Source organism: Scyliorhinus torazame, chromosome 6 (assembly GCF_047496885.1).
Source record: "Scyliorhinus torazame isolate Kashiwa2021f chromosome 6, sScyTor2.1, whole genome shotgun sequence".
NCBI lineage: Eukaryota > Metazoa > Chordata > Chondrichthyes > Carcharhiniformes > Scyliorhinidae > Scyliorhinus > Scyliorhinus torazame.
This window is the reverse complement of record NC_092712.1, coordinates 265,970,144-266,098,851: the sequence shown is the minus strand read 5'-3', so window position 1 is coordinate 266,098,851 and position 128,708 is coordinate 265,970,144. Positions and strand designations below refer to the sequence as shown.

General features: G+C 46.9%; 2 protein-coding genes across 3 annotated transcripts; both read left to right on the top strand.

Annotated features, from left to right (window-relative positions):
• The first annotated feature begins 16,464 nt into the window (after positions 1 to 16,464).
• rbfa (ribosome binding factor A) lies at positions 16,465 to 32,970 on the top strand. The gene is made up of 7 exons (XM_072509662.1): positions 16,465 to 16,855; positions 19,050 to 19,092; positions 24,163 to 24,336; positions 26,078 to 26,190; positions 30,595 to 30,679; positions 30,959 to 31,044; positions 32,413 to 32,970. Exons 1-7 carry the CDS (start codon positions 16,629 to 16,631, stop codon positions 32,750 to 32,752), a joined length of 1,068 nt encoding a protein of 355 aa, XP_072365763.1. The 5' UTR covers positions 16,465 to 16,628; the 3' UTR covers positions 32,753 to 32,970.
• Positions 32,971 to 61,127: 28,157 nt separating this feature from the next.
• On the top strand, positions 61,128 to 103,879 carry LOC140425410 (nuclear transport factor 2-like). 2 transcript variants are annotated; one of them, XM_072509661.1, is made up of 5 exons: positions 61,128 to 61,287; positions 84,060 to 84,187; positions 86,380 to 86,451; positions 87,953 to 88,051; positions 103,290 to 103,879. In XM_072509661.1, exons 2-5 carry the CDS (start codon positions 84,089 to 84,091, stop codon positions 103,401 to 103,403), a joined length of 384 nt encoding a protein of 127 aa, XP_072365762.1. In that variant the 5' UTR covers positions 61,128 to 61,287; positions 84,060 to 84,088; the 3' UTR covers positions 103,404 to 103,879. The 2 variants fall into 2 exon arrangements, with proteins under 2 accessions (XP_072365762.1, XP_072365761.1); XM_072509660.1 differs by having other exon boundaries at positions 61,128 to 61,344.
• The last annotated feature ends 24,829 nt before the right edge of the window (positions 103,880 to 128,708 follow it).

Sequence of the window (128,708 nt, the reverse complement as noted above, 5' to 3'; positions counted from 1 at the left end):
TCTTTATAGCTTTTTTAGTAGCTTTCTGTTCCCCCCTAAAGATTTCCCAGTCCTCTAGCCTCCCACTGATCTTTGCTACTTTGCATTTTTTTTCCTTAAATTTGATATTCTCCCTTATTTCCTTAGATATCCACGGTCGATTTTCCCTCTTTTTACCGTCCTTCCTTTTTGTTGGTATAAACCTTTGCTGGGCACTGTGAAAAATCACTTGGAAGGTTCTCCACTGTTCCTCAACTGTTTCACCATAAAGTCTTTGCTCCCAGTCTACCTTAGCTAGTTCTTCTCTCATCCCATTGTAATCTCCTTTGTTTAAGCACAAAACTCTACTGCTTGATTTTACCTTCTCACCCTCCATCTGTATTTTAAATTCCACCATATTGTGATCGCTCCTTTCGAGAGGATCCCTAACTATGAGATCCTGAATCAATCCTGTTTCATTACACAGGACCAGATCTAGGACCGCTTGTTCCCTCGTAGGTTCCATTACATACTGTTCGAGGAAACTATCGCGGATACATTCTATAAACTCCTCCTCAAGGCTGCCTTGACCGACCTGGTTAATCCAATCAACATGTAGATTAAAATCCCCCATGATAACTGCTGTACCATTTCTACATGCATCTATTATTTCTTTGTTTATTGCCTGCCCCACCATAATATTACTATTTGGTGGCCTATAGATTACTCCTATCAGTGACTTTTTCGCCTTACTATTCCTGATTTCCACCCAAATGGATTCAACCTTATCCTCCATAGCACCGATGTCATCCCTTACTGTTGCCCGGATGTCATCCTTAAATAACAGAGCTACACCACCTCCCTTACCATCCACTCTGTCCTTCCGAAAAGTTTGATACCCTCGGATATTTAACTGGCAGTCGTGACCATCCTTTAACCATGTTTCAGTAATGGCCACTAAATCATAGTCATTCACGATGACTTGCGCCATCAACTAATTTACCTTATTCCGAATACTACGAGCATTCAGGTAAAGTACACTTATGTTGGCTTTTTTACCTCTGTTCTTAATCTTAACACCTCGATCAGTAACCTCTCCTAAATTATATTTCCTCTTAACCTTTCTCCTAATTCTCCTTGTCGTCGAACCCATATCTTCCTGTAACAACCTGCCGCGTCGCTTACCATTAATGTTTTCACTTCCCGTTTTATTTCTTTTAGTATTCCTGGTCCTATTCACTGAGCTCCCCTCAGTCACTGTACCTTGTACTGTCGCCCTTTTTGATTTTTGACTATGACTTCTCTGCCTTACACTTTCCCCCTTACTGCCTTTTATTTCTGTCCCTGTTTTACTACCTTCCAACTTCCTGCATCGGTTCCCATCCCCCTGCCACATTAGTTTAAACTCTCCCCAACTGCTCTAGCAAACACCCCCCCTAGGACATCGGTTCCAGTCCTGCCCAGGTGCAGACCGTCCGGTTTGTACTGGTCCCACCTCCCCCAGAACCGGTTCCAATGTCCCAGGAATTTGAATCCCTCCTTCTTGCACCATCTCTCGAGCCACGTATTCATCCTCTCTATCCTGACATTCCTACTCTGACTAGCTCGTGGCACTGGTAGCAATCCTGAGATTACTACCTTTGAGGTCCTACTTTTTAGTTTAACTCCTAGCTTCCTAAATTCAGCTTGTAGACCTCGTCCCATTTTTTACCTATATCGTTGGTGCCTATGTGCACCACGACAGCTGGCTGTTCACCCCCCCCCCCCCCAGAATGTCCTGCAGCCGCTCTGGGACATCCTTGACCCTTGCACCAGGGAGGCAACATACCATCCTGGAGTCTCGATTGCGTCCGCAGAACCGCCTGTTTATTCCCCTTACAATTGAGTCCCCTATCACTATAGCCCTGCCATTCTTCTTCCTGCCCAGCTGCGCAGCAGAGCCAGCCACGGAGCCATGAACCTGGCTGCTGCTGCCTTCCCCTGGTGAGCCATCTCCCTCAACAGTATCCAAAGCGGTATATCTGTTTTGCAGGGAGATGACCGCAGAGGACACCTGCACTGCCTTCCTACTCTTGCTCTGTCTTTTGGTCACCCATTTACTATCTCCCTCAGTACCTTTCACCTGCGGTGTGACCAACTCGCTAAACGTGCTATCCACGACGTCCTCAGCATCGCGGATGCTCCAAAGTGAGTCCATCCGCAGCTCCAGAGCCGTCAAGCGGTCTAACAGGAGCTGCAACTGGACACACTTCTTGCTCGTGAAGGAGCCAGGGACAGTGGACGTGTCCCTGAGCTCCCACATCGCACACGAGGAGTATGACACGGGTCTGAGATCTCCTGCCATGTCTTAAACCTTCGGTTAACTTCAACAATTTCAATTTCCTCCCCACAAAAATTAAATAAATAAATAAACAATGAAGAAAAAAATAAATAAATATACCAATGAAAAGAAACAGAAAAACAGAAACACTACTTACCAGTCACAAAAAGCACTTCCTCCCCACACAGCTTCGAATTCCCCTTGATTCAAATTCCCAAACTCACTCTTTGCTGTCTCACTCCTGGCTGTCTTCTCTGTCTCACTGGGAGTGAGTTTACAAGTGGCTCTTTTTAAACTGTCCTGAATTGACTCCCCTCCCCCACCTGCTTTTAGATCAAAGTAGATTAAAGTGACTGACACTTAACTGCCAACCAGTTATGTGAGTGGGTGGGGCAGCCCTTGTTAACCTACACTGCACAATACTAGCTTAATTTAAATTAATTTAAACTCCTGAAATTTAAAAGGAGCTGCCTTACTGATTCAATTTAATTCAATTCAATTCCCACCTCGATTCAAATTCCCAAACTCACTTTTTTTAAATAAAATATTTTATTGAAAATTTTTGGCCAACCATCACAGTACATTGTGTATCCTTTACACAGTAATATAACAATATAAATAACAATGGCCAGTTTTATAAACAAGAAATAAATAATATATAAACAAAAACAAAACGAAATGGCAACTGCCTTGTCCCAGATAAATAGTCTCCAAAAATATGTTTTAACAGTCCAATATACAATTATCTATAACAACAACCTATACATATTATACTTATATATTAACATCCCTGACAATCCCTCTGGTTCCTCCCCCCCCCCCCCCCCCCCTGGGCTGCTGCTGCTGTCTTCTTCTTTTCCATTCCATCTATCTTTCTGTGAGGTATTCGACGAACTGTTGCCACCGCCTGGTGAACCCTTGAGCCAATCCCCTTAGGACGAACTTGATCCGTTCCAGCTTTATAAACCCTGCCATGTCATTTATCCAGGTCTCCACACCCGGGGGCTTGGCTTCCTTCCACATCAACAGTATCCTGCGCCGGGCTACTAGGGATGCAAAGGGCAAAACATCAGCCTCTCTCGCCTCCTGCACTCCCGGCTCTTCTGCAACCCCAAATATTGCCAACCCCCAGCTTGGTTCGACCCGGACCCCCACTACCTTCGAAAGCACCTTCGTCACCCCCACCCAAAACCCCTGTAGTGCCGGACATGACCAGAACATGTGGGTGTGATTCGCTGGGCTTTTCGAGCATCTCGCACACCTATCCTCTACTCCAAAAAATTTGCTAAGCCGTGTTCCAGTCATATGCACCCTGTGTAACACCTTAAATTGTATCAGGCTGAGCCTGGCACACGAGGGCGATGAGTTTACCCTACTTAGGGCATCAGCCCACAGCCCCTCCTCAATCTCCTCCCCCAGCTCTTCTTCCCATTTCCCTTTCAGCTCGTCTACCATAATCTCCCCCTCGTCTCTCATCTCCCTATATATGTCTGACACCTTACCGTCCCCCACCCATGTCTTTGAGATCACTCTGTCCTGCACCTCCTGCATCGGGAGCTGCGGGAATTCCCTGACCTGTTGCCTCGTAAAAGTTGCATATACCGGAATGCATTCCCTTGGGGCAACCCATATTTTTCGATCAGCGCTCCCAGACTTGCAAACGTCCCATCTACAAACAGGTCTCTCAATTGTGTTACTCCTGCTCTTTGCCATGTTCCAAATCCCCCATCCATTCTCCCCGGAGCAAACCTATGATTATTTCTTATCGGGGACCACACCGAGGCTCCCGTCTTTCCCCTATGCCGTCTCCATTGCCCCCAAATTTTCAGAGTAGCCACCACCACCGGGCTAGTGGTGTATTTCTTCGGTGAGAACGGCAACGGCGCCGTCACCATGGCTTGTAGGCAAGTCCCCCTACAGGACGCCTTCTCCAATCTCTTCCACGCCGCTCCCTCCTCTTCTCCCATCCACTTACATACCATTGAGATGTTTGCGGCCCAGTAGTACTCACTCAGGCTCGGTAGCGCCAGCCCCCCCTATCCCTACTACGCTGCAAAAATCCCTTCCTCACTCTCGGGGTCTTCCCGGCCCACACAAAACTCATGATACTCTTCTCGATCCTTTTGAAAAAAGCCTTCGTGATCACCACCGGGAGGCACTGAAACACAAAGAGGAATCTCGGGAGGACTACCATTTTAACCGCTTGTACCCTCCCTGCCAATGACAGGGATACCATGTCCCATCTCTTGAAGTCCTCCTCCATCTGTTCCACCAACCGCGTTAAGTTTAACCTATGCAGTGTACCCCAATTCTTGGCTATCTGGATCCCCAAGTAGCGAAAGTCCCTTGTTACCTTCCTCAACGGTAAGTCCTCTATTTCTCTGCTCTGCTCCCCTGGATGCACCACAAACAGCTCACTTTTCCCCATGTTCAGCTTATATCCTGAAAATTCTCCAAACTCCCCAAGTATCCGCATTATCTCTGGCATCCCCTCCGCCGGGTCTGCCACATACACCAATAAATCATCCGCGTAAAGAGATACCCGGTGTTCCTCTCCTCCCCTGAGTACTCCCCTCCACTTCCTGGAACCCCTCAATGCTATTGCCAGGGGCTCAATCGCCAGTGCAAACAATAATGGAGACAGAGGACATCCCTGCCTCGTCCCTCTATGGAGTCGAAAATACACAGACCCCCGTCCATTCGTGACCACGCTCGCCATCGGTGCCCTATACAGCAGCTGTACCCATCTAATATACTCATCTCCAAAGCCAAATCTCCTCAACACCTCCCACAAATAATCCCACTCCACTCTATCAAATGCTTTCTCGGCATCCATCGCCACCACTATCTCCGCTTCCCCCTCTGGTGGGGGCATCATCATTACCCCGAGCAGCCTCCGTATATTCGTATTCAGCTGTCTCCCCTTCACAAACCCAGTTTGGTCCTCATGGACTACCCCCGGGACACAATCCTCTATCCTCATTGCCATTACCTTGGCCAGAATCTTAGCGTCTACATTTAGGAGGGAAATAGGTCTATAAGACCCGCATTGCAGTGGGTCTTTTTCCTTCTTTAGGAGAAGCGATATCGTTGCCTCCGACATAGTCGAGGGCAGCTGTCCCCTTTCCTTCGCCTCATTAAAGGTTCTCATCAGTAGCGGGGCGAGCAAGTCCACATATTTCCTGTAAAATTCGACTGGAAATCCATCCGGTCCCGGAGCCTTCCCCGCCTGCATACTCCTAATTCCTTTCACTACTTCCTCTATCTCGATCTGTGCTCCCAGTCCCACCATCTCCTGCTCCTCCACCTTAGGAAATTCCAGCCGGTCCAGGAAGCACATCATTCTCTCCTTCCCATCCGAGCTTCGTATAATCTTTTATAGAATGCCTTGAACACTCCATTCACTCTCTCCGCTCCCCGCTCTATCTCTCCTTCCTCATCCCTCACTCCCCCTATTTCCCTCGCTGCTCCCCTTTTCCTCAATTGATGGGCCAGCAACCTGCTCGCATTCTCCCCATACTCATACTCTACACCCTGTGCCTTCCTCCACTGAGCTTCTGCAGTACCCGTTGTCAGCAAGTCAAATTCTACGTGTAACCTTTGCCTTTCCCTGTACAGTCCCTCCTCCGGTGCCTCCGCATATTGCCTGTCCACCCTCAGAAGTTCTTGCAGCAACCGCACCCATTCCCTACTCTCCTGCTTTCCTTTATGTGCCCTTATTGATATCAGCTCCCCTCTAACCACTGCCTTCAGCGCCTCCCAGACCACTCCCACCTGGACCTCCCCGTTATCATTGAGTCCCAAGTATTTTTCAATGCACCCCCTCACCCTTAGACACACCCCTTCATCTGCCATTAGTCCCACGTCCATTCTCCAGGGTGGACGCCCTTCTGTTTCCTCCCCTATCTCAAAGTCTACCCAATGTGGAGCGTGATCCGAAATGGCTATAGCCGTATACTCCGTCCCCCTCACCTTCGGGATCAACGCCCTTCCCAAAACAAAAAAGTCTATTCGCGAATAAACTTTGTGGACATAGGAGAAAAACGAAAACTCCTTACTCCTAGGTCTACTAAATCTCCACGGGTCTACTCCTCCCATCTGCTCCATAAAATCTTTAAGCACCTTGGCTGCAGCCGGCCTCCTTCCAGTCCTGGATCTCGACCTGTCCAGCCCTGGCTCCAGCACCGTATTAAAATCTCCCCCCATTACCAACTTTCCCACCTCTAGGTCCGGGATGCGTCCTAGCATGCGCCTCATAAAATTGGCATCATCCCAGTTCGGGGCATATACGTTTACCAAGACCACCGCCTCCCCCTGTAATTTGCCACTCACCATCACGTATCTGCCCCCGCTATCCGCCACTATGGTCTTTGCCTCAAACATAACCCGCTTCCCCACTAGTATAGCCACCCCCCTGTTTTTTGCATCTAGCCCCGAATGAAACACCTGCCCCACCCACCCTTTGCGTAGTCTAACCTGGTCTATAAGTTTCAAGTGCGTCTCTTGTAACATAATCACGTCTGCCTTAAGTTTCTTAAGGTGTGCGAGTACTCGTGCCCTCCTTATCGGCCCGTTCAGCCCTCTCACATTCCACGTGATCAACCGGGTTGGGGGGCTTTTTACCCCCCCCCCTTGTCCATTAGCCATCCTCACCCGGTTCCCACGCAGCTGTGTCCCCCCCAGGCGATGCCCCCCCGCCCACCCCACCCCATTCCGGCTCCCCCCTCTCCCCAGCAGCAGCAACCCAGTAGCTCCCCCCTCCCACCCCCCCCCCGCTAGACCCCCCACTAGCGTAGTTACACCCCCCATGTTGCTCCCAGAAGTCAGCAAACTCTGGCCGACCTCGGCTTCCCCCCGTGACCTCGGCTCGCACCGTGCGACGCCCCCTCCTTCCTGCTTCCCTATTCCCGCCATGATTATCATAGCGCGGGAACAAAGCCCGCGCTTCCCTTTTGGCACCGCCCCCCATGGCCAACGCCCCATCTCCTCCACCTCCCTTCCTCCCTCCACCACCACCTGTGGAAGAGAGAAAAGTTACCGCATCGCAGGATTAATAACATAAAACTCATCTTTCCCCCCCTTTTTCCCCCCCTCTTCGACCCCCCATACTCGCCCCACCACTTTGTTTCAAACGTTCTTTTTTAATAACCCGCTTATTCCAGTTTTTCTTCCACAATAAAAGTCCACGCCTCATCCGCCGTCTCAAAGTAGTGGTGCCTCCCTTGATATGTGACCCACTGTCTTGCCGGTTGCAGCATTCCAAATGTTATCTTCTTTTTGCACCGCCTTGACCCGATTAAAGCTCGCCCTCCTTCTCGCCACCTCCGCACTCCAGTCTTGATATACGCGGATCACCGCGTTCTCCCACCTACTGCTCCGAGTTTTCTTTGCCCATCTAAGGACCATCTCTTTGTCCTTAAAACGGAGGAATCTCACCACTATGGCTCTAGGAATTTCTCCTGCTCTCGGTCCTCGCGCCATCACTCGGTATGCTCCCTCCACCTCCAACGGACCCGCCGGGGCCTCCGCTCCCATTAACGAGTGCAGCGTCGTGCTCACATATGCCCCGACGTCTGCTCCTTCTGCACCTTCAGGAAGACCAAGAATCCTTAAATTATTCCTCCTCGCGTTATTCTCCAGCACCTCCAGTCTTTCCACACATCGTTTATGGTGTGCCTCGTGCATCTCCGTCTTCACCACCAGGCCCTGTATATCGTCCTCGTTCTCGGCAGCATTTGCCTTCACGACCCGAAGCTCCCGCTCCTGGGTCTTTTGCTCATCCTTTAGCCCTTCGATCGCCTGTAATATCGGGGCCAACAGCTCCTTCTTCATTTCCTTTTTAAATTCTTCCACGCAACATTTCAAAAACTCTTGTTGTTCAGGGCCCCATGTTAAACTGCCACCTTCCGTCGCCATCTTGGTTCTTGCTTGCCTTCCTTGCCGCTGCTCCAAAGGATCCACTGCAATCTGGCCACTTCCCTCTCCTTTTTCCATCCGTTTCCAGGGGGTATTCCCTTCTGGTTTACCACACAGTGCTTCTAGCCGTTAAAATTGCCGTTGGGGCTCTTATTAAGAGCCCAAAAGTCCGTTCCACCGGGAGCTGCCGAAACGTGCGACTTAGCTAGTCATCGCCGCACCCGGAAGTCCCCATACTCACTCTTTGCTGTCTCACTCCTGGCTGTCTTCTCTGTCTCACTGGGAGAACTCACTGGGAGTGAGTTTACAAGTGGCTCTTTTTAAACTGTCCTGAATTGACTCTCCTCCCCCACCTGCTTTTAGATCAAAGTAGATTAAAGTGACTGACACTTAACTGCCAACCAGTTATGTGAGTGGGTGAGGCAGCCCTTGTTAACCTACACTGCACAATACTAGCTTAATTTAAATTAATTTAAACTCCTGAAATTTAAAAGGAGCTGCCTTACTGATTTGATTCAATTCCCACCTAGATTCAAATTCCCAAACTCACTCTTTGCTGTCTCACTCCTGGCTGTCTTCTCTGTCTCACTGGGAGAACTCAGAGGGAGAATGAGGTCAGAGGACCATTGAAATTAATTAATGAGAAGTTATTTATTAGTATAAAGTCAGATATTACCTTTTTAGACTACGTCTCAAATTTCAAGGAACGACTGAATCAACCAGTGAGGTGGCGAGAAAACATTTAAAGAAAGCTTAGCAGGGAATAAAAGCAAAGGCTGATGGGAAGGCTCAGACTCGTAGTTTTACAACAGAAGAGAGAGTGCTCGTGTTATTACTTGTATGAGGCAAACTCTTGAAAGCTAGATTCAGTGGGCCGTATCACATTGAAAGGAAACTGAACAAGGTAAACTACCTGGTATGCATCCAAGATAGACACAAATCACACAGTGTGCCACGTGAACATGTTAAAGAAATATTGGGACAGAGGCGGTGAGAACAAACACGAGGTCTTGTTAGTAACAAAGCGTTGCTCTTTTTAGCCTTAGTTTATTAGCTCTGATTACGTCACCTTTGCTCACAAGTCGCCAGGTATCTTTCTGATACCGCCACGTGGTTCAAGTTCAAGTTATGATTAATAAGTCAGCACACCGCTTAGTAAGATTGAAATCAACGGTCATTTATTATATACAACAAGTAATGTTTACACAATAATCCTACTATCTATATATAAACCTATCACTACTGGCCAATACTTAACTTTAGGAAGAGCCCACCAGGTCAGGGAAACGAATGGCTTATCCAACCGGATCTGGCCTGCGGGATTCAAAAGGCTGATACAGGTCGATGGCTAGGAGTCTTTATCGGATAGCGATCGCTGGATTCAAACTTACAGTTGCCGGTTGATGTTCTTGCGAAGGTCTCGAGCAGGCGAAGAAGGGAGAGAGAGCGTGATCTGAACTTGGCCCCTCACTTTATAGGGCCCAGGGGCCTTGGGTTGATGGGCTGTTAATAGTCCTGAGTATCGATCTGGGCCGACTTCCCCAGAGCCGAATATGATATTCTGCCTGCAGCTGTCCGTTTGTGTCTTGTTACCTGCTTTTCCCATCAGCCTTTCCGGTTAGCCATTTTAAATCGGGTTTTGGCCAAATTAATCGGGAAGCAGCCATTTTACGTGGCTACAAGAACAAACACGAGGTCTTGTTAGTAACAAAGCAGGGGAAGACGAGGGGTCAAATTCTGATAGCGAGTTATAGCGAACCTATAATTCATTTGGGCAATGAGGAAGTACTGTAAATTTTAAAACAGAGGTTAATTCATCTCCCAGGTAGGAGCCAGAGCAACTGACAATTACTGCTTTCCTATAAATGTATTTGCAGGAATAAACTACGCATGACGTAGATGTGGGGTCACTGTTCCAATTAAACAATATCCATTTAGGTTAAGTCCAGCTAAGCTATCGCAGATAGAGCGAATTTGAGTATATGCATCAGAATGACATTTTTGAATTGAGTTCTAATGATTGGAGCTCCCCTATCGTCATAGTGTCCATACCTGGTGGAACTCAGAGGTTGTGCATGGACTACAGGTGGGTAAATGCCGTAGCCAAGAGGGATTTGTTTCCTATTCCACGTTTGGAAAACTGCGTCAAATGCTTTTGACGCTTGAAAGTCATCACCAAAATAGACTAGGATTATTGGCACGTAATTATTTCAAAAAAAAAAAAATTTAGTGTACCCAATTCATTTTTTCCAATTAAGGGGCAATTTAGCATGGCCAATCCACCTAGCCTGCGCATTTTTGGGTTGTGGGGGCGAAACCCACGCAAACACGGGGAGAATGTGCAAACTCCACACTGACAGTGACCCAGAGCCGGGATCGAACCTCGGCGCCGTGAGGCTGCAGGGCTAACCCACTGCGCCACCGTGCTGCCCATTGGCAAGTAATTTGACTGAGAGGGCAAAGGAGATCTCAGCTTTTCTGACACCACAAGGACTTTATCAATTCAAAGTTATGCCGTTTAGGATGAAGAACGGCTCACAACTTCTCAGAGGCACACAAACAGAATGATTCGAGGACTGAGTCACCGTGCCATATTGATGGCTTAGTGGTGTTCAGCCAGAGTTGAGAAAAGAATCTACAACACCTAAAGGAACTGTTTGACCGCTTCGAAGAAGCCAAACTTGTGATGAATCGAGCGAAAAGCGAATTTCCTAATCTGAAACACACAGTGGGACATGGTTAAATGGCCCCACGAGAGGCTAAAACACAGGCCATTTGGGACTTCCCAGAACCCAGCACCAGAAAAGAGATTTTAAGATTTCTGGGCATGAGCGGATTCTACCGTAAGTTTGTGCCAGACTTTAGCAATGTGGTAGCACCACTCACAAAGCTCTTAAAGAAGAAGCACTCTAACTGGACGGAGAACTGCCAAATAGCACTCAACCATTTAAAAACCGTGTTGACGACTAACTCAGTGTTAGCAGCACCCAATTACATCAAGCAGTTTAAAATGGACACTAGCGGCATTGGTGTACGAGCCGTGTTGTTGCAAGAAAAATATGTTAGTCTTGAGAAGCTGGTGGGGTATTTCTCAAGGAAATTAAATTGTCACCAGCAGAAGTATTCAACCATTGAGAAAGAGACTTTAAGTATGGTACTAGCATTACAGTATTTTGAAATTTACGTTGCCAGCAACCCAGCAGAAACAATCATATATGCACACCACAACTGTTTGACATTTCTGGAGAAATTTTGAGATTGGAACGCCTGGCTATTCTGATGGAGTTTGCTATTGCAACCATTTAACTTAAAAATCTTTCATGTAGCCAAGAGAGAAAACATCTTTGCAGACGTTTTATCCTGAGTATAAAAGAGACTTTTGGGACCAGTGGGTATAAATTCTCTGGGATATCTTCTATGTTAATGCATGCTCTTGAATTTTGTAATGTTTAATAAGATAGAGTTAATAAGAATCTTACAAATTAAGACATTTCGGGCAGGATTTACCGACCCAACCCGCCACTGTTTTTCGGCGGCGGAGGCTGCCCACCAGCTGGATTTTCTGGTTGACTGTTGCCGCCGTTGTCATCGGGATTTCCCGTTGACTGCATCTCTCACCGCCGGGAATCTGTGTGCCGTTGGTGAGAATGGAATATCCCGCTAGCGTGAACAGCCAGTAAATTCCGCCCAGTATTTTCTTTAAAAGAGGGGAACGTGTCATGGATCTGCCTAGCATCAGATCAAATTTAATGAGACATGGTAGGAAGCGATCTGCCTAGCATCAGATAAAAACATGCTTATCGACAGCAGTAGCCAGCATTCAAAGGCATAATGACATGCAACATTTTTAGTAACAAGATTAGCAGGCATCTAGACAGATTCAAGTGTAAATCGCCCTATTAATAGAAACAGCTTACCTAGACGATTGAGAGATCGGTGGGGGTATACACACGCTAATTTCTAGAGTCAAGGAATTTGAGAGAGGCAGATAGCCAAATACACAGAATGAAGGATCAATGGATAATTGGTTTAATTGCCAGCACCCTCAGAAACAGGAAGGGCAATTTACATCTCACAGCCTGAGAGGATAGTCCACAACTCACAACCAGGCTTGCATTTAAGTGTCAGAGCCAAGGCCGTGCAGATATCTTCATAAAGGTAGTTTAAATATCTTTGTTGGACCAGAAAGACGTTTACCAGGCTTGATTATCAGCTCTGTATTTTGAGGGTAACTAAAAGCTGGATTTGACTTTAGATTTATTTAGTTTGGATGTTGTTTGGGGAAAGGGGAAGTCTTAAGAACTTCAAGGACTGTAGATATATTTTAGAACAAGGGATACATTCTACATAAACTGTGAGTGTGTTTAGCAATTCATATACTTAATTGTCTTAGAGTATTGTCCTGTTTGCGTGTATTTGTCTTTATTAAAATTTAATAAATAGTCGTTAATAATTGTTACACCACTGGTCTGCTTATTTTCATTAGGGTTTCACATGACTCCTCACATCATTCCATCTACACACCCCCACGAGCCGGTGTTTCAAGTTGGGATACCCTCACAGATGCAATCAGCATGGTTCGTGACAAATGTTTGTAATGTTTTTCAGATATTTTATGCATAAATATACTTTTGCAACAAACAAATGTGATTGGAGCTGGGTTACAATCGCACTGAAAGGCATTATTATTGCTTTATTTCACTGTTGTAATGGCAGAGGATGAAAGATAAAAAAAGAAACAAGTCCTGCCAGTACTTCCCAGGCTGCTCTGCTTTGTGAAAACACTGATCCCCAGCCTCTTGGTCGATCTGCGTGGTGTACAAAAATAGCTACTGCCCGAAAACCTTTATTTACATATCATGACATCAGAGGTCACAAAACTAAGACAAGCCACAATGTACAGACCTTTTAATCCAAACATCTTCCTTTTCATACAAAAGAAAATCTCAGAAATGTTGGTGTGGAAGATTAAACCAGCAGAGCATACACAATGAAGACAGGGGCATTGGGAGAATGTAATAGAATCTTTACAAGGGGTAGGTAGGGTGTGAAGAAGTGTAGTCAATGTAGCTGTGTGGAAGTCAGTTGACTCATTATGAACATCAGTTAAAAGCCTTTCACCAGAAATTTCAAGGAATAAAAGATAAGACATGGACCGTATAAAACTGGGAAGGCTGGAAATTGGAGGCAAAGTTGATGAAGTTTTCCAATTCGGGGCAAGAGTAGGAAATGGCACCAAATAGTCATTAATGTACCAGAAAACAATTTGAGGGAGGGGACCAGAGTGGGACTGGAACAAGGAATGCTCAACATATCCCATAAAATGACACGCATACTAGCACCCATATGGGTGCCCATGGCAACACCCTTTATTTGGAGGAAGTGAGGTGAATTAAAAGAGAAATTGATCATTGAGAGAACAAGTTCAGCCAGGCGGAGGAGGGTAGTGGGCAATGGAAGCTGTTTGGGCATCCGTTCAAGGAAGAAGCGGAGCACCCTCAGACCATCCTTGGGGCAGGAGATGTAGAGAGATTAGATGTCCATGGTGAAGAAGATGCACTATAGCCAAGATATTGGAAACTTTAAAGTAAAAGACATCAGAAATGTAGTGGATGTAAGTTGGGACGAACACAAGGGGAGAAAAAATTTAATCAAGGTAGGAAGAAATCATGTTTATAGGGAAGGAGCTAGAAGCAATTTGGGGAACTTTGAGTTGAGAAATGATGACGGGAAGATTACCAAAGGAGATGGAAGTCAGTAACTATTCTGGAAACAACACATGATGTTCAGTGGTGGGGTCATGGTTCAGGGGAGGTAAGAGGAAGTGTCAGAAGGTTGACCAGAAACTGAAGTGAACTATCCATATAAACTCTGTGGTTTTAAGAGCAGGTCAGAGGCTGGGAATTCTGTGATGAGGAGCTCATCCCCTGCCTCTCCAAATCCAATCAACTATCAACAAGGCACAAGTCAGGTGTGTGATGGAATACTCTCCACTTGCCGGGATGAGTGCAGCTCCAACTACACTCAAAAAGTGCAATATGATCCAGGACAAAACAGCTTACTTGATTGGCACCCCATCCTCTATCTTCAACATGCACTCCCTTCACCAAGGGTTCTTCGACAGCACATTTCAAACCTGTGACCTCTACCACCTGGGAGGTCAAGGGCAGCAGGTGCATAGGATCACCACCACCTGCAAGTTCCTCTCCCAGCAAAATAGCCATCCTGATGTTAAATATATCGCTGTTCTACACTGTCACTGCATTAAAATCCCGGAAATCCTGCCTAGCAGCACTGTGAATATACCCATACCACATGAACTGCAAAAGTTCAAGAAGGCAGCTCACCACTACCTTCTCGAGGGCAACAAGTGATGGGCAATAAATGCTGGCCTAGCCAGTAACACCCACACCCCAGGGCAGTGCAGTGGCGCAGTGGTTAGCACTGGGACTGCGACGCTGAGGACCCGGGTTCGAATCCCGGCCCTGGGTCACTGTCCGTTGGAGTTTGCACATTCTCCCCGTGTCTGCGTGGGTTTCACCTCCACAACCCCAAAAGATGTGCAGGTTAGGTGGATTGGCCACGCTAAATTGCCCCTTAATTAGAAAAAAAAATAATTGGGTACTCTTTTTTTAAAAACACCCACATGCCATGAAAGATTTTTTAAAGGCACCCGGCCTCTGCAAAATAGGTCAGTTCACCAAACAACAACAGCCCCCTTTTGTCAGTTAGTTTAATGTCAGGGTTAGACCTGACAGAATACAATGCAGTAAGTTCAGAGGAAGACTGGTTTAAGTGAAGGAAGCAAAGAAATTGAGACGACCAATATCACTCCAGTTGTTCTCAATGAAAAGATCCAAAGAAGTAAAGAAGTGGGCACGGAAGCAAAGAGTTCAATGTCATGCTAAGCACTAAAATTGATTAAGGTGGGTTTTCCTCTACACTGAGGAAACCAAATTAAGTTTGGGTGACTGATTTGCAGTAAGAAGTCTTACAACACCAGGTTAAAGTCCAACAGGTTTGTTTCAAACACTAGCTTTTGGACACTGCTCCTTCCTCGGATAAATGAAGAGGTAGGTTCCAGAAACATATATATAGACAATGTCAAAGATGCAAGACAATGATTTGAATGCGAGCATTAAATTTTTGATTTGCAGAACACTGCTGTTCTGTATGCGAGCATTACTCCAAGCTTCTGGATTGGACTGGATTTGTTTATTGTCACGTGTACCGAGGTACAGTGAAAAGTATTTTTCTGCGAGCAGCTCAACAGATCATTAAGTACACGAGAAGAAAAGGGAATAAAAGAAAATACATAATAGGGCAACACAACATATACAATGTAACTACATAAGCACTGGCATCGGATGAAGCATACAGGGTGTAATGTTAACGCGGTCAGTCCATAAGAGGGTCATTTAGGAGTCTGGTGACAGTGGGGAAGAAGCTGTTTTTGAGTCTGTTTCTCACACTGCCATCTCTGTCATTGGTCTTCTATACTGTTCCTGTGAAGCTCAACACAAGCTTGAGGAACAACACTTCACCTTTTGATTATACATTTTAAAGTCTTCTGGACTCAACATGAAGTTCAACAATTTTAGATTGTAAACGCTGTCCCCTATTTTGTTTCCTTTTCTTTGCATGATTCATTTTTCTCTCATTGCTGCATTGACAGCTGCATAACTGCTGTAGGCACATCTTTTGTTTCTTGTTTGCCCCATCAGCATTCCCTCTGGCCCGAAAAAAACTCTCTTCTGCTATTCAATCTCTCCTGCCTTCCACCCTATCACAGATCTTCCTTTTGTCCTTGTCCCACTCATTCCTTGCTCAAAATCTATTTTAACTCTTACCAGTTCTGATGAAAGGTCAACAGTCTGAAGCATTAACTATTTTTCTCTTTCCACAGATGCTGCCAGACCTGATAAGTATTTCCAGCATTTTCTGTTGCTATTTCAGATTTCCAGCATCCGTTCTATTCTGCTTTTCATAAATTAAGAATCCTGGGAGCTTGTGGTAAATAGCCACGAAGCAGCAAGTGCAAACTTCAGAAGCAAATGAATGCAACGTGATAGCTGGCTATCTGGAAAAGGGCGCGAATAACAGGTCACCGTCCAGGGCAAGAGTGCGCATGCGCATATATGCCAGATCCCACCAGGCCAGAGTGCGCGTGCGCGGCGATGATAGGGCTCGCCGGGCTAGAGTGCGCGTGCGCGGCGATGACAGGCGCCACCGGGCCAGAGTGCGCGTGCGCAGCGATAGGCGCCTTCAAATTGGGAGATAACGCACATGCGCAGCAATGGCAGGGCTCACTGGGGGAGCGCAGTCTCAAGGACGTTTCGAGGGTTCTTTAAAGGGGAGTTCCGGCCAGAAGTGATCTCTTTTCCCACTCGTACTCCTAAACCATTCCTCCTGAGGCAATGATGGATAGGTGGGCATGGTTGTAGGCGGGTCGACTTCCTATTGCTCCCCGATCTGTATCTTCGTAGTCGGTCCGATGGCGGCGGTTGGAGTGGTGAGCGCGCTGCGGAGGTGTGCGGCGCAGGCTGACTGCTGCAAATTGCAGCGCCTGCTGGTGAGTGGGAGCCAGTGCAGGAACGTGCAAACTGCTTGCTGTCTGTTTGCGAAGAGAACCTTACTGAAGAAGTTCCTCTCCAAAACAAAGTGAGCGCGTTTGTGCAAAACCTGATTGATAATCGGACTTGCAGCTTGGGAATTATTTTGGTGGCAGGATGGTGATGCAGCGAGTTTATGATTTGTTTAAAAAGACCTGCTCCCGCTGTGATGAGATGTGAATGTTGTATGTATTTTTTAAGTCGATGTTGCCATTATATGGTAATGTCTTCCTCAAGCAGAAGTTTTATTTAGTTATTGTATAGTATTGATGCATATTATTACCAACAGCCAGTATGAAAGCTTTGAGGTTCAAAACAGCAAGGGAAAGTCAAGAAAAAAGCTAATCTATTCCAATTTCCGAGTTTAGACTGTTGGCGATGGTGAACAAAACAGATACGTATGAATAGAATTTTGCTTCGCCCAAATTGTGAGCAATTTGAATCGGCAATATAATTATGTGCTGAATGGTAACATTGTGCAAGCTAGTAAATTAAAATTGTAATATCAGATATGACTATGACAAGAGGATACTTGGTCCCTTAACACAGCATGGCAGAGGTAAATGTTATTACAATTGTGCAACTCTTCCTTGAGTCTATTTCCTGCTGGTTGATGCTTTGTAAGAATTATTTTATTAAGAGCTTTGTACTCTGCTATAAAAACTCTGTCAATGTTTTGACAGCTGTGGCAAATTTCACCATAGCAGTTCAGACAATCAACAGCATTTTAACTAGGGTGGCACGGCGCTGAGGACCTGGGTTTGATCCCAGCCGAGGGTCACTATCTGTGTGGCGTTTGCACATTCTCCATGGGTCTCACCCCCCCAACCCAAAGATGTGCAGTGTAGGTAGATTGGGTACACTAAATTGCCACTTAATTGGGAGCAAAAATGATTTGGAACTTTTTTTTAAAAATTTTAAAAATTGCTCTAAGGGTTCACATCTGTACCATCATAAAAAGCATTCAGTCCACAAAATGTTAATAGGAAAAAGTGAGTATGCCCTATTTCCCAATGTTAATGGGTACTTTAAAAAAAAAAATTCAAGGGTCCAAATTTGCACCTTTACCAAAAAATAATCAGTTCTTCCTTGGGCAATCTGTATCACAAGTTTTGTTGAAATCTATCCAGTTGTTTTAAGGTATTATCCACAGACAACCGTGTGGAAAATATTATCTCCGCCACTGAAAGTGGACAATAAATTTTAAAACAAAATATTGGAACTAATCAGTTGGTGAGGCAGCATCTGTGGAGAGAGAAGCAAGAATTAACGGTTCAACTCTAACCTTTAATCAGAATTATTCTGATGAATATATAAATCCAAGTTAAGTGGCAACCAGGCAGTAGTGCAGTGGTATTGTCACTGGACGAGTAATCCAGATACCCAGAGAAAGATCTGGGAACCCAGGTTTAAATCTTGCTAAAGCAGGTGGTGAGATTTAAATTCGATAAAAATCTGGAATTAAAAGTCTAATGACCATGAAACCATTGTCGTAAAAACTCATCTGGCTCACTAATGTCCTTTAGGGAAGGAAATCTGCTGTTCTTAACCTGGTCTGGCTTACATGCAAGTCCAATGTGGTTGATTTTCAAATGCTGTCTGAAATGGAGGGTAGTTGGGGGACGGGCAATAAATGCTGGCCCAGCCAGCGACACCCATGGTACCGTAAAATGTTTTGTTTTTAAATACGATTTCTCCCCCCCCCCCCCCTTCCTCATTGAAATGTTTCTTTTTTAATTGAGCGAATCAAGATTTGTTAAGCAATATACCTTGTGGATCTTTTGTAAAAATCCAATGTAACCCTTCAAGCTGGCCATTTAATTACTATTTGAGATTTATTACAAGAAGATTTTTGTGGTATTTATAAGTACATATAACAACCGCTTTTAATGCTAATTTAATTTAATTTTAATATTCATGGAATAAAAACAAATAGATTTAGAGCTATATTGGTACTGGAAATTATTAGTCATTTTAAAAATGAACTCTAAACCTTTGCACCCATCCTTCATTGAAATTACACGACTTGCGTTAAGCTTGCAACCACCATGCTCATTCCTGTCGGATACAAAACTTTCAGGAGTTTTCCATGGAGGATAACTCGACATGTTTGGTGGTAGTATTGAGATTCACAACTGCAGTGTAATTGTGTAGCTCCTGGCCTCAAGTCGTGTAATGGCAGCCTAAAACTGTACCATAAATATTTATATGCTCAGCCTATTGTTTTCTGACCATCCACACAGGAAGAAGTTTTGGTATGAAAGCCCTACACTGAGATCACAACTGGTAAGAACATTTCAGTAAATAAACAAATTAAATTTATAACTGGTTATTACAGGCTTAATTTTCTGACCAAGATAAAATAATTCTTGTCTGAGTCGGGCAAGAAACTTTTATTTGTTGTAATGGAGAGTGTTCATGTGATTTCTCTAGTAGTGACAAGCTCCAACAGTACGCATTGAGCCCCAAACCATAAATGATCTATTTTGTCTTTTGTCATTGAAAAGGCCAAGAATGATACCCATCAATCATGAAATTCACAAACTACAATTCAAAAATGGGCGATCACCAGCAACTTTGAATGAAAGGCAAACCAACACTCAATTTTTCTGACCATTTTAGCTTACAGCCTACACCCAGCAGGATATAACTTCTTTATTGTTCCTTCGCTCTAACCAATCTACATTTGAACCCTCATGTCCATATCCCTTTCTAATACTGTAAAAGTATCTTTGATCAATATTCCACCCCTTTCTTTTCATCGAATCATAGAATTTACAGTGCAGAAGGAGGCCATTCGGGCCATTGATTCCGTACCAGTGCCCATGGAAAGAGCAGCCTACCCAAGCCCACACCTCCACCCTATCCCTGTAACCCAGCAACCCCACCCAACCTTTTTGGACACTATGGGGAATTTAGCATGGCCAATCCACCATCTTTGGATTGTGGGAGGAAACCGGAGCACCCGGAGGAAACACACGGGGATAACGTGCAAACTCCGCACAGACAGTGACCCAAGCCGGGAATCAAACCTGGGACCCTGGAGCTGTGAAGCAACTGTGCTAACCACTGTAGTCAGGAATATTCCTTCCCTTGTTTATTCTTTTACAAACATTATATTAAAGCATTTATGGGTTTATAACTATAAAAGATACAAATGAAAACATAGCTGAGTGCGTAACACATCCCTCCATCTCCCACTGTTCCTAATTCCCCCCGCCCCTTATTGAATCTGCTGACAAATTAGTTTTCTCCGAAGAAGTCGATAAATGGCTGCCACCTCCGAATGAACGCTAACGTTGATCCTCTCAGGGCGTACTTAATTTTCTCAATTAACCCGGCCATGTCGCTAACCCATTCCCCTGATGTTGGGGGCTTCAAGTCCCTCTACGCTAGTAATACCCATCTCTGGGCTCCTAAGGAGGCAACGGCCAAAACGTCAACCGCTCTTGCCCCCTGGACTCCCAGGTCTTCCGACACTCCAAAAACCGCTACCTCTGGACTCGGCGCCACCCTCGTTTTTAGTACCGTGGACATGACTTTCGCAAAATGCTGCCAGAATCCCCTAAGCTACGGGCATCCCCAAAACATGTGGACATGGTTTGCGGACCCTCCTGCATACCCTTCACACCTGTCCACCACCCCAAAAAACCTGCTCAGCCGGGCCACCATCATGTGTGCCTGGTGAACCACCTTGAATTGTATCAGGCTGAGCCTGGCAGATGATGAGGACGTGTTGACTCTGCTCAGGGCATCCTCCCACAGACCCGCCTCTTAACTCCTTTCCCAACTCATTTTCCCATTTACGTTTTATCTCGCCCATCTGGGTTTCCTCCCACTCCATAATTTCTTTATAGATTTCCGTTATCTTCCCCTCCCCCACCCCCGTTCTAGAAACTACCTTGTCCTGTATCCCCTGCGGCGGTAGAAGCGGAAAGGTCGAAACTTGCCTTCGCACAAGATCCCTCACCTGCAGATAGCGAAACCCATTCCCACCCAGCAATTCAAACCCCTCCTCCAAATTCTCCAAACAGGGAAAGCTCCCATCAATAAATAGATCCCCCAGCCTCTCAATCCCTGCTCTCTGTCACCTCCAAAACTCCCCATCCATCCTCCCCGGGACAAACCGGTGATTACAACAAATTGGAGCCCACACCGACGCTCCCTCCACTCCTATATGCTTCCGCCACTGCCACCAGACTCTCACGGCCGCCACTACTACTATGCTTTTGGAGTACCGGCAACAGTACTTTCTTTACTCGTGGGGTTTTACCCGCCCATACAAACCCCGATATCACCCTATTCACCTGCTTTAAAAAGGCCTTTAGTATAAAAATAGGGAGGCAGTGGAACACAAACATAAATCTCGGGAGGACCGTCATTTGTACGGTCTGTACCCTCCCCGCCAGTGACAACGGGAGCATGTCCCACCTCCGAAAAGTCCTCCTTCATTTGTTCATCTAAACGGGCCAGATTTAATTTGTGTAGCTGCTTCCAACCCCGTGCCACCTGAATACCCAAGTATCAAAAACTCCCTCCCACCACTTTGAACGGCAACTCCCTGAGTCTCCTCTCCTGCCCTCTCGCCTGGATCACAAAAACCTCTCTTTTACCCATATTCAATTTGAACCCCAAGAACCAGCCAAATTCCCCTAAGATCCACATAATCTCCTCCATCCCCCCCTAACTGGTCAGAAATATATAAGAGTAGATCGTACTTAGATCACATTACGAGACCTTGTGCTCTCCCCCCCCCCCCCCCCCCCCCCCCCCCTCTCGGACTAGCCTTGTCCTTTGACGCTCTCTTCCTGTCCTTTTACGCTCTCAGCGCCATCGCCAATGGCTCTATATAGCCACGGCCAACAGCAGTGGGAAGAGGGAGCATCCTTGCCTTGACCCCCAGTGCAGTCTAAAGTAGTCCAAACTGACCCGGTTCGTCTACACACCCGCCACCGCTACAGGTAATAGTTGAGCAGGGACCATTTTTTTAAATGGGAAGTGTAAACAAATATTTGAAGCAAAGGAAAATATGTAAGAGCTAAAATAGAGACCGCATCGAGGGCAAGAAAAGGCTCCGCTTGAGTTATTTTAGTACTGGCTTCTCTGTGGACCAGGGGCTCTGGGACCAGCAAAGAAACCAATGGATCTCCCCCTGCCATTCAGGTCCCTTCTTTGAGCCAGGGACTATTCCCTGGGTTCATGACAATGGTCTTTTAACAACCAGGCTGTCACTGCATGATGACCTATTGGGTGAGCAGGTGGCATGATAATGAAACCTGGCCATGAAAATAAATCTTGCCTTCCTACTCCTGCCCCCTGATAGACCAGATGTATGCTTTGCTGTGTTTCTGCCTGGGAGTTGAAATAAAACCTAGTTAACCAAATGAAGTGATTGAATTGTGAGTCAGCTGAGTTTGGAATGATTTATGGACACTGCAATTTCCAGAAAATTTGTATTTTGCTCATATACTTGATGCTTCTAACTTGCAACCTCAAATTCATTAGCACATGAGCTCTGTTAAGCAAGCACAGGCCAGTGTGAACTTTGTTACCTTTTAACGCATTCTTCCTAAACTGTTAAATAATTGTGTAATACACAATGTAACATTTCTTGGGTTCAGCCAAGTTGATTGAGCAGTTAATCTATATTTTTAGCTGTATTTGTTCAGTGAGTAATGTTGCCTTGAATATGGGGAGAAAAGTGCTGTGGGATTTTGCTTAACATGCAAATGGACCATTTCATCTGAGAAGCAATAAAGTACCGCTGGAGAGCAATAGAGCTTTCATCATATCTTGAATTCTAGTAGTGGCATTCAATCCACAACCTTCTGATTGTGGGAGGGAGCGCCGGTGATAGGTCGACGGGGGGGGGGGGGGGGGGGGGTCGTGCTACGCTTCCTGAAGTCGATGATCAGTTCCTTGGTCTTTCCAGCATTTAGAGAGAGGTTGTTTTCGGTACACCATGCAACCAAGTGATCTATCTCCCTTCCTTCTGTAGTCTGATTCGTCGTTGTTTGAGATACGATCCACCACAGTCGTATCATCTGCAAACTTGGAGTTGAATCTCACCACACGTTCGTGTGTGTGTGTATAAGGAGTACAGTAGAGGACTGAGCGCACATCTTTGCGGAGCCCCGGTGTTGAGGACTATTGTGGAAAAGGTGCTATTACCTATCCTGACAGATTGTGGTCTGTTGGTGAGGAAGTCAAGGATCCAGCTGCACAGGGATGGGTCAAGTCCAAGGTTGCAGAGTTTGGTTATTAGTCTTGTTGGGATAATAGTGTTGAAGGCACAGCTATAATCTATGAACAGCAGTCTGACATAGGTGTCCTTGTTGTCAAGATGTTCGCGAGTTAATTGTAGGGCCAGAGAGATGGCATCTGTTGTGGATCGGTTGCTGCCGTAGGTGAACTGCAATGGATCGAGACCATCTGGGAGGCTGGCGTTGATCCATCTCATGACTATCCACTCGAAGCATTTCATGATAACAGATGTCAGGGCCACCGGTCGGTAGTCGTTGAGGCAGGCTACCTGTTCTTTGGTGCTGGTATTATGGGAGCGCCGGTGATGGGTCCAAGCTGAGGCGGGAGCACCAGTGACGGGTCCAAGCTGAGGAGGGAGCGCCGGTGACGGGTCCAAGCTGAGGCGGGAGCGCCGGTGACGGGTCCAAGCAGGGGCGGGAGCGCCGGTGACGGGTCCAAGCTGAGGCGGGAGCGCCGGTGACGGGTCCAAGCTGAGGCGGGAGCGCCGGTGACGGGTCCCAGCTGAGGCGGGAGCGCCGGTGACGGGTCCCAGCTGAGGCGGGAGCGCCGGTGACGGGTCCCAGCTGAGGCGGGAGCGCCGGTGACGGGTCCCAGCTGAGGCGGGAGCGCCGGTGACGGGTCCCAGCTGAGGCGGGAGCGCCGGTGACGGGTCCCAGCTGAGGCGGGAGCGCCGGTGACGGGTCCCAGCTGAGGCGGGAGCGCCGGTGACGGGTCCCAGCTGAGGCGGGAGCGCCGGTGACGGGTCCCAGCTGAGGCGGGAGCGCCGGTGACGGGTCCCAGCTGAGGCGGGAGCGCCGGTGACGGGTCCCAGCTGAGGCGGGAGCGCCGGTGACGGGTCCCAGCTGAGGCGGGAGCGCCGGTGACGGGTCCCAGCTGAGGCGGGAGCGCCGGTGACGGGTCCCAGCTGAGGCGGGAGCGCCGGTGACGGGTCCCAGCTGAGGCGGGAGCGCCGGTGACGGGTCCCAGCTGAAACATGAAAGTTGAGATGAAATGAAACTCACTAGATTTGGATCTACCTGGATCTGATCTCTTTAAAAAGCAGGACCTTTGTCAATTTACAATTATTTGGTTTCATTTACTGTTTTTGTGTAGCTTTACAAGCCCTCCGGTTTCGAGAACATATTGAAACCTCAACGCAAGTTGCAGAAGGAGGACTCTATCCGATTGAGAACACTCAATAATGTTCTTTATAAAGCAATCACAGAGCTGTTGAACAGTAATGAAGTTAGCTCAGATGTATATGACCACAAAGTTGAGATATCCAAAGTAAGTGCAACTTTATTATCTTCTCCCATGTGTTATTCTGTCTGAAGGTAGAGGGCAGGAAAAGGAAACAATACAAACTATTTTAATATTTAAAAAATACCGAGAATTCAATAGTGAAAGGTCAGCCCTGTGCAATATCCTTACAAGCACTGGTGTTCCACTTTTAACAAGACATATGTCCATGTACATAGACATGCAGATCATTGATCCAACTAGCTATCCTCTGGACCTCTTGTGTTTGTTATAGAAATAAACATTATTTTTCTTGGGAACTCATCCAATCTTTTATTTCAAAACCTACTTTGATTTTCTCTTCCAATACTCCCTTCCCCTGCCTCACTCCCTTCGTGATAATCTGTTCCAAAGTACCTTTACCCTATCATTATATTTAAAAAGGTGGCATTTCCCCTTCTTTCGCATCTATCGTTTTAAATGGTGTTTTCCCGGCTTGGATCACTGTCTGCGGAGTCTGCACGTTCTCCCGGGTTTCCTCCGGATGCTCCGGTTTCCTCCCATAAGTCCCGAAAGACATGCTGTGAGATGAATTGGACATTCTGAATTCTCCCTCTGTCTACTCGAACAGGTGACTGAGTGTGGCTACTCGGGGATTTTCACAGTAACTTCTTTGCAGTGTTAATGTATACCTACTTGCGACAATAATAAATATTATAATTATGAAAGGGGAACTTTCCTAAATTCAGAATTTCCATGCCTCTTGCCTGTACTGAATGCCCCATCATTCCCTTCTCTGCAGAAAGTCCCAGGTTACCATCTTCTGTACAAAAAAAATGCTTTCAGGACTGCACATTTTGAATTAGGTCTCTGTGAAAATTCTACTGATTGATTAGGATTTCTGGCGTCCTCAGCATCTTGACCAAATTTCAGTCATGTCTTAACATTCCCAAAGGTAACTTATTCCCATTATGTGAAATCAAGGGTCTTTGTGGATCCTTTCTATTGTATATTGAATGTAACTAGAAACTGATAAAACAGCCGGTGTTTAAAATGTAAAGGAAATTTTCTAGCAGCAGCAGCAGATCGTAGAATTTACAGTGCAGAAGGAGGCCATTTGGCCCATCGAGTCTGCACCGGCCCTTACAAAAAGCACCTTACTCAAGCCCACGTATCTACCCTAAGGTTTTCCGGAGGAAACCCACGCAGTGGGAGAACGTGCAGACTCCACACACACACAGTGACCCAAGCCGGAAATCGAACCTGGGACCCTAGAGCTGTGGAGCGACTGTGCTAACCACTATGCTACCGTGCTGCCCAGAAGGAATTAACCTGAATGTCAGCTAGGAGCTTAGAAATTATCACAGTAATTTTTCCTGTTCGCTATTTGTAATGAAGTTGTAAATGTTTTTTTAAGGAATGAGATTGATTTTGCTACAAATCCCTTTTAAGTTACAGAGAAAAATCAAAATCTCTGGGAAGATAAATTTTTATGCTGGAAAAAAAACCTAAATTTTAAAAAACAAGTGTTAGAATATTTAATCCAGAGGGTAGAACTTCACCCTTTTGATTAAGCATTTCATCTTTTGGTTTCTTTGAGGCAAATTGGATGTCCTTTTCTAAGAAATCTATATAATTATTTGTGATGGTATAAATAACACTGGATGATGCTGTGAACTAATTGTGGCCAGGTTAAAACATGCTGAGTTCTGGCAGTCTGCTGATCAAGATTGAATTCACTGCTGTACAAAGTTTAGAGATTCATTGGGATTGGCTGCTGATATTATAGGTACTTCTGGCTGTGGATTATTCGGCATGTCGAGCTTACTGGATGGCAAGTGGTTCCGTGGAAAAAGATAATCTCATTCAGCAAGTCTTAGAAAAATATTCCCCACGTGTAAGGTAAGTATCATTTCCATTTTTCTGTTAAATTGTGCTCTGATCATTAAACTGGCAGTTGGATGTTAACTAAACCACATTGAGTATTGTTGAGAAAAGAGACATGTTGTCAAAACCTTTCACCTTGCACCCATCAGGACAATCCAATAGTAAAGGGAACAAAAGGGAGTGCTGATTGATTGGCAAGTTACACTCTGGTAGAGGTGTTGCCGTAGAGAATGTGCCAGGGAACAATCAACTGCCCAGCTTTGTTCAAATCCGTTGTCGTGGGCAATGAACAATGGAATGCCTGTCCCCCAACTTTTTTGAGTTGAAAAAGGTGCAATGTGTGGACATGCTCCTTCTGTCTGCAAACAAACAGGGCCCCCTTTGTGAATATATGTAACTTCTAGCATGTGTAAGTGAGCCACACCGCCGAGCCGGACTGATTATCTTAAATTGGCTGACAATTTAATTCTTAGCACAATCTGGATTGTTTAGGCAGAGCTGTCCATTTGCAGAATTACGTCTAATGTTGCACACTCTGAATTTTGCAAGCAAGAGTTGGTTGGGTGGGGTCTGTGCTCTGCCTATTGTGAGCAGCCGAAGGGACGTGCTGTTTGATTTAATCTACCAGCCTTTGGAACATAAGGCCTATGTACCGGGGCCCCACATGGCTAAGTACTTGGCCCCTACTATACTCCCTATACACACAAGTCCTTGTGGATAAATTTGGTCCCAACTCCATCTCTAAGTTTGCTGATGACACGACCATAATGGGTCGTATCTCGAACAACGATGAGTCAAGAGTACAGGAGTGAGATGGAGAACCTAGTGGCGTGGCGTAACAACAACAATCTCTCCCGCCACGTCAGCAAAACTAAGGAGCTTGTCATTGACTTCAGGAAGTTGACTTCAGGAAGAAAAGTATCGTACAAACCCCTGTATCAATGGTGCCGAGGTGGAGATGGTTGACAGCTTCAAATTCCTAGATGTGCACATCACCAACAATCTGTCCTGGTCCACCCACGCCAACGCTGCAACCAAGAAAGCACAACAGCACCTATACGTCCTCCAAAAACTAAAGAAATTCAGCATGCCCGCATTGACTCTAAGCAATTTTTACAGATGCACCATAAAAAGCATCCTATCTGGCTGCATCACAGCCTGGTTATGGCAACTGCCTGGCCCAAGACTGTAAGAAACTACAGAGTCGTGAACAGAGTTCATTCCATCACGCGAACCCCCCTCCAATCCATTGATTCTGTCTACGCCTCCCACTGCCTTGGGAAAGCAGGCAGCATAATCAAAGATCCTTCTCACCTGAGTTATTCTCTCTTCCATCAGACAGGAGATACTAAAGTCTGAACGCACACTAACCGGTCCAAAAACAACTTCCTCACTGTTACCAGACTCCTGAATGATCCTCTTATGCACTGAACTCATCTTTTCACACACTTCTTCTCTACTGAGTAGTACTATACTCACTATGCTTCACCCAATGCCTGTGCTGTCTATGTATTTACATTGTGTATTTATGAAGGTCCTAGGTTTTTTCATGTATTGACGATCTGTCTGGACTGTGCGCAAAACAATATTTTTCACTATCTCGGTATATGTGACAACAAATCAAATCCAAATCACACTGATACTGAAATTAATAAATAGGCAATCTTCACACTTGCGACACAATTGGTTCCTGAAAACAATTGGTTCCTGAAAACCAAGTTATCAGTTGAAACGTCATAAGTCAGAACTGATTTTCCCATAGTAACAAGGGTATAAATGGGGCAGTGGTTCATGAGCCATGGACAGAAATCACTCCTGGAGCACTCTGCATTGTAAAATGCTCTCCAGTCTTGCGCTGTTAAGTCGCTAGGGGACTGTTGATGCCTGCGTGCCTTAGCACAAGTTTCTTGGTTAATGTGCGGGATATAATGAAGCCATCGATCATTATCGGTTGTGTGTTTAATCTCTCAGTGCATATTGAATGCATTACAATAGTGACAGATATGCCACAAAATTTAACAGAATAAAACACTTGTTTCCAACCTGATTAAAGACAGTTTGACCTGTGTTGCTAACTTTTGGTTGGTTCAATTGGCTCTGTTTTATAACCTTTGCTCTAGAGTCGTCAGGTATCTTTATGATACCGCCACGAGGTTCAAGTTCAAGTACTGATCACTAACTCAACACACCAATTAGTAAGATTCAAATCAAAACACATTTATTATACACAGTCAATCGCTATCATGCATAAATTCTACTTAACAAACTATCTCTACAACTAACAGGCCAGTACTTAGCTTCGGACTGGCCCACCAGGTCAGGGGAACAAATGGCCCTTTGTTCGGGTTCTGGAACTGCAGGATTCAAAAGCTGGTATGGACTGGTAGCTAGGAGCGCCTATCTCGTAGCGAGCGTTGACTTGAACCTACTTCTTTGCCGGCCGCTGGACAGTTCACTCTCAGGGGTTGCTTTGCGTTGCTGAGTGACCCTGTCAAGAAGGACGATTTGAACTTGGGGGGCTTTACTTTATAGTCCCCAGGGGCTTCCCTCCCTTCGGGGCGGACCCCGTACCTGGTTTCAAGTGTTTGGATTTCGTTCCAATCACTTGGTTCGATTTCCCCAATACTGGAGCTGTTCCCTGATCGTTGGGCGGTCTTTAAGTGTTCGTTAACCTCTTTTGTGTTGGCTCCTGCTGGCGCCGAGGAATCTGGCTTGGCCTTGTTTACCTTTAAAATGTTTCGATTGTTCCCGGGGATCGCTCATTACTATGTAGATGGCTGCTACATTACTATGCAGATAGCTGCTGGTTTCGGTGCTGTCTGGTTGTTTTGCAGGTTCCAATATACATGATTTGCTAGGCTTTGCCTGTGTTGGCTGAATTTCCCTTCAGCCTTTGCGATTCTCCATTTTAAGCCGGGAAGTGGCCAACTCAGGTGGCTACACCTGTTTAGTCATAGATGGGGCAGCACAGGACGTTACTGCCTACAGATGAACATGATGGCGTGGCGTAGTAAAGTCGAAATGGGGTATCCATTTATAAACTATAAATACCATATGTTGTCAAGTCAAAGCCTGCTTGTACCACATTATTCATTAATGCGATAGCCACATGTCTTTGGCTTGATGGCAGTATCCTGTTAGTGGAAAATAGTACTCGTGTTGCTACTGCATCATAACAACACCTGTTGCTCAAATATGTGGGACACCTTGACCTTCTGGGCGATCGGAGATAGGCTGGGCACTTTTTCAAGGCGTTTTTCAAGACAAGAAGTGGCGGCTTTAGGCCCACTCACGAGTTTGCTTAATGTACAGAGAACAATCAGAGTAGCCATTATCGTGCAGGATGGCTTTGATGTGCAGAGAATGATAATAATAATAATCTTTATTGTCACAAGTAGGCTTACATTAACACTGCAATGAAGTTACTTCAGGATCAAGCTTGCACGCTGAACAAATGGCTCCGATCCTATTTATGAAGTTGCCAATAAGACCAATCTTGTGGCCTCAGGAACTGTAGGAATCCCAATGCCTATATTGACCAGTGATGGTAGGCTTGTGGTAGATAGAAGTAAAGAACCCATTGGCAGATTTCTCATTAATACTTCAAGGAAAGGGAGCTAATTTGACTGCTCAATTTCAAAAGTGAATTTGAGCACAGGACTGAGCCTATTAAAATGTGTAAGTAAGTTCTTGCATGGAACTGTGGATTTAAATGTAACAAACATATCATCCAAGAAGGTTAGGTGTCAATCCATCGAAAATATGATTCTCGTGGAACGCAACAAGATTCGTTGAGAACTGAGAAACACCATCTATTTTGGCATACATTGTCACGAAAATTACACTCGAGTTCTCAAAGTTCAAAAAATAGTGCATACTGTCTGTGCAGAGTCTGCACGTTCTCCCCGTGTCTGCGTTGGTTTCCTCCAGGTGCTCCAGTTTTCTCCCACTAGTCCCGAACGACGTGCTGTTATGTAATTTGGACATTCTGAATTCTCCTTCTGTGTACCCGAACATGTGCCAGAATGTGGAGACTAGGGGCTTTTCACAGTAACTTCATTGCAGTGTTAATGTAAGCCTACTTGTGACAATAAAGATTATTATCATTATTATTATCATTCTCTGTGGCAATGCCTCTACCAAGCAGAATCCACTTGCCAACCAATCGGCATTTTCTTCTCGTGCAGTAATAAATTGTTGTTCCTAATATTATTGGTATTCTTGCAAACGAGTGCAAAATCAAATTTTGCGACAGCATGTCTCTTTCAGTATTATGGAAGTTCTCTACTACCATTACATGACTACTTATAAACCACATTTGTTTTCTCTATAGTTTTCACCAAACCATTCATAGAAACGGGGCAGTGGGGGGGGGACCAGTTCCAATCAAATCAAATGTCTTTTTCTTTAAATCTCTAGACACCTCCTTATCACCCAGCAAGTCATGGGCAGTGTTCCTCCAGTGGTCTTTGTCAAGGACCAACAGCAAACAGCAATAGCTGAGGTGGGTAATCATTACAATGAATTTCTATGATGAAATTATGTATGAATAGAAAAGCTGAGCATCAGTTAAATAAGGCTTCATGTAACCTTCATCATGTATCATTCATATGTTCTGAACAGAATAATGTACTGAGCCTAATACGAACATGATGCATTTGTAGTAGACAATTTGACAAGACCATAAAAAAGATACAGCACTTAATTCGTTTATGTCATGTCTTTTTAATATACAGGCTTTTAAAGCACACTGTATTAAAATAAACGTTACTTTCTAATACAGGTAGAAAGATTGTTAGAAATTGCTGATTATGGCTCGGAAGAGGAGACTGCCTATGCTGGGCAAGTTCGGAACCCAAAACATTTTGGGTAACTACTATTTATAACATTATTTTTTTTGAATTATGTTTTAATCCTACAAATTTTGATATTTTAATCCTTTTTTGATATTTGTAACTAAATTAAAGAAGGACAGTGACGTTGGTAGCTAATGTGTTTCTGTCCACGCATAAACTCCTAGTCACACCAATACAGCATGTGACAACTTATTTTGTCCAGATGCAATATTTGCAAGAATTAAAACTAACCAATGTTGCATTATGCTGATAGATTAAGATGACTGTGGAATTGCAGCCTTTAACTCTTGGAGAAAGGGAAAAACGCCTGAGAGCTCCCCAAAGCATCCATCTTTAAGGGTGACCAGAACAGATATGATAGTGGGCTTATTTTTCTTTTGTGCCATGGATCAGGATGCATATATTGCCTATCATGGTGTCCCAAATCTTTTACAAGTGAATGTCACAGTGGATAGTTAGCACTACTGCCTCACGACTTTGGTGAATCTGTGTGGAGTTTCCACATTCTTTCCGTGTCTGCATCGGTTTCCTCCCACAGTCCAAAAATTTGCAGTATTAGCCATGCTAAATCGCCCTTCTTATCCAAAGATGTGCAGGTTAGGTGGGGTTACGGGGATTGATGAGGGAAATGGGCCACAGTAGAGTGCTCTTTCAGAGAGTCGGTGCAGACACAATGTGCCTAATGGTCTCCTTCTGCAATGTAGGGATTCTATGGAGTGGCATGCTAGTGCCATTTCAGCGAGCTTCCACAATAGTGTGGACCAAGTCACATATAGGTCAGACCAGTTGCGTTATTAATAAATTGTGCCCTTCGACAATCCAGCTGACATCATTGTTATATTTGCTTTGGTGCTAGCCTACAGAAAACAAAATCTATTGAATTCCATTCGATGAATGTACACTGCATCAGTTGCTAGTCCAGTCTCTTAACCATTTGAAGGTCTGTAGATTCTATTCTCCTGGTTGCAGCAGAATGAATGATCTGGTCATTAAATTGGGGGACGTATTTGTAAGGAATAGGGATTTTGGGGGCCTTGGACCTATGGTTCCCACAAGTGCCCAATACTAGATTGTTATAGAACATACAGTGCAGAAAGAGGCTATTCGGCCCATCGAGTCTGCACCGACCCACATAAGCCTTCACTTCTACCCTATCCCCGTAACCCAATAACCCCTCCTGGGTTATGTCTGGGTTTGTTGTAGAAGAACTGATAAAAAATTGATTTACTCTGGTTAGTCAATCATGTTGACTCTGAGGATAGTGGAAAGTGAACTCGATGGAACTTATTTTTTTAATCGAGCAATTGCTATCTACAGGAACACTTAATAGTTCAAAAAAGGCCGCTTTTATCCCCTTGTCAATTTTGTTTTTCCATTGTAGACCAGTTTCTCGAGAGTCGACTTGGAAACCTACTTCTCGAGAAACTACCACAGTCTCGCCTGACCTGCCTCCATCTCCTGAAGAAGATCTTTTTGGTATTGACCATGACTTACTGAACAGACAAATATTGGAATACAAAAAGAAAAGTAATGAAAAGTTATTGGAAACAAATAGTTGTATGTTATCAGAACAGCACCAACAGCAACTAGCTCATCTTCAAAAACTAAAGAGAATAAAAAAGAAAAAGTCCAAGTACAAGCCTGATGATATCACGCCTGATGCATACTTTTCAGAAAAGTATTACATAGACTCTGCCGACACATTGTCAGACAGGGAATAGGAAATGAAGGAATTCTACACAGGCAGAAGATCCAAAAGAATCACAATCTCTAAAGGACATATGGCTATTAGAGTGTGTACTTGAGCCATGACATACACAACCGTTGCAATTTGTAATTACATTTCTGTTTAGTGATGAGTCACTTGTATTCCCCTCTCCCCTAAGTTCCTTTTTTATGAAAAGTTGTGTGCTGCTTTTATTAAAAACTTTTGGCAAAACTCCTCGGGTAAAGAGATCAAGATGTGCATTGATGTTCCATTGCTGCAGTAGGTATGATGAAAGAAGTTGCATTACATTTAGCTGGTCCCAAAGTTCAACGGGGGTAGAATTATTCAATTTGTTATCATTTTAATGCTGGGCAGCACGGTGGTGCAGTGGTTAGCACTGATACCTCACGGCGCTGAGGTCCCAGGTTTGATCCCGGCCCTGAGTCACTGTCCATGTGGAGTTTGCACATTCTCCCTGTGTTTGCATGGGTTTCAATCCCACAACCCAAAGATGTGCAGGTCAGGTGGATTGGCCACGCTAAATTGCTGTACTCTAAATGTATTTTTAAAAACTTTCTAATGCTCGGAGTTTTGTGTGTGGTTGGGGGGTGGAAAGGATGATCTTCATTCTGTAGGAAATGATGGGCTGAGAAAAGTTTTACCAGAGATGGCTAAACAGTTTAAATGGGTTGGATACAGGAACCTCTGGAATTCTGGGTTGTCAGGACTCTTTTATGCACTAAGGAAGAAGAGGAATTTGTCACGTTGTGCCTTACTGCTGATAAACTCACATAGAGTGGAACAATTGCCAAAGGATCCTGTAAGTTTTGAGCAGCCATAATGGGGAGTGGTAAGTCTGCTGGAGAGTTACGAAAGTCTTTGAGGGTGTCCAATTGTGTTATGCTACTGGCAGAGATGTAGTATTTGAGTTTAAAGTTTAGCAAGGCTGGTTGCAGTTTTTAAAAAGTAGTTGATTTTCATTTGTATTTCTAACAAAAAAGAACGTATAAGAAAACACAGAATATAAGGCATATCAACCATAAAATCCAAATGATCGGTTACAACAACCATACCATTAACTATAGACATGCTACCCCCTTGTATTAAAACATACTAGGGGTGTGATCGAGACAACAAAGGCGCAACATAGTTGCGTTGGCAGTATCAGTGGATTGTTTTCCCCCTCACCACCCTTTAATCCCTCTGTACTTGTTTCCCCTCATTCTGAGTGTTGCTTCCTTTTCCCCTATCCAGCTTGATCTCTTTGTGCACCCTCCCCCACCACCACCCTCCCAAGTTAGTTGTTGGTCACAAATAGGTCCTCAAAGAGGCTGGTGCATTGCCTCCATATATTGTAGAAGCCTTCTTCCATTCCCTGATGGTGAATTTTTCTTTCCTCCTATTTGAGGAATTCCGCCAGGTCAGACAGCCAGCCTGCGGCCTTGGGTGACTCCACCCTCACTTCCACAGCCCTGTACATGGCTTCACAAAAGGCGGTCCAGCACCCGACCAGTTTGGGGCAGGACCAGAACATGTGGATGTGGTTGGGCAGGTTTACACATTTGTCCTACACGCTCATGCGTGTTCTGGTCAAGTGCACCCTGTGCACTATCCTTGGCTCCGTTCGGCTAAGCCCTGCACATGAGGAGGTGGTGTTCGGCCTATGCAGTGCTTCGATCCAGAGAACTGCCCCATCTCTATGCCTAGCTCGTCCTCCCACCTTTCCCGTGTCTCGTCCAGTGAGCCCCTTGCCATCTCTAACATTCGTCCATACATATCGACACACTCAGTCCCCTAATTCGCCCGATGCTAGTAGTCTGTCCAGTAGGGTGTGTCCAGCTGGAGGAACGTTACGGTCTACTTGCAGAAGAAGTTCCGCAGTTGTAGATATGGGAGCTCATTCCCTTTTGGGAGCTGGAGCCTTTCTGTTGGTTCCCCCAGGGTCGCAAGTCTACCGTCTACATACAGGTCTTTTACTGTCAATTCCCTTTTGTCATGTCTCCACATATTGAAGAAGGTGTCTATTGTTGCCAGGATAAATTAATGTTTTTTGCAGATGGGGGCCGCAGTGGACATTGCACCAGGATTGAAATGGCGCCTGAGCTGGTTCAAGGTCCTTGGCAACCACCACCGTGTTTCTTGAGTATTTAGCTGGGTGGAATGGGCGGTAGCCAGTGCCTGGAGGGATGTTATAGAGGAGGTCTTCTCCATGCGCATTCTGCCTCCGGCTCTCTCTCACTCACCCCCGTACCCTTTCTGCGTTTACTGCCCAGTGGTAGAATAGGTGCCAAGCCCCATATTCCTCCTTTGTAAGACACTTTTATGGGTCCTGGTGTTTTTCCCTGCCCACTCTAATGCCATAATTAATTTATCTACCTTGGTGAAGAAGGCCTTAGGAATGAAGATTGGGTCGGATCTGAATAGGAAGAGGAATCTTGGCAGCACGTTAATTTTTATTGTCTGCACTCTTCCCGCCAGGGAGAGCAGGAGCGAGTCCCACCTCCGCGGGTCTCTCTTTACCATTTCCAATAGACTCGACAGGTTCAACTGATGGATACGTGGGCTATCTGGATCCCCAGGTATCAGAACTTGGTTTGGGCCAGTTTGAACAGCAGCCTCCCCAGGTCTGTTTACAGCCCCGGGGGTTCACGGAGAAGATTTGGCTCTTGCTCGGGTTAAGTTTGTAACTAGAGAAGGCACGGAACTCCCTTAGGCGTTACATTATTCCTCCCATGCTGGCTGTAGAGTTTGAGATATAGAGGAACTGGTCATCTGCGTAGAGTGAGACTGCTCTTCGTTTCCACTTTTGATGCCTTTCCACCGCTTCAACAACCTGAGGGCGATAGCCAGGGTCTCGATTGCCAGGACAAAAAGCAGCGGGGACAAGGGCATCCCTGCTTTGTGTGTCTGTGTGGCCGAATGTATTCGGAACTGGTGGTGTTTGTCCCTATGCTCACCATGGGAGTGCTGTACAGTAGTTTAATTCATGAGGTGAACCCTGGCCCAAACTGTTCCAGCACTTCCATGAGGTACCTCCAAACAACCCTGTCGAAGGCTCTCTCTGCATCCGGGGAGATGATCAATTCTGATGTCTCCTCCCCAAGTGAGGTCATAATCATGTTCAGCTGATATCTGATATCTGTCTGCCCTTGGCAAACCCCTTCTGATCTTCCGCGACACACAACTCTCCAGTCGGCCAGCCAGGGCTTTTGCGTTAGTGTTCAGGAGTGATACAGGTCTGTATGACCCCCCCACTTTGTCGGGTCTTTGTCTTTTTGGGGGGATCAGTGATATTGAGGCCTGTGCCAGCATGGGCGGCAGGGTCCTCTCGATAGTGAATCATTGAACATCTCTCGCAGGTGCATAGCCAGTGCTGCCACAAACATTTTATAGAATTCCACAGGCAATCCATCCAAACCCGGTGCCTTCCCCTACTGCATGGAGTTAATGCACTCCATGATCTCCCCAGTCCCAGCGGTGCTTCCAGTCCCTATTTCTTTTACTTCACCACAACTGGTATGTCCAGCCTGTTCAACAGTTTCTTCGAGTCCCCCTCTAGGGGCTTGGAGGTGTACTGTTCCGGTAGAAGGTTGCAAAGCCCTCATTGATCTTATTTGCTATGACTAGTGTCATGTGAGAGTATCTTTAAGAAATGGGCGTTCATAAAATAGCTGCAGTGATGGTGGAGCTGGGCTGTCTGTCTGATGTACTTTAGCTTTGAGCTAGCAGCTACAGGGTGTGTTTAGTTTAGTTTTGCAGATTGGGAGCTGCATCCAGAGAAAGGAGGTGTAATTCTGATCCCTCTCTATATAAAAACTAGGAGCAGGAGTAGGCCATCTGGCCCCTCGAGCCTGCTCCACCATTCAATGAGATCATGGCTGATCTTTTGTGGACTCAGCTCCACTTTCTGGCCCGAACACCATAACCCTTAATCCCTTTATTCTTCAAAAAACTATATCTTTATCTTAAAAACATTTAATGAAGGAGTCTCTACTGCTTCACTGGGCAAGGAATTCCATAGATTCACAACCCTTTGGGTGAAGAAGTTCCTCCTAAACTCAGTCCTAAATCTGCTTCCCCTTATTTTGAGGCTATGCCCCCTAGTTCTGCTTTCACCCGCCAGTGGAAACAACCTGCCCGCATCTATCCTATCCCCTTCATAATCTTATATGTTTCTATAAGATTCCCCCTCATCCTTCTAAATTCCAACGAGTACAGTCCCAGTCTACTCAACCTCTCCTCGTAATCCAACCCCTTCAGCTCTGGGATTAACCTAATGAATCTCCTCTGCACACCCTCCAATGCCAGTACGTCCTTTCTCAAGTAAGGAGACCAAAACTGAACACAATACTCCAGGTGTGGCCTCACTAACACCTTATACAATTGCAGCAGAACCTCCCTAGTCTTAAACTCCATCCCTCTAGCAATGAAGGACAAAATTCCATTTGCCTTCTTAATCACCTGTTGCACCTGTAAACCAACTTTTTGCGACTCATGCACTAGCACACCCAGGTCTCTCTGCACAGCAGCATGTTTTAATATTTTATCATTTAAATAATAATACCTTTTGCTGTTATTCCTACCAAAATGGATAACCTCCCATTTGTCAACATTGTATTCCATCTGCCAAACCCTAGCCCATTCACTTAGCCTATCCAAATCCCTCTGCAGACTTCCAGTATCCTCTGCACTTTTTGCTTTACCACTTATCTTAGTGTTGTCTGCAAACTTGGACACATTGCCCTTGGTCCCCAACTCCAAATCACCTATGTAAATTGTGAACAGTTGTGGGCCCAACACTGATCCCTGAGGGACACCACTAGCTACTGACTGCCAATCAGAGAAACACCCATTAATCCCCACTCTTTGCTTTCTATTAATTAACCAATCCTCTATCCATGCTACTACTTTCCCCTTAATGCCATGCATCTTTATCTTATGCAGCAACCTTTTGTGTGGCACCTTGTCAAAGGCTTTCTGGAAATCCAGATATACCATATCCATTGGCTCCCCGTTATCTACCGCACTGTTAATGTCCTCAAAAAATTCCACTAAATTAGTTAGGCACGACCTGCCCTTTATGAACCCATGCTGCGTCTGCCCAATGGGACAATTTCCATCCAGATGCCTCGCTATTTCTCCCTTGATGATAGATTCCAGCATCTTCCCTACTACCGAAGTTCACCTCACTGGCCTATAATTGCCCGCTTTCTGCCTACCTCTTTTAAACAGTGGTGTCACGTTTGCTAATTTCCAATCCGCCAGGACCACCCCAGAGTCTAGTGAATTTTGGTAAATTATCACTAGTGCATTTGCAATTTCCCTAGCCATCTCTTTTAGCACTCTGGGATGCATTCCATCAGGTCCAGGAGACTTGTCTACCTTTAGCCCCATTAGCTTGCCGATCACTACCTCCTTGGTGATAACAATCCTCTCAAGGTCCTCACCTGTCATAGCCTCACTTCCATCAGTCACTGGCATGTTATTTGTGTCTTCCACTGTGAAGACCGACCCAAAAAACCTGTTCAGTTCCTCAGCCATTTCCTCATCTCCCATTATTAAATCTCCCTTCTCATCCTCTAAAGGACCAATATTTACCTTAGCCACTCTTTATTGTTTTATATATTTGTAGAAACTTTTACTATCTGTTTTTATATTCTGAGCACGTTTACTCTCATAATCTATCTTACTCTTCTTTATAGCTTTTTTAGTAGCTTTCTGTTGCCCCCTAAAGGTTTCCCAGTCCTCTAGTCTCCCACTGATCTTTGCTACTTTGTATGTTTTTTCCTTCAATTTGATACTCTCCCTTATTTCCTTAGATATCCACGGTCGATTTTCCCTCTTTTTACCGTCCTTCCTTTTTGTTGGTATAAAACTTTGCTGAGCACTGTGAAAAATCACTTGGAAGGTTCTCCACAGTTCCTCAACTGTTTCACCATAAAGTCTTTGCTCCCAGTCTACCTTAGCTAGTTCTTCTCTCATCCCATTGTAATCTCCTTTGTTTAAGCACAGAACACCAGTGCTTGATTTTACCTTCTCACCCTCCATCTGTATTTTAAATTCCACCATATTGTGATCGCTCCTTCCGAGAGGATCTCTAACTATGAGATCCTGAATCAATCCTGTCTCATTACACAGGACCAGATCTAGGACCGCTTGTTCCCTCGTAGGTTCCATTACATACTGTTCGAGGAAACTATCGCGGATACATTCTATAAACTCCTCTTCAAGGCTGCCTTGACCGACCTGGTTAAACCAATCGACATGTAGATTAAAATCCCCCATGATAACTGCTGTACCATTTCTACATGCATCAGTTATTTCTTTGTTTATTGCCTGCCCCACCATAATGTTACTATTTGGTGGCCTATAGACTACTCCTATCAGTGACTTTTTCGCCTTACTATTCCTGATTTCCACCCAAATGGATTCAACCTTATCCTCCATAGCACCGATGTCATCCCTTACTGTTGCCCGGATGTCATCCTTAAATAACAGAGCTACACCACCTCCCTTGCCATCCACTCTGTCCTTCCAAATAGTTTGATGCCCTCGGATATTTAACTCCCAGTCGTGACCATCCTTTAACCATGTTTCAGTCATGGCCACTAAATCAGAGTCATTCACGATGATTTGCGCCATCAACTCATTTACCTTATTCCGAATACTACGAGCATTCAGGTAAAGTACACTTATGTTGGCTTTTTTACCTCTGTTCTGAATCTTAACACCTCGATCAGTAACCTCTCCTAAGTTATATTTCCTCTTAACCTTTCTCCTCAATTTTCCTTATCGTTGAATCCATATCTTCATGTAACAACCTGCCGAGTTGCTTACATTAATGTTTTCACTTCCCGTTTTATTCTTTTTAGTATTCCTGGTCCTATTCACTGAGCTCCCCTCAGTCACTGTACCTTGTACTGTCACCCTTTTTGATTTTTGACTATGGCTTCTCTGCCTTACACTTTCCCCCTTTCTGCCTTTTGTTTCTGTCCCTGTTTTACTCCCTTCCGACTTCCTGCATTGGTTCCCATCCCCCTGCCACATTAGTTTAAACTCTCCCCAACTGCTCTAGCAAACACCCCCCCAGGACATCTGTTCCAGTCCTGCCCAGGTGCAGACCGTCCGGTTTGTACTGGTCCCACCTCCCCAGAACCGGTTCCAATGTCCCAGGAATTTGAATCCCTCCCTCTTGCACCATCTCTCGAGCCACGCATTCATCCTCTCTATCCTGACATTCCTACTGTGACTAGCTCGTGGCACTGGTAGCAATCCTGAGATTACTACCTTTGAGGTCCTACTTTTTAGTTTAACTCCCTCAAATCCAGCTTGTAGGACCTCGTCCCGTTTTTTACCTATATCGTTGGTGCCTATGTGCACCATGACAGCTGGCTGTTCACCCTCCCCCTCCCCCCCCCCCCCCCCCAGAATGTCCTGCAGCCGCTCCGAGACATCCTTGACCCTTGTATCAGGGAGGCAACATACCATTCTGGAGTCTCGATTGCGACCACAGAACCACCTGTCTATTCCCCTTACAATTGAGTCCCCTATCACTATAGCCCTGCCATTCTTCTTCCTGCCCAGCTGCGCAGCAGGGCCAGCCACGGTGCCATGAACCTGGCTGCTGCTGCCTTCCCCTGGTGAGCCATCTCCCTCAACAGTATCCAAAGCGGTATATCTGTTTTGCAGGGAGATGACCGCAGAGGACACCTACACTGCCTTCCACTCTTGCTCTGTCTTTTGGTCACCCATTTTCTATCTCCCTCAGTACCTTTCACCTGCGGTGTGACCAACTCGCTAAACGTGCTATCCACGACGTCCTCAGCATCGCAGATGCTCCAAAGTGAGTCCATCCACAGCTCCAGAGCCGTCAAGCGGTCTAACAGGAGCTGCAACTGGACACACTTCTTGCACGTGAAGGAGCCAGGGACAATGGACGTGTCCCTGAGCTCCCACATCGCACACGAGGAGCATGACACGGGTCTGCGATCTCCTGCCATGTCTTAAACCTTCGGTTAACTTCAACAATTACAATTTCCCCCCCAAACATTTAATTAATAAATAAACAACGAAGAAAAAATATATATATACCAATGAAAAGAAACAGAAAAACAGAAACACTACTTACCAGGGATAAAAACACTTCCTCCCCACCCAGCTTCGAATTCCCACCTAGATTCAAATTCCCAAACTCACTCTTGATTCTGTCTCACTCTTGGCTGTGTCTTCTCTGGCTCACTGGGAGAACTCACTGGGAGTGAGTTTACAAGTTGCTCTTTTTAAACTGTCCTGAATTGACCGCCCTCCCCCCATCTGCTTTTAGATCAAGGTAGATTTAAGTGACTGACACTTAACTGCCAACCAGTTATGTGAGTGGGTGGGGCAGCCCTTGTTAACCTACACTGCACAATTCTAGCTTAATTTAAATTAATTTAAACTCCTGACATTTAAGAAGGAGCTGCCTTACTGATTTGATTCAATTCCCACCTAGATTCAAATTCACAAACTCACTCTTGGTTCTGTCTCACTCTGGCTGTGTCTTCTCTGGCTCACTGGGAGTGAGTTTATAAGTTGCTCTTTTTAAACTGTCCTGAATTGACTCCCCTCCCACCACCTGCTTTTAGATCAAGGTAGATTTAAGTGACTGACACTTAACTGCCAACAGTTATGTGAGTGGGTGGGGCAGCCCTTGTTAACCTACACTGCACAATACTAGCTTAATTTAAACTCCTGAAACTTAAAAGGAGCTGCCTTACTAATTTGATTCAATTTCCACCTAGATTCAAATTCCCAAACTCACTCTTGGTTCTGTCTCACTCTGGCTGTGTCTTCTCTGGCTCACTGGGAGAACTCATATGAAAGGAATGTCTTCAAATCACATGCTAATTTAAAAGTGATAACTGCTCTTAGTAGAGAATTTAAACCTCATTTATGTGTTAAAGAGGGTATTTGTCTTATGGATGTTGCAAGGAAAGATTAAGGGTTACTTATAGAGTACTGTATTTTTTGAGAGGAGTATTTGAGTTTATAGTTGCTAAGATGTTTACTGTATGTGTTTAAAAATGTTAACTGGATTCATAGAATAAACATTGTGTTTTGTTTTTAAATTATTTTAGTTCTCTGTTGCATCACACCTGTAAAGTGGGCCATTGTGCTCCCCATAACCAAAATCTATTCAAAGTTATGGGTCAGGTGAACTCCATGATACACTTTGGGGTTCTCTAAACCCTGGCCCATAATACTCGCCTACCATTCCCATCCATCGCCTGCGCTATCTCCCTTGTGGCTGCCTACTTTCTCAGCTTGTGTGGCCTTGACCCCATGCCCATAAAAGGTTCCCTGTGTCCAGTGAAGCTGGTTCATAGCTTTCCCAATGGAGAGCAGATAAAATTCCATTTGTAGTTTTTTTTTCCTATCCTTCACAGCTCCATGGACTATCGTCGATCCACTTCCAGTATGGAGTCGATCAGCTTTTGTCCAGCCACCCTTTCCTTCCTGCCCTTGAGAGCTTTGTATGTTATTATTTTCCCCTCCTTATCACTGCCTTCTGTGTCTCCCAGAATATGGAGAGTGAGACCTCCCCATTTTGGTTGCAGGTTGCATACTTGTCGATGGCTGGTGACATTTTTTCGCAGAACATCTTCTCGGTGAGGTGGGCTGAGTTCGGCCTCCATGGGGGGCGCTGGGCCTGGCCGGTCTCCAAACTCACATCCATGTAATGTGACGTGTGGTCCGAGATTACTATTGCAGAGTATTCCGCCCTCCCACCCCTGGAAGCACCGATTTATCCACTACGAAGAAGTCGATATGGGGGTAGACTTTCTGCATGTACAGAAGAAGGAGAAAGGAGATCTCCTTCTTCCTTGGATGGTTGTACCTCCACGGGCTACACGCCTATTCTGCTCCATAAAGGTGTTTAGTTCCTTTGTCATTCCCGATTTTTAAAAAAAAAACTTCCCCCTAACCCAGGGCTGGACATTTCTGTTGTTGGGTCCTGTATGCAGTTGAATTCTCTCCCCCCACGATTAGCTAGTGGGAGTCGAGGTCAGGGATCTCTGCCATTGTTTTTTTAATGAAGTCGGCCGCTTCCCACATGGAGGCGGATATATTTACCAGAACCACAGGTGTCTCTTCCAGGAGCCCACTGACCATCACAGTCCCACTGGGCTCGTCATTATGTTTGTCCTTTTGTTAAACAGTATGGCCACCCCCCTCATCCTTGTGATGAAGCACGTCTGATACGTCTGTCCTACCCAGCTTTTACTTACCCTCAGTCGGTCCTTCTCCCTCAGGTATGTCTCTTGAAGGAAAATTATGTCGACCCTCAGGCTTTTTAGATGGGCGAAATCTCTGGATGTTTTCACTGGCCAGTTAAGTCCCCCTCATGTTCCAGGTGACTATTCTGATGGGGAATTTCTGTTTCCCCCCCCCCCCCTCCTGTGGGGTCAGCTTTACTTTCCTTCTTGACGCACCCCTGCACGCCGGGGTTTCCCTTTGTTTGTGGGCCATCTACATTGGCCACCATCACCTTCCTCTTTCCAGCCGTCTCTGTGCGACCTGTTGTAACCAGCATTCTACCCCCCTCTCACCTAGTCCCAGACCATCTGCCCTTGCAGTCCCCTCTTTCTTTTCCTTTACCCCTACGGTTTCCCCACCCTTACCTGTCCCCCCTACCCCTCACTCCCCTGTTCCGCCCCAGATTGCTATTTTGCCCCCCCCCCCCCCCCCCACCTCTGCCAGGCTCTCCCTTTCGGGAAATGCACCGCGGTTCCCCCTCTGCTCTTTTCACTCCCGTACACTAGCCTGCTCGCCAGTGTGGTGGCTCCCCCCTGGAGTAGTTGTTTTTGTACTTGACCCATTTTAAAGTACCCCCGCCTCCCTTCCCATCTCCAAGTACAGATGCCCCCCCCCCCTTAGATCATGAAGGTTTAAGGAACAAAAAGAAAGCCTTGGTTAAGACTTCCTGGTTATCTCTTGTCACTGCTTTCCAAGTCCATTCTTCCAAACAAACTCATTCGCTTCCTCCAGCGTGTTAAAATAGAGTTCTTTGCTGTTAAACTTGACCCATAGGCTTGCTGGGTACAAAATGCCAAAGCGCACTTTATTTTTAAATAGTGCCACTTTGGCCCCATTAAACTCCGCCCAGCAGTTGGTCAGGTCAGCTCCAATGTCTTAGCAGATGCGGATTTTCCTCACCCAGTTAAGCCCCCGCTCTTTGTTCTGAAACCTATGCATTTTAGAGATTATCGCCCACGGTGGTACTCCTGATTTGGGATTTTGCTGAGCAATCTATGGGCCCTGTCCACCTCTGGCGTTTGACAAAGCCTTCCTCTCCGCCAGTTTCCCGAGCATCTTTGCAACATATTCCATCGGGTTCCTGCCTTCTCGCCCTCTAGTAGCCCTAATAATCAGGTTCTGTTGATGGGACCTGATCTCCTAATCGTCAACTTTCCCCTTGAGTGCTTTTTGGGTCATTACCAACCTTGCTACTTCGACTTTGAGGGAGGCAATCCGCCCACCTTAGTCGATGACCGATTTCTCCAGATTCCACACCATCGCTTCCTGGGTCGCCAGTCTCCGCTCTATTCTGTTTATCACCTCCTTCATGGGGGGGGCAGTGTGGTCAGTGGCGAACCTACATTTTTGGGGCCCTGAAGCTTGAACTGTTATGGGTGCCCCTTTGCAACCAGCAACGAGGTCTGGGTAACCACTGTTATCTTCTTCAATGGGGTTGTTCCACGACGGATCACCACAATTTTTTTAAAAATCTAACCACTACATCTCAGATTTTGATTAAAATTGCTGTACTGGATTATTTCACATGTCAAAGTCACTGGTGTGAATAAAAATTTCCTATGCCTTATAGTTTTCGAGTTAGGGGGGGAAGAAAATTAGGGAAATGTTATATACATGCATGATGCATCATAGAATGATGAAATAAAACATAGAAAAGACCACAGTCAATATAATCTTTTATTTTAGACACCTATAGAATACATACTACATTTTACAAAATACTCTTTTTTCTGTTTTTTCTAGCAACATATTCACGTACAGTTTTGTCATATGAGAGCTTCTTGGCAATGTCATTTTCTAGAGACAATGCATAAAGAATTTAAGCGCTCTTCAGTCATAGAACATAGAACATAGAAAATACAGCACAGAACAGGCCCTTCGGCCCACGATGTTGTGCCGAACCTTTGTCCTAGATTAATCATAGATTATCATTGAATCTACAGTGCAGAAGGAGGCCATTCGGCCCCCTGAGTCTGCACCAGCTCTTGGAAAGAGCACCCTACCCAAACTCAACACCTCCACCCAACACCAAGGGCAATTTGGACATTAAGGGCAATTTATCATTGGCCAATTCACCTAACCCGCACATCTTTGGATTGTGGGAGGAAACCGGAGCACCCGGAGGAAACCCACGCAGACACGGGGAGGACGTGCAGACTCCGCACAGACAATGACCCAAGCCGGAATCGAACCTGGGACCATGGATCTGTGAAGCAATTGTGCTATCCACAATGCTACCGTGCTGCCCTTAAGAACAAATAAATCTACACTATATCATTTTCCCGTAATCCATGTACCTATCCAACAGCTGCTTGAAGGTCACTAATGTTTCCGACTCAACTACTTCCACAGGCAGTGCATTCCATGCCCCCACTACTCTCTGGGTAAAGAACCTACCTCTGATATCCCTCCTATATCTTCCACCTTTCACCTTAAATTTATGTCCCCTTGTAATGGTGTGTTCCACCTGGGGAAAAAGTCTCTGACTGTCTACTCTATCTATTCCCCTGATCATCTTATAAACCTCTATCAAGTCGCCCCTCATCCTTCTCCGCTCTAATGAGAAAAGGCCTAGCACCCTCAACCTTTCCTCGTAAGACCTACTCTCCATTCCAGGCAACATCCTGGTAAATCTTCTTTGCACCTTTTCCAGAGCTTCCACATCCTTCCTAAAATGAGGCGACCAGAACTGTACACAGTACTCCAAATGTGGCCTTACCAAAGTTTTGTACAGCTGCATCATCACCTCACGGCTCTTAAATTCAATCCCTCTGTTAATGAACGCGAGCACACCATAGGCCTTCTTCACAGCTCTATCCACTTGAGTGGCAACTTTCAAAGATGTATGAACATAGACCCCAAGGTCTCTCTGCTCCTCCACAATGCCAAGAACTCTACCGTTAACCCTGTATTCCGCATTCATATTTGTCCTTCCAAAATGGACAACCTCACACTTTTCAGGGTTAAACTCCATCTGCCACTTCTCAGCCCAGCTCTGCATCCTATCTATGTCTCTTTGCAGCCGACAACAGCCCTCCTTACTATCCACAACTCCACCAATCTTCGTATCATCTGCAAATTTACTGACCCACCCTTCAACTCCCTCATCCAAGTCATTAATGAAAATCACAAACAGCAGAGGACCCAGAACTGATCCCTGCGGTACACCACTGGTAACTGGGATCCAGGCTGAATATTTGCCATCCACCACCACTCTCTGACTTCTATCGGTTAGCCAGTTCGTTATCCAACTGGCCAAATTTCCCACTATCCCATGCCTCCTTACTTTGTGCAGAAGCCTACCATGGGGAACTTTATCAAATGCCTTACTAAAATCCATGTACACTACATCCACTGCTTTACCTTCATCCACATGCTTGGTCACCTCCTCAAAGAATTCAATAAGATTTGTAAGGCAAGACCTACCCCTCACAAATCCGTGCTGACTATCCCTAATCAAGCAGTGTCTTTCCAGATGCTCAGAAATCCTATCCTTCAGTACCCTTTCCATTACTTTGCCTACCACCGAAGTAAGACTAACTGGCCTGTAATTCCCAGGGTTATCCCTAGTTCCTTTTTTGAACAGGGGCACGACATTCGCCACTCTCCAATCCCCTGGTACCACCCCTGTTGACAGTGAGGACGAAAAGATAATTGCCAACGGCTCTGCAATTTCATCTCTTGCTTCCCATAGAATCCTTGGATATATCCCGTCAGGCCCGGGGGACTTGTCTATCCTCAAGTTTTTCAAAATGCCCAACACATCTTCCTTCCTAACAAGTATTTCCTCGAGCTTACCAATCTGTTTCACACTGTCCTCTCCAACAATATCGCCCCTCTCATTTGTAAATACAGAAGAAAAGTACTCATTCAAGACCTCGCCTATCTCTTCAGACTCAATACACAATCTCCCGCTACTGTCCTTGATCGGACCTACCCTCGCTCTAGTCATTCTCATATTTCTCACATATGTGTAAAAGGCTTTGGGGTTTTCCTTGATCCTACCCGCCAAAGATTGTTCATGCCCTCTCTTAGCTCTCCTAATCCCTTTCTTCAGTTCCCTCCTGGCTATCTTGTATCCCTCCAATGCCCTGTCTGAACCTTGTTTCCTCAGCCTTACATAAGTCACCTTTTTCCTCTTAACAAGACATTCAACCTCTCTTGTCAACCATGGTTCCCTCACTCGACCATCTCTTCCCTGCCTGACAGGGACATACATATCAAGGACACGTAGCACCTGTTCCTTGAACAAGTTCCACATTTCACTTGTGTCCTTCCCTGCCAGCCTATGTTCCCAACTTATGCACTTCAATTCTTGTCTGACAACATCGTATTTACCCTTCCCCCAATTGTAAACCTTGCCCTGTTGCACGTACCTATCCCTCTCCATTACTAAAGTGAAAGTCACAGAATTGTGGTCACTATCTCCAAAATGCTCCCCCACTAACAAATCTATTACTTGCCCTGGTTCATTACCCAGTACTAAATCCAATATTGCCCCTCCTCTGGTTGGACAATCTACATACTGTGTTAGAAAAGCTTCCTGGACACACTGCACAAACACCACCCCATCCAAACTATTTGATCTAAAGAGTTTCCACTCAATATTTGGGAAGTTAAAGTCGCCCATGACTACTACCCTATGACTTCTGCACCTTTCCAAAATCTGTTTCCCAATCTGTTCCTCCACATCTCTGCTACTATTGGGGGGCCTATAGAAAACTCCTAACAAGGTGACTGCTCCTTTCCTATTTCTGACTTCAACCCATACTACCTCAATAGGGTGATACTCTTCGAACTGCCTTTCTGCAGCTGTTATACTATCTCTAATTAATAATGCCACCCCCCCCCACCTCTTTTACCACCCTCCCTAATCTTATTGAAACATCTATAACCAGGAACCTCCAACAACCATTTCTGCCCCTCTTCTATCCAAGTTTCCGTGATGGCCACCACATCGTAGTCCCAAGTACCGATCCATGCCTTAAGTTCACCCACCTTATTCCTGATGCTTCTTGCGTTGAAGTATACACACTTCAACCCATCTCCGTGCCTGCAAATACTCTCCTTTGTCAGTGTTCCCTTCCCCACTGCCTCATTACATGCTTTGGCGTCCTGAATATCGGCTACCTTAGTTGCTGGACTACAAATCCGGTTCCCATTCCCCTGCCAAATTAGTTTAAACCCTCCCGAAGAGTACTAGCAAACCTCCCTCCCAGGATATTGGTGCCCCTCTGGTTCAGACGCAACCCGTCCTGCTTGTACAGGTCCCACCTTCCCCAGAATGCGCTCCAATTATCCAAATACCTGAAGCCCTCCCTCCTACACCATTCCTGCAGCCACGTGTTCAACTGCACTCTCTCCCTATTCCTAGCCTCGCTATCACGTGGCACCGGCAACAAACCAGAGATGACAACTCTGTCTGTCCTGGCTTTCAACTTCCAGCCTAACTCCCTAAACTTGTTTATTACCTCCACACCCCTTTTCCTACCTATGTCGTTGGTACCAATGTGCACCACGACTTCTGGCTGCTCCCCCTCCCCCTTAAGGATCCTGAAGACACGATCCGAGACATCCCTGGCCCTGGCACCCGGGAGGCAACATACCTTCCGGGAGTCTCGCTCGCGACCACAGAATCTCCTATCTATTCCCCTAACCATTGAATCTCCTACAACTATTGCTTTTCTATTCTCCCCCCTTCCCTTCTGAGCCCCAGAGCCAGACTCAGTGCCAGAGACCTGGCCGCTAGGGCCTTCCCCCGGTAGGTCATCCCCCCCAACAGCATCCAAAACGGTATACTTGTTTTGAAGGGGAACGGCCACGAGGGATCCCTGAACTGTCTGCCTGTTTGTTTTTTTCCCCCTGACTGTAACCCAGCTATTCTTGTCCTGTACCTTGGGTGTGGTTACCTCCCTGTAACTCTTCTCAATCACCCCCTCTGCCTCCCGGATGATCCGAAGTTCATCCAGCTTCAGCTCCAGTTCCCTAACACGGTCTTTGAGGAGCTGAAGTTGGGTGCACTTCCCACAGGTATAGTCAGTGGGGACACCGGTGGTATCCCTCACCACCCACATCCTACAGGAGGAGCATGTAACTGGCCTAGCCTCCATCCCCTCTTACCTTACAGAATATAGCTGCTGTGTGGTCTAACTAGATCTCCGCCCTCCGACTCTGCTCCCAGTCAGCTACACTTCCTGTAAACTCCTGGCTCTCTTCGCACTCTTTGCGGAAATGTCGGAAACAAAATGAAAGGAGCACCTTACTCCCTCCTCACCTAACTCCCTCGGTCACCAAGCTCTCACTATCGCACTCAAAAAGCACCAAATTCAGCACTCATGGTAGACCAAAATTTGTTCTTTATGAAGGATAGCGTTGAAAAATTCCTTTCTACTTCACAGCTCGTGATAGGCATTGTCAAGTACAGCTTAAGCACAATAGTAATATTGGAGAACACTTCAATTCGGTGTTGCTCACAAATAAGCTGAAGAACCTCTGCGCATTGCATTTTAGATGGCGTGTTTTCTTCTGTGTTCTGGGATTTCCTAAGGTGCAAATATTCTTTGACCTGATAACACTCGTTTACTAATTTGTGGTCAATATCATCTTTGTAATACAATATTATACGGTAGCACTGTAGCGTAGTGGTTAGCACAATTGCTTCACAGCTCCAGGGTCGATTCCTGGCTTGGGTCGCTGTCTGTGCAGAGTCTGCATGTTCTCCCCGTGTGTGTGTGGGTTTCCTCCGGGTGGTCTGGTTTCCTCCCACAATCCAAAGATGTGCAGGTTAGGTGGATTGGCCATGCTAAATTGCCCTTAGTGTCCAAAATTGCCCTTAGTGTTGGGTGGGGTTACTGGGTTATGGGGATAGGGGATAGGGTGGAAGTGTGGGCTTGGGTAGGGTGTTCTTTCCAGGAGCCGCTGCAGACTCGATGGGCCAAATGGCCTCCTTCTGCACTGTAAATTCTATGAATACTGTCCTCATCAATTTCAGAATTGTTCACCAATTCTGAGAGGAACTTGAACCTTTTCGCAATCTGCTCATATGGGTCAATCCTCTTGCGTAACTGGATTATCAAGCAGTCATAGAGTTGATGTAGAACTTCTATCCTAAATTTGTCAGTTCCTCGTGTTCCATCTGAAAATTTCCTTGTAACAATGTGTTTGGCAGCATCAGAATAACTTGAGGTGATATCTTCACACAAACCTTTTGCTTCTGATTCATAGTGTGCAATCCTATCGGCTGAATTTTCTCTGAGTTCTTTAACAAATGAAAGTAAAGATGATAGCAGACGATAACCTTCAAATACATCAAAACCAGGGGTTTGGAGTTTCTTACTTGTTTTGTTGAAACTCTCCAGCGCTTCTTCCCAATCAACTGTTAAAATAGCATATTCCAGCTTTACCAACTTGTGGTATAAATTCTTTGCATCTCGTTTACATTCAGGCTTCTCTTCTGAGTCTTCAAAAATATGTTTGAGAGTTTGTAAAATACCCATATATCCATTTTTAATTGCCCGGGCTGCTTCATAGTGTGCAGACCATCTAGTTACACTTAAGCTCTTCAGAGAAAAATGTAGATTGCCCTGTGTGTTTAAAATCCCGCATCTTCGTGGAGATCCAGAAAATAAAACATACAGCTCCTGCAAAATGGCAAAATAGTCAACAACTTCAGGTACAGTAGACACTGCCTTTTCTCCAACAAGGTTAAGTGAATGGGCTGCACATGGTACATAGTCTGCGTACCTTTTAATGTTTTTAAAGAGTGCTTCCAGCCCTTTCTCCGATCCCTTCATGTTAGGTGCATTATCGTAGGACTGACCACGGATATTTTCAAGTGAAAGCTTATGTTCACCTAGGACTTGTTGTATTTTGTTGAACAAGTCGTGGATGAATGGTTTTCTATCGGTAAAAATGTTAAAAATCTCTCACAGGGTTTTCCATTATAGCAGTATCGAACCACAATTACCAGCTGGTCAAAATGTGTCAGGTCAGGCGTAGAGTCAACAATAATAGAGCAGTATTTGGTGTCTAGGTTGTTGATTTGATTCACAATTTCATCTTGCACATGTTAATCAATTTGAGTCGTGCGACTATTGTCGCATGCTTTGAAAGGAAAAAAATTTTAGGTCTACTTTCTGAGAGGTTTTTTTTTAAAACCCCTTCTCAGAAAGTAAAGCACCATTTTTTAAGATTTATAATAAATAAGCTAAATAGGCTAAACTAGGCTATGTTCAAGCTAGCCTACGCTAGGCTAGACTAAGTTAGGCAAGACTAGGCCACCAAAACCCATAGGCTAAGGTAATGTAACACAATTTTACCATTATTTGAACACTTTTCATAATAAACACCTGTAATTTAACACACATTCACCCTTTTATTACTTTTTCATAAATACTTGTAATATAGTATTAGCCGAGACTATGCAGTCATAGCCTACCTTCCGTTCACCTCTTCATAAAAACAATAGGCTTAGGCTAATCTAACACTATTTCACCTTTATTACTTACCTTACTTTTCTAAATATAACATTTATTTTTGAGTAGGGGTAATTAAAATATTGTATCCTTATGAACACTTTATTGAAAGAAATTCTTGTCTAGATCGCTATCATGAGTGCTATCACGTTGAAAATTCACGTTAGCATTGTGATTGCCTTTTCAACGGCTCCCCTTTTTTGTTACGACTCGTCATCTACTGTTTGTATTTCTGTCATAAATGTTAATAGTGTTTTAAATTATTTATAATTATTTTATATTAAATATATTTAGAATGAAACATCCTTAATTTGAACGTTTTATCATTTACGGCTAGCCTACATGATACTTTAATAACTTTTAAATTTATATTTTAACTATTATTTTGTATTGAATTTCACTATATTATTAATATTATTATTTTTTTAAAACCCCTTCTCATACAGTAGACCCAACATTTTTAAGCAATGTGGACTAAAGTCGCTCCTGGGGCCCCTCCAGGATTAGGGGCCCTGAAGCTTAAGCTTCATTAATTTCATAGTAGATTCGCCCGAGTGTGGTTTATATTGTTGATCTCATGGCTGACATAAAGTCCTCTTTTATTGAGTCTCTGTGTTTCTAGAGGTCTATCGAGAGAAGCTCCATTAGTTGTTCCATCAACCAGTGGGCCAGCCTTTGTGTTGGCGACCCTGTTGGGTCTGCCATGCTATGCTGTGTCCCCCTCCCCCCTCCCCCCCCAGTGTCCCCTCGTTCTGAGTTTTAAGGCCTTCCTTTCCCTACTTTTGCTGTTTTTCGACTCCGCGGTTGGTTTGACGGCAGTTTGGTCGGTTGGGTATTGAATGGGGGTGAGGCTGGGGGATTTTGTGGTGTTTTTGTGTCCGTTTGATGGGTTAAAAGGTCCCGGTAAGAAGTTCCCAAGAGAGGAGGTTGTCCACATACTATAACACAGTGCTGTCGTACCATTAAGCTATCTGGCCTGGAGCCTTCTGAGTAGTTGCACATCAGGTGGCTCTCCTCCAGGTCACAGCAAAATAGGCACTTTTGGCCGAATTTAGCCCATAAATTTAGACTCATTCAGCTCCTCAACTTAAAAGGCAAAGAAGGAGAGCAGTATACCAGCAAATAGTAGCTTGGGAGGCGTTAGGGAAGCAAGAAACAGTGGAAAAAGGCAATAGTAGTGATCAAGTGAGTCGGGATACCCACAAGGCGAGGGGTCCCTGGCCACCCCAAGGGACGAAGACTGACCACCCGGACAGCGGGGTTCCCTCCCACCACCTGGAGAGGGATGGAAGACATTCTTAACTAAGGAGCTGACGGCGATGAAAGATGAGATCAAGATGGAGATCTATGTGGCGGTCAAGGTGGTGTGGCGGAGGCACTGGCCTCCATGCAGACGGCACTTGACAGGATGTTAAAGAAGCTGGAGGCGCAGGAAAGAATAACCCAAGAGTTTGAAAAAGCTTCGACCGGATCGTCGCCCTGGAGGCAGAGATAAAATGGTTGGTGGTGACCCAAGGGAGCCTGAAAGGGAAGATCGAGGCAACAGAATATACGAATAGTGGGCCTGCCAGAGGAGATAGAGGCCAGAGACCCAACTGACTATGTCGTCCAGATGCTGGGCAACTTGATTGAAAGGGACACCTTCCCCAAGCTGCCGGAGGTCAACAGGGCCCACACGTCACTCCAATCAAAGCCCAAGGCCGGGTGCAGCCGAGGGTGATAATCGCCAAGCTGCACAGGTATTAGGATCAGGAGAGGATCCTGCGCTGGGCTCAGCAGGCCAAAGCGAGCAGTTGGGAAGGACACAGAATAAGGGTGTAGCAGGATATTGGGGCAGGCCTGGCAAAGTGCTGGGCCGAGTTTAACCACGCAAAGCCTACCCAAGTACGATCAAGATGAAAGTATTGCCCTGGTTCCCTCTTTCTGTTCAGATCCACACTGATCTTCATGCCCAAGACCTTTTTCCAAACAATAGACAAAATGATTATGCCATTTGTGTGTGTGTATGTGTGTGTGTGTGTGGGCGGGGAGAAAAATCCAAGAATCCCTAAACAACACTGCAAAGGAGAAGAAGCATGGGAGGCCTGGCCCACCCGAGCTTGCAATACTCCCACTGGGCAGCCGCGGCCGAGCAAGTGAAGGAATGGGGGAAGGAACAAAACACGGAATAGGTGAAGATAGCGGAGTCCTCCTGCACAGAAACAGCCCTCCGGCCCTCGCCACGACAGTACTCACATCCCCGCCGGCAAAACACTCAACCAGCCCCGTGCAGCACCACTGAGAACCTGGAACCAGATTCGGCAGCACTTCGATCTGACCGAGGTGCCCATCATGGCCTCCATCTGCGGCAACCACAGGTTTCCACCAGCCATGCTAGACGCCACCTTTACGAGGTAGAGACAGAATGGTGGGATACTGGCGGTTAGGGACTTTTACACAGGGGACAGACTGGTGACCCTAGAAGAGCTGACGGAGAGATTGGAACTACAGAACGGGCAGGAACTCAGACATCTGCAAATCAAAAACTTTCTCCGCAAAGTGACGACAAGATAGCCAAGGGCCTCAAGAGACACAATGTTGGAGGAGACATTGGACAGTCTGGGAAAGACGATCAGCGGTGACATATATGGACGACTCTTAGAAAGGACACGCTCCCCACTGGACAAAACAAGGGAAAAATGAGACGAAGAGCTAGGGACGGAAGTATGGTGGGGACTCTGGAATGAAACACTGAACGTGACCAACTCCACCTCTTCCTGCAGAAGGCTAAGCCTCATGCAGCTACAAGTGGTGCACAGAGCACACCTGACAACTGTCAATTGGCCGTCTTAATTTTTCTGCCCCCCTCACCCATTCCAACCTCTCTCCTTGCGAACTTTCTGCTCTTCACTCCGTCAGGTGTAACCCCAACTTTGTCATCAAACCTGCTGACAAAGGGGGTGCTGTTGTCAGCTGGAGTACTGACCACTACCTTGCAGAAGCTGAGCGCCAACTCTCAGATACTTCCTCCTACCTCCCCCTGGACCATTACCAGGCCGCTGAACATCAAGCCATTATCTCCAATATCGTTAGCGACTTCATTTCCTCCGGATGCCTTCCCCCTACGGCTTCCAACCTCATAGTCTCCCAACCCCGGACAGCCCGCTTTTACCTACTTCACAAAATCCACAAAAAGGGCTGTCCCGGCAGGCCCATTGTGTCAACATGCTCGTGCCCCACCGAACGTATTTCCTCTTATCTTGACTCTATCCTCACTCCTCTGTCCATTCTCTCCCCACCTACATCCGGGATTCCTCTGATTCCCTGCGTCATATTGACAGCCTCCAGTTCGCGGGCCCGAGCACATCCTATTCACCATGGATGTGCAATCTCTTTACACATCCATCAAACACCAGCTTGGCCAGAGTGCTCTTCGCTTCTTTCTCGAAACGAGGCCTGGACAATTCCCATCCACTACCGTTCTCCTCCGCCTTGCTGAACTTGTTCTATCTCTCAACAACTTCTCCTTTAACTCATCCCATTTTCTCCAAATCAAAGGTGTAGCAATGGGTGCCCGTATGGGTCCTAGCTACGCTTGCCTTTTTATGGGGTATGTGGAACATTCCTTGTTCCAGGCCTGCCCGGGTCCCCTCCCAAACTCCTTTACCGGTACATTGATGACTATTTTGGAGCCGCTTCATGCTCTGGTCCAGACCTGGAAAAATTCATCAACTTTGCTTCCAGTTTCCACCCCTCCATCACTTTCACCTGGTCCATCTCAGACACTTCCCTTCCCTTCCTTCATCTTTCGGTCTCCATTTCCGGCAATAGACTATCCACTAATATCCACTATAAGCCCAAAGACTCCCACAGCTATCTGGACCACAGCTCTTCGCACCCTACACCCTGTAAGGACTCCATCCCTTTCTCTCAGCTCCTTTGCCTCCGTCGCATTTGTTCCGATGATGCCACTTTCCAAAATGATGCTTCAAAAATGTGTTCCTTCTTCCTCAACCGTGATTTTCCACCTACAGTTGTTGACAGGGCCCTCAACAGTGTGAGGTCCATCTCCCGTGTCACTACCCTCGCCCCCTCCCCTCCCTCCCAGAACAAGATAGAGTCCCCCTCGCTCTCACATTTCACCCCACCAACCTCCGTATGCAAAGCATAATCCTCCGCCATTTTCGCCAACTCCAGCGTGATGCCACCACCAAACACATCTTCCCTTCACTCCCTCTGTCAGCATTCCACAGACACCGTTCCCTCCGAGATAATCTAGTCCACTCCTTCACCATACCCAACTCCTCTCCCATCACTCATGGCACCTTCCCATGCAATCTCAAAAGGTGTAACACCTGCCCCTTTACCTCTTCCATGCTTAACATCCCAGGCCCAAAACACTCATTCCAGGTTAAGCAGCGTTTCACTTGCACCTCCTTCAATTTGGTCTATTGCATTCACTGCTCCCAAAGTGGTCTCCTCTATATCAGAGAGACCAAACGCAGACTGGGTGACCGCTTTGCTGAGCACCTTCGGTCTGTGCGCATTCAGGACCCTGACCTTCCCGTTGCTTGCCATTTTAACACAAGACCCTGCTCCTATGCCCGCATGTCTGTCCTAGGCCTGCTGCAATGTTCCAGTGAAGCTTAACGCAAACTGGAGGAAAAACATCTCATGTTCCGGTCTCAACATCGAATTCAACAACTCTATATAGCTCTACCCCACATCCCCGGGTGGACAAGCTCTGGGCAGGGTGATATTCATTGGATTTTGGATTTGTTTATTGTCACGTGTACCAAGGTACAGTGAAATGTATTGTTCTGCATAGTTCAGACAGATCATTCCATACCTGAAAAAAATATAGGGCAAACGCAATGTAAATACATAGACACAGGCAACGGGTGAAGCATACAGGAGTGCAGTACTACTCAGTAGAGAAGATGTGTGAAGAGATCAGATCAGTCCATAAGAGGGTCTTTTAGGAGTCTGGTAACAGTGGGGAAGAAGCTGTTTTTGAATCTGTTAGTGCGTGTTATCAGACTTTTGTATCTCCTGCCCGATGGAAGAAGTTGGAAGAGGGAATAAGCCGGGTGGGAGGGGTCTTTGATTATGCTGCCCACTTTCCCAAGGCAGCGGGAAGTGTAGGCGAGTCAATGGATGGGAGCGGGGGGGGGTTTGCATGATGGACTGGGCTGTGTTCACGACTCTCTGAAGATTCTTACGGTCTTGGGCTGAGCAGTTGCTAGATCAGGCTGTGATGCAGCCAGATAGGATGCTTTCTATGGTGCACCTAAAAGTTGGTAAGAATCAATGTGGACATGCCAAATTTCCTTAATTTCCTGCAGAAGTATAGGCACTGTTGTGCTTTCTTGGTCATAGCGTCGACGTGGGTGGACCAGGACAAATTGTTGGTGATGTGCACACCTAGGAATTTGAAGCTGTCAACCATCTCCACCTTGACCTCATTGATGCAGACTGGGGTGCGTATGATACTTTGCTTCCTGAAGTCAATGACCAGCTCATTAGTTTTGCTGACATTGAGGGAGAGATTGTTGTGATTACACCGCTCCACTAGGTTCTCTATCTCCTTCCTGTATTCTGGTTCATCGTTGTTCGAGACATGACCCACTACAGTCGTGTCGTCAGCAAACCTGTAGATGGAGTTGGAACCAAATTTTGCCACACAATCGTGTGTGTATAGCGAGTATAGTAAGGGGCTAAGATTGCAGCCTTGCGGGGCCCCGGTATTGAGGACTATTGTGGAGGAGGTGTTGTTGTTTAGTCTTACTGCTTGTGGTCCATGGGTCAGAAAGTTGAGGATCCAGTTGCAGAGTGAGGAGCCAAATCCTTGGTTTTGGAGCTTTGATATGAGCTTGGCTGGGATTATGGCGTTGAAGGCAGAGCTGTAGTCAATAAATAGGAATCTGACCTTGTTATCAAGAGGCTCCAAGGATGAGTGTAGGGCCAGGGAAATGAGGTCTGCTGTGGACCGGTTGTGGCGGTATGCGAATTGCAGTTGTTCAAGGCATTCTGGGAGTATGGAGTTGATGTGCCTCATGACCAACCTCTCAAAGCACTTCATTATGATCGATGTCAAGACCACCAGACAATAATCGTTGAGGCACGTCGCCTGGTTCTTATTTGGCAGTGCGACCCTGGAACCTTGGCACTGCCACCCAGATACCCTGGCAGTGCCCAGGTGGCATTATCAGGCTGGTGGGGGCACTGCCAGGATGCCATGCAGGAAATGCCAAAGTGCCAGGTTGCCTATGCCAGGGATTGGGCCCGGGGATGCCTTGCTCTAAGAGGTGGGGTGAGGGGCGGTTTGAGAACCCTGGAAGATGTAAGTTGGGGCATTGGGGGTATCCAGAGGCTATAGTAGGGAGTCTGAGGGGGGTCTAGAGATCGAGTGGCATTTAAAAATGGCGTCCTGATCGCTTCCTGCACTGACGAGCTGAGGTCGTGAGTGCAGGAAGTGAGATAAGTGCAGCCTCAGCGGGTGTTCCTCGCAAGGCAAAAAAAAAAAACCCAGAGTCCCATTTGATTGTGGGGTCACTATGTGCCAAGAAACACTCTCTGTACACTCTTGTAATAAGTCCATAGAGGCAGAAATCCCGTCACCAGAATTCCTTTTATTTACAAACTGAACAACCATGACCATTCCGTCTGCTGTCTACACCAGGAGTGCAGAGGATCTGACACTCGCTGTTATATACACAGAAAGGGGTTCCCTGATTGGGCCACTAATCAATTAACACTTATTCTAATTGGCCAATCTCAAAGGCTTGGCCTAAGTCATTACAACACTCAAAATGGGACACTGTTTTTTTGGGTGTTAAGTCGCGCCCTATATGTCTGGCAAAGCTGTGATGAAGGGGTTAACAGCTCGACAGGCTGTGATGTCACTCATGGGAGGCGCTGAGGCAGTTTTTCATTTCAGTTTGAGCTCTGTCCTATGCCTGTTGTGTTTAATTTCATTTTCAAAGTTCTGCTCTGGATTCTGAGGAAAGGAGGTGTGTTTTTTGGACTGACGTCTAAAAGTTTCTCTCCCATGAACTTTGTGAATAAATCTGAGCCATTAAGTGTTAACTTTATTAATAAGTATAATTTGACCTGCGTGTGTGGATTTTGTTGAATTGAAATTTTGGAAGAAGATGGGAATCATAGTGCAGAAGAAGGCCATTTGGCCCATCGAGTCTGCACCGGCCCTTACAAAGAGCACTCTACTGAAGCCCACTTATCTATCCTATCCCCGTAACCCCCACTTAATATTTTTTGGACACTAAGGGCAATTTAGCATGGGCCATCCACCTAACCCGCACATCTTTGGACTGTGGGAGGAAACCGGAGCACTCGGAGGAAACCCACGCAGACACGGGGAGAACGTGCAAACTCCGCACAGACAGTGACCCTGCCGAGAATCGAACCTGGAACCCTGGAGCTGTGAAGCAACTGTGCTAACCACTGTGCTGCTGTGCTGCCCAAAGTAAGTTTAAAGACTTTTTTTTAAAAGAACTGTTTAACTGTTAATTGAAAAGCTGGTTTTCCTTCGATGTTAATCCTGCATTAATAACAAAGTTTGTTTTAACACAAAAGATCACTCAGTGTCAGTTGAATCATTCATGAAGTGAAGTATTCAGTTTGGGGGCGGGAAAGTGGAGTTCTGAAATTAAACAAAGATAATTTCTTGGGAAGGGGACAGATGTGGCCTGAGTAGAATGGGCAGGAAGGCCAAAAGGTAGGGCAGCTGATGAGCAGTGGCAGTTGTTTGAAGAGATACTAAATTCCTCACAACTAAAATGTATCTCAGTGAGGAAGAAAGATGGTAAGAGGGCTAAAAACACATAGCTATGCAAGGTGTTTAAGGACAAAAGACAAAAACAAAGGCATACTATGTTGCAAAGGTCAGTGGCAGGCTGGGAGATTGGGAAACTTTCAAATATAAAAAAAGGGTTATGAAAAAAGCAATAAAAAGAGCTAGGATAAATTACAAAAGAACGCTAATGCAAAATATCAAAAAAGAATAGCAAAAGCTTCTATAAGTACATAAAAGGTCACTAAAGTGAATGCTGGTCCCTTGGAAAATAAAAAACTGGAGAGATAATAGTGGGGAAGACAGAAATGCGAAGATGCTAAATCAATATTTTGCCTCGGTTTGCATGGTGGAGGACACTAGTACCATCCCTATAGGAATGGGGCAATAGAAAGGGTGAAACTTAGAACAATCAGCATCAATAGGGAAACAGTACTCAACAACCCGTGGGATGGAAGGCAGACAAGTCCCCAGGGCCTGATGGCCTACATCTTAGGGTGTTAAAGGAAGTGGCAGCAGAGATAGTGGATCCATTGGTTATAATATTCCAAAATACCCTCGACACAGGAAAGATTCCAGTGGATTAGAAAAATGCTAATATAAAGTCCTTATTCAAAAAGGGAGGAAGGCAGAATGTAGGAAATTACAGACCAGTTAGCTTAACATCTGTTATTGGAAAATTATTAGAATTCATTATTAAAGAAATAATAGCAGGACATTTGGAAAGTCAAAATGCTATCCATCAGAATCAGCATGGTTTTATGAAAGGCAAATCATGTTTGACTAATTTGTTAGTGTTCTTCGGCGATGTAACAAGCCAAGTGAATAATGGAGATCCTGTAGATGTAGTATGTCTGGACTTCTGGAAGGCGTTTGATAAGGTGCCGCACAGTAGATTACATGGGATTAGGGGTAATTTATTTGCCTGGATAGAAGGCTGGCTGATGGACAGAAGACCGAGAGTCGGGATAAATGGGCATTTTTCTGGATGTCAAGATGTAACTAGTGAACACCACTCACCACACATCCAAACACGATTAATACAGTGCGGCACTGTGGCACAGTGGCTAGCCCTGCTGCCTCACAGTGCCAGGGACCCAGGTACGATTCCGGCCTTGGGCAACTGTCTGTGTGCAGTTTGCACATTCTCTCCATTTCTTCCACACTCTGCGGTGTCCTTCCACAGTTCAAGATGTGCCGGTTAGGTAGATGGCTATGAGCAATACATGGGGATAGTGTGAGCGAGCAGGCCTAGGTAGAGTGTTCTTTCAGAGTGTCGGTACAGACGTGATGGGCTGAATGGCCTCCTTCTGCGCTATAAGGATTCTATGGATTCTAAGACCATTATCACTAATCTTAAATGCTGCAAGGGTTATTTGCTGATTGGTCTGAAGGAATTAAAGATTAATCTCCTGAACACTACTGCTAGCAACCCATTAGAAAAATGACAAGGGTATTGAAATATTTTTAAATATGCTTTGAAAAATTTCCTTTATTCAATATAAAGAACTTGGAGATGGGGGTGAAGGTGATTTAAGTTAGATGGATGGATCGAGACGAGAGTTCATGGCAAGTCAATAAGAACACAATAAGCCAAAGTCAGTAATCCAACAATTGGATGATTTTCAACAGATTAGTCAAATTAGCCCTAATTACTTAAGGATGTTCAAAGAGTTTGAAGCATTTGTTTAAAAATTACAAACATTACTGACCCATCATAAAGTCAGCAGGTAGCCGCACTCCCGCGGAGCTGGCAGCCCCTGAGGCGGAGCTCCGGCCCCTGAGGTGGAGCTCCAACCCCGGGCTTCGGTCCCTGGGGTGGAGCTCCAACCCTGGGCGGAGCTGGCGGTCCCTGGGGCGGAGCTCCTTCCGCGGGCCTGGGCGGAGCTGGCGGTCCCTGGGCGGACTGCAGCGCGCATTACGAAAGGTGCAGCGTGAGCGCTTGCAGCCGGGAGCGGAGCTGAGGTTTCAGTCAGAAGACACGAGGTGGGGAAAGTGTTCAGTCTCGTTCCTAGCTCCTCGCCGAAAGCGACAGTCTGCTGGGTAAAAGTTTTGTCTTGTGCTTGGTGCATGACCCCCCCCCAAAAAAAAATTACCTTCTGGGCCTTGTGTAAAACGTAACAATTCTTGCAAATCTGGCGTCCTGCTATTTCTCAGCACCGTTGCCTTGCACTCTGTGTGGCGCGGATTTTAATTGAAACCAGGCATTTGAAAAGCTTTCAATCACCAGCTCAATCAATGGTGCATGTGTTCGCCCAGGGGGGGGGGGGGGGGTGCTTTTAAAGAGCACTCCGCACGTTTCTTTCAAGCATGTTTAATGCCCACAAAGCTTGTTTATCCGCCCACAAAGTTTGTTTATCCGCCCCCTCTCCTTTCCAGACAGATCTTTTCTCTTTATGTTTGAAAAGGTTCATGCGTGAAAATCACTTTTTTTATTGGAGGGTGGTTATCAATTTGGGGAGCAATGAACAGGCGTCAATGCCACATATTTGCAAGCTTGATGCGAACATGGATCGCGGTTTCAGAGTTGCTGAGCTGGTGGGGATGCAGGGGTGTCCGCTCCTCTGCCGCTGGGAAAGCTAACAGTTTGCACCCCATGACTCAGATGCTCAATGGCTTACTAGCCGTCGGGAAGGTATGCAGCTTGTTGTTTGTCCTCGTGCCCCTTTCCTCCCATTCTCGTAAAATATTAATTTTGTAAGGATATAAATAATGTTGAAAGTATTTAGACAATTTTTGCCGCAGCATACAGAACCCAAGTGCTGGAAAATGGGATTAGAATAAATGGGTGCTTGATGGCCTGCGCATGTATGATGGGCCGAAGGGCCTCTTTTTCTGTCTGCTGTAAATCTCTCTGATTTATCGTGTACGCTCTAATTGGTCTTGTCCTCTGCTGGTTGCCACTAAACTGCGAATTGAAATTGTGTATTTCTGATCTTTTAATCAAGATGAATGTCCCTTTTCCAGATATGCAATGTATCCCTGACATACTTCATCATTTTTGATTAAATTGACGGGCAGCATGGTAGCATTGTGGATAGCACAATTGCTTCACAGCTCCAGGGTCCCAGGTTCGATTCCGGCTTGGATCACTGTCTGTGCGGAGTCTGCGCATCCTCCCCGTGTGTGCATGGGTTTCCTCCGGGTGCTCCGGTTTCCTCCCACAGTCCAAAGATGTGCAGGTTAGGTGGATTGGCCATGATAAATTGCCCTTGGTGTCCAAAATTGCCCTTAGTGTTGGGTGGGGTTACTGGGTTATGGGGATAGGGTGGAGGTGTTGACCGTGGGTAGCGTGCTCTTTCCAAGAGCCGGTACAGACTCGATGGGCCGAATGCCTCCTTCTGCACTGTAAATTCTATGAAAATCTATTTTGTGCTGGGACCCAGAAGGGTTATCTGCAATTTTCTGTTTCAATTGCCCTCTAGTGAGAAATGATCACAGATCACAGTCCAACGATGTGCAGGTTAGGTGGATTGGCCATGCTAAATTGCCCTTAGTGTCCAAAAAGTTTAGGAGGGGTTATTGGGTTACGGGGATAGGGTGGAAGTGAGGGTTTAAGTGGGTTGGTGCAGACTCCATGGGCCGAATGGCCTCCTTCTGCACTATGTTCTATATTTGCATTTCTAAAGTGCCTTTCACAAGTTTTTGAAGTGCAGTGACTTACTAGTGTAAGAAACTGGCCAAAAGTTGTGCATAGCAATGTGATTGATAATGACCAGATTATCTGCTTTGGTGATGTGATTGTTGAGGAATAGGTCTTGGCAGGCCATGGGGCATAAGTCTCCTATTCATTCTTGAAATAATACCGCAGAATGATTTTATCCGGAGAGGACACTTTTTAAAATCTAATTCAAAAAGTAGTCCATTTGCCTTAAATACTTATGTATGCATGATGTAGACAAATTAGAAAATTGACTTAAGTTCGTCTATGCACATAGCTAATTGCGTGTATATAGGAGGATACCCAATGATTTGGCTGAGGTCCAGTAGTGTTCTGAGGCTTCGGGACCAACCCAGCTAATCATATCTGTAAGCCCGACAAAGGGACTTGTTAACAAGGATGATTATATCAACAGAATGTATGCCATTCTTAACGATAGGTCCACATTCAAATCCATTGGACCTGTCATTAAGCATGACCACACAGCTCTGCTCAAAGTCAGTCACAACATTTTGTGGACTTGAGTAAGAGTCTGGAGTTGACTGGTGATATATATGGGAGGATTCATCCTCACAGTTCACTCTGTCCATGTATATGGGCTGCTCAATACATGCACAAGTGATGCCCCTTTATGCTATATCTTATTTATGACTCGTTCTGCACAGCATGGTTTGGTCCACTTGTAACAACTTGTAAAACACTTGAGCTAGTTTTCCACCTAAATGGTGAAGGATTCCTTTCCAGTTGCAAAGACCAGGCAGGACCTTTTTATATCGATATCAATGGTGAGGCCATGTGTTCATTTGACATTTCTAGCCTCTGCACTAATGTACCATTCAAGGAAGCCATCGACACTTGCACCACTTCATTGTCATGGCAATTTGGAGGGGCTGCCATTCTCTAAATCCATATTCATTGAACTTCTGAAGTCAGCAACTCGTGCAGTTGAGTTCACTTTTTTAATGTTTTAGAGTACCCAATTATTTTTTTCCAATTAAGGGGCAATTTAGCATGGCCAATCCATCTAACCTGCACAACCTTTTGTGTTATGGGGGTGGAACCCACGCAGACACGGGGAAATGTGCAAACTCCACACTGACAGTGACTCAGGGTGGGGATCGAACCTGGGTCATTGGCACTGTGAGGCAGCAGAGCTGACCACTGTGCCACGTGCCACCCTAGTTGAGTTCAGTTTTAATGACATCTTGCATGCCCAAATAGATGGCGTTACCATGGGATTGCTTCTCGGCCCAGCTCTTGCCAACATCTTCGTTGGTTTGCCCAAGAAATATATCTTGGATGGAGTTACACCTAACTTCCCATCCCTTAACTATTTTTGATATGCCGATGGTCTGTTTGCTATATTTGAATCTGCAGCTACATGTAAGAATTTCCTTGCGCATCTCGATGGGCTCCATCCTGCACTCGAATTTACCTATGAAATAGAACTGTCAAATGAGCTTCCTTTCCATGAAGTACCAGTTGATAAGTCTGTCAATGGGTCCTCTAGTACTGTCTACTATACGCCTACCTTCGCAGTTCTTTATACGGGTTGAAATTCCTATAGTTCCGCACGCTATAAGATTGGCCTTATTGGCAACCTCTTAAATGGGGTCTAGGCCATTTGCTTACCGTGTAAGCTTGATGTGAAAATGTCGTGCATCAAAGCTATCTTGCGGGATAACTGCTACTCTGGTCAGATTATTGTTCATGTTTATCACGTGAACTCCTGGATGGGCTTAAAGGGCACTTTTGGCCCTGAAAAGTGTCCAGACTACCTCTGATTACCCTGGAAGTGTAAGGCATCTCAGAAATGAGTAGCAAGTGAAGCTAGCTATTTCATAGAATCCCTACAAAGCAGAAGGAGGCCACTCGGTCCATTGAATCTGCACCAACCCCTCTGAAAGAGCACTTTACTTAGGTCCCTGCCTTATCCCTGTAGCCCCAACTAGCCTTTGGGCAATTTAGTATGGCCAGTCCACCTAACATGCATATCTTTGGACTGTGGGAGCACCGGAGGAAACCCACACAGACACGAGGAGAATGTGCAAACTCCACACACAGTCACCCCCAAAGTCGGAGTTGAACCCGGGTCCCTGGCGCTGTGAGGTAGCAGTGCTAACCACATGTCTGTGAGTTTCCTCCGGGTTCTCCGGTTTCCTCCCACAGTCCAAAGATGCGCAGGTTAGGTGGATTGGCCATGCTAAATTGCCCCTTTAGTGTCCAAAAGGTTAGGTGAGGTTACTGGATTATGGGGATAGGATGTTGGTTTGGGTTTAAGTAGGGTGCCCTCTTCCAATGGTTGGTGTTTACTCGAAGGACCAAATGGCTTCCTTCTGCACTAAATTCTACGATCCCCATTTATCCTTGCGAAGGTGGTGGTGAGTTACCTTCTTGAACAGCTGCAGTCCCATGTGGTGCAGATAAACCCACTGCCAATAGGGAGGGAATTCCAGGATATTATTTTAATTTTAGAGTACCCAATTCATTTTTTCCAATTAAGGGGCAATTTAGCTTGGCCAATCGACCTACCCTGCACAGCTTTGGGTTGGGGGGGGGGCGGGGACAGAGAAAGGGAAACCCACGCAAACATGGGGAGAATGTGCAAACTCCACACGGACAGTGATCCAGGGCCCGGATCGAACCTGGGACCTCAGTGCCATGAGGCAGCAGTGCTAACCACCGTGCTGTCCTGAGTTTCAGGATTTTGACCCAGTGAAATTGAAGGAACGGCGAGATATTTCCAAGTCAGGATGGTGAGTGGCTTGGATGAGAACTTCCAAGTAGTCGTGTTCTCATGTATCTGCTGCCCTTGTCCTTCTAGATGGTAGTGACCGTGGGTTTGGAAGGTGCTGCCTAAGGAGCCTTGGTGAGTTCCTGCAGTGCATCTTATAGATGGTGCCTGTTGACACCGTGCGTCGGTGGTGGAGGGAATGAATGTTTGTGGAAGGAGTGCCAATCTAGCGGGCTGCTTTGTCCTGGTTGGTGTTGAATGTGTTGAGTGTTGTTGGAGCTGCACTCATCCAGGCAAGTGAGGAGTATTCCATCACACTCCTGAATTGTAGATGGTGGACAGGCTTTGGGGAGTCAGAGGGTGAGTTACTCACCACAGGATTCCTAGCCTCTGGCCTGCTCATGTAGCCACAGTATTTATTTGACTAGTCCAGTTTAGTTTCTGGTCAATGATAACCCCAGGGACTTCCGGGTGCAGCGATGACCAGCTGAGTCGCATGTTGAGTCGCATGTTTCGGCAGCTCCCGGTGGAACGGACTTTTGGGCTCTTAATAAGAGCCCCAACGGCAATTTTAACGGCTAAAAGTACTGTGCGGCGAACCAGAAGGGAATCCCCCCTGGATACGGATGAAAAAAGGAGAGGAAGGTGGCCGGATTGCGGTGGATCCTTTAGAGCAGCGGCAAGAAAGGCAAGCAAAAACCAAGATGGCGTCGGAAGGTGGCAGTTTAATATGGGGCCCTGAACAACACGAGTTCTTGAAACGCTGCGTGGAAGAACTCAAAGGAAATGAAGAAGGAGCTGTTGGCCCCGATATTACAGGCGATCAAAGGGCTAAAGGAGGAGCAAAAGACCCAGGAGCGGGAGCTTCGGGTCGTGAAGGCAAAGGTTGCCGAGAATGAGGACGACATACAGGGCCTGGTGGTGAAGACTGAGATGCACGAGGCACACCATAAACGATGTGTGGAAAGGCTGGAGACGCTGGAGAACAACGCGAGGAGGAACAACCTAAGGATTCTTGGTCTTCCTGAAGGTGCGGAGGGAGCGGACGTCGGGGCATATGTGAGCACGATGCTGCACTCGCTAATGGGAGCGGAGGCCCCGGCGGGTCCGCTGGAGGTGGAGGGAGCATACCGAGTGATGGCGCGAGGACCGAGAGCAGGAGAAATTCCTAGAGCCATAGGGGTGAGATTCCTCCGTTTTAAGGACAAAGAGATGGTCCTTAGATGGGCAAAGAAAACTCGGAGCAGTAAGTGGGAGAACGCGGTGATCCGCGTATACCAAGACTGGAGTGCGGAGGTGGCGAGAAGGAGGGCGAGCTTTAATTGGGTCAAGGCGGTGCTTCACAAAGAAGATAAAATTCGGAATGCTGCAACCGGCAAGACTGTGGGTCACATATCAAGGGAGGCACCACTACTTTGAGACGGCGGATGAGGCGTGGACTTTTATTGTGGAAGAAAAATTGGAATGAGCGGGTTATTTAATAATAATTTAAAAAAATAAAAAAAAGAACGTTTGACGTTTGACGTGGGGCGAAGAGGGGGGTAAAAAGGGGGGAAAGAGGAGTTTTATGTTATTAATCCTGCGATGTGGTAACTTTTCTCTCTTCCTCAGGAGGTGGTGGGGGGAGGAAAGGAGGTGGAGGAGATGGGGCGTTGGCCATTGGGGGCGGGGCCAAGGGGAAGCGTGGGCTCGGTTCCCGCGCTATGATGATCATGGCGGGAATAGGGAAGCAGGCAGGAGGGGGCGTCGCACGGTGCGAGCCGAGGTCACGGGGGGAAGCCGAGGTCGGCCAGAGTTTGCTGACTTCTGGGAGCAACATGGGGGGTGTAACTACGCTAATGGGGGATCTAGCGGGGGGGGGGGGGGGGGGGAGGGGGGAATTATTGGGCTGCTGCTGCTGGGGAGGGGGGAGCTGGTATGGGGTGGGATGGGCGGGGGGGGCACCGCCTGGGGGGGACACAGCTGCGTGGGAACCGGGTGAGGAGCTGGAAAAAGGGGATGGCTAATCGACAAGGGGGGGGGGGGTAAAAAGCCCCCCAACCCGGCTGATCACGTGGAACGTGAGAGGGCTGAACGGGCCGATAAAGAGGGCACGGGTACTCGCACACCTTAAACACGTCTGCCTTAAGTTTCTTATCTTACAGGAAACGCACTTGAAACTGATAGACCAGGTGAGACTACGCAAAGGTTGGGTGGGGCAGGTGTTCCATTTGGGGCTAGATGCGAAAAACGGGGGGGGTGGCTATATTAGTGGGGAAGCGGGTAATGTTTGAGGCAAAGACTATAGTGGCAGATAGCGGGGGCAGATACGTGATGGTGAGTGGCAAACTACAGGGGGAGACGGTGGTTTTGGTAAACGTATATGCCCCGAACTGGGATGATGCCAATTTTATGAGGCGTATGCTAGGACGCATCCCGGACCTAGAGGTGGGAAAGTTGGTAATGGGGGGAGATTTCAATACGGTGTTGGAACCAGGGCTGGACAGGTCGAGGTCCAGGACTGGAAGGAGGCCAGCAGCAGCCAAGGTGCTTAAAGATTTTATGGAGCAGATGGGAGGAGTAGACCCATGGAGATTTAGCAGACCTAGGAGTAAGGATTTTTCGTTTTTCTCCTATGTCCACAAAGTCTATTCGCGGATAGACTTTTTTGTTTTGGGAAGGGCGTTGATCCCGAAGGTGAGGGGAACGGAGTATACGGCTATAGCCATTTCGGATCACGCTCCACATTGGGTGGACTTGGAGATAGGGGAGGAAACAGAAGGGCGCCCACCCTGGAGAATGGACGTGGGACTAATGGCAGATGAGGGGGTGTGTCTAAGGGTGAGGGGGTGCATTGAAAAGTACTTGGAACTCCATGATAATGGGGAGGTTCAGGTGGGAGTGGTCTGGGAGGCGCTGAAGGCAGTGGTTAGAGGGGAGCTGATATCAATAAGGGCACATAAAGGAAAGCAGGAGAGTAGGGAACGGGAGCGGTTGCTGCAAGAACTTCTGAGGGTGGACAGGCAATATGCGCAGGCACCGGAGGAGGGACTGTACAGGGAAAGGCAAAGGCTACACGTAGAATTTGACTTGCTGACAACGGGTACTGCAGAGGCACAGTGGAGGAAGGCACAGGGTGTACAGTACGAATATGGGGAGAAGGCGAGCAGGTTGCTGGCCCACCAATTGAGGAAAAGGGGAGCAGCGAGGGAAATAGGGGGAGTGAGGGATGAGGAAGGAGAGATGGAGCGGGGAGCGGAGAGAGTGAATGGAGTGTTCAAGGCATTTTATAAAAAATTATACGAAGCTCAACTCCCGGATGGGAGGGAGAGAATGATGGGCTTTCTGGACCGGCTGGAATTTCCCACGGTGGAGGAGCAGGAAAGGGTGGGACTGGGAGCACAGATTGAAATAGAGGAAGTAGTGAAAGGAATTAGGAGCATGCAGGTGGGGAAGGCTCCGGGACCAGATGGATTCCCAGTTGAATTTTACAGAAAATATGTGGACTTGCTCGCCCCGCTACTGATGAGGACCTTTTAATGAGGCAAAGGAAAGGGGACAGCTGCCCCCGACTATGTCTGAGGCAACAATATCGCTTCTCCTAAAGAAGGAAAAGGACCCGCTGCAATGCGGGTCCTATAGACCTATTTCCCTCCTAAATGTAGACGCTAAGATTCTGGCCAAGGTAATGGCAATGAGGATAGAGGATTGTGTCCCGAGGGTGGTCCATGAGGACCAAACTGGGTTTGTGAAGGGGAGACAGCTGAATACGAATATACGGAGGCTGCTAGGGGTAATGATGATGCCCCCACCAGAGGGGGAAGCGGAGATAGTGGTGGCGATGGATGCCGAGAAAGCATTTGATAGAGTGGAGTGGGATTATCTGTGGGAGGTGCTGAGGAGATTTGGTTTTGGAGATGAGTATGTTGGATGGGTGCAGCTGTTGTATAGGGCCCCAGTGGCGAGTGTGGTCACGAATGGACGGGGATCTGCATACTTACGGCTCCATAGAGGGACAAGGCAGGGATGCCCTCTGTCCCCATTACTGATTGCACTGGCGATTGAGCCCCTGGCAATAGCACTGAGGGGTTCCAAGAAGTGGAGGGGAGTACTTCGAGGAGGAGAAGAACACCGGGTATCTCTGTATGCGGATGACTTGTTGTTATATGTAGCGGACCCGGTGGAGGGGATGCCAGAGATAATGCGGACACTTCGGGAGTTTGGAGAATTCTCAGGATATAAACTGAACATGGGGAAAAGTGAGTTGTTTGTGGTGCATCCAGGGGAGCAGAGCAGAGAAATAGAGGACTTTCCGCTGAGGAAGGTAACGAGGGACTTTCGTTACTTGGGGATCCAGATAGCCAAGAATTGGGGTACATTGCATAGGTTAAATTTAACGCGATTGGTGGAACAAATGGAGGAGGACTTCAAGAGATGGGACATGGTATCCCTGTCACTGGCAGGGAGGGTGCAGGCGGTTAAAATGGTAGTCCTCCTGAGATTCCTCTTTGTGTTTCAGTGCCTCCCGGTGGTGATCACGAAGGCTTTTTTCAAAAGGATCGAAAAGAGTATCATGAGTTTTGTGTGTGCCGGGAAGACCCTGAGAGTGAGGAAGGGATTCTTACAGCGCAGTCGGGATAGGGGGGGGCTGGCACTACCGAGCCTAAGTGAGTACTACTGGGCCGCCAATATCTCAATGGTGAGTAAGTGGATGGGAGAAGAGGAGGGAGCGGCGTGGAAGAGATTGGAGAGGGCGTCCTGTAGGGGGACTAGCCTACAAGCTATGGTGACAGCCCCATTGCCGTTCTCACCGAATAAATACACCACAAGCCCGGTGGTGGTGGCGACTTTGAAAATTTGGGGACAGTGGAGACGGCATAGGGGAAAGACTGGAGCTTTGGGGGGGTCCCCGATAAGAAATAACCACAGGTTTGCCCCGGGGAGAATGGATGGGGGATTTGGAATATGGCAAAGAGCAGGAGTAACGCAACTGAAAGATCTGTTTGTGGATGGGAAGTTCGCAAGTCTGGGAGCGCTGACCGAGAAATATGGGTTGCCCCAAGGGAATGCATTCCGGTATATGCAACTGAGGGCTTTTGCGAGGCAGCAGGTGAGGGAATTCCCGCAGCTCCTGACGCATGAGGTGCAGGACAGCGTGATCTCAAAGACATGGGTGGGGGACGGTAAGGTGTCAGATATATATATATAGGGAAATGAGGGACGAGGGGGAGATTATGGTAGATGAGCTGAAAGGGAAATGGGAACGAGCTGGGGGAGGAGATTGAGGAGGGGCTGTGGGTGGATGCCCTAAGTAGGGTAAACTCATCGTCCTTGTGTGCCAGGCTAAGCCTGATTCAATTTAAGGTGTTACACAGGGCGCATATGACTGGAGCACGGCTCAGTAAATTCTTTGGGGTAGAGGATAGGTGTGCGAGATGCTCAAAGCCCAGCGAATCACACCCACATGTTCTGGTCATGTCCGGCACTACAGGGGTTCTGGGTGGGGGTGACAAAGGTGCTTTCGAAAGTAGTGGGGGTCCAGGTCGAACCAAGCTGGGGGTTGGCTATATTTGGGGTTGCACAAGAGCCGGGAGTGCAGGAGGCGAGAGAGGCCGATGTTTTGGCCTTTGCGTCCCTAGTAGGATACTGTTGATGTGGAAGGAAGCCAAGCCCCCGGGGGTGGAGACCTGGATAAATGACATGGCAGGGTTTAGAAAGCTGGAACGGATTAAGTTCGTCCAAAGGGGATCGGCTCAAGGGTTCACCAGGTGGTGGCAACCGTTCGTCGAATACCTCACAGAAAGATAGAGGGAATGGAAAAGAAGGCAGCAGCCCAGGGGGGGCGGGGGGGGAGAGGAACCAGAAGGACTCAGGGTTGTTAATATATATGTATAGGTCGTTGCTATAAATAATTGTATATTGGACTGTTAAATCATATTTTTGGAGAGTGTTTATCTGAGACAAGGCAGTTGCCATTTAGTTTTAGTTTTCGATTTTGTTATATATTATTTATTCTTTGTTTATAAAACAGGTCATTGTTACTTATACTGTTATATTATTGTGTAAAGGATACACAATGTAATGTGATGGTTGACGAAAAATTTTCAATAAAATATTTTTTTAAAAAAAATGATAACCCCAGGAAGCAATCCGTGTTCAAATGCAGCAAGACCTGGACAATATCCAGGCTTGGGCTGGCAAGTTACATTCGTGTCAGGCAATGACCATCTCCAATAAGGGAGGATCTAACCATCACCCTTTGACATTCGATGGCATTACCATTGTTGAATCCCCCACAATCAACATCCTGGGGGTTACAAGGCACAAGTCAGGAGTGTAATGGAATATTCTCCACTTGCCTGGATGAATACGGCTCCAACAACACTAAGCTCGACACCATCCAGAACAAAGCAGCCTGCTTGATTGCTCCCCCTTCAACAAACATTCAAACCCTCCACCACCGACTAACAGCGGCAGCCCTGTGTACCATCGACAAGATGCACTGCACTAACTCGCCAAGATTCCTTCGACAGCACCTTCCAAACCCATGACCATTACCACCTAGAAGGACAAGAGCAGCAAATGCCTGGGAACCCAACAACGTGGAGGTTCCCCTCCCAAGTCACTCATCGCCCGGACTTGGAAATATATCACCGTTCCTTCGCTGTCGCTGGGGACAAAATCCTGTATTTCCCTCCCCAACAGCACAGTAGGTGTACTTGCAGCTGAAGGACTGCAGCGGTTCAAGAAGGCAATTCCACCACCACCTTCTGAAGGGCAACTAGGGATGGACTTAATGCTGGCCTAACCAGCAAAGCCCACATCCCATAAATCAATTTTTAGGACTGAGTTTAGGAGGAACTTCTTCACCCAAAGGGTCGTGAATTTATGGAATTCCTTGCCCAGTGAAGCAGTAGAGGCTCCTTCATTAAATGTTTTTAAGATAAAGATAGATAGTTTTTTGAAGAATAAAGGGATTAAAGGTTATGGTGTTCGGGCCGGAAAGTGGAGCTGAGTCCACAAAACATCAGCCATGATCTCATTGAATGGTGGAGCAGGCTCGAGGGGCCAGATGGCCTACTCCTGCTCCTAGTTCTTATGTTCCCCCCCCCCCCCTCCCCCCCCCGCCAACCTTGTTGAGGCCCCTGGAATATCCCTCATCACCATTCCCCCCCCCCCCCCCCCAACCCCCTTCAATGGGTTTAAATTGGAGAATTGTGACTGCTAATTGGAGAATTGGCTGTGAGGTCAATGGGCCCAATTTGCATTAATACTGATTTTTCCATTCAATAAAATCACATCCCATAAATCAATTTTTTTTAAACAGTTGATAGTAGGGCATTCAGTGATGGCAATGTCATTGAATGTCAAGGGGTGATGGTTTCATTCTCTTATTGGAGATAGTCTTTGCCTGGCATTTGTGTGGCGCGAATGTTAGTTGTCACTTGTCAACTCAAACCTGGATATTGTCCAAGTCTTGCTGTATTTATATTTGGACTGCTTCAGTGTCTGAGGAGATGCGAATGGTGCTGAACATTGTGCGAACATCTCCACTTCTGACTTTGTTGGAAGGAAGGTCATTGAAGCAGCTGAAGATGGTGGGGCCTAGGACACTACCCTGAGGAACTCTTGCAGTAAGTGATGTGCTGGGACTGAGATGACTGACCTCCAGCGGCCACAATCATCTTCCTTTTGTGCTAGGTATGACTCCAACCAGTGGAGAGTTTTGATTCCCATTGACTCCAGTTTTGCTAGGGCTCCTTAATGCCATACTCGGTCAAATGCTGCCTTGATGTCAAGGGCAGTCACTCTCACCTCACCTCTGGAGTTCAGCTCTTCTATCCAAGGCTGTAATGAGGTCAGGAGATGAGTGACCCTAATGGAACCCAAACTGATCGTCAGTGAGCAGGTTATTGCTAAGTAAGTGCTGCTTGATAGCACTGTTGATAACCCATTCCATCACTTTACTGATGGGGCGGTAATTGGCCGGGTTGGATTTGAACTGCTTTTGTGGAGAGGACATACCTGGGCAATTTTCCACATTGCGGGTCGATGCTAGTGTAAGCTGTATTGGAACAGCTTTGCTAAGGGCACAAGAAGTTCTGGAGCACATGCCTCTAGTACGGTGGGGCAGGACACACCCAGGGATGGTGATAGTGGTGACTGGGACTTTACTTGTAAGGAATGATTCCGTGAGTATGACTATTTTAGGCTGTTGTTTGACTAGTCTGAGAATGCTCTCCCAATTTTGGCACAAGACCCCATGTTAGTAAGGAGGATTTTTGCAAGGTTGACTTTTGCCATAGTCATTTCCAGTGTCTAGGTCAATGCCGGGTGCTCTTTTTATTGACTTTGTAGCGGCTTAATACAACTGAGTGGCTTGCTAGGCCACTTCAAAGGGCACTTAAGAGTCAACAACATTGCTGTATCTGGAGTCACATGTAGGCCAGACCAGGTAAGGATGGCAGATTTCCTTCCCTGAAGGACATTAGTAAACCAGCTGGGCTTTTTACGACAATCGACAATGGTTTCATGGTCATCACTAAACTGTTTAATTCCAGATATTTACTGAATTCACTTCCACCACCTGCTGTGGTGGGATTTGAACCTGGATCCCAGAGTATTGAGTTGGGTCTCTGGGTCACCAGTCCAGTGACAATGCCACTACCTCTCTTTAATTTATGCAAGACTTCAGCTGGAGTTTTGCATACAGTTCTGGGGGACAGACTATAGGAAAGATGTGAACGCCTTGGAGAGAATGCAGAAGTTTACAAGAATTAATTTCTTGACCCTGGAGCCAGTTATGAGGATAGATTGGAGAGATTGGTACTGTTCTCCTTGGAGAGAAGAAGGCGAAAGAAGAGATTTGATGGAGATGTTTAAAATCATGAGGGGGCTGGACAGCGAAATAGGGAGACACCGCTACCACTCGAAAAAGGATCAAGAATAAGAGGGCACAGATTTAAAATGATTTGCAAAAGAAGCAAATGTGGGGCAGAACCATACGATATTTTTCAGTGTTGGTTTCAGCGTGAAAACCGACATCTAGTTCTGCTGTACAACTGAGTTTTCTCTCCTGGCTCTCTGTACACAGAGAATCTGGGGGCATGGTTTCCCCCATCATGCTGGTGGGTCGAGGCCTGAAAGAGCTGGCAAAGCCAGCTCCATCGAAATTGGGGCACTATCGTTAAAGGGGGGCCTCGATCTGCATCTGAAATAAACTCTTCCCCTGCCCCAGTACATGGTGGATCCCCACACTAGCATTGGGGCAACCCCCATCCCCCACCAGCATTGTGACGACCCCGCCACAATGAGTATCGTGCCCCCCCCCCCCCCCCCCCCCCCCCTGCGTCATATGAGCCCTATGCATCACTTTAAACTACCAGGATCATCCATGGTGGCACAGTGGTTAGCACTGATGCTTCACAGCACCAGTGACTCGAGTTCAATTCTAGCCTTGGGTGTCTGTGTGAAGTTTGCACTTTCTCCCCGTGTCTGCGTGGAGACTCCGGGTGCTCCGGTTTCCTCCCACAGTCTAAAGATGTGTAGGTTAGGAAGGTTGGCCATTCTAAATTGCCCCTTGGTGTCCAGGGATATGCAGGTTGAGTAGGGTTATGGGGCTTCAGGAATAGGGCGGGAGCCTGGTTAGGCTGCTCTTTCAGCGGGTCAGTGCAGACTTGATGGACCAAATGGTCTCCTTCGGCACTAGGGATTCTGTGATCCTAGCACAGAATGATGTCGCAGTCATCCGGTGCGCCCCCCCCCCCCCCCCCCCCCCAAAAAAAATCAAAATTCCATTCCCAGCTCTTCCTCCCACTTCCGCTTTATCTGCTCAATCGGTGCCTACTCCGTGTCCACCAACTCCCTGTAATGTCCGCAATGTTCCCATCTTCCAGCTAATCCTTTTGTTAACAGCCTATCCAGCAAGGTATCCTTCCGTGCAAAGTTCCATATCGGAATGTACCTGAACTCTCACCCCTTGGCAACTGGTATCTCTCCTATAACTCTCCCAACCTTGCGAACCTCTCTTCTACAAACAGCACCCTCACCTGATCCACCCCTTCCCTCTGCCAGTCTGTACATCCGCTGGAGCCAATCTGTGATTCCTACATATGGGACCAGTACCGACATACCCCCACGCCAAAATGCTGTCTCAGCTGATTCCAAACCTTTAGGGATGATGTCAACACCGGGCCCCCAGTATACTTAACCAGGGAGAATGGGAGACAGCCATAGCCAGGGCCCTTACACCCCCTCCCCCACACACACAGGCACAAAGCATCCTCCACCTGCACCCACTCTTTCCCCCCCCCCCCCCCCCCCTCCCTCAACTGCCTCGCCTCACCTCCACATTCGCTGCCCAGCAGTAGTATAGCAGATCTGAAAGCGCCTGCCCCCACCCGATGTCTCCTTTTTTAAAAAAACTCTGAATCCGTGGCGTCCTGCCAGCCTACACAAATGCCGAAATTAACCTGTCCACCTTTTGGAATACCAGCTTTGGCAAGAATATCAGGAGGGAATGAAAAACAAACAACAACTTTGGAAGGACGTTCATCTTTTCTTCCCTAAATTTCGAGTACCCAATTCATTTTTCCAATTATTAGCATGGCCAGTCCACCTAACCTGCACGTCTTTGGGTTGTGTGGGCAAGACCCACGTAAACACTAGGAGAATGTGCAAACTCCACACGGGCAGTGACCCAGAGCCGGGATCAAACCTGGGACCTCAGCACTGTGGCAACAAGGCTAACCCACTGCGCCACTGTGCTGCCCCAGTTTGTATCTATTACTTCCATTCACTCTGGTTGAACTTCTGTGGTACAAGCATATTCTCAAGATATGAGGATATTACTTCTGAGCTCCAGGGCATTGTATCTGGTTTGGTGGGCACCCCAAAGTAGCGCTGGGGGAACCCCTTCCCACCGCTAGGAGTTCCCAGGTAAGATTTGCTCGGTAATTTTCTGGGAAGTGCAAACTTCCCCATGGCCCTCCACTGGAAACTACCTGAAAATTGTGACTAAAATTGCAAAACTTCGGATGGTTCTGGCTATGTTACGTCAATAGTTACCCAGATAGTTTGAATTAAAACCGCTTCCAGCTTCTGGGCAACTATTGTACACTTTTCTCAGGCCCCCCCAAAGGCTGGGCCTGGCATGACCTGACTCCATTCTCATCCCCAAAGGCCTTGCCTGTTTTGACCCCTCCCCTGGCCAGCCCATCTGGTCTCCACCGGATCAGACCACCCCCAGCCCCCCCTGTTGTGTTCTGTGGTTCCCCCAATGGTGAAGATACACACAGAACATGTGTTCAACCAGAACAGTGATTTATTGTCAAATAGCGGAAAGTTAACTAACAAATCTGTATACAGACAAAGTTACTCAAATTCCTAGGGAGCTACTCCCTGTTGTACGTCCTACTGCCAACTGCTGGGTCGCTGCATGTCTGAATTCACCTGCTGGCCGGAGGTCATACCTATGATTACATGTACTGATATGCAGCTTTATACATTTATACAACTATATACATTTGTGTGCATGCATATCACCATACCCACCCCACATCTATACTAGGCAGCCAGTGCTATAAAAAAGGGGACGTGGCTTTCTTGCCTTCACCTCTACAGCCATCGACACTCAGCCCCAGGGACACACTGCACTGCCCAGATATTGCCCGGTCTGCGATGGGAGGTTGGGCGAGATAAGATCAACTGGATTTTCAGGTAACTGAGGAATATAGGAATTAGGAACAGAAGTAGGCATCTCTTCCTGGTCTCAAAGCTCCGTCCCTACCTGTTCCCCATATCCCTGTAACTCGTTTTTTAATCAGAAATATATCTATCTCCCTCTTGAAACCATTTAATGATTTGGTCTCCACTGCAATATGGGGCAGCGAGTTCCACAAATTCACCACCCTCTGCGAGAAGTAGTTCCTCCTCATCTCCGTTTTAAATCTACTGCCTCTCAACCTATACCTGTGACCTCTTGTTCTAGATTGCCCACAAGGGGGAACATTTGGTCTACATTTACTTAATTTTATCAATTCCTTTTAGCATTTTATATACCTCGATCAGATCCCCCCTCATCCTTCAAGCAGAGTGGCAATCCGACTCAACTTCATAAGAAGCAGGAGTAGGCCATCTGGCCCCTCGAGCCTACTCCACCATTCGATGAGATCATGGCTGATCTTTTGTGGACTCAGCTCCACTTTCCAGCCCGAACACCACAACCCTTAATCCCTTTATTCTTCAAAAAACTATCTATCTTTATCTTAAAAACATTTAATGAAGGAGCCTCGACTGCTTCACTGGGCAAGGAATTCCATAGATTCACGACCCTTTGGGTGAAGAAGTTCCTCCTAAACTTAGTCCTAAATCTACTTCCCCTTATTTTGAGGCTATGCCCCCTAGTTCTGCTTTCACCCGCCAGTGGAAACATCCTGCCCGCATCTATCCTATCTATTCCCTTCATAATCTCATATGTTTCTATAAGATCACCCCTCCTCCTTCTAAATTCCAACGAGTACAGTCCCAGTCTACTCAACCTCTCCTCGTAATCCAACCCCTTCAGCTCTGGGATTAACCTAGTGAATCTCCTCTGCACACCCTCCAGTGCCAGTACGTCCTTTCTCAAGTAAGGAGACCAAAACTGAACACAATACTCCAGGTGTGGCCTCACTAACACCTTATACAATTGCAGCAGAACCTCTCTAGTCTTAAACTCCATCCCTCTAGCAATGAAGGACAACATTCCATTTGCCTTCTTAATCACCTGTTGCGCCTGAAAACCAACTTTCTGCGACTCGTGCACTAGCACACCCAGGTCTCTGCACAGCAGCATGTTTTAATATTTTATCATTTAAATAATAATCCCTTTTGCCGTTATTCTTACCAAAATGGATAACCTCACATTTGTCAACATTGTATTCCATCTGCCAGACCCTAGCCCATTCACTTAGCCTATCCAAATCCCTCTGCAGACTTCCAGTATCCTCTGCACTTTTTGCTTTACCACTTATCTTAGTGTCGTCTGCAAACTTGGACACATTGCCCTTGGTCCCCAACTCCAAATCATCTATGTAAATTGTGAACAGTTGTGGGCCCAACACTGATCCCTGAGGGACACCACTAGCTACTGATTGCCAACCATAGAAACACCCATTAATCCCCACTCTTTGCTTTCTATTAATTAACCAATCCTCTATCCATGCGACTACTTTCCCCTTAATGCCATGCATCTTTATCTTATGCAACAACCTTTTGTGTGGCACCTTGTCAAAGGCTTTCTGGAAATCCAGATATACCACATCCATTATCCCCGTTATCTACCGCACTGTTCATGTCGTCAAAATTCCACTAAATTAGTTAGGCCCGACCTGCCCTCTATGAACCCATGCTGCGTCTGTCCAATGGGACAATTTCCATCCAGATGCCTCGCTATTTCTTCCTTGATGATAGATTCCAGCATCTTCCCTACTACCGAAGTTAAGCTCACTGGCCTATAATTACCCGCTTTCTGCCTACCTCCTTTTTTAAACAGTGGTGTCACGTTTGCTAATTTCCAATCCGCCGGGTCCACCCCAGAGTCTAGTGAATTTTGGTAAATTATCACTAGTGCATTTGCAATTTCCCTAGCCATCTCTTTTAGCACTCTGGGATGCATTCCATCAGGGCCAGGAGACTTGTCTACCTTTAGCCCCATTAGCTTGCCCATCACTACCTCCTTGGTGATATCAATCCTCTCAAGGTCCTCACCTGTCATAGCCTCATTTCCATCAGTCACTGGCATGTTATTTGTGTCTTCCACTGTGAAGACCGACCCAAAAAACCTGTTCAGTTCCTCAGCCATTTCCTCATCTCCCATTATTAAATCTCCCTTCTCATCCTCTAAAGGACAAATATTTACCTTAGCCCCTCTTTTTTGTTTTATGTATTTGTAGAAACTTTTACTATCTGTTTTTATATTCTGAGCAAGTTTACTCTCATAATCTATCTTACTCTTCTTTATAGCTTTTTTAGTAGCTTTCTGTTGCCCCCTAAAGATTCCCCAGTCCTCTAGTCTCCCACTGATCTTTGCTACTTTGTATGTTTTTTCCTTCAATTTGATACTCTCCCTTATTTCCTTAGATATCCACGGTCGATTTTCCCTCTTTTTACCGTCCTTCCTTTTTGTTGGTATAGTACCTGTATAGTGCTGGGCACTGTGAAAAATCACTTGGAAAGTTCTCCACTGTTCCTCAACTGTTTCACCATAAAGTCTTTGCTCCCAGTCTACCTTAGCTAGTTCTTCTCTCATCCCATTGTAATCTCCTTTGTTTAAGCACAAAACACTAGTGCTTGATTTTACCTTCTCACCCTCCATCTGTATTTTAAATTCCACCATATTGTGATCGCTCCTTCCGAGAGGATCCCTAACTATGAGATCCTGAATCAATCCTGTCTCATTACACAGGACCAGATCTAGGACCGCTTGTTCCCTCGTAGGTTCCATTACATACTGTTCTAGGAAACTATCGCGGGTACATTGTATAAACTCCTCCTCAAGGCTGCCTTGACCGACCTGGTTAAACCAATCAACATGTAGATTAAAATCCCCCATGATAACTGCTGTACCATTTCTACATGCATCTGTTATTTCTTTGTTTATTGCCTGCCCCACCATAATGTTACTATTTGGTGGCCTATAGATTACTCCTATCAGTGACTTTTCTGCCTTACTATTCCTGATTTCCACCCAAATGGATTCAACCTTATCTTCCATAGCACCGATGCCATCCCTTACTGTTGCCCGGATGTCATCCTTAAATAACAGAGCTACGCCACCTCCCTTACCATCCACTCTGTTCTTCCGAAAGGTTTGATACCCTCGGATATTTAACTCCCAGTCATGACCATCCTTTAACCATGTTTCAGTAATGGCCACTAAATCATAGTCATTCACGATGATTTGCGCCATCAACTCATTTACCTTATTCCGAATACTACGAGCATTCAGGTAAAGTACACTTATGTTGGCTTTTTTACCTCTGTTCTGAATCTTAACACCTCGATCAGTAACGTCTCCTAAGTTATATTTCCTCATAACCTTTCTCCTAATTTTCCTTGTCGTCGAACCCATATCTTCCTGTAACAACCTGCCGCGTCGCTTACCATTAATGTTTTCACTTCCCGTTTTATTTCTTTTAGTATTCCTGGTCCTATTCACTGAGCTCCCCTCAGTCACTGTACCTTGTACTGTCGCCCTTTTTGATTTTTGACTATGGCTTCTCTGCCTTACACTTTCCCCCTTACTGCCTTTTATTTCTGTCCCTGTTTTACTACCTTCCAACTTCCTGCATCGGTTCCCATCCCCCTGCCACATTAGTTTAAACTCTCCCCAACAGCTCTAGCAAACCCCCCCCCCCCCCCTAGGACATCGGTTCCAGTCCTGCCCAGGTGCAGACCGTCCGGTTTGTCCTGGTCCCACCACCCCCAGAACCGGTTCCAATGTCCCAGGAATTTGAATCCCTCCCTCTTGCACCATCTCTCGAGCCACGTATTCATCCTCTCTATCCTGACATTCCTACTCTGACTAGCTCGTGGCACTGGTAGCAATCCTGAGATTGCTACCTTTTGAGGTCCTACTTTTTAGTTTAACTCCTAGCTCCCTAAATTCAGCTTGTAGGACCTCGTCCCGCTTTTGTACCTATATCGTTGGTGCCTATGTGCACCACGACAGCTGGCTGTTCACCCCCCCAAGAATGTCCTGCAGCCGCTCTGAGACATCCTTGATCCCTGCACCAGGGAGGCAACATACCATCCTGGAGTCTCGATTGCGTCCGCAGAACCGCCTGTCTATTCCCCTTACAATTGTGTCCCCTATCACTATAGCCCTGCCATTCTTCTTCCTGCCCAGCTGCGCAGCAGAGCCAGCCACGGAGCCATGAACCTGGCTGCTGCTGCCTTCCCCTGGTGAGCCATCTCCCTCAACAGTATCCAAAGCGGTATATCTGTTTTGCAGGGAGATGACCGCAGAGGACACCTGCACTGCCTTCCTACTCTTGCTCTGTCTTTTGGTCACCCATTTACTATCTCCCTCAGTACCTTTCACCTGCGGTGTGACCAACTCGCTAAACTTGCTATCCACGACGTCCTCAGCATCGCGGATGCTCCAAAGTGAGTCCATCCGCAGCTCCAGAGCCGTCAAGCGGTCTAACAGGAGCTGCAACTGGACACACTTCTTGCTCGTGAAGGAGCCAGGGACAGTGGACGTGTCCCTGAGCTCCCACATCGCACACGAGGAGCATGACACGGGTCTGAGATCTCCTGCCAGGTCTTAAACCTTCGGTTAACTATTTCAATTTCAATTTTCCCCCCCCCCCCCCCAAAAAAAAAAATTTAAATAAATAAATAAACAATGAAGAAAAAAATAAATAAATATACCAATGAAAAGAAACAGAAACACTACTTACCAGTCACAAAAAGCACTTCCTCCCCACCCAGCTTCGAATTCCCCTCGATTCAAATTCCCAAACTCACTCTTTGCTGTCTCACTCCTGGCTGTCTTCTCTGTCTGACTGGGAGTACTCACTGGATAACTAGAAGTTATGTGTCACTCCTTACCGACTTATCTGCTGTTCAAGTTTTAACTGTCTGTCTTGCCCGGTCCGGCCGTGTGAGACTTGAGCAGTGAAGCAGGCCCCTTGCGTTAGTGGCAAAGTGTAAAAGGAGCCGAGGGAAGGAGGACGTGCCCTTTTTGTAGCACTGGCCGCTGTAAAGCAGGAGTTTAAAGGTCCTGTTGATGGGGAGATGGTAGTGAATGAAATGTGGGGATTTGGACATGGAGTGGGGGGTACGCGGAGAGATTATGGGCATCAGCGGCGGGGGGGGGGGGGGGGGGTTGGGGGTGGGTTACTTGGCGGATGGATGTGGGGTGTACTGTGTGATGGTCAGTCTGGATATTTAAAATGGTTATGTTGAGGTTACAAGTGTCTTTTATTCCCCCTTCCCTTTCAGAGTAACTTGAGTTTAAAACTGGCAGGACCATCCAAAGTTAGTGATTTAAATTGCTTTGTCAGAGGTTTCCAGCCCAGCGCAATTGTCCAGGGGAAGTTGGTGCTTCTGGACAATTGCCAAGCAAACCCTTATCTGGGAACTTCTGAGAAATTCCCCAGTGCATCTTTGGTGTTCCCCCAAATCTGATGCTGGGGAGCCATGAATTTACGGTTGTATTTACATAGCACCTTTCACAACACTGAACAGCCCATGGACTTTCCAGTTAATTGGGTACTTTTATTTTATAAATGTTTCTATTAAAGATTTAAAGTTATATATAAAACAAAGGCAATTGTGAACATACATTGAAAACAGCAGAAAAGAAAAAAAACAAAAGAAAAACTATATATAATTTTATATATATATATATATATAATATATTGTTTTGCATTGTCCAGTAGGTGCTTTTTCCCAATTGGGTACTTTTTAAGTGTAGTTACTGATATAATGTTGGGAAATGCAGCAGCCATGTGTACTCTGCAAAGTCCTGCATTCAGTAAATAAATCTTACGCATTCAGGGGAGCAGTATTACTTGTCCCGTCTCGATACGATCTGGAGGAAACTTTTGTTTGTACAAAAACCAGTTTCTTTTAAAATGTTACAACAAACAGAACAGAAAACGCGATGGGCTAGGTGGGCATTTTTCAAATGATTCCTAATGGGCCTGGAGCCTTGCGCACAATTCATTGGTACATTTACTAATGGCTAGACATAGTGAGTGATTTGGAGCAGGGGAACTTTGTCCACATCAATAGTCAGATCAGATTGCATGCTCCTTTCCTTGAATTGCATTCACAGTAATTTCACTTGCAGTCTGCACTCGGTCGGTAATAATTACGATGCCAGGTCAGGAAAGACTTATTAAGCTGCTAAGAGAAGACAGATAGTTGTAACTGCGGAGCCGCGCCATCAGGAAGCCAGGTACGATAGTAGGGGTGCAGGGAATATGTCCTGCCAGTAAAAAGTACATTGGGTGCAGTACTGCAAACCACTTAGCTGTTGCCCACGTCAGTCCGGCAGGTCAGTCTTCCATCCATGGAGGCTCCCGGGCGATCCAAAGGTCTTGGCAACACTAGTGGACCTGCGCAGTGGAATAGATACCCGGTGATCCATCATGTGCTCAGTTTAGCTTATGACCAGAGTATTGCTGGAAATCGCCAATGTGAAGTTTGGACAGAGTGCCGTCTTGTTTCATTTACAATTGCTGCCACCAGCATTCCGAGCATGTCGGCAATGCCTTGAGGATGCAAATCTTGAATAGATAATGTTGTATTGCCGTCAGCTTAACTCAAGCATTCTGGTGAAGTTAGGTTATGTTGAAAATAATGATTTCACCAATATCATCTCTTTGGCAGGACTGAATCATTCATTATTGGGCATCAGAATGGCTGAACACCCATTGTGGGAGCAGATTGGTAGAGGTTTTGTGCATCACTATTACCAACAGTTTGATGTAGACCGAACACAGCTTGGGACTCTGTATGTAAGTTTGTGCAGTTTTGTATTAGTTGCAGAGTTTGTGTTTGTGTTGCAGCTGATTGTATCTTTTGGGGAGTAGTTTTAGTTGTGTTTCAAGACCAGAGTATTGTGAGTTCTGCTTTGGTGGGCTCCCACGATTACAGTACCTGTGCAATTCGCCATCTGCTGAACAGGGGTCTTGTTGCTGATTCTTGTTTTGCGTTCTCCGCATGACATGATAAAATAGTCCCAACAGGGAAACCATGTAATGGGAAAAGGAGAACTGTTACTTGCTGAACGAGGTTTGGAATGAATTATGTTACAGAAAGATTTCACTTACCCCATGCCACTGCAGTATCCGTTCTAAAGACTAGCTGAACTCTTAGCAATTGGGCGAATTTTGAAAGACCCAGAATCATGGAATAGGAGGAAACCATATGGCCCACTTTGTCAATGCTTTCCCCACTGTTGATGCAGTCGTCCCTTTTCCTTGTCCCATTTTCTCGTACAAAATTTTCCCTTTAAATGTGATTGACTTGGTTTCAATAGTCTCGTAAGGCAAAACATTCCATGTCTTAATTAAAACATATTAAAAAAGACACTGCTCTGAAGAGGAGTGATGAAGAGGGTAGATGAGGGACAGAGAGATTGAGGTGGGGAGGAAGGGGATGGTGGAATTAGTAGGAGAGGCAATGCTGGAGTGGAATGTGCATTAGAAACACAGACCCCAGCCTTCAAAACTGATCCTGAGTTTATGCCTCCTAACTTGGAAAGAAATGTTCCTTCACTCTCTTAATTTTGAATGCTCCATTGAATTCTGCCGCCTTAATTGTTTTAAATGATCTATCAATTATCTTTAACAAACACCGGAGATGATGACCAAAGGGAATATAAAGCGAGTAGGAAAAACGCTTTAAATTGGGAAAGTAAATGGGAGCTATGCAATTAAATTATTGAGGAATATAAGAAAGTAAAATATTCTACAGACACAAAAAAACATGGTGGGAATAAGGTCACTAAAGGGATAACACAAAATAACCCCTCCGCCAATGACTATGAAATGGCAGAAATATTGATTAGTTATTTACCAGGAAACTAACAAGCTGAGCATGATATTAGGACAGATTTTTAAAAAAAATTAAACTTATTAAGATCAAGCAGGGGAGATAATCGATGAACTAATCAAACTTCAAGGATCAAATCCCTGGTCTAGATGGATTGCATCTGGGCATAGTAAATAAAGTTAGGGAAGAGATAGCAGAGGTGCTATTTCATATCTATTAGCTTTTATTAGAAGGGAAATAATGCCAGGGGATTGACAGTCTGCTAATGTGATTGCTGTACTTAAAAGGGGAGATAGGTTAACTGATCTAATATCCTATGGATTTATTCTAACAATGGTAGGAAAGATAATGGAATCTTTATTCAAAGATGAATAGAAGAACATTTAGAAACTGAAAATATAAAAGAGTAATCTGCACAGATTTCAAGGAGAAGGTCATGTTTGACCAACCTTATTGAAATATTTGAATAAGTAATAGAGCAGATGTAATACATTCGGATTTTCAGAGACGAGAGCAGGCAGTAGAATGGTAAACAAGCTGACTACAAAACAAAGTTGCTCAGACTAGCTAATGGTGGGAAGTGGTGTTTCACAGGTAGTAGTTGTTCAACACTAATGGTTAGTAATGGAATCAGAAGTAAATTTCCAAAATCTGCGGACAATCCCAAATTGGGGGCATAGTTAATAAAAAGGACAATTGAGACAAAATACAAGAAGTCATTAATAAACTTGCAGAATAGGTGTGTAATTGGCAATTGAATTTAAATATAGATAAATGAGGTGATGTCTTCTGATGGGAAGGAGGCGTCAGCATATTGTCTGGATAATAAATTTAAATGAGGTAAATGAGAATCTCGGGATGGCAGACACAAATTGAAATGTAGCAATGCAGGTTTTAATTTTTTTTTTAAATGGCATAACGAGCTCTGGAGTTTACTTGAAGAAGGATAGAATGAAAAAACAGTAGTTTTGTTGAGCCTGTATTTAACCTTGATTAGGCCGCTTGTACTGTGCATAATTTTGGTCCCCATATTATAAAAATAACTGAAGGGAGAGGAAAATAAACTTTAGCTGCATGGAAATTTGTCAAAGGTTGTAAGTATCTACTCTTCATAACATGTCATTAATTTGGAAACTCTTTTTTTTCGCTCCAGAGTGACTGTTCCTGTTTAACATGGGAAGGACAACCTTTCCAAGGGAAAGCTGCAATAATGGAGAAAATAGCTGTATGTATAATCTGTGTTATTGAGTGCAATTCTTGTGTTAACACACATTATGATTACCGCTGTAATGTGAGTTAACCGGACTGTCACAATGTGGGGATGAATTCTCCACCCCCCCCCCAGCCGCGAGTTCCACGGAGGCAACCACTGAGTGTAACCACTGAGTCAATGTACACATGGCTACTGTGGCAAGTTTCAAAGAGCATTCTCTGGTGATGGGGTTGGAGTAATGACCGAGGAGAATCGGCAACTTGCTTTTGGAGCTGCCTTTCGGAGAGGAGATAATAGGATCCAGTTTATATCATATATGACTTCTTCTCCTGCTACACATTCCGTGGGGTGTACTATTTCTCCATGACTTGCAATGAATATGAACTTCCCCCAGTAATGGGGCGGGGCTTCCCCTTTAACAAGGGGAGCCCTCACAATATTAAAAACCTTGACCTGGGTGCAGGTCGGGGAGGGAGACCCTTCGGGGGGAGGCGATTTGTGTATTATAATAAAAAGAATATCGTTTTGCATCCTACTTGCCGTTCATGCTTAATCTCTCGGCATGGATACTGCAACCCCCCAATATTAAGATATATTAATTTGAGATCAAATACTCAATTCAGATTTTTGTAACATGTATTTCAGGTTCATTAACTTGTGAAAGTGCAATAAAAAAAGAATGGGGTGGAGTTCCTTCCTGAAAATGTGCGGCAGGTTGTTGTATATAGTTTTATGGAATGGTATCAGATGTGGAAATCCGACATGCCTGCTTAACCTGTTTCTGTAAAGATTTGACCAAGTGCAGTAGCTATGGGAATACATGACTGATTTTTTTTTTTAACGGGATGTATACAGTATTCTGGCTCAAGGGCCTAAGTAAAGGATTTTTATCCATCATGCTGCTCTGCCTTGTCACCCAGCCTATTCAAAGTCTTTTGTCAGTGGTGTTTTGTGTGATACCAATAAGTAAGTCTGTGTCTTCAGAAAGAATTGGAATATTTTTGTTGATAAATTTCTATGGTTGGCAAATTAAATCTGGAATCTACTGTGTGCTATTTGATATATTGAGCAAGGATTATCCGTGGTGATTCCATGCGTTGGTGCTTTCAAGGGCTCTGTGTCTGTGATTTCCTGAATGTGTGCTTCCTGCAATGCCACTTTTCCCAGGGTGTGCCTGATTGCAGAGTAACCCAGTGATGTACACATTAAGTGCACTTGCTAATAATAAAACAATATAAGCCTAACAACGTGAAGGGGATATATCCACTACTTTTCACTGGCAAGCAGACCCTTCATTCGAGTCAGTCGCAAGATATTTGTCCTGAGCACTGGAGGTTGTTTTGAGAACTTCAAAGTAGTTGCATTTTCTTTACGCTTTGGAAACTTGCCACATCACAATTGTGGTTTTGCGTCTCTCTCCCTTTGCTAATGGTTTTGTCATTGATCGTTTGACTGAATCTTAAACATGAAGTGAAACTTTATTTGCTACATCTCTTGTTTTTAAATTCTCTAGAGCCTACCATTCCAGAAAATACAGCATAATATAACTGCGGAGGACCATCAACCAGCACCAGATAGCTGTGTTCTCAGTATGGTGGTAGGACAGCTAAAGGTGAGTAGGGAAATTTGCTCCGTAATTGTGGGTTTCTTTCAGTGGAGAATTACTGTGTTACAGTGATGTGGCTCAGTAACCGAACAGACAGCATCTTGCCTTCAACAACAAAATTGGGTGTTTAGAATTGGAACTATGAACAAACCAATAAAACTCTGTCCTTGTGTATTTCACTGATTTATTTATTGTCATCAGAGTGAAATTGGTAATTACATTTTTTAAAAGGGCAGTGGAACTTGGGTCGACCTTTGAGCTCTGCAGTCCTAGTCCACTATTCAATTAAATCAATTTGCCCACATTGCTTCATAACCCTTAATACCCTCCCCTGACAAACACCTATCAATCTCAGTTTTTAATTTTCAATTACCTAATCACAAGAACCTTTTAGGGCAGAGTTTCCACATTGCTACTTGCAGATTGAGAAAAAAAGAGATGTTTCACGTTGCATTTATCAGGCTAGGTAGGTAAGAATACCAATTTTAAAGGGAGCAGCAACTTTATTCTCTTTGAGAGGAGAGTGTTTCACCAATTTTTACAGATGCACCATAGAAAGCATCCTATCTGGCTGTATCACAGTCTGATCTGGCAACTGCTCGGCCCAAGACCGATCATAAACTTCAGAGAGTCGTGAACACAGCCCATCAGACAAGCCTGCCTCACAACCATTGACTCTGCCTACATCTCCCGCTGCCTCAGGAAAGCGAGCAACGTAAAGACCCCTCCCACCCAGGTTACTCGCTGCAAAAGTCTGAGAACACACACTAACAAGTTCAAAACAGCTTCTTCCCCACTGTTACCTGACCCCTGAATGACCCTCTTATGGACTAAACCGATCTCTTCTCACACCTTCTCTACTGAGAAGTACTACACTCCGTATGCTCACCCGTTGCCTGTGCCTATGTATTTACACTGTGTATTTATGTATCTCCTATGGTTTTTTTCACTTATTGTTGATCTGTCTGGACTGTATGCAGAATAATACTTTTCACTGTACCTCCATACGCGTGACAATAAAACCAATCCAAATGTTACCATAAAGAATGCAGAGAGTAGATAACTTCCATGCCGTTGTTTAAATTCAAAGCCAACTGGTTGACTCTGGTCAGGGAATTGCTGTGGGGAATGAACCAGAGACTGATTGTCCCCCAAGCTTTTTTGAATTGAAAAAGACACACTGCATGCACATGCTCCTTCTATCTGCAAAGGATAGGGCCATTTGTGAATATATGTAGTTTCTAACGTGTGTAAGTGAGCCACACTGCGAGCCCAACTGATCAGCTTCAATTGGTTGTCAGTGTAATTCTTGGCGCTATTAAGATTGTTTAGCAAGTGCTGTCCAGTTGTGGAATCACAGCTAATGTTGGAAACCTCAAATAGGGCCTGAGCCATTTGCTTGCTTGATACCGAAAAAGGCACATCTTAACCATTCTGTGGGATAATGGTTACTCTGATTAGGTATTTGCTCGCTGTATATTGCTCAAACTCATGCCTAAGATTGCCACTTTCAGCCCTGAAAGGTACCCAGTTTAGCTCAGATTACCAAGGGAGGGTAAGGTGTCTCTTTTTGAGCAACGAGTGAAGCTAGCTGTTTCATGCTGCTACTATGCAGTTTCAACATGAGTGGTATTCTCCCACAATAGGATGCTGCCATCAAACTAAAAATATGTTTTGCCTCCCACACAAATGAGTAATTTGGTTTATAGATTTCAGTGCCAGTGTGAATCCAGGTATGTAGGCCGCACGTCCCAATGACTACCGGATTGTATCAAACAGCATGTCCCTTTGAGTGAAACAAAAAAATACTAACCGTACCCAAACAGACTGTGTACTTTTATTTAAAAAAAAAAAAAAAATTTTTTTTTAAAATCGTTCTTGGGATGTGGGCATTTCTGGCTGGGCCAGTATGTTGTCGTCCATCCCTAATTGCCCTTGAACTGAGTGGTATGCTAGGCCATAATAGTGGGGGGCAGTTGAGAGTCAATCGCATCACTGTGTAAATCTGTAATCCCATGTAGGCCAGACCGGGTAACAACGTCAGATTTCCTTCACTGATAATCCAGGGAACGACAGGCCGGTGAGACTTGTGTCAGTGGTAGGGAAATTACTGGAGAGAATTCTTCGAGACCGTATATGCTCCCATTTGGAAGCAAGTGGACGTATTAACGAGAGGCAGCACAGTTTTGTAAAGGGGAGGTCGTGTCTCACTAACTTAATAGCGTTTTTCGAGGAGGTCACAAAGATGATTGATGCAGGTAGGGCAGTGGATGTTGTCTATATGGACTTCAGTAAGGCCTTTGACAAGGTCCCTCATGGTACACTAGTACAAAAGGTGAAGTCACAAGGAATCAGGGGTGAGCTGGCAAGGTGGATACAGAACTGGCTAGGCCATAGAAGGCGGAGAGTAGCAATGGAAGGGTGCTTTTCTAATTGGAGGGCTGTGACTAGTGGTGTTCCGCAGGGATCAGTGCTGGGGCCTTTGCTGTTTGTAGTATATATAAATGATTTGGAGGAAAATGTAACTGGTCTGATTAGTAAGTTTGCGGATGACACAAAGGTTGGTGGAATTGCGGATAGCAATTCGGAGGATACAGCAGGATTTAGATCGTTTGGAGACTTGGGCAGAGAGATGGCAGATGGAGTTTAATCCAGACAAATGAGAAGTAATGCATTTTGGAAGGTTTAATACAGGTAGAGAATATACAGTGAATGGTTGAACCCTCAAGAGTATTGACAATCAGAGAGATCTAGATGTACAGGTCCATAGGTCACTGAAAGGGGCGACACAGGTGGAGAAGGTAGTCACGTAGGCATATGGCATGCTTGCCATCATTGGCCGGGGCATTGAGTATAAAAATTGGCAAGTCATGTTGCAGCTGTATAGAACATTAGTTAGGCCACGCTTGGAGTATAGTGTTCAATTCTGGTCGCCACACTACCAGAAGGATGTGGAGGCTTTGGAGAGGGTGTAGAAGAGATTTACCAGGATGTTGCCTGGTATGGAGGGCATTAACTATGAGGAGAGGTTGAATAAACTTGGTTTGTTCTCACCGGAACGACGGAGGTTGAGGGTCGACCTGATAAGAGGCCTACAGAATTATGAGTGGTATAGACAGAGTGGCTAGTCCGAGGCTTTTTCCCAGGGTAGAAGGGCCAATACTAGGGGGCACAGGTTTAAGGTGCGCGGGACAAGGTTTAAAGGAGATGTACGAGGCAAGTTTTTGACACGAGGGTAGTGGGTGCCTGGAACTCGCTGCCGGGGGAGTCTTGACAAATGCATGAATAGGATGGGAATAGAGGGATATGGACCCCGGAAATGGAGAAGATTTTAATATACGGCAGCATGGTCGGCACGGGCTTGGAGGGCCGAAGGGCCTGTTCCTGTGCTGTTCTAGTGAACCAGATGGGTTTTTTACAACACATCAGCAACGGTTTCATGGACATCATTAAACTTTTAATTCCAGATTTTTATTGAATTCAAATTTCTCCATCTGCCATGGTGGATTCAAACCCGAGATCTCTGGATTACTAATCCAGTGACAAAACTACAATATTGCTTGCAAAACTCAAACTTAGTGTCCAACATTAGATGTGATTCTGTGGTTGGACAGCACTTGCTAAACAATCTTGATTGTGCTGAGAATTACACTGAAAGCCAGTTTAAGATGATCAGTCAGGCTTGAAATGTGCTCACTTTTATATGTGCTAAGTGTCATGAGAATGTCGCTTTAAGAAATGTTTGGCTGCTCATATTACTGCAGTGATGTCAGAGTGTGGGTGGAGCTGGGCTGTCTGTCAGCTTTTTACTTTCGTTTCGGGCTGCTTGCTGCAGGTTGTGTTTTATTTTTGTTTTCAGTGTTGGAGCTGAAGCCAGACAGAGCAGGTGTACTGTTGATCTCTGTGCCATGGAAAGACTATCTCTTGATCATTTGGTGAATTCCGAATTATAAATATTCTCAGTAGTGAATGTAATCCTAATGTGCTTCTGTTAAAAGGTGTTTCTTTTCTCTTCTAGATGTTGTTTGGGAAGTTATTAAGGACTATTTAGTGTTGTATTCTTTGGGGGTTGTATTTGAATTGATGGTTGCTAAGATATTCACGGCTTGTTTTAAAAAGGTTAACTTGAGTTCATAGAATAAACATTGTTTTGTTTTAAAAACCACTGGTCCATTTTCTGCTGTACCATACCTGTCATCATAGATTATCATAGAATTTACAGTGCAGAAGGAGGCCATTCGGCCCATCGAGTCTGCACCGGCACTTGGAAAGAGCACCCTACCCAAGGTCCACACCACCACCCTATCCCCATAACCCCACCCAACACTAAGGGCAATTCTGGACACCAAGGGCAATTTATCATGGCCAATCCACCTAACCTGCACATCTTTGGACTGTGGGAGGAAACCGGAGCACCCGGAGGAAACACACGCACACACGGGGAGGATGTCCAGACTCCGCACAGACAGTGACCCAAGCCGGAATCGAACCTGGAACCCTGGAGCTGTGAAGCAATTGTGCTATCCACAATGCTACCGTGCTGCCCCATAGAGTGTAGAGTGAGCCGTGTGCTCCCCATACCACAATCTCTTAAAAGTTGTGGGTCAGGTGAACTCCATGATACACATTGGGGTTCTCTAAAACCCTGGCCCATAACAACTTGGGGGTTCGAGGGGGATAAAAGTCTATCTATTGGATTGGCTTCGTGAACTTAAAGACAGTGAGGGGCGAGCATATTGTGGTTGCTTTTCAGGTGTGGTATTTCAGTTTAAGTGGGGGGTGTGTTGTGGACAATGGCTCTTTCAGAGGCTGAGAAGTTTTTGGGGGTGGAGATGGTCACACGCAGTACCTTACGGACAGAGACTAAAAGCAGACTTAGATTTGGCAAAAACATTGCAGTTGACATTACCTGGCAAAATGCGGAATGATGAAGTAATTATGGCGATGGCTAAGCGTTTAAAGTTGCCTGAGATAGAGTTTGACTCATCGGAAATGGCAAAAATTCAGTTACAAATTAAACAAATGGAACACGAGAGAATTAAAGCAGCTTGAATACGAAAGAGGAAAAAGAAAGAGAGCGGAAAGAGATAGAGAGGAAAAAGAAAAGGAGAGAGAGAAGAAAGGAGAAAAGAATAGCCCGAGCAGAACAAAAAGAAAAGTAGATACAGATCAGGGAAAAAGATAAAGAGAGAGTTTGAACTTCAGAAAATGGCCATGAAACATGACAGTCAGTTAAAATTGGCAGATGTAAAGGGAAACGTACAATTGGTTGATAGTGAGAAAGAGCGTCAAAAGTTGAAGGCTTGGTGGGGATCTATTTATAAACAGGGGCTGTTTAGCACAGGGCTAAATCGCTGACTTTGAAAGCAGACCAAGGCAGGCCAGCAGCACGGTTCAATTCCCGTAACAGCCTCCCCGAACAGGCGCCGGAATGTGGTGACTAGGGGCTTTTCACCGTAACTTCATTTGAAGCCTACTTGTGACAATAAGCAATTTTCATTTCATTTCATATATGTCAAAGCATTGGCAAGGTTTGACGAGAAGGAGGTGGAAGCCTTTTTTTATTTCATTTGAGAAGGTGGCTAAACAAATGAAATGGCCACAGGACATGTGGGTATTACTGATCCAAACAAAGCTGATAGGTAGGGCTAGTGAAGTGTTTGCATCACTACTGGAGGAGGTATCCAGGACGTATGAGGAGGTGAAAAAATCCATCTTGGGTGATTATGAGCTAGTGCCTGAAGCTTGCAGACAAAATTTAGAAATTTAAGGAAAGAATTTGGTCAAACATACATGGAGTTTGAAAGTAATTTTGATAGGTGGATAAGGGCTTTGAAAATAGACCAAACGTATGAAGCTCTCCGAGAAATTATACTTTTGGAGAAGTTTAAAAATTCCATACCTGATGTAGTGAGAACTCGTGTGGAAGAGCAGAGGGTTAAAACTGAGATTAGCAGCAGAAATAGAAGATGATTATGAATTAGTTCATTAATCAAAGCTTGGTTTCCGACATCAGTTTCAGCCTGTGAGGGATAGAAACTGGGGACATGAGAAATACTCAAGCGGTAAAGGTAAAGGTGATCTGATGGGAGACAATAAAGAGAGTGTACCTCAGGTTAAAAAATAAATCCAGGAGGGTGGAAGGGACATGAAGTTTCAAATGCTTTCACTGTAATAAACTAGGCCATGTAAAGTCAGTGTTGGTGGTTGAAGAAAAGCACTGGGAAGGCTGATGTGGTAAAACAGGATAAGACTGGGTGAAAGTGGTAAAGGAAAGCCCAAGTGAAGCGAAGGGGGTGCTAAAGATTGTACAGCCTGATCAAGAGGTGATTGATAAGGTGCCAGATCTCTTTAAAGAATTTACTCGTGTGGGTATCGGGAGGAGCAGGTAAAGAAGTCACAATTTTAACAGATATGGGAGCTAGTCAATCCTTAATGGTAAGAGATGAGGAGTTATGTAGTTTGGGAAGAATATTGCCAGAAAAGGTGGTGATACGTGGAATTCAGGGTGAGAGGAGTAGCGTTCCATTATATAAGGTAAGGTTGGAAAGTCCAGTGAAGAGTGGTGAAGTGGTAGTAGGGGTAATAGATAAACTGTTTATCTTGGGTAATGATATAGCTGGATCGCAGGTGGGAGTGATGCCTACTGTGGTTGATAAGCCAGTGGAAAATCAGACAACTGCAGTGTTGAAGGACGAATATCCTGGGATTTTTCCGGATTGTGTAGTAACAAAGTCGCCAAGTCATAGGTTAAGACAAGAGGAGAAATCAAAGAGTGAAGATGAAGTTGAAGTGCAATTATCAGAAACGATTTTTGCTCAGATGGTTGAAAAAGAACAAGAACCGGAGGAGAATGAGGTAGATATTTTTAGTTCAGGAAAATTGGCGGAGTTACACCGGAAAGATGTAGAAATAAAACGGATGTATCAGAAAGCATACACGGAAGAGGAATCTGAGTGTATACCAGAGTGTTATTACCGTAAAAGTGATGTCTTGATGAGAAAATGGAGACCTTTACATATGCAGGCGGATGAAAAGTGGGCAGCAGTTCATCAAGTAGTATTGCCGGTAGGGTATAAGAAATGAGGTGTTGCGAGTTGCACATGAGGTACCAGTGGGAGGTTATTTGGGCATAAGGAAAACTCAAGCTAAAATTTTTATTGGCCTGGACTACATAAAGGTGTAGTTAAATTTTGTTGATCATGTCACACATGTCAAGTGATAGGGAAACCTCAAGCAGTGATAAAACCAGTGCCCTTTATACCCATTCCAGCATTTGAGGAACCTTTTACAAGGGTCCTAATCGATTGCTTAGGACCGCTTCCTAAAACAAGACTATAATGGATGTGTCTACTAGGTTTCCAGAGGCCATTCCAGTACGTAATATTACAGCTAAGAAGATTGTGCAGGAATTACTTAAATTCTTTACTAGATATGGAAATACAATCGGATCAAGGATCGAATTTTACCTCGGTTGTTCAAAGAAGTTATGGATAGCTTAGGAATAAAACAATTTAAATCAACTGCATACCACCCAGAATCGCAGGGAGGGTTAGAAAGGTGGCATCAGACATTAAAGACAATGTTGAGGGCTTATTGTCAAGATTATCCAGAGGATTGAGATAAAGGAATTCCATTTGTACTGTTTGCAATTAGGGATGCACCTAATGAGTCTACGAAATTTAGTCCTTTTGAACTAATTTTTGGTCATGGTAAGAGTACCACTTAAATTGATTAAGTAAAAATTGGTGAGTGAGAAATCAGAACTTACATTATTGGATTACGTGTCAAATTTTAGGGAACGATTAAATAGAGCAGGTGAATTGGCTAGACAACATTTGAAAGTTGCACAAAATGTGATGAAGGGTCGCGGACAAGAAATCCAAAGTTCGTAGTTTTGCCAGTGGAGATAAAGTTTTAGTGCTGTTACCAGTGGTAGGTGAACTTTTTAAAAGCTACGTTTTGTGGACCTTATCAGATTGAAAGGAAATTAAGTGAGGTGAATTGTGGTAAAAACACCAGATAGAAGGAAGACTCACCGAGTGTGTCATGTGAATATGCTTAAAAGGTACTTTGAAAGGGAAGGAGAGAAAAAGGAGGTGTTAATGATTCTAACTCAAAGTGACGAACCAAATCCAGATGACTGTCAATTTGGCATACCTCAAATTAAATTGGAAAATGAGGATGTTCTTAAAAATTTAGATGAATTGTTAAGTTACCTTCCAGAGGAAAAACAAACTGACCTGAAAGAGTTATTGATATCACGTGGGCAAGTTTGTAGAGATAAATTGGGAAGTACTAAAATGGCTATACATGATGTAGATGTGGGAACTGCTGTTCCAAAAGAACAACATCCATACAGACTTACCCCTTTAAATTGGCACAGGTTAACAAAGAGATTGGGAGTATGCTTAAAAATGGCATAATTGAAGTGGGTTGCAGCCAATGGAGCTCACCCATAGTGATGGGACCAAAACCAGACGGTACCCAACGGTTGTGTGTGGACTATAGAAAGGTTAATGCAGTTACAAGAACGGACTCTTACCCTATCACACGTTTGGAGGATTGCATTGAGAGTGGGATTGCATTGAGAAAGTGGGACAATCCGCTTTTATTTCCAAACTGGATTTACTTAAAGGTTACTGGCAGGTACCTTTATCCGAAAGGGGAAAGGAGATTTCAGCTTTTGTGATTCCAGATGGTACATACCAATTCAAAGTTAAGCCATTTGGCATGAAAAACGCACCAGCCACATTTCAACAGTTAACTAATACAGCTGTTTCAGGATTACCCAATTGTGCGGTATACATCGACGATCTGGTAATTTTCAGCCAGACATGGACAGAACATTTGAAACATCTGATGGAGTTATTCGATCGACTTCAGGAGGCAGGTTTGGTGATAAACCTAGCCAAAAGTGAATTTGGAAAAGCCCAAGTCACTTTCCTTGGAGTTTCCGATACTCTCATGACAAAGGGAAATAATGCGTTTTTGTGGCATGAGTGGATTTGATCGAACATTTGTGCAAAAGTTTTGTAGCGTGATTGCTCCACTGATGGACTTGCTGAAGAAACGTCAAAAATTCAGTGGACAGCGGACTTTCAAAAGGCATCTGACGGCCTGAAAGCTGTGATAACCAATGCTCCTGCGTTGGAGAATTGCAAGGAACTCTTGTGATCAGATTGAACTGAAGATGCTGACTTTAAAGAGAAATGCCGAGGCGTAGAGAAATGGACGGATCGTGCAGAGACCTTGTTCAAAGAGACTGTCAATCGAGAAGGATTCCAGTTGGAGGAAGAAGAAAAAAAATGGACTATATTATTATACCCGTTTGCATGTGTTGTTTTTTGAAACAAAAAAGTATATTTACTGTGTGTATTTCTTAAAGGATAGTGAAAAGGTGAAAAATGAAACTATCTTGAAGTTGATGGGGGTTTTTTTTTTCTTGGGGAGAGGTGTCATGAGAATGTCGCTTTAAGAAATGTTTGGCTGCTCATATTACTGCAGTGATGTCAGAGTGTGGGTGGAGCTGGGCTGTCTGTCAGCTTTTTACTTTCATTTCAGGCTGCTTGCTGCAGGTTGTGTTTTATTTTCGTTTTCAGTGTTGGAGCTGAAGCCAGACACAGCAGGCGTACTGTTGATCTCTGCCATGGAAAGACTATCTCTTGATCATTTGGTGAATTCAGAATTATAAATTTTCTCAGTAGTGAATGTAAACCTAATGTGCTTCTGTTAAAAGATGTTTATTTTCTCTTCTGGATGTTGTTTGGGAAGTTATTAAGGATTACTTAGTGTTGTATTCTTTGGGGGTTGTATTTGAATTAATGGTTGCTAAGATGTTCACTGTTTGTTTTAAAAAGGTTAACTTGAGTTCATAGAATAAACATTGTTTTGCTTTATAAAAAAAAAAAAAAAAACTTTTCCATTTCTGCTGTGCCACACCTGTAGAGTGGGCCGTGTGCTCCCCATACCACAATCTCTTAAAAGTTGTGGGTCAGGTGAACTCCATGGTATACTTTGGGATTCTCTAAACCCTGGCCCATATCACTAAGCACTACATGTATTCACTTACAGGGTCGTCTTTTGCAGACAGAGGAGCATGTCCTTGCATTACGCCTTTTTCAACTAAACAAACTTTTTGGGGCAGCCTACTTTGGTTCATTCCCCATGGCAATACCTTAACCAATCAGTCGACTGGTTGGTTTGAATTGAAACAAAAATGTGGCAGTTAACTGTCCTCTGTGCATTCTCCATAGCAACACTGCTACCAATCAGAGTCCACTTGTTAACCAATCGGATCTTTTCTTATGCAGTACAGATTGTTACCTTTGAGATTTGGTATTCTTGCCTACCTGTTCTGATGAGTGCAGGACAAAAAGCTTCAACAGCATTTTTTTTTTCTCAGTAATACTCTAGTCCTTGATTTCACCCTTTAACAGCCTGGTTAGGGGCAGCACGGTAGCATTGTGGATAGCACAATTGCTTCACAGCTCCAGGGTCCCAGGTTCGATTCCGGCTTGGGTCACGGTCTGTGCGGAGTCTGCACATCCTCCCCGTGTGTGCGTGGGTTTCCTCCGGGTGCTCCGGTTTCCTCCCACAGTCCAAAGATGTGCAGGTTAGGTGGATTGGCCATGATAAATTGCCCTTAGTGTCCAGAATTGCCCTTAGTGTTGGGTGGGGTTACTGGGATATGGGGATAGAGTGAGGTGCTGAACTTGGGTAGGGTGCTCTTTCCAAGAGCCGGTGCAGCCTCGATGGGCCGAATGTCCTCCTTCTGCATTGTAAATTCTATGATCTACGGTTCTAATTAAGATTTCCCCCCCCCCCCCCGCCCCTCCATGCAACAAAAAGCAAAATCCTTTAACCGTCTTAAACACCTCAATTAGGTCACTCTTTCTGCTCCAAGAAATACAAGCCTAAATCATGCAGCCTGTCCTCTTGTCATAGCTGTAGTAACATTCTGGTAAATCTCTAGTGAAATCCACCAAACCAATGAATCTGTGATAATTTAAAGGCAGTTGCTGTGATTCTGTGCCCATGTTCGCCAGGAGTGCACAGGGCGACGTGGCTGCAAAATCCCGCAAGACTGAAAAGAAGAACAGTGTTTTCCGATTCTCCCCACTCCTTGCCCTCGCCACTGAGCGGATGAGGGAATCCCCACCCACCCACATTTGGAAAAAAACGGTCATGCTGGCAAGGTTTACAACTGCTTTTCAAAAATGGGAACCAGGAGAAGGGAGCAGGGAGCCCGCTGGGGGCGCACAGCTAAATATAGATACCCTGGGGGGAGTGGGACATGGCAGAGCAGTACACAGCATTCTGCACTTCCCCCTGGCAATGCCGAGAGGGCCCTTTGGGGAGCTCCATTTGGAGATTCCCCTTTTTATTTGGGGGGGGGGGGGGGGTGGGAATTGCTGTTTGGGGGGTGGGAAATGCCGTTTGGGGGTGGTTCTTGGTGTGTGTCGGGGGGGGGGGGGGCCTCGTGTGTGTCGGGAGGGGGCCCTATCCCCATAACCCAGTAACCCCACCCAACACTAAGGGCAATTTATCATAGCCAATCCACCTAACCTGCACATCTTTGGACTGTGGAAGGAAACCGGAGCACCCGGAGGAAACCCATGCACACGCTGGGAGGATGTGCAGATTCCGCACAGACAGTGACCCAAGCCGGAATCTAACCTGGGACCCTGGAGCTGTGAAGCAATTGTGCTATCCACAATACTACCGTGCTGTCCCAACTGGCACAAAAGGCTGGCTGTGCGGCCTGCAAGTAACACGCCTTGGCCAATAACGGAAAATTCTGCCCCTTGTTTAACACATTTTCAAATGTGATGTGACCAATTCCTACTATGCTGAAATTAAAATGTCAGTTTGGAATTGGTTCAGCAGCTGAATTGGATTTAATTCCATGACAAAAGCCGAACTCTTCGGTTGAGTATCTGTTCAGCATGGCTTTTGCAGAAACGCTTAATGGTTCAGTGCTGCCTTTGGTGCGAGACTGATGATTGGGATCACTTCTGCCAGAGGCATCCTCCTGGCATTCATTGAGCTTTTGAGCTGTTTTTGCACTCGTGCTAGCAATTTGATCAACTGTTCCAACAGCCAATTGAGTAGTCTTGATGCACTGCTCAACTGTATAATTTTTACATTTTGGAAGTGCAAAAGTGCCAAAGCTTGGATATTTAAATAGTTAGAAGCACAAAGCTGGTCAGAAATTGCCAAGAAATGTAAAAAATAATTTTTTATTTTTTTAAACAAACCATTTTATTGAGGTATTTTTGGCATTGTAAACAGTTACAGCTTACAGAAATATGCAAACATCAACAGAAAACCAACATTTCAACCAAACCATAATGCACATACCTGCTCCTCTCCCACCTACACTCCACGTCTGTTTATCCCTCCTACTCTACCTTAATCTCCCCCTCCCCTCCAGCTGACGCTCACTCTCCCGCGAAGAAGTCGATGAATGGTTGCCACCTTCGGGCGAACCCCAATACAGATCCCCTCAAGGCGAACTTGATTTTTTTCCATACCCAGAAAACTTGACATGTCTGAAAGCCATAGTCCGGTCTTTGGGGGTTTTAAGTCCCTCCGTGCCAGCAGTATTCGCCGCCAGGCTATCAGGGAAGCAAAGGCCAGAACATTGGCCTCTTTCTCCCCCTGGACTTCCGGGTCCTCCGAAACCCTGAAAATTGTCACCTCTGGACTCATCACCACCCTTGTTCTCAGCACCCGGGACATGACATCCGCAAATCCCTCCCAGTACCCCCTAAGCCTAGGGCATGCCCAAAACATGTGGATGTGGTTCACTGGTCCTCCCGTGCATCTAGCGCACTTGTCCTCTACCCCAAACAATTTGCTCATCCGAACCACTGTCATGTGAGCCCTGTGAACGACCTTAAACTGAATCAGGCCGAGCCTGGCACACGTTGCGGTTGAGTTTACCCTATTCAGGGCTTCCGCCCATACCCCATCCTCCATCTCCCCGCCGAGTTCCTCCTCCCATTTGAGTGTCAGCTCCTCCTTCTGGGACTCTTCCCCCTTCATGAGCACCTTGTAAATATCCGAGACTCTACCCTCTCCTCCAGAGACTATTCTGTCCTATTGGCGGGAGGCATGGGAAGGATGGGACCTTTCTGCGTACAAGGCCCTGCACCTGTAAGTACCTAAATTAATTTCCTCTTTCCAGCCCAGCTTTCTCCTCCAAATCCCTCAAACTTGCAAAGTTCACCTCCAGGAACATATCACTCACCCTCGCCCGCCGCCATGCTCGAAACCCTCCATCCATGTTCCCGCGGGCGAATCGATGGTTATCACAAATTGGAGCCCAGACTGACGCCCCCACCTCCCCTGCATGATTTCTCCACTGGCCCCAAATCCGCAGGGCCATCCCCACTACTGGGCTGGTGGAGTACCTGGCCGGCGCAAGCGGTACAGGAGCCGTGACCAGGGCTGCCAAACTGGTGCCCCTGCACGAAGCCGCCTCCATCATAAAACCTAATTTAACAATTAACCAGACGATTAATGGAAATGTTTGAACTTGAATTATAATTTATACTTTGTTTCTGAATTGATTATACAAAGTTGATGCCTTGTTCTAATTCCATGAATTTTGTTATTGAATTAGACAAGTGTATTTGAATTAGACAAGTGTATTTGTTGGTGTACCTTGATTTCCCATGCAAATGGCGCTTTCTAAATGCAAATCTTTATTGGCTGCAGTCAGTGTGAAATTTGTGCGCATACTTTTAAACACGGAAAAAGAAGCCTCCAAAGTAAACTCTTCTGGTCAATTCCATTAAAAAATATATATATATAAATACATTCTGCTCCAGATTTACATTTTGTGCCAAAAGAATCTACTTTGAATTAACTTTAAATTAAGAGGAATAGATGATATCTGGTTATAAAGGAAGTGTTTTAATAATTCAGTGTATTTCTTCAGTGGTTTCGTCTAACTTCTACCTCCTTTGATTTAATTTTGAACTTTCAACAGATCCGTTTTCTGTTGGATGTATGCTCCGAAGCTCATGAATAAAGCACACACTTAAATTTATCAATAAGCATTTTTATCCAATTCTTGTATTGGAATTAATGAAAATCCAAATATTAAAAAGGTTATTTCCAGAACACTTTCTCACTTAAGCTTCTCATAGCAATTGCAGAGGGAGCGACAGGGTGGTACAATGATTAGCACTGTTGTTTCACAGCGCCAGGGACCTGGTTTCAATTCCAGCCTTGGGTGACTGTCTGTGTGGAGGTTGTACGTTCTCGCTGTGTCTGCGTGGGTTTCCTCCGGGTGCTCCGGTTTCCTTCCACAGTCCAAAGATGTGACGATTAGGTGGATTCGCTCTGTTAAATTGCCCCTTAGTGTCCAAAGATGTGCAGGGTAGGTGGGGTTACGGGGTTAGGGAGGGGGCCTAGGTAGGTGCTCTTTCAGAGGGTCAGTGCAGACTCGATGGACCGAATGGCCACCTGTAGTGCAGGAGTATTTTTGAGTGTTGCAGGCATTTCACATACCTAATTTTAAAAAATATATATTTATATAGTATAAAGTTTACAGTGACAGTAACTTGCACATGTTGCTGTTAATCGTGTCCCAGATTTGAATGCAGTCTAGATTGATTTAATTTTGTCTTATTGCCCTAATAAAATGAGTAATAGATTGACAAGTTGTCAACCGTCTTTCGAAAATGGATAGAGCTTTGCATTCAAATGTAGAGTAATTTAATTTTCATGCCACTCAGGAAATTTAAATTACTTTATACATTGCTGTACCATTCTGCAGTCGTCTTTTTTGTAAAACTGCCATAAAAAGCTAAAAATGTATTCATGGTATTGTATGACATGGCCACAAAACATCATCATGCACCTTAAATTATTTTTTTAAGCATTTAATGAAGGTGAGCTCTTGGACAGACATCCGAGAGAGCGCTTCTGCTTTTCGAGTGGTGCCATGGGTCTCTTGTTACCTGCTGAGTGCAGATCAAGCCTCTGCTTAACGTCTCATCTGAAAGACAGCACTCCATTGCAGTGCAGCACTTCTGCATTGGAATATCGGCTTGGATTTGCTGCTCCGGAGTAGAACTTTAACCTGCAATTGTCTTGACTCTTGAGGCTAGCCAGTACTATGTTTTTTTTTTTTATAAATAGTGCTGTACAAATCTAGTGAAAGGTTAATTTTTCTTTTCGTTCCACTATATAACCTCAACTAATTCAAATCTTTTGTCTCTCCCTTTAGGTGGATGATGACCCCGTAATGGGATTTCATCAGTTATTCCTTCTGAAAAATGATAGTGACAAGTGGATCTGCACAAATGACATGTTCAGATTGGCTCTCCATAACTTTTGCTAGGCTGTACTTTAGCCACTGGTATACAGTCTGAAATTATAGTGAAGTGGTGTATTCACAAGGGCACTGTTGTGGTACAGGACCAACATAATGAACTGAATTACTTAATGAAAACGATTGCAGTATTTTCCTGTTAGATTTTCAACCTGTTCAGCATTCAATAGTCAGGTGCAAGATCACTGTTTATGCAACCAGTAACTGACAATGACTGCATTTTGAAGTTATCTGTAAATGGCTTCCTCTGGTGTCTTTTTTTTTTGTTTGTGAAGTATTTGAGCATCAATTGAAAATTTCTGATAGGACCTTTCATGAAGGATATTTTTACAGGACCTTTCATGAAGGATATTTTTACAAAGAAAAAAGGTCACTGATCAATTCAGAAACATATCATCCGTACTTGTCAGATTCTTGTAAAATGTTCACAGTGGACACTTGCCTGTTTTCAGAATGTGATTTTGAATAAAAGCAACATTAGTAAATGCTTCTATAAATCTACACACTTACACAAGCAACTCGGTTGGAAGTGATGACCCCATAAGCTGCAACCAGTGCAGCTCTGTAAAGGCCTGTGTTTTATTGCCATCTATAAATGATAATTTGACTACAGAATCGAGGAATTATTTTTATTTTTATTTTTTCTTCTAAATGTAGAGTACCCAATTCATTTTTGTGTTCAATCCACCAACCTTGCACATCTTTGGGTTATGGGGGCGAAACCCACGCAAACACTGGGCGAATGTGCAAATTCCACACGGACAGTGACCCAGAGCCGGGATCGAACCTGGGACCTCGGCGCTGTGAGGCAGCAGGGCTAACCCACTGTGCTGCTGCCCAGAAATCGAGGAATTATGATTATGAAGGGTCAAAACTATTTTTCAAGATACCTTGCGGGGTCGATAGAAAGTAACAGGAAAGGTCTGGTGAATCTGGAATTAATCTGGTAGCATTCACGAGCAGTATTGATTTTTAAACTGGAGAAAAGTGAGACTGATGGAGAAAGAGTCTGTAGGCTATTGTTGGAGGGCTATCAGATGCTCACTGAATAGGGAATGATGGAAGTGTAGACTGAGCTTGGGGATCCTTGAATTACTGAACGAGAACAGTTACACATTTGAGAAATTAGTTCGCCATGAACAGCTTTGTCACAGAGTAGTACAGGCAAGATCACCACTGGGATAGCCACATCAATACAGCCAACTGCAGATCACAAATGGATCATGTGAAACATCACATTGGTGAACAATGGTTGAGACAAATGGTCGTAGTTTGAAGAACAATAAAGATCTGGTGATGGATTAAACTTCCAAAAGAAAAGTAGAAGTTGAAAAAATGGCATTGGATTATAAGTTGGGGTGCATGGATCTTGCAGGCATTGGCAGTGATCCTAAGGGGAGCAGAGCTTTGACAATCCAGAGACCAAATGTTGGTGGGTATGAAACTTGATGCTGTTCAATGGTTGAACAGAATGGGACAAGAGAAAAGTGATTGTGGGGGGGGGGGAAGGGGGAAAACGCCTCCAAGTTTTTGTTGGGTAGCCCACTCGAGTGCTTATTTTGGGTGCTGGGGAGGAGTCGGGTGAATTACTATCCGTAGGTTAGTGAAGGAGCACAATAAAAATTGGCTTCCTTTTTTAGAGTTATTTCAATTTTTTTTTAAGTATAAGGAAATTGGGAGTTTCATGAAAATTTTTTTTTTTTAAATCACTATACTTGAGTGCAGTTGGTCAAAGTCAATTTAATTATTGGGCTAGACTGATAAGATTCCTGAGGAAAGTAAAACACTACTTCATTGTGTACTTGATATCTAACATTTTAAAGTATTCTAACCCTGCTCAACATGAACTTTTTTTCCTTTCCGTTAAGCTGTAGGTAGAGAGCAGATATCGACTAGCTTAATGTGTACATGTGATCCATCATTTGATGCAATGGTTCATTCGGCTATAATTAGAATTGCCATATTTGACCAAGTCCTAAACAGGACTCGAGGGCGAGGATTTATAGGGTTTGTATGTTTTCTTTCAATTGGTTATTTCATACATGATGGTTAAAAATTGCCAGTTGAACACAATTACTAGTGTTGGGGATGTTAAGCATTAAACTGGTCCAGAACCAGGTGTGGGCAGTCCTGCTTGTGCATGTGTACAATGTTAGTATTGGGTTGGTGGAAATAAAATATTGTGCTGTGCGGTTTTTTATTAAACTTGGGTTGTGGTAACCAGTACGAGTGGCTACCCTGCCCTTATCCTTCCAGCTTCTTTTCTCCAAAGATTTTCCACATATTTACAAATAGTTTCTGTATTACTTATGATTTGGAGCTTATTACTGGCTTCCATACTCAGAACTGTGGGTGTGCATTGACTGTTACGGAGGGAATTCCTGGATTTTGACCCAGTGACGGAATGGTGATATATTTCCAAGTCAGGATGGTGAGTGGCTTGGAGGGGAGCTTCCAGGTGGTGGGGTTCCCAGGTATCTGCTGCCCTTGTCCTAGATGGTAGTGGTTGAGAGTTTGGAAGGTGCTGTCTAAGGAGTTCCTGCAGTGCATCTTGTAAATTGTACACACGACTGCCGCTGTTGGTGGTGGAGGGATTGAATGTTTGTGGAAGGGGTAGCAATTCAGTGGACTGCTTTGTCTTGGGATGATGTTGAGCTTCTTGAGGGTTGTTGGAGCTCATAGAATCCTGACAGTGGAGAAGGAGGCCATTTGGCCCATCCAGTCTGCACCGACCCTCTGAAAGAGTACCCAGGCCCCTCCCCCTCTACCTAACCGTTGGATATTCAGCGGCAATTTTGCATGGCTAATATGATGCAGGCACTCCCAGTGTAGACTTGAGTTGTGTCTCTCTCGGATCCTGATGGACTGCTTAATTGCTGGGCTCCTCCCGGTCTCAGAGCCCTGAGCGGCCTGGTCCTTCCACCCATTAACTGCCTTCAGCGAGCACTTCAATCCGGTGTGCTTGTCCCAGTGTGGGGGTCTGGTAGACAGTGTATTTGCTGAGCCCCTCCCGGGCTAAAGACCTCCCACGCCAGCGGCTTCTTTTCGGCAGGGAGAACATCTGCTTTTTCATCTGTGTGGTCATCCCAGGGTGGGAGTATGGATCGTGCCTCCTCGGCCTCCACTACGCCCGCGGACCCGCCACAAATCCAGTTGCTAAACTGGGGGTCAAGTGCCAGGCTCACCCTACTGTGACCAGAGAGGCATGCGTTCGCGCAATGGTTGGGGTCATCAGCCCCTTGGCCATTGTAGCAATGTGGTGCAATTTAGCACCCTGGACGTGTTAGTTTTCACGACGCCGGAGGGTTGCGACGGCTCCCTGACTTCAACCATTGGACGGTGGTGGTGTGGAGGGCCCCCCTCTCTGCCCCAACCTCCGACGCCAGGCGCCTCGACCTCCATTCCGGAGCTTTTCCCAGATTTGTTCCCGGATCTGTCCGGTGACCCAGCGTCCTAAGAGGAGCGGGTGTCCGAGCCACCACCTCCCTCTGGCCCAATACCCCGCGAGGAACCCGTCCGTCAACAAATCAGGGGGGGGGGGGTTGGATCGAAGCAGACCCAGGGCTAGTTGGTGGATCCGTGCCGTCCGCCACATTTAATGTGGTGGGATACTGGGTCCCAGAAGGCGACTGCCTTGGGGGGGGGGGATGATTTTCAGTCCATCTGTAGCGAAGCGGTGGACTCCCTCCTGTCCAACACAGTCGCTCCTCACCCCCCAGGGCAACTCCGGGATTTTCTACATGCAAACCGCGGTCGCCGAGAGCGCAGCTATCCCTCGACTGGTAGTCGGGCATGGTACTGCTCATTGTCTTCCCGCACCTATGCTAAAGAGGTGGGAGACACAGATGCGACTGAACAGCGCTGGCTTAAATCTTTCCGAGCCAGACTTCAGAGGGAGCGGAGTGGCACACGCTCCTCTGCTCCCTCTTGAGCACTAAAAAAGGTGATGGTGAAGGTGGCACCTTGCTGCTGACACCAGCCTCAACAGCAGCCGGTTTGCCGGGACTGGTTCTGCGCGGGCAGGAAATTGGGGTTGTCCTTTCAGCTTATGCTGATTATGTGCTCCTCATGTCCACCGAACCTGCGGAGGATGCGAGTGCCAGGCTGTGTACTCTGCTGCGACCTCTGCCAGGATTAACTGGGCCAAGTGTTCTACACTCTTGGTCGTTCCATAGCAGGTGGACCCCCTTCCAGAGGAGGGCAGGCCCTTCACCTGGAGCAAGACTAGCCTCCTCTACTCGCGAGTCCATCTTTGCCCGGCTGAGGAATCCTGGCGGGTTAACTGGCAGGAGCTGGAGGCCAAGGTCACCGCTCGCTTGAGACGCTGGGCAGGACTGCTCAGAATTCTGACTTACAGGGGTCGAGTTGACCCCTCCCCCCTGACTTTGTCACAAGGCTCCAGAGAATGCTTGTAGAGTTCGCTTGTAGAATTCTTCTGGAACAAGAGAATGCACTGGGTCGCTGCTGAGGTTTGAAGTCTCCCACTTAGGGATGGCGGCCAGGCGTTGGTGTGCCTTTGCATCCAGGTGGTGACCTACCACCTTCAGACCCTGCAGCGATACCTTTACATTGAGCTCCCTCCATGATGGTGTGACCTGGCGACGCATTTTGTCCGCCAGATACACGGCCTGAATTATGACATGCAGCTCCTGTTCATAGATCTGCAGGGTCTTCGTTACCCTCTGTAGGTGCTGCCTGTCTTTTACCAGGACCTTCTCAAAGTCTGGGGCATGGTCACCTCACGCCACAGCTCTCCCCTGTCAGGAGTGGTGGCTGTCGTCAGGGAGCCACTACTCGGGAATCCGCACCTCTGCCAAGACCATTTTGAGTGGCTGGTGGAGGAGCGAGCTGTGGCTGCCGGGGTGACTAGGATCGGGGATGCGCTGTGGTGGAGGAGTGGGCTGGGTGACACCCCACGGGTTAGCACAACACGCGGCGGTAGACGTCCGGCTCACGGCCATTGCCACCCGAGACCTCAAAATGGTCGTGCTCGGGCCCGATGGAACTCGTGGTCTGGAGGACGCGCAGGTGTGCGGAGGTATCCCGTCTCCTAGTGAACCCCTGCTCAGACGCAATTCCACATTGGCCCCCAAGCCCCGAAACCTCTCTCGGGGGTTGGAGCCCCACAATCCTAGCCACCTCATGGAAATGTCCTCTGTGCCTTTTCGCTCTGCGCATAGGGTTTCCTGTACTGGGCTGCTGCTGCGCACTCTTCACTTTCTTACCCTCATCCATCGACCGGATGCCTTGTTCCCCTCCGGTGGCAGAGGTCCTCACTGGAGGTCCCTCTATGGAGGAGTCTTGAGCACCTGGGGTGGAGGGCGTTGCATGCAGCAGAGCCGTACAATCACTGGTTGCACCGGTTCTCAGACTCCCGAGAAGCCTGCTCCTGTTTTTTTGCGGCCTTGTGGATCTGTGGACCACCTAAATAGGTGTTCCCTGTTTAGATTTCTGACAAATCTTTTGTTGAAGTTTGGTTTGCACTTCAGCCCCATGCTCCTGATCTATGGGCACCCGATGCAGGGAAGGCAGAGAATCTCCTTGTGAACCTGGGCCTGGCGAAGTGCGCCATTTACAGGTCCAGGCAGCGAGCGACCGAGCGGGTCGTCCAACCAGACTCACTACCACTCTCCGCGGCTACATTCGTGGCTGGATGTGCCTAGAAAGGCAACATGCGGTGTCCAGGGGCACCATCGTGGCCTTCCATGCCCGGTGGGCACTGCAAGGGATGGGGTACCTTACCCTTTTAATTGCACTTTCATTTGATGTTTTTAAATTTCTGTTGATCTTTGTTACGTTTGGGAAGTGTCCCTAACAGGAGCGTCCCTTTTTGCTTTGTCCCTCAGCTTGTCTCCTTTCTTCTTTTGACCTCAAAAGAATGGCCAATCCACCTAACCTGCAAATCTCTGGACTGTGGAAGGAAACTGGAGCACCCAGAGGGAATCCGCGCAGACACTGGGAGAATGAGCAAACTTCACACACTGAGATCGGAATTGAACCCGAGTCCCTGGTGCTGTGAGACAGCAGTGCTAACCACTTTGCCGCCCATTCATCCAGGCAAGGGAAGAGTATTCCATTACACTTGTGCCTTGTCGATGGTGGACAGACTTTGTGGGGTCAGGAGGTGAGATACTTGCTGCAGGATTCCTAGTCTTTAACTTGTTCTGGTAGACACTATTATATCGCTAGTCCAATTCAGTTTCGAGTCACTGGTAAGGCCCAGGATATTGGTAGTCGGGGATTCAGCGATGGTAATGCCATTGAATATCAAGGGGACTTCCGGTTGCGTCTCTGCGGAGCTAAGCCGCACGTTCGGCAGCTCCCGCTTGGAACAGACTTTTGGGCTCTTTTCAGGGCCCCTAACGGCACTTCTTTGACGTTTCCCGGTGTGGGAAGGAGTCTACAAGAGCTCCCCGTCAGTACATGGCTTCAACCAGGGGCAGGGCGACAGGAGCAGGGTGACAAAAAAGGTGGTGGTGGACCGGAAGAAGGACAAAATGGCGGCGGGCGGAGACCAGGCAGCGTGGAGGCAGTGGGCGGAGGAGCAGCAGGAGGGTATCCAGCACTGCTTCAGAGAGATTAAAACGGACCTGCTAGAGCCGATGAAGGTTTCTATTGATAAGCTGCTGGAGACACAGACGGCCCAGGGAGGCGATCCGCGAGGCTCGACAAAAGATCTCTGACAATGAGGACGAGATTTTAGGCCTGGCGGTAAAGGTGGAGGCACACGAGGTGCTCCACAAGAAATGGCAGAAGCGGTTCGAGGAGATGGAGAATCGGTCGAGGCGGAGGAAGCTGCGGATTCTGGGCCTCCTGGAGGGGCCGGACGTGGTCACCATGTTGAACTCGCTGATGGGAGCGGGGTCCTTCCAGGGGCCCCTGGAGCTGGAAGGGGCCCATAGAGTGCTGGCGAGGAGGCCCAAAGCTAACGAGCCTCCGCGGGCGGTTCTGGTGAGGTTCCATCGGTTCGTCGATAGCGAGTGTGTGCTCAGATGGGCCAAGAAGGAGAGGAGCAGCAGGTGGGAGAATGCGGAGGTTCGAATATATCAGGACTGGAGTGCAGAGGTGGCGAAGAGGAGTGCCGGGTACAATCGAGTGAAGGAGGTGCTGCACAGGAAGGGGGTGAGGTTTGGCATGTTGCAGCCGGCGCGACTGTGGGTTACATACAAAGACCGGCACCATTATTTTGAGTCTCCGGAGAACTTTGTTCAGGCCGAGAAGTTGGACACAGATTGAGGGTCGGGATGGGCGATTGGGGACTGCGGTTGATATGTTATGTTTAATTTTTTTTTTCTCGCCGGGGGGGGGAGGGGGGCCTTTGTATTGCTCCGGGTTTCTTTTTCTCTGTGTTTTCTCTTTTGGGTTGGTGAGGGTGGCTGGGGCGGGTTGGGCACAGTTTTGGTTGGGTTGGTCGGGGGGGGGCCTCTTGGAGGGGGGGTAGGTAAACGGAACAGGTGTGGTGGCCGGCGGTGAGATGGGGCCCCGCGGAGGAGGGGAGGCCCGAGTCAGGGGTGAGGGGACTGGGCCTGTAAAAGGAGCTGCGTCAAGAGGTGGCGGGGCCGGGTAGGTGGAAAGCGTGGGCTTTTTCCCGCGCTGAAGACTGGAGGGGGCAGGGCCGGGGCGGGGAAGCGAGGGTTGTTTCCCGCACTTAGAACGGGAGGGGGAGGAGGGAGAGTCTATGGATGGGAACGTGAGAGGAGGGGGTGCCACACAATGGGAGGAGTCGAAGGAGAGGCGGGAGCGGCCGGGGTCAGCAGGAGTCAGCTGACTTGCGGAATTGCAATGGGGGGAGTAAATCAGCTAGGATGGGTCCTAGCCGGTGGGGGGGAATCTAGTTGCTGCGGCTATGGTCAAGGAGGAGCTGGAGCAAGTGGGGGGGGGGGTCGAGACTGGGGTATGCCGTTGTGGGGAACGGGCCATGTGTGGGGTGCGGGCGTGTGGCTGGCCAAGGAGGGGTCATGGCTAGTCGGCGGGGGAGGGGGGCGGGTAGCCCCCTGATCCGGCTGATAACCTGGAATGTAAGGGGACTGAATGGGCCGGTTAAGCAGGCCCGCGTGTTCACGCACCTGAAGGGGCTCAAGGCGGATGTGGTTATGCTTCAGGAGACACTCCTGAAGATGGCAGACCAGGTAAGATTGAGGAAAGGGTGGGTAGGTCAGGTGTTTCACTCGGGGCTAGATGCCAAAAATCAAGGGGTGGCGATCTTGGTGGGAAAGAAGGTGTAATTCGAGGCGTCGAGCATTGTGGCAGATAATGGCGGTAGGTACATAATGGTAAGTGGTAAGTTGCCGGGCGAGAGAGTGGTACTGGTCAATGTGTATGCCTCGAACTGGGACGATGCGGGTTTTATGCGGCGTATGTTGGGTCGGATCCCAGACTTGGAAGTGGGGGGCCTGATAATGGGCAAAGACTTTAACACGGTGCTGGATCCGGCACTGGATCGCTCCAGGTCTAGGACCGGTAGGAAGCCGGCGGCGGCTAGAGTGCTGAAGGGGTTTATGGACCAGATGGGAGGGGTGGACCCTTGGAGATTTGCAAGGCCGGGGGCTAGGGAATTTTCATTCTTCTCATGTCCATCAGGCCTATTCCCGAATCGACTTTTTCGTTTTGAGTAGGGTGCTGAAAGCGAGAGTAGAGGATACTGAGTATACGGCAATAGCCATTTCAGACCACACCCCGCATTAGGTGGACTTGGAGATGGGGGAGGAGCGGGACCAGCGCCCACTGTGGCGCTTGGAGGTGGGGCTTTGGCGGACGAGGAGGTGAGCGAGCGGGTCCGAGGAAGTATAGAGAGGTACTTGGAGTCCAACGACAACGGGGAGGTACGAGTGCGGATGGTATGGGAGACACTGAAGGCGGTGGTGAGGGGAGAGCTGATTTCCATTAGGGCCCACAAGGAGCGGGGGGAGAGGGAGAGGCTGGTAGGGGAGATGGTGAGGGTAGACAGGAGGTATGCGGAGGAGCCTGAGGAAGGATTGTTGAGGAAGAGGCGTAGCCTCCAGGCCGAATTCGACCTGGTGACCACCAGGAAGGCGGAGGTGCAGTGGAGGAAGGCCCAGGGGGTGATTTACGAGTCTGGGGAAAAGGCAAGCCGGATGCTGGCGCATCAGCTTCGGAAGCGGGACACAGCTAGGGAGATCAAGGGAGTTAAGGACGGGAGGGAATATGGTGCGGAGTGGGGTTGGCATCAATGGGGTCTTCAGGGACTTTTACGAGGAATTGTACCGATCTGAGCCTCCACGGGCAGAGGGAGGGATGGGCCGCTTCCTGGACCAATTGAAGTTTCCAGAGGTGGAAGAGGGACTGGTGGCGGGATTGGGGGCCCCGATTCGGCTGGAGGAGCTGATCAAAGGGATAGGAAGCATGCAGGCGGGGATGGCACCGGGGCTGGACGGTTTCCCGGTCAAATTCTATAAAACATATATGGACCCGTTGGGCCCGCTGTTAGTCAGGACCTTCAATGAGGCAAGGGAGGGGGGGGGGGGCTTCGCCCCCGACGATGTCCCGGGCACTTATCTCCTTGATCCTGAAGCGGGACAAGGATCCCCTGCAATGTGGGTCTTACAGACCGATTTCCTTGCTAAATCTAGATGCCAAGGTGCTGGCGAAGGTCTTAGCCACAAGGATTGAGGATTGTGTGCCGCAGATCATCCATGAAGACCAGACGGGGTTTGTGAAGGGGAGACAGTTGAACGCGAATGTGCAGAGGCTTTTGAACGTTATCATGATGCCGGCGAGGGAGGGGGAGGCGGAGATAGTGCTGGCGATGAACGCTGAGAAAGCCTTGGATAGGGTAGAGTGGGGGTACCTGTGGGAGGTGCTGAAGAGGTTCTGGTTTGGGGAGGGGTTTGTCAGGTGGGTTAGGCTGTTGTATGAGGTCCCGATGGCGAGTGTGGCCACAAACAGGAGGAGGTCCGAGTACTTTCGGTTGCACCGAGGGACGAGACAGGGGTGTCCCTTGTCCCCCCTGCTCTTCGCACTGGCGATTGAACCACTGGCTATGGCATTGAGGGAGTCAAGGAACTGGAGGGGGTTGGGGTGGGGAAGAGCATAGGGTGTCACTTTATGCGGACGACCTGCTGCTGTATGTGGTGGACCCGGTGGGAGGAATGCTGGAGGTAATGGGGATTCTTAGGGAATTCGGGGACTTTTCGGGGTACAAGCTCAATATGGGGAAGAGCGAGCTGTTCGTAGTTCAGCTAGGGGACCAGGAGAGGGGGATTGGCGAGCTCCCACTAAAAAGGGCGGAGAGGAGCTTCAGGTATTTGGGGGTCCAGGTGGCCAGGAGCTGGGGGGCCCTGCATAGGCTTAACTTTACAAGGCTGGTGGAGCAAATGGAGGAGGAGTTCATGAGGTGGGACGTGTTGCCGCTGTCCTTGGCGGGTAGGGTGCAGTCAATCAAAATGATGGTGCTTCCAAGGTTTTTGTTCCTGTTCCAGTGCCCCCAGTGTTTAGCCCGAAGGCTTTTTTCAGGCGGGTTAACAGGAGTATAATGGGGTTTGTGTGGGCGCGAGGGACTCCGAGGGTGAGAAGGGTGTTCCTGGAGCGGAGTAGAGAGAGGGGGGACTGGCGCTGCCCAACCTCTGTTGGATACTACTGGGCTGCCAATGCGATGATAGTGCGCAAGTGGGTGATGGAGAGGGAGGGGGCTGCATGGAAGAGGCTGGAGACGGCGTCTTGTGTAGATACGAGTCTGGGGGCGCTGGCAACGGCGCCGCTGCCGCTCCCTCCAAGGAGGTATAGCACGAGCCCGGTGGTGGTGGCTGCCCTCAAAATTTGGGGGCAGTGGTGGCGGCACATGGGGGAAGTTGGGGCCTCGGTGTGAACCCCATTACGGTGGAACCACCGGTTCGGCCCAGGAATAACAGGTGGAGGGTTTGCGGGGTGGCACAGGGCAGGAATACGAAAGTTGGGGGACCTGTTTGTAGACGGGAAGTTCGCGAGCCTGGGTGAGCTGGAGGAGAAGTACGGGCTCCCCCGGGGAACACCTTCAGGTACTTACAGGTAAGGGCGTTTGCCAGACGGCAGGTGGTGGATTTCCCGCGGCTACTGCCACACACAGTACAGGACAGGGTGCTCTCGGGGGGCGGGGGGGAGTGGGGAAGATCTCGGAAACCTACCAGGTGATGCAGGAGGAGGCTTCGGTGGTGGAGGTAAAAGGTAAGTGGGAGGAGGAGTTCGAGAGGAAATTGAGGAAGGGACGTGGGCAGATGCCCTGGGGAGGATGAACTCTTCCTCATCGTGCGCGAGGCTCAGCCTCGTACAGTTTAAGGTGCTGCACAGGGCACACATGACCGGGACAAGGAGGAGCCGATTTTTTTGGGGTGAGGACAGGTGTGTTAGGTGCTCAGGGAGCCCAGCAAACCACACCCATATGTTCTGGGCATGCCCAGCGCTGGAGGAATTTTGGAAGGGCGTAGCGAGGATGGTGTCAAGGGTGGTAGGATCCAGGGTCAAAGTGGGAGAGCCAAGGCCCCCCCCCCACCGTTCCAGGAGTGCCTTCTTCACCCTCGGTGTTTTACCAGCCCACACAAAACCCGAGATCACTGCATTAATTTTCCCAAAAACGGCCTTTGGGACAAAAATCGGGAGACATTGAAAAAAGAACAGCAGCCTCGGGAGGACTGTCATCATCACCGTCTGCACCCTCCCCGACAGTATCAGCGGGAGCGTGTCCCACCTGCAGAAATCCCTTTTCATTTGATCGACCGCTCTACCCAAATTCAACTTGTGAAGCTGCCCCCTATTCTTAGCCATCTAAATCCCCAGATACCTGAAACTCCTCCCCACCACTTTAAAAGGTAACTCCCTCAATCTCCTTTCCTGCCCCCGTGCCTGAATCGCAAACACCTCGCTCTTTCCCATATTTAGCTTGTAGCCCGAAAACCGCCCAAATTCTTCCCGTGCCTCTGTAATTCCAGCCATCCCCCCAACAGTTCTGTGATATAAAGGAGTAAATCGTCCGTGTAAAGTGAGACCCTATGCTCCATCCCCCCCTCTCACTAACACCCGCCAGACGTTTGTTGACCTAAGGATCATTGCCACGGGCTCTATGGCCAGGGCAAGCAGCAGTGGGGCGAGCAGACATCCTTGTCTTGTTCCCCAACAAAGACTAAAATATTCTGACCAGACCCGGTTGGTTCTTACATTTGCCATCGGAGCCTAGTATAGCAACCGGACCCAATCCACAAATCCCTGCCCGAACCCAAACCTGCCTAGAATATCCCATAGGTACTTCTACTCCACCTGGTCAAAGGCTTTTTCAGCATCCATGGCTACTACCACCTCAACCTCGCGCCCCTTGGCTGGCATCATTATAACATTTAAGAGCCATCTAATGTTGGACGTCAGGTGCCTACACTTCACAAATCTCGCCCGATCCGCCCCGATTACCTCCTTTACACAGTCCTCTATACATGTGGCCAAGATCTTTGCCAGCAATTTAGCATCTACATTCAAAAGGGAGATCGGCCTGTATGATCATCAGCTCTCGGGGTCCTTATCCCACTTCAAAATGAGAGAGATCGATGCTTGTGATAACGTTGGGGGGAGCACGCCCAACTCCTTTGACTCATTAAAAGACTTAACTAGGAGCGGCCCCAGTAACCCAGAAAACTTTTTGTAGAACTCCACTGGGTAAACATCAGGTCCCGGGGCCTCACCCGATTGCAACGCCCCCAATCCCAATCACCTCCCTGAGCCCAATTGGGCCCCCCACTAGCTCCTCATCTATCTTCGGGAACTTTAGCCCCCCCCCAGAAATCGTTTCATACCCTCCACCCCGGCTGGGGGTTCCGATTTATAAAGTTGACTATAGAATTCACGAAACACATCATTTATTGCTCCCGGTCCACCACCACCTTCCCCCTTATATCCTTTACCGTCCCAATTTCCCTTGGCACCTCCTTTTTCCTCAGCTGATGTGCTAACATCCTACTAGCTTTCTCCCCATATTCGTACACCACCACTATTACCCTCCTCAGCTGCCCCTCTGCCTTACCTGTGGACAGGAGCCCAAATTCCATTTGAAGTCTTTGACGCTCCTTCAGTAATCCTAATCCGGAGACTCCGCATACCTCCTGTCCACCTGCACTACCCATTTCCTGACCATAGCGATGTTTGCCACCAAGTAGTAATTCATTATATTTGGCAATGCCAACCCCACACCTCCTCTCCCCCGCTCCAAAGAAGCCCTTTTGACCCACAGGGTCTTCCCCACCCATACAAACCCCGAGGTCAGCGCATTAACCTTCTTAAAGAATGACTTTGGGACAAAGATCGAAGGTTCTGTAGTATAAGTAGATACCTTGACAGCATCATCATCTTCACTGTCTGTACTGTCCCGCCAACGACAGTGACAGCACATCCCACCTCTTAAAATCCCACTTCATCTGCTCCACCAGCCAAGTCAAACTTAACTATGTAGCTGCGCCACCCCGCGTCACCTGGATGCCCAAGTATCTAAAGTTTGTCCCCAGCACCTTAAACGGCAGCTCCCCTAACCTCATCTCCCGGCCTCTGTTCTCAATTGAAACACCTCGCTCTTTCCCATGTTCAACTTGTACACGGAAACCTAACCAAAGTCCTCCATAATGCTGCCAATGCCCCCCCCAACGGATCTGAAATATATAACCGTCCGTCCGCGTACAGTGATTTCCTGTGCTCAATGCCCTTCCAGGCTCGATCCGTCTTCAGTCCCTCGACGCTCTAAGCGCCATTGCCAATGCCTCTATAGCCAAGGCAAAAAGCAACGGAGAGAGCGGGCACCCCTGCCTCAACCCATGGTGCAGACTTAAATATCCTGAGCTCACCCAGTTCATCCACACACTTGTTACCGGTGCCCTATACAATTATTGGACCCAGTCCACAAATTCCTGCCCGAACCCAAACCGCCCCAGCACTTCCCACAGGTACTCCCACTCCACCCGGTCGAAAGCCTTCTCCGCATCCATCGCCACTTCCTGCCCCTCCGGGGGCATCATAATCACATTAAGCAGCCTCCTCACTTTAGCCAACAACTGATTTTGATTCTAAAAGGTTAGGTGGGGTTGCGAGATGGGACGGAAGCATAGGCTTAAGAGGGGTGCTCTTTCCAAGGGCCGGTGCAGTCTCGATAGGCTGAATGGCCTCCTGCATGGTAAATAAATTCTAAAATTCTTCAGAGAAGTTAATTGTACAAATGTCAGGTGAAACTTAATGCAGGAATCAAAACGACCTCCCAGGAACAGCTCCTTTAATACCTGAACTTCCCCCTCCTCCCAAGCTGAAAGTATTCCATCAGACTCCTGTCTTGTGCTTGGAGATGGTGGACAAGCTTTGAGGAGTCAAAAGGTGCATAATTCTCAGCCTTTGAAATCCACTTGTTTATGATGGTAAATGGTAACCCCCAGCATATTAATGGTGGGGGAATTCAGTAATGGTAACACCATTGAACGTCAAGGTGAGATGATTAGGTTCTTTATTGTTGGACATAGTCATTGCCTGCAATGAATGTTACTTAATAATGTTATTTGCCTTTTATCAGCCCAAGCCTGAACGTTGTCCAGGTCTTTCTGCATGCCAGTAAGGATTGCTTGGATGTTTGGCTTCTAACAACTACAACCATCTTCCTTGTGCTATGACTCCAACCAGTGAAGTTTTCCCCTCCCCCCACCTCCCAATTCCCTATTGACTTCAACTTGACTGGGTTTCTTGAAGCCACACTTAGTAAAAGTCTGGGTTGAAGGCAGCACAGTGGTGCAGTGGTTAGCACTGCTGCCTCACAGCACCAAGGTCCCAGGTTCGATCCCGGCTCTGGGTCACTGTCCGTGCGGAGTTTGCACAGTCTCCCCGTGTTTGCGTGGGTTTCGCCCCCACAGCCCAAAGATGTGCAGGGTAGGTGGATTGGCCACGCTAAATTGCCCCTTAATTGGAAAAAAATGAATTGGGTACTCTAAATTTTAAAAATAAATTCTGGGTTGCTGCCAAGTGCAGTCACTGTCACCATATGCATCCTTGCACGGGAACATTGCCTGTGTGTGGCCTCTTTGTTCCTTGCTGCAGCATGTTCCATATTACTTTGCGGCTGTGCATCTGCAGAGCTTACATGGAATGTTAGTCTGTGGTCATCTTTATTTGAACATTTCACGTTATTTTTGTGCTGTCCTATTTGCCAGATTTTCTTTCCAATTTTTCTGGGCCAGTTCCATTTTTGCCACAACAAACAACAACTTGCATTTATATAGTATCATTAATATAATAAACAATCCCAATGCACTTCACAGGAACATAATGAAACAAAATTTGAGGGGGCATAGTTTCTGGTCAACTGGCCTAATGAGACAGGTTTTAAGGAGCATCTTAAAAAGAAAAAGATGGTTAAGTTTAGGCAGGGGATTCAAGAGCTTTGTGCGTTGACACCTTGTTGCTAACTTTGTTGTCTCTTAATTTGGCTCTGTTTAATTACGTTTGCTCAAGAGTCGCCAGATATCTTTCGATACCGCCACAAGGTTCAAAACAGAATACTGATCAAAGACTCGATACACCAGTTAGTAAGTTCAAAAGCAATGCTCATTTATTTACACACAGTCAAATCTACTGATGCATAAATTCTACAACCTAAACTATCACTATTACTAAAAGCCTATACTTAGCTTCGGGTGCCCACTCAGTCAGAGGAACAATGGCCGTTGCTCGGTTCTGAGGCTGCTGGGTTGAGTTGTTTACAGGATAGCAATTAGGAGCGTCTATCTCGTAGTGTGCGTTGACTTGAAACTTACTTGGTCTGGTGTAGCTTTGGCGGGTCTCTTCTCGCTGAGAGACAAGGCCAAGAGAGCGATTCTCTCTTGGGGAGTCCTTTTTATACCCCAAAAGGGCTTTGCGTGCTTTTGGGCGGGCCTTACACTTGGCCCCAACTAATTGGGCCGTTTCCCAATTGTCCTTATCGATTTTCCCCCAATAGAGGGGTGGGTTCCCTGGTTGCTGGGCATGTCCTAGGTGGCCGTTGGTCTGCTTTGTTTTAGTCTCCTCTAGCGCCGAGATGTCTGTCTTAGCATTGTTTACCTAAATGTTGCCTTTTGTTCCCGGGGATCGCTCATCAGTATGTAGATGGTTCTGCAGTGCCGGTCCTGTCTGAGAGCTACAGCCCTAATCAACAGACAGACCTTGCACCTGCATTCTTTGCAAGTGTCCATTTTGTAATCAGGACGTGGCCATCCCAGATGGCTACACTCTCTCCTTGTGATTCTCAACGTGAAGCGTGAAGGATCACATTACTGCATCGTCTTCGTCCTCTGACCAAACGGGGCACCCATAATCAGGCTCTACTCTGTCCTCTCCTGTACAACACAATTTTACCTAGATCATTTTAAATACATACATTATTATAAAACTCTACGGGGCGCTATGACATTAATGCATGCATTACAGAAAAATTTAAAAACTGGAACCTCTAACTATCCTCATTAACTATCCTCATTCAAACAATCAAAAATAATCTACAACATTTTAAATGTACAAAATAGCAGCACACAAATTTCTCTGGCCTGGCAGTCAGACACAGAGGTTTACATTTCTTTATTTAACAGAATACATAAAGAGAAACGGATGCACTTTAATTCTTTTCAAGGGGTTCGGGGGTTTGATGAAGTCCGAAAATAGGGGACATAAACGTGTATACCGGGGTGCGAGAGCGGTAGGTTCTCTTTCACCATTTCCTGACTCTAAGTGTCTGCACGACACTGCAAAGTATCGCCAGTACTAAGAGGGCTTCGACTACATACGATAGTGAGTACCAGGTGATAATCGTATCACACCAGGTCGGGGTATGGTTAGCTGTCGCGGGGCTAGCTATCTCGGGGTTCTGTGTATTGCAGGGGTGGGAATCATTCACGGTTTGTGTGGTAGGGGGTCAGGGGGGTAGCGTCCGCGCGCAACTGAAGGGGTCCCGCTAAGATCCAGGTGAAAAAGATGGAGGCCGTCTTCATAAGAACATAAGAACTAGGAGCAGGAGTAGGCCATCTGGCCCCTCGAGCCTGCTCCACCATTCAATGAGATCATGGCTGATCTTTTATGGACTCAGCTCCACCTTCCGGCCCGAACACCATAACCCTTAATCGCTTTATTCTTCAAAAAACTATCTATCTTTATCTTAAAAACATTTAATGAAGGAGCCTCTACTGCTTCACTGGGCAAGGAATTCCATAGATCCACAACCCTTTGGGTGAAGAAGTTCCTCCTAAACTCAGTCCTAAATCTACTTCCCCTTATTTTGAGGCTATGCTCCCTAGTTCTGCTTTCACCCGCCAGTGGAAACAACCTGCCCGCATCGATCCTATCTATTCCCTTCATAATGTTATATGTTTCTATCAGATCCCCCCTCATCCTTCTAAATTCCAACGAGTACAGTCCCAGTCTACTCAACCTCTCCTAGTAATCCAACCCCTTCAGCTCTGGGATTAACCTAGTGAATCTCCTCTGTACACCCTCCAGTGCCAGTACGCCCTTTCTCAATAAGGAGACCAAATCTGAACACAATACTCCAGGTGTGGCCTCACTAACACCTTATACAATTGCAGCAGAACCTCCCTAGTCTTAAACTCCATCCCTCTAGCAATGAAGGACAAAATTCCATTTGCCTTCTTAATCACCTGTTGCACCTGAAAACCAACATTTTGCGACTCATGCACTAGCACACCCAGGTCTCTCTGCACAGCAGCATGTTTTAATATTTTATCATTTAAATAATAATCCCTTTTGTTGTTATTCCTACCAAAATGGATAACCTCACATTTGTCATCATTGTATTCCAGCTGCCAGACCCTAGCCCATTCACTTAACCTATCCAAATCCCTCTGCAGACTTCCGGTATCCTCTGCACTTTTTGCTTTACCACTCATCTTAGTGTCGTCTGCAAACTTGGACACATTGCACTTGGTCCCCAACTCCAAATCATCTATGTAAATTGTGAACAATTGTGGGCCCAACACTGATCCCTGAGGGACACCACTAGCTCCTGATTGCAAACCAGAGAAACATCCATTAATCCCCACTCTTTGTTTGCTAATAATTTATTTTTCAAAATATATTTATTAAGATTTTTAACACCATTTTTCACCCTTACAAACAACCCCCCCCCCACCCCCATAACAAATAGAAAGAAAACGCACATAGCAAGACATAAACATGGTAAAACGATATGTTACAGAACTTTGTACATTGGATTCCTCCCGTACATGTCAGTTTTCCAGATCCTTCATGTATTTCTTGCTCAAATACCCCCCAGACAGACCCCCCCTTTCCCCTGCCTCCACCCCCCCCCTCCCACGCAAGACACCCCCCCACCCCCCCTGGGTTGCTGCTGCTGACCGACCTTCATCTAACGCTGATAGTCTAGGAACGGTTGCCACCGCCTGTAGAACCCCTGTGCAGACCCTCTCAAGGCAAACTTTATCCTCTCTAACTTGATAAACCCTGCCATATCATTTATCCAGACCTCCACGCTGGGGGGCTTCGCCTCCTTCCACATTTGCAAGATCCTTCGCCGGGCTACTAGGGACGCAAAGGCCAGAATGCCGGCCTCTTTCGCCTCCTGCACTCCCGGCTCACCCACTACTCCAAATATTGCTAGCCCCCAGCTTGGCTTGACCCGGACTTTCACCACCTTAGATATTGTTCCCGCCACACCCCTCCAGAACCCCTCCAGTGCCGGGCATGACCAAAACATATGGACATGGTTTGCTGGGCTTCCTGAGCACCTCCCACATCTGTCCTCCACCCCTACTCAGCTTCGCCCCCGTCATGTGCGCTCTATGAACCACCTTAAACTGTATCAGGCTAAGCCTGGCACACGAAGAAGAGGAATTAACCCTACTTAAGGCATCAGCCCATAGCCCCTCCTCAATCTCCTCCCCCAGCTCCTCTTCCCATTTACCCTTCAGCTCCTCTACCAACGCCTCCCCCTCTTCTTTCATCTCCTGGTATATCGCCGACACCTTGCCCTCTCCGACCCATACACCTGAGATCACCCTGTCTTGAATTTCCTGTGCCTGGAGCAACGGGAATTCCCTCACCTGTCGCCTCACAAACGCCGTCACCTGCATGTATCTGAAAGCATTTCCCTGGGGTAGCCCAAACTTCTCCTCCAGTGCACCTAGGCTCGCAAACGTCCCATCAATGAACAGGCCCCCCATTCTTCTAATCCCTGCCCGATGCCAGCTCTGAAACCCCCCCATCCATCCTCCCTGGGACAACCCAATGGTTACCCCTGATCGGGGACCACACCGAGGCTCCCATTGCACCCCTGTGCCGTCTCCACTGGCCCCAAATCTTTAGCGTTGCCGCCACCACCGGACTCGTGGTGTACCTTGTCGGTGAGAGCGGCAGCCCCCAGGCTCGTTTCTTTGCAGGACGCCATCTCCAACCTCTTCCATGCCGCCCCTTCTCCCTCCATCACCCACTTACGGATCATCGCCACATTGGCTGCCCAATAGTAGCCACCCAGATTCGGCAACGCCAACCCTCCTCGGTCCCTACTGCACTCCAGAAACCCTCTCCTTACTCTCGGGGTCTTATTCACCCACACAAAACCCATCATACTCCTGCCTACCCTCTTAAAAAGGCCTTTGTGATTACAATTGGAAGGCACTGGAACACAAAAAGAAACCATTTTGACTGACCGCACTCTACCCGCTAGCGAGAGCGGCAACATGTCCCATCGTTTGAAGTCCTCCTCCATCTGCTCCACCAGCCTCGTCAGGTTCAGTTTATGTAGGGCCTCCCAACTCCTAGCTATTTGGATCCCCAGGTACCGAAAGCCCCTTTCCGCCCTCCTCAGCAGTAAATCGTCTATCCCCTTTTCCTGGTCTCCTGACTGTACTACAAAAAGCTCACTCTTCCCTACATTAAGCTTATAGCCCGAAAAATCCCCAAACTCCCTTAGAGTCTGCATGACCTCCACCATCCCCTCCATTGGATCCGCCACATACAGCAACAGGTCGTCTGCATAAAGCGACACTCGATGCTCCTCTCCCCCTCGGACCACCCCCCTCCATTCCTAGACTCCCTTAATGACATGGCCAAGGTCCAATTGTTAATGCAAACAACACGGGGGACAGGGGGCACCCTGCCTCGTCCCACGGTACAGCCGAAAATACTCCGACCTCCGCCGATTCGTCACCACACTCGCCACCAGGGCTCTGTAAAGTAGCTTAACCCAACTAATAAACCCTCACCCGATCCCAAACCTCCGCAGCACTTCCCAGAGGTACTCCCACTCTACTCGGTCAAAGGCCTTCTCCGCGTCCATAGCTGCCACTATCTCCGCCTCTCCCTCCACCGATGGCATCATTATCACATTTAGGAGCCGCCGCACATTGGTGTTTAGCTGCCTACACTTTACAAATCCTGTCTGGTCCTCGTGGATCACCCCCGGGACACAGTCCTCGATCCTCGTAGCCAGTACTTTTGCCAGCAACTTAGCATCCACGTTGAGGAGCGAGATCGGCCTGTATGACCCACATTGCAGTGGGTCCTTGTCCCGCTTCAGGATCAAAGAGATCGTCGCCTCTGACATTGTCGGGGGCAGGGTCCCTCCCTCCGTTGCCTCATTAAAAGTCCTCACTAGCAGCGGGGCCAACAGGTCTACGTACTTCCTATAGAACTCAACCGGGAACCCGTCCGGTCCCGGGGCCTTCCCTGCCTGCATACTCCCCAGACCTTTGCTTAGCTCCTCCAACCCAATTGGTGCCCCCAAACCAGCCACCTCCTGCTCCTCCACCCTCAGGAACCTCAGTTGGTCCAAGAATCGTCTCATCCCCTCTTCCCCCGCTGGGGGCTGGGGTCTGTACTGCTCCTCATAGAAGGCCTTGAATTCCTCATTTACTTTCGTCGCACTCCGCACCGTGGCTCCCCTTCCATCCTTGACTCCACCTATTTCCCTCGGTGCCATCCTCTTATGGAGCTGGTGTGCCAGTATCCGACTCGCCTTCTCCCCATACTCATACGTCGCCCCCTGCGCTTTCCTCCACTGTGCCTCTGCCTTCCCTGTGGTCAACAGGTCAAACTCCGTCTGGAGACGTCGCCTTTCCCTAAGTAATCCTTCTTCAGGGGCCTCTGCATATCTCCTGTCCACTCTTAAAATCTCCCCCACTAACCTCTCCCTTTCCCTGTCCTCTATCTTCTCCCTATGAGCCCTGATGGAGATTAGCTCTCCCCTGATCACCGCCTTCAGCGCCTCCCATACCACCCCCACCTGCACCTCCCCGTTGTCGTTGGCCTCCAAGTACCTTTCGATACACCCCCTCACCCACACACCGCCTCATCTACCAACAGTCCCACATCCAACCGCCACAACGGGCGTTGCTCCCTCTCCTCTCCCAACTCTAGTTCCACCCAGTGCGGGGCGTGATCTGAAATGGCAATGGCCGAATACTCCGTTCCCTCCACTTTCGGGATCAGCGCCCTGCCCAGAACAAAAAAATCTATCCGGGAGTAGGCTTTGTGCACGTGGGAGAAAAAAGAAAATTCCCTGGCCTGCGGCCTGGTAAACCTCCACGGGTCCACCCTCCCCATCTGGTCCATAAACTCCCTAAGCACCTTAGCCGCAGATGGCCTCTTTCCGGTCCTAGATCTGGAGCGATCCAGTGCTGGGTCCAACACCGTATTAAAATCCCCACCCACTATCAAGCTTCCTACCTCCAGGTCCGGAATGCGCCCCAACGTGCGCTTCATGAATCCGGCATCATCCCAGTTTGGGGCGTATACATTTACCAATACCACCCACGTCCCCTGCAACTTACCGCTCACCATCACGTATCGACCTCCATTGTCCACTACGATATTCTTGGCCTCAAACGACACCATCTTCCCCACCAATATTGCCACCCATCTGTTCTTCGCACCCAGCCCCGAATGGAATACCTATCCCTTTCTTAACCTGACCTGATCCGCCACCTTCAAATGTGTCTCCTGGAGCATGACCACGTCTGCCTTCAGTCCCTTTAAGTGCGCGAGCACTCGGGCCCTCTTTACCGGCCCATTCAGGCCCCTCGCATTCCACGTTATCAGCCGGATTGGGGGCCTCCCACCACCCCCTGCCAACTAGCCATCTCCTTTTCTATGCCAGTCCCATGCCCGCGCCGCCCTCACCCTCCAGTCCCCTAGACGGAAGACCCCCCGCCCCGACCACCTCTTCTGTGTCCCATTCCCCTTCGGCCAGTGCAGCAGCAACCCTATTCTCTTCCCCCCTCCCCCCCCCCCGCTAGACCCGTGTCTAGCTCTTTTGCTCCCCCCATAGCACTCCCGTAAGTCAGCTGACTCCTGCTGACCCTGGTTTCCCCCGCCGTCCCATTGACCCCCCCCCCCCCCGTGTGGGAATCTCCCAATCGTTGTGCGCTCCTCCATTTCCCCCCCCCCCCTCCATTCTTCCCTAGTGCAGGAAAAAGCCCGCACTTTCCTAAGCCTGCCCCGCCCCCTCTGGCGCAGCACCTGTCGCGGCTTGTCTCATTTCCCCCATCCCCGAGCCTCCTCATCTTCCAGCACCAGCGCCCCCCCGTCTCGTACGGTCTTCTCACCCGGTCCTTTTCCCCATCCCCATCCATCCCCCAGCCTGTGGAACATTTCCTGCGCGGGATTAACACCCTCTGTACAACAAACATCAAACATCTCCCCCACCCACACAAACCCTCAGTTTGAATCCAACTTTTCAGTTTGAATAAAGGTCCAAGCCTCCTCAGGCGTTTCAAAATAGTGATGTTGATCCTTGAATGTGACCCACAATCACGCTGGCTGCAGCAGTCCGAATCTCACTCCTTTCCGGTGCAGCACCGCCTTGGCCCGGTTGAAACCCGCTCTCCTCTTTGCTACCTCCGTGCTCCAGTCCGGGTATAGTCGGATCTCCGCATTCTCCCAGCTGCTGCTCCGCTCTTTCTTGGCCCATTTCAAGACCCTCTCTCTGTCCGTGAAACGGTGAAACCTCACCACAATCGCCCTTGGCGGCTCATTAGCCTTGGGCCTCCTCGCCAGCACCCGGTGTGCCCCATCCAGCTCCAAAGGCCTCGAAGGGGCCTCCGCGCCCATCATCGACTCGAGCATCGTGCTCACATATGCCCTGGCATCGGCCCCCTCCACTCCTTCAGGGAGATCCAGGATCCGAAGATTCTTTCTCCTCGACCTGTTCTCCAGGTCTTCGAATCTTCCCGCCCACCTCTTGTGCAGCGCCTCGTGCGCCTCCACCCTCACCGACAGGCCCAAGATCTCGTCCTCGTTTTCATTAACTTTTGCCGTTTTGTGTTCTACCCGGGCATAGCTGACCAGAGGGGGGTCCTCAGGCAGGGCGGGGACCAGTGCCGTTTCTACACTGCCTGAGCAACCGGCAAGAACGGGTAAGAATGTGGTCGTCGTGGGGGGCTGCCTCTCGTGATCGAATCAGGAGAGTAGTTATGAGTAGTGTCTGTCGACAAACTACTTCCTCTGAATGGTTGTCTGAGGACAAACTTGTTCCTCTAACAGGCATTGGGCGTCAAAGGAGTGGTGCCGTGGGGCCGTGAAAAACTTTTGAGTTGACGAAAAACACGTAACGTTAATACTAACGAACAAACATACAACAAACATGGTGCAGGTTCCATCTGAAAGGACACCGTATCCATCAGTTCCTTTTTTCCATCATCTAGACACCTCATTGCTCAACAGCGAACAGGGTCGCAAAGGGATTTGTTTGGTGGGAGTCAGACTCTATGTCATCATCTTCTCCCGGTTGCCAAACTCTTGTCTGTAGTAATCGTGCTAAAGCTGCTTGGGGCGAATTGGGGTCCACCTCATCATTCCGGGTGAACCTGAACGAATTGCCTCGGTGCCAGAATCATGTGTTGAGGTTGGAGCTACTATACTTCAATCCGTAATCGTCGGGCGGTGGGTCTGGGTCAGGGGCTTTGATATATGTAATCTCGAAGGGGTCAGTGGAATCATGCTCGGATTCGCTGGGAGTGGGGCCTGGTACAGGGAGATAATCGTAACGTGGTGTGCTGTGGCTATCGTCATCATGATCGCTATCACTCGCTGACGCTGCTGGTTGAAGGAAGGGAGAGGCGGAGTCGTGCCTCTGGGGGTGGAGTTGAAGTCGTGTCTGAGGGCGGGCTGGACTGGGTGGGGGAGGGGAGGAAAACGTCATCTGTGGGCGGGGCGTGCTTGCCTGCTGCTGCGAGCAGGATGTGGTGTGTGTGGTCATTCTGCGAGCCGTAAGCCTTGAGCTGGTTTATGTGAAACTACGCAGACTTACCATTGGGATATGTAATCTTGTATACCGAGGGGCTGACTTTGTCCGAAATGGAGTACAGTCCGGAGAATTTAGGGGAAAGGAATGAACTGGGGTTGTGTAGGGAAAGCATCACTTGCTGCCCTACTGCAAACTCAGTGGCGTGTACTGTTTTGTCGAAACGAGCATTGCTCTGTTTCTTCCTGGTCCCAAGTCTCACAGCTGCTGCGAGTTGGGCTGCTTTTATGTTCTGTATCAATTGTTGTCCAGCATTTTTATGCGTGAGGGTTGTAATTGCGGGGCTGGCCAAATCCAGTCCTAATAAATACTCTGTCCCTTTCATGGGGCGTCCGGTCATGAGAGTGTGGGGGTTGTATCCTGTGGACGTGGATACCTTGTTCCTTATAAACATTAAAGCAAATGGGAGAACTGAATCCCAGGTGCAGTTATTCTGCTGTACCATTTTCCTGAGGGTGGCTTTTAATGGGCAGCACGGTAGCATTGTGGATAGCACAATTGCTTCACAACTCCAGGGTCCCAGGTTCGATTCCGGCTTGGGTCACTGTCTGTGCGGAGTCTGCACCTCCTCCCCGTGTGTGCGTGGGTTTCCTCCGGGTACTCCGGTTTCCTCCCACAGTCCAAAGATGTGCAGGTTAGGTGGATTGGCCATGATAAATTGCCCTTAGTGTCCACAATTGCCCTTAGTGTTGGGTGGGGTTACTGGGTTATGGGGATAGGGTGGAGGTGTTGACCTTGGGTAGGGTGCTCTTTCCAAGAGCCGGTGCAGACTCTATGGGCTGAATGGCCTCCTTCTGCACTGTAAATTCTATGATAATCTTTGATAATGTCCTATTCATCCTCGTACAATATCACTTGACTGGGGGTGGTACGCTTTGTGAAACTTTTGTCGAATGCCGAAAATCGTGAGGACGTTTTTCATTCCACGTTCTGTGAAATGGGAGCCTTGATCGGTTTCTATACTGCGTGGGAGACTCCATCTTGTAAAGATGTGTGTTAATATTTTAGCCGTTGTCTTGGCCGTATTAGTTCTCGATGGAAATGCTTCCACCCATTTTGTGAAGGTG

Coding starts and splice junctions, on each gene's coding strand:
- rbfa (XM_072509662.1), top strand. CDS start 16,629: ATGGTTGTAGGCGGGTCGACTTCCTATTGCTCCCCGATCTGTATCTTC. Junction 19,093..24,162: donor CTACACTGAGATCACAACTG/GTAAGAACATTT, acceptor GTTTTTGTGTAG/CTTTACAAGCCCTCCGGTTT. Junction 31,045..32,412: donor CGGAACCCAAAACATTTTGG/GTAACTACTATT, acceptor TTTCCATTGTAG/ACCAGTTTCTCGAGAGTCGA.
- LOC140425410 (XM_072509661.1), top strand. CDS start 84,089: ATGGCTGAACACCCATTGTGGGAGCAGATTGGTAGAGGTTTTGTGCAT. Junction 86,452..87,952: donor CAATAATGGAGAAAATAGCT/GTATGTATAATC, acceptor TAAATTCTCTAG/AGCCTACCATTCCAGAAAAT. Junction 88,052..103,289: donor TGGTGGTAGGACAGCTAAAG/GTGAGTAGGGAA, acceptor CTCTCCCTTTAG/GTGGATGATGACCCCGTAAT.